The following is a 141,763-nucleotide window of genomic DNA, read 5'->3' on the forward strand; positions in this document are numbered from 1 at the left end:
ACGAGGCATGGTAAAAAATAATAACTATTTTGGCGCCCTCAATTATGTCTCTGAAAAATATTCAGATTATCAATTAACCTTTTGTCTTCATTTTTTAAATGTCAAGAAGTCTTACAAGATATATATTAAAGACAACTACTTTAAATTCTAGATTTTTTAGTTTTTTTCACATATACGTCCATACTCTAAAAAACATGCTAGTATTGTGACATCATGTTCTTTTCATTGTAGGCATTCTCTATTGTCTTTCCTCACCCCACCACAAGCAAACACATGTACATACACAATCAGTTCCCATTCCTCATCACCGCAACACAGCAATTAAATATATAGCCTTTCTATTATTATGTGTTCACATGCTTTCAGAATAATGTTGTAGTCAACTATGATCACTTTTCATTTCCTGCAAAATGTTTTGCTTTCCCTACAGTTAATGTTTGTATGGGTGTTCAGTTAATTTTCTAATCCATAATTCAATCAAACTTTCAGTTGTTTAAATTTATTAATATATTCTGTTAATTTCATCTTCCTAAGTATTTCTGTCCCACGGCCTCCGACTACTCCAACTTGGACTTATTGCATAGTTATCAGCCTAGGATCTTCCTTGGCAAACATCCTGGAGATTCCTTTCACTTCTCCCCTAGGATAGATCTCTTGTCTGGATGGAACGAACACAACCTTCAGAAACGTTTTGAGAAAGGATACGTGGGAAAGAAATTTTAGGAGAGCTTACATGTCTGAAAATGGTTTTTTTCCTCGACATGCATACTGGATATGGAATTCTAAGTTGGAAATAATTTTCCTTCAGAATTTTGAGGCCATTTCAGCATTACTTTCTGCCTTCTAGTATTGCTACAGAGGCGTGAAAAGACATTTTTAATTCTTGATCTTTTGACTGAGACTTCTCTTTTTTCTTTTTTGAAGTTTCAAGGATCTTCTCTTTGTCTTCTGTGTTCTGAAGTTTCATAATAATATGCCTGAGTGTGGGTCTTTTTTGCATCCCTGCTGGTATACATTCAGTGAGATCTTGCAATCTGAAAATTCATGAGCTTCGGTTCTGGAAAATTTTTGTAAATTATCTCGATCATGCCTTCCTAATTGTTTGTTTATATCTCTCTGCCTGGAAGTCCTGATATTCAGATGGAGTTGTCTTCTGAATTTCTCCTTCCCCTTCTTCCTCTTCTTCCTTTTCTTCCCCTTCTTCCTCTTCTTCTTTTTCCTCTCCCTCTTTCTCCTCTTCTTCATCTTCATCTTCTTCTCTCATTTTCTGCTCTTGGTCTATTTTCTCTATTTTCTGGAAGATTTCCTCAACTGAATTTTCCAACTCTTCTGTTGGGTTTTTTGTTTATGTTACCATAATTTTAATTCCAAAGAATAATTTTTTCTATCTGATATTGTTTTTCATGCAGCATCTTTTTTCTCAAATGTAATATCTTCTCTTGAATTTAAGTTTTTTTTCTCCTTGCCTATTTGCTATATCCTCAAATATTCTTATATTTATTCATCTGGGGTTTTTTTAATCTTTCTTTTACAGGATTTCTTCAACTTTCTGATACCCACTTGTTTGTTTGCCCATATTTAAGAATTGGACACTAAAAGCTGATTGAAGACTTGAGCATATGTCAACTCTGAGTTTCAGGGTGAAATGATAGGGCAGGGTCATTTGTTGAGGACTCCTGAATTGTTATCTTTAGCTTTCTTCATAGACTGGTCTGATCTCCACAGAAAGATCTCCCAGTCTCCTATCTAGAAGGTCTAGGCCTGACTGCCAGGGTCTGAGTTAACTAAAAACAGCTGAAAACTAATTGAAAACATCCTACGATATGAATCTTCCATACAATATTGCTTCAGCCAAAATAACGCGATGAGTCAATAGTGTGAGATCCATTGGGATTTACAGGTGTCGTCTTGTACCCCATCACCTACAAGCAGTTAGTTAGCGATGATCTTGGAGAACAGTTGCATGGCTACTCGGTTACATTGCCCGCTGGGGGACCATGCTGTATTGAGATGTGAACTTGGAATGTGGTCCTAAAGAATGAGGTAAATGCTCTAAACCTTTGACTAATACAGGATGTACTTTTTCCACTCCAGGAAAAAAAAGGAGTGAAAAAGAGGGTTGTGCCTCCCACACTTTAACCAAATGGCCCTTGCACAAAGTGTTTATTTCCTGTCCCCATGACTCTGGGCTCTGCGAGTTTAGTAGTTTTAATAATTAAGGTACAAGTTCATCCATCAAGGACACAAAAATTCTGTGGAGTAGACAAGTAGAAATATCTCTGAATCAGAAAATAAAGGATGACAATTTAGGTGAGAAGACAGGACTAGAGACAGCGGTTTGAGAGTGATCAGGTATCAGATGTAAAGGTGGAAGGATAGATTAAACCTCTGAAGGAGAGAGCAGACTGAGCAGCCAGCCAAACACTGTGCCCTGGGAAATCCCACAGTCAGAGGCTGGAAGGAATGAGAACAGGCTGATGCAATCACAATAAAAATCAACGAGGCATTTCTAGTTTTAAATAGTATTTGGCTAGCAGCCCCTGACTCAGCCTCTCCAACTGCTGCCTAAAACACATTAAAAGGCAAAGAAAAAATGACAAAATTCATACCAATACGGAGCATAAAGAATGACGGGCTGCTTATTGCCAGAAGGAATTATCCCAATTTACAAGGCTGATGGAGTTGGATTTAGAGAAATGATTAGCAGTCTATGCATACTCTGCTTCATGATACAGAGCAGATCCACCCCTCTGAAAGAAGGTAGGAAATCTGAGCATCCCTCCCTCACTGTTGGCTTGTGGACTCAGAATTCCACCAAACCTTCAAGCCCACAATAGCTAATTCTCAGTGCATAGCTAAAAAGGAAAATTGCAAAATTTACTGAAGGGGAGGAAATGCCGTATACACAAAAAACACAGCCAGCTGTCTGAAATCTGGGAAGCATGCTTTTTTCCCTTGGACAAAAATAAGGGAAAAAAGGGAAAAAATAAGGTTGGATAAGGCCAAATTTATCAGTATAGGTGTTCTTACCTAGTATTGGAAATTTACTGTGTTTGTTTAGTGTCTGAGTGTGACTCTAACAATTTGCTTTGTTGGTAGCTTGCCTGGCTTCAGTGGCGGCCTATAGTGAACGAAGCTGAGATGCCAAAACCATTTTGGCATACCGTAAGAACGAAAGTAAGGCTGGAGAAAATGGACGAGTTAGAGTAGATGCTCAGCCACACACTAACCATACCTCAGGGGGGCCTAGGTGACATAATACCCTTTACCAAGGCATTAATAAAGTAATAAGTAGGAAAGAATTAATCAGTCAATAAATGCTTTGGTGATAGGAGCCCCAGTATCCTTGAAAAGCCCTATGCTGGCTGTCCCCTGCAGGCAACGATGATGGTGGGAAAGGTTGCTATGAAATTGATAATCTCTGATTTCTATAGAATAATAGGATGGCAGGGGAGGGGGGCTGGAGGAGGTCAGGTGGCAGCATTTAATTATTAGAGACAAGATCAATGCAATTGCCACATTAAGCTTCAGTGAGGAGGTGTTAATCAAGTGTTTTAACACAGGAGATCTGTGGCAGTAATTAATGATTATGGGTAGTTTATGAAAACTTTGCTTTGGAAAAATTCTATGTCTTCTGAAAATGGAATTTATGCAGTCATTTAAAAGTGCATTTATCATCATTTTGCTAAAACTCGATGTATTAATTATGTGCGGTATTAGGGGTTTTAAAGAGATTTTGAATTTTGAATTTATACTTCCAAAATACTTAAAAATATTTAAAGTCGATCAGTATATATAATTATTAAGAAAAGCAGGACACAAAACAGTATGTGCAATATGATGATCCCAATCCTATTAAATACATACACATGTGTGTGTGTGTGTATGTATGTCATTTAAAAAAAAGACTTCTGGTTTCAGCCAAGATGTAGTAACAGAGACCTGATTTACACTCCAACCTCAAACTGAAAATGTAAACAAAATACATAAAACAACAGTTCTGAGACATTAACCATTAAGCAATACAGCAGTGATCCCTAAGAAAGGGGAAACAAACAAGGTGAGCCCTACGATTGCCTCAGCTTACTGTCTGGAGAGAATTTTCAGGCCTGAGCACAGGAAGAGAAAATGCATGTAGAGCCCAACGACCTCCTTGAATTGAGGAGACAGAGAAGGGAGTCCAGATAAGCCAAGGCAGCCAGGGTATGCTGGCCACAGTACAGGAGAGGAGAGAGATACACGGTAGAAAGTTCTGGAGGTCTGCAGAAGGTTCCCTTTTGAGTTTTCAGCTGATCAGAACATACTTATGAAGAAACTACTCAAGGCTAGGGAAATAACCACCCAAAAGGAGCAGAGGGTACAATCCCTAGAACTCACACAGAACTAGGAATTGTGAAAAATTATGAGGATAGATAATCGTGGAATTAGAGGTGGAGAATAGTAATTCACAGGGCATCGCCTCAGGAGTGGGGCAAAAATTAGGCCTGGATTAAGGTTACTCCGGTCTCACCTAACAAAGTTTCAAAAAAGCAAGTTTCAAAGGATCAAAATATTTTTAAGTAAATAAGTCTAGAACAAAGCTCAAGAATAATTACAGGAGTACAAAATAGCACCCAACAAGGTAAAATAACAATGTCTAGCATCTAATAAAAAATTACCAGACACAAGAAAGCAGGAAAATACAACCCACAATAAGTATGAAAAAATGAATGACTAGAAACAGATTGAGAAATGAGATAGAGGATATAATTATTAGATAAGAACATTAAAATTTCGTATGTTATACAGGATAGAGGGGAGATTGAATAATAATGAGAACATGGAAGATAGTAAAAAGACCCAGGTTGAACTCTGAGATGACTACTCTGTAGCAGAGTCTGTATTAGAATGAGACATTGAAAATCATGGGTCAAAAATCTTAAAATAGAAATAAAGAATGGAAGGACAACAGAAGAAAGGGAGGGAGGGAGAGAAGGAGGAAGGAAGGAAGGAAGGAAGGAAGAAGGAAGGAAGGAAGGAAGGAAGGAAGGAAGGAAGGATGAAGGAAGGAAAGAAGGAAGGGAAGGAAGGAAATAGAAAAGGAGGAGGAAGGAGGAGGAGGGAGGAGGGATAAGAAGGGAGGAAGGAAGGAAAGAAAAGAAAAGAAACCAGTGGATTACCTGACACGTTTAATGTCCTAAAAGGATATTTAAATTCTTCCGAAGAGTTGGGAAGAATAATTTGTCTTCCGGTGTTTTTTGAGCAAAACCAAAAACAACAAGGTGGGGGTGGGGGGTGAGGAAAGATTAGAAATCACTCTTAGCTGCATAGCAAACTAAGCAGAGGAACTAGGTAACTATTAATCAAGAAAAAATAAAAAGTAATACCAGAAAGGGAAAATAAATCTTCGTATTTAGTTCAGCTGTGAGTAATGTATATATAAAAGCCGTAAAAACAAATACTGGGTGTTCATCTAATAATATTACTAGACGGAGAGAGGGAAAATATAAGTATATATGTGCCTATGAATGGGGGTGTTCGCTTGTAGTAAATAGGTAATGTTTAAAACTGAAATATTAGGAAATAGCAGGAAAGCACGTTATTTAGAAATATGACTCTAAACACCAGAGCAGCCAGACAAAAGACTCAGAGGCAGTGACTCCTGGGGAATCACTGGTCTTGAGGGAGAGATAGGACCAGAGGTTGCATTTTTTCATTACAAGCTTTAAATATTATTTGGCTTTTTAAACCACGTACATGCATTAATGAGATTTAAATTAAAAAAAAACTGATGATCTTCCTTTTGCTAAAATAAAACAAAATATGACCAACTTCTTTCTACCAGTATAGTAAAATAAACAAAGCCTCGTTTGATCCTATCTTGTTCCAGTTCCATGATTTCTAAGGTTCTTATTCTCTGTACTCCTCTCTCATTTTATGAAATAAAGATTATTTACCACCTTCACAAAGAATAAAGAAGAACAAATGAAAAATGATGGTAATCTAGAGCAAGTCTTTTGGCTGAAAATTATTAAAACATGAAGTATGAAATGGAATTACAGAACACGGGAATTTTCTTCAAAAATTTTCTTCCTGGAGATAGATTTTTAAAATTATTATTATTATTAAACAAATACTTCCTGCAAATGCTGTCAAGTATAGCAAAAACCAGAGTGGTCCTCGAATGCATTCATTCAGCCAGTGAATTTAATGTTCAAGACAAAATCTGTCTAAGTTAAAATATAAAAAAATTAACAAAATAGTAAAAGCTAACAAGAACTGAGCAGTTGCTAAGTGACAGACATTGTGTTGAACCCTTTATTTACATTCTGTTCCTCGAATTCTCACGATGACCCTGTGAGTTAGGTTTGACTCTTTCCCCATTCTACACATGAGTAAATCTTTTAAGGGATAAGTCATTTGTTCAAGGAAGTGGTGGTGTACATTTAAACTCAGACCTGTCTTACTCAAAGCCCAAGCTCTTGTAAACTTCCGGTGTTTTTTGAGCAAAACCAGAAACAACAAGGTGGGGGTGGGGAGTGAGGAAAGATTCGAAATCACTCTGGCTGCCAAATCTCAAGGCAGGGATGTAGGAGTAGAAGAGAAAATTACTGAGGACCAGTAACTTACTGCAAAAGAATGACACCACCTTATAAAAGAATGCCATGGTAAATTGTCACATGAGCACTACTAGAATAAACCAAAGTACACGAAAATTAATTCACCAAACATTTATTGAGTGAGCTCTGAGTTGGTCACTGAGCTGGGTCCTGACAGTGCAATTTCTTTGTGTATGTGATATAATATACTTAGAAACGAAGAATTTGTTGAAGATTCACTACCAAATTGGAAGTCCTTTGCTTTCCTGAGAACATTCAATATTCATTTTCTTAGAGGAAATTACTTGTTATACATTGACATTTTCAGTAGAGGGCACTAGGAGATCAAGATAGTTTTGAACTTCAGTTTATCAAAATAGTTCACAGGAGCATCTTTCAGAACTGTGTAGTCGTGATTTCAAAAAGCATATCAAGTGTTTCAAAAATGGAATAAGCCATGAACCAAAAGAAAGAGGTTTGATATATGAATATCAGTAAGATCACTAAGGTCAATATTCTAGCTGTTTGCACAATGACAGATTTTTTGAGTGATTCTATTTATAAAATGATTTCCATTACTTATTTGCAAGTCTCTATTAGGACCACTAGGAAAGACCGGTTTAACATGGCACTTATGAAAGAGATGGCTTAGGTGGTAGAATAAAAATTGGGCCACAAGTCAAAGAGCTAGAATTTGAGAGACCCACCCCTCGCACCCCAGTTTGCCTTTTGCTAATTACGTGGCCTGGGGGAAAACATTGCATCCATAAAACAAGAACAGGATGCCATATAGAAAGAACATGCATGATACAAACAAGCAAACAAAACAAAACCAAAAAAAATCAGCTCTTGTAAATTAATACTTGGAGAACTTAAAGAAAAAAATCAATATCTGGAAGACAATGCTGTGAAAAAAGAAGTAGAGCAAATTGCAAAACAGCAGAGGTAGAAATGGGAGGAGGGAGAGGAATTAGAGGACTAATCTCAATGGACCAACACCCGAGGAACCAAAGTCTCAGAATGCAAGAACAGAGGAAACAAAACGGTAGAATTAATCAATGGAAACTGAATTGAAAGATATGAGTTTCCAGACTGAAAATGCTTACATAGCGTGCGGCACAATCGCTACAAACAGAGCCATGTGAAGGCACATCACGAACTTTCAGAAACCTGAAGACAATGAACAATTCTCTGAGCTTCTAGAAGTAAAAACAGGACATATGTGGTGGGCAGAATTCTAACTGCAGGATTTCCTTATCCCCTGTGAACTTGTGTACTATGGGTATGAAAGATTTCACCCTCATCCATACTAAAACTGCCATTTTAGTTCCAAACCTTATAAAACTTGTTTTCTCTTTAGAGGCACATATATCTTTGGGGAAAATAAACAATTAAAAAAGGAGGAGGTCGTGAAAGGGATCTCTCCAAATTAGATGTAAATGGCTTTTTGAGAGGAAAACAGCAGCGGTAAAACGAATGCTGGATTATTTCTTGCCTATTATACAGCTATGCAAAACAACGTTCTGGATCCCTCTGGGAGTCGGGAGGGAAGAAGGAGTCTGTGAGATCGTGTAAGGCGAACGGACCCTCATGGAAATCAAACTCGTGACCTTGGCACTATTTTGCCATGCTCTGCCCAACTGAGCTAATAGGCTCACACAGAAAGCTGAAACGTGAGATTTTTTTTAAAAAACTATTTCTCCAAATTTTGCTATCCCTGTTGATTATAATCTTCAAAAATAATCAAAAAATTATATTTTTTGAGAGCTTTTACACTTTTACACAGGTCCTGGTTGAAGATGGTAGATCGATCGTATGAATTTATTGCCTCTCCTGCCTAAGACTGACCTAAAATTAAGAGAATGGGAGAAGAAACAGCAGCATAAGAAATTTCAACAAGCTTTTGAAAACCTGAAATCAGATGAAGTAGTAACTGATTCCGCAGGACAGACTGAATAGCCCCAGGAAAAAATACTTTGCGAGGCCTCCAGTGAAAGGCTGGCTCCCACCTAATTGCCCTAAACTAACTAAACAGAACAAAGGGTTCCAGGGAAGACAGAGATAACATAAGAAGAAGAAAACTTTGGAAAACTTAAAACTTTCAGAGAGGTAAGAGATTATATGACTCATTCAAAACAAAGCAGAATGCCATAAAAAATAGAGGACACAAAAGATGTCTTAGAAGTTTAAAATATAGGAGTCAAATTAGTGATGTGATGAGAAGGATTGGGAGACAAAGTTGATGAACTCTTCCAGAAAGCAGAAAAAGTTAGAAAGTAAAAGAGAGAAGTTGATCCCGAAAGCCAAAATCCAAGTTGTAGAATTTCTGCCAAAGGGAAGAGTAAAGAGAGGTAAGTAAACTCTCAGAACAATGCTAGAAAATTCCCCACACCCAAATGACAGTAGTCTGTATGTTGAAAAATAATAATGTGATATAAAACACTAAAACCCCTGGAGCGATGACCGACTGAAAGAAATATTTGCACAAAGGCGTGTCAGTGTGAAATTTTAAAAAACCCTGGATAAGGAGAAGATTCTTAAAGCTTCCAGAGAGGAACAATCTCCAGATTCAAAGGAGAAAGAAAGAGAATGGCATGAAAATTCTGTTATCAGGACTGAATGCCAGAAGGTAAGGAAGCCATGGCTTTCAGAATTCTGAGGAAAAAATACTTTTCAAACCAGAAGATAGATTAAAGAAATTTTCATGTATTCAAGGACCCAGAAAACTTATTTTCTGTTCATCTTTCTCTGAATTTTACTCAGGATGTACTCCAACAAAAACTAGATGTGGATCAAGACAGAGGAAGACATGGAATCTACCAAAGTTCAATACAGCACCAAAGAAGCAAGCTGGAAGAGCCATCAACACAGACTGAAACAAGAGAGAGGCTTCCACATATGAGTCCCTAGGAAAATAAGGAAACTGATCGTTTTTCTGTTACACATCAGTATTTGGAGACCACTGGTGGATTATGAACCAATTTGAGCAGTTATAAACATCTGTTAATCCTTTAATTTTTAATTTTCGTTTTACGTAAAAGTATTCTAGAAATGCAAAAAAAAAAAGAAATATAATCATAGTACAGCTTGGAATTCTGAAGTGAACAATATTTACATAGACATAAACACAGATCAATTGAACTAAAAATTATGATATAATTACATTAGACGTGTGGAGAGTAGGTGAAGGGACTATAAAAGGCCTTAATTCACTTGATCGTAAATTCCACAGAGTCAGGGATTTGCCTGTTTTGTCTCCTCTGGCATCCCCAGAACGCAAAGCACACAGTAGGTGCTCAAACAATATCTGATTTACTATCATCTATCATACCAAGGAAGTCAACAGATAGTATCCAAAATGGTGAATCAAGCAGCAGCTCTGTAAGGATATCGTCTAGGAATATGTGGATAGATTTGAATATATACACATACAAAGAAACAGCTAAACTGACGTAAAAGAAAAAAAGTAATCGTTTCCGAGACGATCACTGGGAGTTAGTCTGAAGGCGTGCGGCCAGAAACTACTATTCGTCTTTATAACTTATTTGGTGCTCTTGGATATTTTTTAAATTATGTGTATGTAATAAATATTTTGATTACATTTTTTAACACAGACTGATAAAAGTTTAAAATAAAACGATTTTTGGTAATAAAATATTTTTCAAAGAAAGTCCTGAGCAATAAATAGAAGCTGGCCACAAAGTGATCGTGAGTTCTTTATTAAGAAACATATGCCAAACAAAATCTCACTTGCTGTTTTGGCACCTTGACAATTGTTTCGTCAGAAAAGGTAAGGATGACTGAGCCAATAAGATTCAAGTTTAAATGCACTGTCCTCAAAGGTACGAGGTGACAATGGATTTAGAGAAAGCTTTAAGGGTGATTTATCTTGCACAGTTTTTGATTTAATCTAGTATTATGATAGTGGACAAGGTTAAATTATGCCTTGCTATGCAATTATGTCTATTTAAAATTCTTATATTGCTGAGCAAATGATATATTTATTTATTTGGTCACGCTAAGAGATCTAGGGTTCTTTTAAATGGAGCAAATGCAAGGTGGATGATTAATTCTCAGCTTTGGTGCTAAAACTTTAATAATTCTCAAGGATTTCTTACCCGCCCCTCCCCCTCCCGCCCTCAAATTGGAATGTTTGCCACTTTCTTTCCTCTTCTAACATTAGTAACCTATGACTTTTGAGTTGAGCTTTACTAGGTCCTTGGACTACAGTTTGTGAAACAAAGCAGGAACTTTAGAATCAGGTAATGAATGACGCTGCAGATCCTGTTACCTGCTAACCTTATGACTGCGAGTCAATTCCTTCTCCAAGCCTGTTTCTACAGCTTGAAAATGGGGGATACTGTCACTTACTATATCATATTGCTGATGAAATTAAAGAAGAGATCAATATGCAGATTCTGTCATTTGATTTTGCGACATGTGTTTCTCTTCTCAGAGGTTTACTTTATGACATGTATATGTTCATTTATCTTATAAAGTGAATTAAAATGAATTAAAGTTTGGCTTTCAGGTTTCCATGAAGCCCTCTGATGTAGCTGTGCTGTTGCCAAACCGAGGCGCTGAGACTTCAATTCACAGTGATGACGTTTAAGAGGAGCCAAGGTGGGAACCATTAGTTAAGCGATGGGTACATAGGGTCTTCTTTATATCTTTCTGCCTTTTTTTTGTATATATTTGAAAATTGCTATACTAAAAAAGCTAAAGCAAAGGTGGGCTCCTGATAAAGGAAAAGGTGTTAAACCAGTTTCCCGAGCAAAGCATTTGTTGGTACAGATGCTCAATTGTTGAGTCCATTTTCTTGTAAATTATTTTCCACTGTAAATTCAATTCTTGTTTTTGTTTTTATTACACAGAGCAGCCTACGTGACAATAATGAAGATCTACTCTCTCCTTAGCTAAGTAGGACCTTGTCCAGCCACACACCTGAAGGAGAGACCCTCCAGGGAAATCCAGGGAGGAAATAAAGTGTCCATGAGTCAGCCTGTGGAACTTTCTCTGCACTGACACCAAATCAAAGCTTCCGCTAGCTACCAGGACTGTTTTGTTGCCTAAGCACTTGGAAGAGACAATAAGACCCAGGGTGTAGCTATTAATGGACTCCAGCACTTCCTTCTTTTCTGGCGATGTTTGTTGCAAAAGTCCAAGTGTTGCTTGTGGAAACCTAGGTAAGTCATTATTTGGATTATTATTCTCACTGAAACTCCACTGGTGTCTTTAGTTAAATAAAGCCTTTCCTGTTCTAAACTATTTGACCGGGTTGTTTATACATGAGGTTATGCCAGGCCTAGTCTTCCCCACAAAGGCTGTGTTTTGCTGGTCCTTCAGGTGATTCATCTACTATATACACATAAAAATTACAGTTCACAAGGTTGTTGTAAGAATTAATTAACGTTTGCTGTGCACTTTATGATCCTCCGATAAAAGGCACCAAGGAAATGCGATGTGTCAACATAAAATAATAACACCAGTCCACATTGTAAACAATGTTGGGATCTTTTCGAATGAAAAGTAGAGTATTAACTTCAAGTTATTTTTATTAGTGTTTGCAGAAGAATCGAAAGAGTACTTGGAGGGACATAATGCAATGCGAGATTTGCAGATGAACATGTAACTAAAAGAAGGCAGTAGACAATACTTCTATTGCAGAATAAGGAAATACAGCCTTTTGCTTTGGGATACCTAAATATCAAGAAGAAAAAAGCAAGAAACAAAGAAAGGAAAGGGGAAAAAAAAAAAGTACATGCGCAGCGGTCAGAGAAGGGAGCCTAAAAACAATGATGAAGATCCTTGATTCTTGAGATACTTTTCCCATCGAGATGAATGATTATAAAATGGACGAAAAGAGTTTATTAGAGATATTCGATCTTATCTTACTCTTCAGAGTTTTACATGTGGTTGGGGGAAGACAGTTCAAAGGAAGAGAAGAGAAAGAGGGAGGAAAAACTGGGTAAACGTAAAAATCTGTAGACACAGGAGAGCCTGAGAGTAATTTTGAGAAACCTGCGGGTTATTTTGAACCCATCCTATTTCATTCCCCTGATAGTGAAGGCAGAATACCTCCTCCCAGAGAGCAGTTCCTCCCGTCCACCGCCACCTGCCTCCCCCCGATTGGATCCCTCGGCTTCTCAGACTTGGATTTCCACAGCAGCCACCCACTGGCCATGCTAGACGTTGACATTCTCACCTTGTACACCGAACTCATCATATCTGAACTCTAATCAGTTTTAAAGCTTTCCCTGCCTGTGCCAGCTCACAGCCATCTTTCCCTTTTTCTGACCTTTTTGGTATCTGGGCACCTAGAGTATGTGCCATGAACTTTAATGTTGTTCTTAACTATACGATGAGGTCGTAACCTCCTGGAGGACAAGGACTGTTCTCTTTTTTTTATTTTTTATTTTTGACGGCTACAGCACCTGGTCTTCCTCGGTGGTCTCCCACCCAAGTACTAACCAAGCCCGACCCGGCTTAGCTTCTGAGATTAGATGAGATCCGGCGCGTTCAGGGTGGCATGGCTGTAGACAGGACTGTTTTTGATGCACATTTTTTCATGGCACAGAGTGAAGCACTTAAAAGGAACACAGTAGATGTTTGCCTGATTGGCCGATCACAACCGTGGGCTCTGCTGTCTTCCTTTGCAACCACGATGGTGGGGCCCGTGAGAAGCCCTGGTTTTGGAACCGAAGCTGAGTGAGAATTCTGCCTCTGCCACTTACATTCCACCTCTGTTGCCTGAATGTGCGTGAGATTTTTATTTTCAAACATCCAGAGAGCCACTAAGACAAACGCGAGACATGACCCTCCAGCCCCTGACCTGTGGAGGAAGACGTCACATCTGGCAACAGGAGCCATCGGCCGTGTGCTCTGGCACGGGACAGGAATGCTTCGTCAGCCACGTCCGCAGCCTAATGGAAATGTCACCCCTCAAGTTTTCGACTTCCCTTGCTACGATTCTATTCTCTTTCTGGTTTTCCAGATGCCCCGATATCAGGAAAAATGAGTCCCACAGAGAGAGGAAGAGATTCCAGACACTAGAAAGGATTAGATCACAGGACATTGTGGCTGTGTATTAGTGTCTTATGAGTTTGGTCAGTGCGAATTGCCTTCAAGACATTCCTCACCTTTAAGCAACTGAGAAAACTCAGTTTATAAAAAAACCTGAGGAACAGGTCGGTGGTGATCCTGTCAATTATTCCTCCAAAGAGGGCCTACCAGAGCAGCCAGCTCCAAAGCCATGCTCCCAACTTCGTCCCCCGGACTGCTACACACTTCTGCTTGTCAACCATCTGTCCTAATTTGGGTTACACCAGAGGAGCCTTACAGTACAGTGAATGATCAAGAAGGTAGACTTTAAAGATAGGTGGCCTCGATGTGAAGCATGATTCTGTTATTTACTAAGTTACCCTCCGGTGCCTAAGTTTCCTCATGAAATAAGATGCTAATTGCACCTTATTTCTACTTCACAAGAATGTCGTGAGACGCTACCATACATACAATGCTTCAAATAAGTCTTTGATGAATAATAATCATGCAAGTCCCAGGTAGGACTATGATCAAATTAGTTTAGCCCCAGTCTGTTGACTCATTTTGGTAAAATATGAGGAATAATTTAAAGAACTTGTTTAAAGTTTGTGAATATTTACTTCCCCATTTTCATCAGTTTCTTTTGACCACAAATGTTACCCCATAGCAATTGACAGTAATTCCTTAAAAACAAAAAGGCCCTCTGGGCTTTTTTCCTGAGGTCATTGAGGATGGGTAGAGAAAGCCGAAGCAGTAGTTTGTCAGTCTTGTAAGGAGAAACGTAGATATGGCAGTTATCCCATAAACCTGAGGGAAAAAGGTCTCCAGAGGCTTCACAGGATCTCAAGAAATGCTCCACATCTGCCTCCTTTTGAACCAGAGTTTCTGACTTAACTAAAGGTTGGTTTGACGCTTGCTCTTAGTCGTATAAGGAGACTGTCTTCAATCTTTCAGTAGGTAAAGTTATTCGTAATACAAGTAAGCTCTTAGTTAATACACAAGAATGTGCAAGATCATAGACATTCTCCTAGGAGACTGAAATACACTGTATCCAATATATCCTTTGGAACACTTTTATAGAATTCTTTAAAAATTCACCTCCAACCTTCGACAACTATTTCTGAGTCTTCAACATCTCATGAAGGTTCAAAACCAAACTGATCTTTTGGTTTGATTCCAAAATCTCTACTGAGAATAGCTGAAAATATGTTTTCTCATAGCCAAGTGTATTGGGTGGGTTTGGTGGCCCAGCTTAAGAGTCCAGATTCTAGAGCTGGCTGTCAAGATTCAACTCCCAGTTTTACCACTTTTTTGATGAGTGACCTCAGGGCAAGCAACTTGATCTTTCCCTTTCCTCCATTTCCTCATTTGTAAAAGAGAGATTATGATAACAATACCCATTTAGAAGTCTGTCGTAAGAATTAAATAAATCAGTATATTTAGAACAATGCCTGACACAGTAAGCACCCCATTAATATTGGTTGCTATTGTTATATTTGTTGTCATTTATTGAATTATCTCAAAATGAGTTTTCATACATCTTACCTAAAAGGCTAGGTGTGGTAAGCATATGATTTTTAAAAACAGTATAGCATGGGTTTATCTGCCTAGCCCTCTGCTTCTGATTCCATGTGGTCTTGGTGAAGTTTCTAAGCAAGGTCCTCATTTTCCCAACCACAAGTGTGGGCACATGCCACAGTTTGGGCCAATTCCTTCCTCTCTGGGACTTTCCTGCCCATGGTGCCGAGGATGTGGGGAGGAAGGAGGCTTCTTGCTTTTGCATTATGAACTGTAAGAATTTGCCCTGGGACTGCCGGCCACATCCTCCCTATCCTTTCTGCTGCAGAAGAGAATGATGCCATCAAAGGGAGGCAGATAGTCCCAAGAGAAGCAGAGAGAACACATCTCTCCCCGCCTAAATAATCCAACACGGTCACAGGCATCATAGCAAGAGAATTCACCCTACGCACTGTCTGGGGCTGAACCCCTCACCCATTATGTTCTCATAAATACTCTTCAGTGATCATTCATGTTAAATACACACACACATACACACACACACACACACACACACACACACACATCATTACACACCCCAAACTCCTACGTACCGATCTAATCTGAAAAAGCAAAATGATATTTATAGATTTGCTTGCAAACGTGCCTCTAAATGAAATATATTTCTGAATTAGGTCTGAGTTCTTTTGAGATCACGTGACGAGGCAAATCCAATTTACAATCTGCAAAAGCTGCTCGAGGAATCGAGAAACTCCCTTGATGACAGGATTTTTGAATCCTTCTATAATAGTATCTTTTTTCAAGGTGTTATAAAAACACAAATTCACACCTTAACCATTTCTAAGTGTTTAGTTAGTTCAGTGGTGTTCACTACATTCCCATTGTTGTGGAACAGATCCTTGGAACTTTTTCATCTGGCAAAACTGAAACTCTGCACCCATTAAACCCTCCCAAATTTCCCCGCTCCCCTGCCTGGGAATCACCATCCACTCTGTGTTTCCATGAATGTGATGACTCTAGATGCTTCATGTAAGTGGAACACACAGTATTTGTCCTTTTGTGGCTGGCTGATTTCACTTAGCATAATGTCCTCCAGGTTCATTTGTGTTGCAGTATAAGACAGGATTTCCTTCCTTTTTAAGGTTGAATAATATTCTATTGTGTGTATAGATCACCTTTTCTTGATCCAATCATCAGTAGGTGGACATTTGGGTTGCTTTCCATCTTGTCTATTGTGAACAATGCTGCAGTGAACATGGGTGTGCAAATACTTCTTCAAGATTCTGCTTTCAATTCTTTCGACTACATACCCACGAGTGGGATGGCCAGATCACAGATGTTTATAAGAAACTGACAAACCTTTTTCCAAAGCATTTCACATCCTCACTAAGAACCCATGAGAGTACTACTTGGTCCACATCCTTGCAAGCATTGTGTGTAGCTAGTCTGAAAACATCAGCTTTTAAGTTAATGTCTAATAGAAGAGGTGAACCTATCTGAAGTAGTGAGCGGAGAGATAAGAGAAAAACCAGGTGAGATTTTATAAGAAGGCAGAGGAAGAGAAGGTTTCTAGAAAGAGAGACTGACCAAGGTCTCATGTACTTTTACCCTGCCTCCAATACATTTTCCACTCTATAATCAGAGAGTAATCTTTCAACAAGCAAATTTAACTATGTCTCTCCTTAGCCTTTCTGACCTCTTTCAACAAGCAAATTTAACTATGTCTCTCTTTAGCCTTTCAGACAGATTTAGCAAATAAAAATACAAGATGCCTAGTCTACGGCCATGCCACCCTGAACATGCCGGATCTCGTCTGATCTCGGAAGCTAAGCAGGGTCGAGCCTGGTTAGTACTTGGAAGGAGACCACCTAGGAATACCAGGTGCTGTAGGCGTTAAAAAAAAATACGGGATGCCCAGTTAAACTTGAATTTTATATAAGCAACAGATCATTTTTTTCAGCGTATGTTTTACTCAATAGTTGAGACATACGTATACTCAAATATTGTCGTTTATCTGAAATATAAGTTTCATGGATAAATATATATCTGGAATATAAATTTAATTTGATATTCTATAATTTATCTGGCAAAAATCTGTCTTCAAGTAAAATTCAAAATCCCACTTTGGGTTTCATTGCCCACCTGCCTACCTCTGCAGCTTCTTTGCTTGGGTGCCTCTGAATCTCTACTTATTTCATCCAAACTGGATTTCTGTTAGTTCCTTAAAAACATCACACTTCTTCCTGTCTCTGTGTATTGGGCATGTGCTGTTCTCCCTGCCTGAAACATTTTTCTCTCTTTGCCTAGCGAATTTCTCCCCATCTTGTAGCTTTCAGCCTAAATGTCACTTTCTTGAGGAAGCCTCCTCTGTTCATCTCAGATTAGGTCAGTTCTCACTATCAAATATGCCTTGTACTTTGGCCTTCAGACATGTGGTTATTTAACTATTTATAAGTATTCTATCTTTCCTGCTAACCTGTAAGCTCTCCCAAGGAAGAGATTCTGCCTGTCTTGTTTAATACTACACCGCCACGGCATAGTGACTGGCATATAACAGGTTATCAAATATTTATTGTGATTGTTCATGAAAAGTGGATGCAAATTAATTTTGTTCTGTTTGGTTGAGAATACTTATATATCATCATTTGAGGACGTTTGAGGCTGGATTAGATATTGCAAAAACGAGGTTACAAATCACTGCAGAAAAGAACCATAAATGAACACCTCAGTGTGGTAGTTGAAATATTTTTGCAAAAAAGCTTTAAAAAGAATCCTGTTTCCATGTCATTTTAGCAAGGAGGGCTTTGATTGCCCCAAATGAAATCCTTGATTAGGAAGATTCTCATTAGCAAAAGGAATTCAAGAAAAAAGTAAAAAGCACTTTGCATTTGTAATAATTCTCAGCCAAAGAGAGATTTATCTGGAGCTTTCCCCCCTTGAGAAATCTGTGCAATATTCATTTTTAATGCAGACATTAAACGTTCTTGGCAGAACGAATAAAAAAAATTAAATCAAAAGCTTAGGAGGAGTGCTTATTATTTGAGTATAATCAGTGAACTGAGTTCACAAAAGGAAATGTAACTTAAGACACTTTCACTTCAGTGACATAGATATAGATATATTCTTAAGTTTTGAGACTCTAATGACGGGTCATAAAAATCGAGTCCCAAAGAAAGAAAAAATATAGAGTAAAGGGAAAATATATAAGAAATGAGAAAATATATTATTTCTGCACCCTAGCTAACTTAAGAAGAAAAGGAATTTTCTGGAAGAACACTGAGGGACTTGCAGTTTGGATGGTAAGGAAGGGAGTTGATGGAAGCTAAATAGCCAGAATCACAGCTAACGTCAGTCTGGAAACGGCCTGGTAAGGGTACCACTGCCACTACCAGTGGATGCCTGACATCACACCAGGGATTGCTGCCACTGTCCCATCAGACTCTGGTACCACAGATGCAAGTGGAATAAATTCTACTTACTTCTGTGTAACTCACTCCGGATTCAAAGTCTCAAGTAAGAGGATGCAGTCTACCAAGAAACTTAGATCACTTTCCCTCAGTCTAGGGTTGGTGTAGTGTTGGGGCAGGAGGCGGAAGGCACAAAGCGAGTATCTGGACTTTCTGGTCCCTGTTGTGGGAGAAGAGATCCTGCCACTCGCACAAATTCACAAACGGAAAATTCCCAAACAGTGTAAGGAGGAGAGAGTAAGATGCTGGACAGGCAAAAATTATAAATATTCATTATTATATGGCCATCTTTCAGGGATATGAGGAGATAGAAGAGAATTTTTGCCCTATCCAACAGCTACTATTGCATCATTTCTGCAATTTCAGGCAATAGGTTACTAAATTATCAATCACTTGATTTAAACATAACCATACACACAGGCACATGGACACACACACACACACACACACACACACACAAATTGATCTGCTGGCTTTTCTTCTAAGTTTGCTAGTATTCCTGTTGAGAAAGGGAAATGTTTTTCTTTGTTCCAGGTTAAATAAGAAAATGGTCACAGGTGTCATTAAACTGCAACCATAACACAGTCCAGAACCTGAGGATAAATCAGACAGTAATGTATTTTAACGAAGAAATTACAATGAGAGAAGGCAAATTCAGCCATGTGGAGAACCGGGAAGTCCGAATTAAATGACCCCTTTTAAAGGATGCTCCTTTACAGCCTCTTGCTGAAAAGGAGGAGCCAGTTGGGGGCACTGTTCTCTTTATACCGGCTCCTGAATGAGCCTTTGTGCTAATATTTTATCTTATCTGACATTTGTATATCAAGAGTATTAGGAAAATCTGCCCACCTCTGAACTCAGTTTCGCATTTAGTCTTGTAGGATCATCTGTTTATATATGGCAATTACTCATTCAGAAATGCTTATAAATATTATGTCTGTCCTGTTGTTGTTTTAGATTGCTAAATTCCTTGGAAGGCAGGAGATCCGTCTATTTAATTAATTGTGTTTAACACCAAACATTGCTCATTACTTGTAAGGCTTTTAATACTCCTGTCGAACATAATAATAAAATATTTTCCCTGGCTATAGCAAATATAATCTCTCTTCATATAAAACATGGTTGGCGAACAACAGTCTGGAGTCAAGCCCAGCTCACCATCTATTTTTGTCTGTTTTTGGCAAATAAAGTTTTATTGAAACACAGTCACGTTCATTTGTTTACTCATTGCCTGTGACTGTTTTCCTGCTACAATGGCAGAGTTGAGTAGTTGTGACAGAGACTATATGGCCCACGAAGCCTAAAATATTTATTATTTGGCCATTTACCAAAAAAAACTTGCTGACCGTTGGTCTGCCTCAGTGGTTCTTACCGCAGATGATAGGATGTGATTGCCTGTAAAATCTACAAAAAATAAAGATCCCTGGCCCCATACCAACACCCCAAATCAGAATCTCTAGCGTCAGAGCTGGAGATACATAGTTTTTAAAAGTTCACAGCAAAACTAAGAATCACCAACCTAACATAGCACACAGTACCTAGTATAATTTTAATAACTCATTCATTGAATGTCTGATAGATGTCAGACATTGTACTTGATCTACATGTATTTTTTTCATTTAATCTCTATAACAACCATCTTAGATACATTTCACAATCCTTATAGTACAGGAAATTGAAGCTTTCTAAGTTTAACTCGTAGAGACTCACACAGCTAGTAAGTGGTAGAGCTTGGGTGTGTACTGTCTTTCTTCCTGTCCAAGACTGACAACAGAGGACAAGTAAGCAGGTAGAGAAGGCATCGGATTCTTCTCCCCTGAGATTTGCTTTTCCTCAGCAGGGTATGTCCCATTGCGGATGCTACACTGGCCTGCATGAGAACAACCGGCCTGTGTATGGCTACAGAAAGTAACACAGCTGAGAAAAGCCTGGACATTTGAACATTCGAGTAAGACTTTATTCAAATACAGAGGTTAAAGGAGAAATAAACTCATGGAGCTGTGTGAAGCTGAATGTTCACATTCAATGAGGGGTCTACCACAGGGATGTCTTTCTATCTGGTTTGTGACCCGCATTTTTTTAGCATTTTTTTTTTTTTTTAATAAAGCCTACAGCACTTGGTCTTCCTAGGTGGTCTCCCATCCAAGTACTAACCAGGCCCAACCCTGCTTAGCTTCCGAGATCAGATGAGGTCGGGCATGTACAGGGTGGCATGGCCGTAGACTATGACCCGCCATTTTTAATCCCTAATCTCTAGGGAAGTCATAAGAACTCGAAAGATCCTAGGAAATAAGGTATCGAACAAAAAGGTATTTCCTCTCTATCTTGCTCAAAACACACTTTCAGATTCTGGTTTTTTTCTGAATGATTTACACATCAATGTCCAACATTTTCTTAACCAGTTACTAATGACGTGATAAACCTAATATTGCCCAAAAGAGAATGAACATACATTTGTGTGAGAGGATATCATTTGGTTACAAAACACATTTGATCACAATATATCTATAATTGCTTATTTAGACAAGATTGAGCTCTAAATGAGGTTCAAGTCATTAGCTATATAAATGTTAATCCTTTCATACTAATCTTAAATCTATTCCCGTTTGTTCTGGTATGTGTTTTCTAATATCTCCTGGTGTGACTCAGATAATTTTGGTAATCAGTTTTTTATTCTAGTATACTATTTATTGTTGCTGATTATATCCCTAAAGTATTGATATTTTTTGATACAAAGAGTAATTAGTAAAAGCTTCCGATTTAACCAGATTTAAAATTGTACCTTCACAAGGGTGCCTTTTATTCATAAGCATAAGATTCTTAAAGTAAGCATTTATTATTATTATTATGATGATGATGATGATGATGATGATGGACTGAATTGTGTCCATTCAACCTCCCTCGACCCCTCCCCCCCAAATTTGTGTTATAGTCCTAACCCCCAGTACCTCCGAATGTGACTATTTGGAGGTAGGTCCTTTAAGTAAGTAATTAAGGTAAAATGAGGTCATATGGGAAAGGCCTGACCCAACATACCTGGTGTCTTTACGAGAGGCCACAGACAGAGTAGAGACCATGTGATGAGAGGCAGAAGATGGCCTCCACAAGCCAAGGAAAGAGGCCTTGGAAGAAACCTAACTCGCCTACACCTTGATATTGGACTTCTAGTCTCCAGGAAACTGTGAGAAAATTTCTGTTGTTTAATTCATCCAGTCTGTGGTATTCATGGCAGCCCCAGCAAACTAACACAAGAATGAAAACCAACAATATCCCACTGAGTTTTGCCCAGTGAAAAGTGGAGCTCCTTCCTCTTAGGACACTGTTTGAAGTAGTGCCTAAAACAGGCCTCTTTGTGGAAAGTTGTTTGACATCTCTTTAATGAAGAGGTGCTGTTCACCATCCCCCTGGGCTAGTCTCAGGAGGTCTGTAAAGTTCAGACACGTTCAATGTTGGGCTGGAGGACTTCGTGGGAGGTAGGTCAGCTCAGAAGCAATTTCAGGTAGGACTTAGAAAGATCATTTTATTTCGCTCTTTAGAAATCAATCTATAGGGACTCAGTTGCAGAAATCCCAAAACTTACTTGGGTGACATCTGCCAAGATTACTTTGGATTGTTACCCTGAATTTGAGGCAACCCCTTAGGCCTAGTCTGCAGATGCTGACTTCGGCCTGGTTTGGAACTAGACTCTAGTGATGAAGGGTAGATCAGAGACTCTTGGTTTCCTCACATTTCCTTAGTGTAATTTCTTAGGACATCTTCCTCTATTTCTTATTTATCTTCTAGAGATTAATCTCAATGAACGCTGGTAATAGGAGTGTGGACTTGGGGAGGAAGTAGATTATAAAGAATCTATGTGTGGGGAGAGTAAGGATGGAAAGATGGAGAGGACTCAATTGGCCTCCACCCTATTTTCCCTAAAGCAGCTCAGAAAATTCAAATGACTCAGTTCCAGTACCCCCTACTTTGTGCATGTGTTTATGTCTGAGGATGTCATTCCCCCTCCCACTACCTAAACCGTTTCCACTGAAGAGTTGTCAGGTCCCAGCTGCACTTTAACCGGATTTTTCAGTTAATCCAAACTCTGTTCTCACATCTCCAATTTCCCATTCCTTATCCTTCCTCAGTCCTACCCACCCTACTTCTATACCTGTGGGTACACATCTAATATCATACATAATATTGCTGCCTGACAAAAGGTAGGTTCTGCGACATTAGAATGAAGATTCCCACTGTCTTCCTTTTAACTTACATAGAACTTTGTAGCTTCTATGCGATAATCACCAGGCTACTTTATACTCTCGGTGTTGACATGCATGTCTTATTGTATTCCTCCTACTATATTGTTAAATTTTTTAAAGGCAGGGACATATGACTCATTCATTTGAAATTTTTCCTCCCATCCCAGCCCTTACAACTCTCTAATCCTCTCTTCAATAACATGCTGTTTATTAACAAGGAGTTGGGTAGATATGTGGTCTATCCAACCTTTGTGAGTCTCTGTCTCATTTGTTGAGATAAGTAGATTGGTATCTAAGGTCCTTTCTAGCCTTAGTAAGATAAATAATGCTTTAGGTTGACAAATACACATTCTAGAGCAATTTTCAAGCATGTAGTAGCTTAAAAATCACTCAGCATAACCGAAAAAGCAGGAGTTATTCTCAAACATAAAAAAATAAATAAATAAGGAACGACATAGTACAGGCATATCAAAAAATACACTGAAAAAATTCATCTTGCACTATTCTAATTTGTGTGTGACCTAAAAAATAGGATTAATATTATTTTAGAGTTCGTGCTAAGAGCAAAATGTATTTGATGACGTGTCATCTTTATTTGATCAAGAAACTAAAGACTATAATGACATATACAGAAAATGGATTTTAGAAAAATTTCAATACTTACTATATGCCATGCTCTGTTCTAAGTCTTTTACGTGAAATGACTCATTTAATTTTCATAGAGTATCAATGGCGGACGATGAGGCAGAGTCTAAATTTCTAGGCGTTCTGTATCAGAATTAAATAATAAAATATAACATAAAAATAAATAGTTTAAATTGTGTTAAAGCCACATGATTCCTAAGAGTAAGTGACTATAAAACATTTAAGCTGTTTCATCTTCAGTAATTCATTCTTTAAGTATTACCTCAGCTCAAGGTACTTCTCAAACACTGTTTGACTGTACTAATTCAAATTTCACTGGATATAAACAAATTGTACAATTTTAAGAGTTTAGGAGTGAAAATATGTATAATTTAAATTTCAACATAGTCTTATTTAATCTCGTTTATATTAATTCTCAACACCCTGAAAAATGTTACTATTATACAACAATAACATAGCAAAAACTTTTGAACAGCAAAATTGGGGAAAAAAGCTTAATTTACTAGCTAAAATTCTTACGGAATTCAGGAATAAAATCCGGAATATCCGTTTTTTCTCACCGAATAACCATGTTATCTTTCTTCTAAGTAGACTCACTCAGTCTCAAGGGATAAACCATTCTCTGTATCTTATACCTTTAGCCTAAGTGGAGAGTTTAAAGAATATAAACACTTCTCATAGATGTTTTTATTGTTAACACTTTAGTGTTTTTCTTCAAAGCTGCTCTTCTCCTTTTCCTGCCAAATCTTTGTTTAATTATAAAATTAAAATGAATTTTGGGAAGCTCCTCCATTTTTTTACGTTTGACTGAAGTACTGATGAAATAAATTTAACTTAAAAACCATATTTTTTTAAAGGGAAACTTGAAGGGGCTTTACCAACTGAGGTACAACTATTAATAGTTTTAAGAAATTACATTATCTAGGTTGCTAGGTTGTAATGGAAGTTGGGTTGCTTGCTTTACCTAAACAAGGAAAACGGGCATGTTTGCCTAGCAACAGCCGCTAAAACCTTCTGTTGTGGAAGGTTCCCTAGGAGTGAGCAGGGAGGAGGAGGGAAAAGCAGGAACAGATTAATCTGTTTTTCTTACCAGGGGACTGAGGCCTGGCTGTCTGAAGGAGATAGCCTTTAGGTTAGCACACAGTAGCCCAGTCCCTATGTGAGAGCTAGACATTTGCTCTTTGTAGGACTGGAGTTACTAATTAGTAGGTTGAAGAGAAGATTATAGCTTTAGCCCACTTCAAAGGCAGTAATTTCCAATCGATGGAAAGACATCGCTGCGTCTTCTAAAAAGCAGCTGAAATCTGAGTAGCAGGAGAGCTTTAGAAACTACAAAGAACTCCTTCTTCCCTGCTCAGAGTTTAGGAAGGTGTGTGATATATTATTTACAAGTAATATAAAAACACTCTCTTGTCGCAGTGATTGGGTTTATCACGAAAAAGACATAAGGGTCTCTAAATATGGTACAGTACTTTCTTGGTGTTGGTGACGTATGTAGTGCAAAGGACAGGAAAGCCAAACCTCTGCTCTCTTGGCCAAGGCCTGACACAAATAAGGGGAAGATAATGGAGGGTGCTTATTTGAGGACCATCTCTCTCCTCTAGTCTAGACCACTTATTTGGAAACTAGGACCGCATGGTACAGAAAGAATTCCATTTCCCTTCTAACAAGGAAAGGTTTGGCCAAGCCGAGTTGCCTTGCAGACAGGGGGGTCTCCCCTTACCCCACGTCAAAATGGCTTCTTCTCCACGAAGGAGAAGAAACTTTCGATCACCCCGAAGTTAGGTCCGCTACGGACCGGGCCGAACCTTCTCTTGTCGTCCCCGAGAGCGTTTACTGTCCGGAGGCCTGGGGACGCGCTTCGGGGCGGCGGGCGTGCGGGCTGCGTCGCCCCGTGGGAGACCCTGGAGAGGGCTGCCCGGGGCCAAGCCGGGGTGATGGAGAACCCGGACAAACCGAGGCGAGAACTTCTGGGGCGGGTGATGGGGGGATGTGGAAAAGAAACCCGAGTGGGGGGCACGAGGGCTGAGAGGGCACGGGGGCAGGGGTCGGGGGGCAGCGCGGGACTGGGGTGCAATCGCAGGCAGAGTCCCGTCCCCTCCGCCGCGCGGCCATCCCGGGCGACCGCGCGCCAGGCTGCCCCGGCTCCCCGGGTCCCCCGCCCGGGCGCGGCGCGCGTCGCCAGCCCCCCGCGGGCGTCGGCGGCGGTGACTCAGAGCTTCGCTCGCGCGCCGCCCCGCCCCCGAGGGGCGGAGCCCGGCTCGGCCCCGCCCCCGTCTCCGGGGCGGGCCGCAGCCCGAGGAAGAGGAAGGGGACGCCGACGACGAGCGGCCGGGCGGAGCGGAGGCGGGAGCCGCGGCCGGCGGACAAGATGGCCCCTGCCGCCCGAGCAGCCCCAGCAGCGGCAGGTGGGAGGCCGCACGCGGCGCTGGCGGCGGCGGCGGCGGCCGTGGCCCGGCGGCCCGGGACCGAGGCAGAGGCGACGGCGGCGGCGGCGGCGGCGGCGGCTGCCGCGGCGGTGGCGACGGCCGCGGGGACTCGGAGCTGAGAGGAGCTGCTGCTCGGACCAGCGCGGTGAGCGGGCGGCCGGCCGCGGTCGGGAACAATAGGCGGCGGCGGGGCCGGGGCTGCGCCCGCCCGCCCTCCGCACCGCGCCCGCCGGCCCCGGCCAGGCCCGGCCGGCAGCCGAGGGATCGCCGGTGGCCTTCGGGCCTCGGGCCTCGGCCGGCCGCCCGGAGGGCCTGCCGGGGGTACGGGGGGGGCCGGGGAGCTGCAGACGCCGCCCCTGGCGGGGGGGAGGACGCGAGGCTGCGGCCGGAGGGAGGGGGCCGACGGGCCGCCCAGCGCGTCCGTGAGCCCGAGGGCCCTGGCGGCCGGGGCTGAGCCGGGGAAACGCGGTTGGACCCCCAGTCCGTGCGGGTGGGGGGAGGGCGTCTGTGAACCGGCGCCTCCGCGCCGCGGGCTGCTCCCCTCCCCCACTCCAGCCCCCGGGGCGCTCCCCTTCCCGGGCCGTGGGGGGGCGGGGGACGGTTTACGACGTCTCTCCCTGGAGATCCAGCCAGATAGTCGTCTCTCTCCCCGGTGACGATAGGCAGATCGTGTGTGCAGGTGTCTGTAAAAAAAAAAAAATGTAAGAGCAACGGCAGCTGACATACAAGGTAAAAGGTGACTAGCGATAAGGGATGGAGAGGCATGGAGGTCTAAGGGACGTTCCTCTTTAAACGTGTTTCTGGGTAGCAGGTCCCTCTAAACATCACCTCTGCCCATGTCCCAGGTGAGAGTGGAACAAGGGCGCTTTGGGAGCAGTCTCAGTATAACTCCAGACATCCCAGAATAGTCCGCAAAACTGGAAACAAAGCCACTTACTGGCAACGCGAAGACAAATTGTTAATGTTTGAATAGAACTTTTCAGATGAACCGTTTTGAATTATTAATGTGCCGCAGAAAGAAACAGCAACAGTAACTAGCACGAAATGAACCTAGTGGAGCTTCAGGAGACAGCGGTTCAGCGGCAAGCTGGGACTTGTGACCTGTCTGATGTTCTAGTTTTGTCTGTCGGTAATTTGTCCTAAAATTATTCAAAACCAGCCCTGTCCTCTGAGTTTGAAATTTGTTTATTAAAGCAGATTTTATAAGATTTCGAAACTTTATTTTAATTTTCAAAAACTAGAAACAACTGTGCTGTTTTTAAGCTTCTCAAGAGATTGCTGTTCATTATATTTGCCCTGCAGTAGTGGTGTATGAAACTTAAACAATTAACTGCTATTTCTCCTGAACTTAATTTTTCAAAGGCACCTACCACGTTTATTTGCAAATGAGGGGGAAAAATGATTCAGGGTTTTTTCTATTCCAGTTTCTACTTAGGTGTGCAGAAATTTATATTAAAGTTGTTTGCATGCATCCAAGAAGATTGCTTCCCACTATTTAACACTCAGTTGCATGGTCCATCTAGTTCGTGTTCTTAAAGGAAGAAGATTAGCCTGTGCAGAGAAGATGCCAGTTAATTTCTCATTAGATTTGCTCAGATCTGTCGTAATTCAAAGCATTTTCAGGTTACTGTATATGAAGTTTAATGAGCTGCAACTAGTCTTAGGTCTTTCACAAGCGTTGACAGTAAATACACTAGCAATTGATTAAACATGGAGGTTGAACTATCTTATTGTTTTTCAGGATTGAAATATAGTGTGGAGGAATATGAATGACTTTCACTTTATGCGTAGCATACATAGTGTGGATGTTCTGAGTTTTTAAGTGGTGGGGAAAAGTTTCACATGGCTCCTGCTAATGTGCATTTTCTGGGAATACGTTTCAGAAAAGGGCACTTTTTTCTAAGTGCTCAAATCTAATTTTTTCGGTGCTGAGTCTTGTTATATCAGTTCAGAATGCAACTAAAGTTTGTATTGCAGTGATTCTTAAATTTCTCTGTGACCCTAAACTTATTGCAACAATTGTAGTAACTTATGAGTTTGTAAATTCTATGTTGTTAGAGTACTTTGTTGTGAAAAAAATGTTTTTATGTTGTGTTAAGGATTAATCTGTCTCTTGCCTAATATTTTTCTGAAAACAAAGCTTTTTAAGTGTTAAGGTTCTGTGTTTGAAATTGTCTGTTGACCCAGCAATTTATGAGTTGAGTCTGGGTCACTATTTCTGTTTAACATTGAAAAAACTCAGAGATTTCTGTTTTTGTGTCAAAACTATTTCAAGATTTGATCCTGCAATGGTCATATCATCGTTATTGATGTTTTTTTCTGATGATTTCCGTCCAGATTTTCTTAGTGTTTAAGAATTTCCTTCTAAGTAGTTTTGGGACCATAGCTTGAGAAACAGATTTGCATTTTCTCGGTGATATTGAAAGTTAATATATATATTTGATTCATTTGTAAAGATTCAAAAGGGTTTTGTATGTAAAAAATTAGTTTTTCAAAGTATATTTGTTAAATGAGTAAAAAAAGTTCTTATTTAATCCTCCTAGTTAGGTGATATTGTTCTCATTTTAAATATGAGAATCTGAGATGAGGAGAAGCTAAGTAACTAGCGAAAGGCCACATTATTATTAGGTAAAAGAGCTTACTCAAATCTAGGTCTTGTGAAACAAATTTGATGCTTTACTGCTGCTACCATATGTTTCTGGGTGAAACTTCGAAGTATCTCCTGTATTGACAGATTCCTTGCTTTGACCATGAACCATGTCTTATGATACTAGACTCGCTTTTAGCCTTCATAATGAACCTTTCTATTATCATTGTTTGTACCCTGCAAAATATTCACTTACAAGTTTGAGGAAGTATTTATCCATGCGAATTACAAAAGAAACACTTATTTTTGCTTTTAGGAAATTGAAATGCTATGAATATAGAAACAAACAATTTATATAGGACAGATTTGTGGCGTTGCTATAATTGTTTCATGGCTTTAATTTGTTATGTAAGCAGTTACTAAGTTGTGCCTTTGAAGTACTTTATGAAAATTTAAAGATGACTGGCAACATTTCAGTGATGTTTAAAGTTGGGTCAGCTTACGTTTGAAATTCTTCATTTACATTTCTTAAAGCCACAGACCATTGAGAATTCTGCAGCATGTTTTTAAATCACCAGATCTTAGGGCTTGAATGGCGTTCGATGGGGTGTAATCAGTCTGCTCCTGCCTGTGTCTTGAGAGTGGCTGACATCCCACAAGGTGAAGAATAAACTGATAAATGATCCTTGTTTGGTGGACACCTCGGAGCAGCATGTTCCTTGGCAGGGTTCACTGACCCGGTTTAGCTTTGGCCCTGTCCATGCTCAGGAGTTCAGGTATTCTTCGGGGTCGGAGTCCAAGGGATTTAAATTCTCAGACTGGCCTGCTTCAAAACAGTCACTTCCGGCACAGACTTCTAAATCCGCCTGTTCCGGAGGGTCCTCTTCAAAATCCCTTCTGTTTAATCCTGGAGTCTGGGCTGGATTTGGACCAGCCATAGAGGTTATAGCACAAGATTAATTTTGTCAGGCATTCATACAAAGGAATTTTTCTCCAAAGTTTCTTAAGGTAGATGCTATACATTTTCAACTGTGAAGTTTACTAATCTGAAGTAATGTTGCCCTGAATCCCTCAGATAGTCAGCATCTTTATTTATATCCATATCCGTTAGACTTGTGCCTGTTTCCTTTTATATTAGATACCTCTTATCAATTCACAGTGTTTTCCTCATTGGTTCAGAAAAAAAGAATTCTAGTAAAAATTTGAGTTCACCTTCCATGCACAGTTAAGCTGACTGAAATTGCATTCTGTCGTAGAAGAATAAATCTTCTACGGTTCATTTATATTTTTCTTGAAATTATTTACAAACGTATGTCAGCAATATTCTTTTGATGTTTGTCAAGCATTTTAGCACTGATGTCATTGTTATTGAGCATATATTGTAATAATTTAACTTATAATGCATTTTAGCTCAAAATCTCCAAGACCTAAATAGCATTGGAATATAGTGGCAGTGTTTTTTGAAGAAGAGAAGAATTCTAAAGGGGTCACTTTTATCTGTATATCTTAAGATAGATATATATATAATATATTACATATATATTTTATGGTGACATTGGTGAACGAAATCCAGTAAGTTTCAGGCATACAATTTAACAGTAAGGTGCGTGCGCGCGCGCGCGCGCACACACACACACACACACACTGCATTGTGTGTTCACCGCTCGTAGTTAGACTTCTTTCTGTCACCACATATTTGACCCCTTTTACCCCACCTACCTCCCCTCACCCCCTTAACATAGATATTTTTTGAGATTTAGTTCACATAACATAAAATGAACCATTTTAAAGTAAACAGTTCAGTGGCAGTACATTCACAGTGTTTTGCAGCTACCACCTCTAATTCCGTACTATTTTTTTTTCACCCCAAAAAGAAACTATACCCATTAAGCAGTTATTCCCCATCCCTATCCCCCCGTCCCTGGCAGCCACCATTCTACTTTTTGTCTCTATGGATTTAACACTATTATTTTGAGCCAAGGTTGAGGAGGAAGAGTGCTATATATAATTGAAATTGCAGGCAAAACTTTGGGATGTGATTGTTAGGGATCAGACCACCTCACTCTTTGTGTGCTTCTCTAAGTACTTTAGGCGCGCTGCCAGGGACCATGGAGGAAGAGTTGGAAGTCACAGCAATTCGCAGTTTCAGTTTTGGTCACTGCAGAGGAGTTGTATTTAGATTCCAACTCATTTGTAGTTCCTCATTGGGTTGTGAGAATTAACTAAATTTCAGTGTTACATGCAAATGGGAGCAACTAATATTTATCTATTATCTACAGATTGTTTGCCTTTTGGTTTTTCTTAATGTAAAGAAGCAACTTGGAATATGAACAGACTTATTTGGACTTGAGGTCATATTGAGAAATGATTGTTAAATTGAAACTCTTTGATCTTATGAATCTAACTTATGACTTTTATTCAGCTAATATTTGAGAATATAGTTATAATTTGCCTGACTCTACTTTTAATCCCTTGTTGAATAAATCTTAGAAACCTTGGTCTTGGCCTCATATCTGACTTCAGCCCAAAACAAAGACACTGTTACAGAAGCAATTGTTTCGTAGCTTTTATTTATTTATTTATTTTTGATGGTTTAAGTTGGTTGATTGAGGGAGAAAAACAGTGTTGTTGTTGTTTTTTCTTTCTGGAATAATGTGTAATATAATTGGACTTCTGTAAATTTAGAGTTGCTAAGTTTGAAATTTCAGTTTGGGGCTTTAAAAATATTCTTTTATCCTTTTCTTAAATTCAAATTGGTCCTTCCCCTAACTAAATTGAAATCTTAAACTTTATGGTGAGAAATGAAATATAGATTTCATGCTAAGAGTAAAAATTTTTTAGTAGGTAATGGGAGATATAGGTGGAGAAGAATTTAAATTTTGATATTAATCTCCCCCTTTTTAGAGAATAGTTCATTTAATTCTAAGGACAACTTAAGTGATGAGAAAGAATTATATAAGAATATTTAGAACTCAATGCAGTAAAATTTCTGATTTTTTTTGATAGTATCTTTTTTCCAGGAAAATATCAACTCTTTGTAATTATCTTTCTGTTTTTATATATCCCTCATTAATTTTTGATAGTAACATTTATTGGAAAGCTAATGTACTAAACTTAATTATAAAAATAACATCTTTGCATGGCTGATGTTTAGAGATCTATGCTTGAAAATATGGTGTAGTGGAAGATTTGTGACTAAAACAGAACCGTAATATTTTTAGCTTTATTATAGAACAGTATTTCATCTCCAGGTTCCAGTATAGAGTAAGAAGTAGACAAAAAGACCTTTAATTGTCACAAAATTAATGAACTAAATCATCTGTACTAAAGGACTGGCTTAGAAGCTCTTTTACTTTATAGGTAATTCTGAGATGTTTGATTTCTCTGTTTTCTAATTCCACGGCAATTAAAGGGTGCGAATTAGATGTAAGAGTAGAGGCACTATAGGTAAGATGGACAGCAAGGAGAGATGACAAAAACAAACACATGAGCTCGGGGCCATTTAATATAGGGACAGCATCTCATTAGACTCTTGAGTGTGTCATTAATTATTTTGTGCTATATAACTTGTTCAAAAGGTTTAGAGAAGAATAAGAAAGAAAAAAATGACTCCAGAAATTAGGGGTTCTTGATGATAAATTTATTGTGAGAAAATTGTTATGTTTGTAATTTGCGGTATCATAAAAGTATATATCAGAGTATATTAGAACATAGATTTCAGAGTCAGATCTAGCTAGGTTCTCATCTTTTATCACTTAAGCTTTCTGATTCTTCATCTGCAAAAACAGAAATGGTAATGCTTTCCTTTAAAGATGGTTTTGAGATTTAAATGTGATAACATATATCTTTAGTGTAGTACCTGATATCTAGTACCCTGTTCAGTAAATGTTATTTTCCTCCCTAAATTCTGTTTATCAAAAATGGATTTAAATATTCATCTAGAATATTTTTTAAAATTCTGCTGTAAAATGTGATATTCAGGCCACATATAAACTTTGTATAGTTCAGGATTAGCTGTATGTGTACTTTGGGGTGGTGGTCAGAAATGAAATACCATTCTAATTTTGTCCCCACATCATTGTTTCATTAATATGGACCTGTGGTGTTAGAAACCAGCCACTGTCTACGTATGACTACTTAAATTTAGAATTTTTGATAGAATTTTATATTTTTAGAGTAGTTTTAGGTGTATAGAAAAATTATGCTGAAAGTACAGTTTCCATATGTACCATCCATCCCTCAGTTACCCGTGTTAACATCTTGCATTAGTGTGGTGCGTTTATTATGATTCATTAACCAGTATTGATAAATTATTACTAACTAGAGTTCATAGTTTGCATTAGGGTTCACCCTTTGCATTGTCCAGTTCTACGGGTAAGATTGTCTTCTGTCACTTAGCAATGTCCACTTAAGGTTCTTCCATGTCTTTTAGTGGCTTGATAGCACATTTCTTTTTACTGCTAAATAATGCTCAAATGTACGGATAAATTTGTTTTAATTAAAATCAAATAAAATATAAAATTTGATTTCCCACTTGCACTAGTTACATTGCGAGAGCTCAAAAGCCACATGTGGCTAGTGGCTACTATGTTGGAAAACACAGGTATGGAACATTTCTATCATTTCAGAAAGTCCTGTTGAAGAGTGCTGATATCAGATATTCTTCCAAGGTCCAGTTCTTCACTTACATTCACTGCCACAGAGAATTTTTCTGTTCACAGGGTTTCCATTTGTCCTCAAGCCTTCATTTTCAGTGCTTTGTCAATTAGTCTGCCAGCAGCCCTAAACTTTACATAATTTGAAATCCTTTACTCCTCCCAGAGACCTAGCCTTACCAAATGTTGCCTATTACAGTGTGGTTTCCTCAGTTCCCTATCAAAGCATTGTCTGTTACTGTTCTCTTCTTTGTTCCTAAATTCTTGAGTCATCTGTTTCTGTCATATTATCTAACCCTTTTGAATCTTAATCAGAAGTACACAGATCTCTCAGGGCTAGTAAATGGGAGAGTTGAGATCAGAGTCTAGATCTCCCTATTTTAGTTTTCTCTTGGGATCCCCTCTGATTGGGTTTGCTTTTACAATCACTTTTGAAGTTACAGTCACTTTTGAAGTGATTATCGGGGACTATTTGATTATATACTATGTAATTTAAAATATATTAATACAACTGTAGAGGTTATTGCTATAGATTTAATAGTGATGTATTATTCTTTTAACAATTAGAATCTTAAATGAAGAAATTTATCCTATTGATTTTTCTCTATAATTCATTTATGATGAAAACATTTTTTTCTCCATGTTTGACACATTTTAGACAACAAAAATTAATTTCCAATACTAATATGAATTGGCTGGTATGGGCAAATAGAATTTAATTGAACGATGTTATTAGTATCCAGAATTCCCTATTGGCTCTAATTAACATTTGGATTCTAACCAAACTGCATCTTGGTCTGTAAAATTCAAAATGATTACAACATGAACTTGTATTTTCCTAAACTCATCATGTTAAAGTTTCCAGAATATGAAAAATAGAGAGTCTCATGTCAGTCTCTCTTGCTTTTCGAGGTGGTCAGTACCTCTGCTTTTGCTGAAAGTAGCCATGTTTTGTACGATCTTGACTTGACCTTCTCTGTGTACTGGTTATGCTTGCTCAAAAGTCCATTTTGTGGAGACTGTCTGTAAAAAATAGTGGTCTTCCATGATTAAGTACTGTACTTAGGAAAAAAAACACCTGGATTTTAACCTTCATTTTGAAATGCTTTTCCTGTAATTACTGCTTTTAAAACCCATGTTTTATATGTCAATTTTTACATTAATTACCCCATTGATAGCAGTTTTTGAACTGTTTTGATTAAAACTGTCACTCTGCTTGAATCTAGCCTCTCTTTAAATTTATTAAAAACTTATAAAAAATAAATGTAACGCTCTCCATTTATTTAGAAAAATTGAGTTATGGGTTCTTTGGAGTGACTCATTTGAGCTGAGTCAAGTTTTTCAGAAATGTCATTTTATATATGTAGGTCTACAGTTGATGAAAACCTGCTCACCATGGGCACTAAGGCCCTTCCAATTTATTCTCTTTCTACCACTCTTAAAAAATGTTAGCTTTTTGAAGTAAAATCCTTAGAATAGAAAATGTGATATTTAAATCTCTTTAAATGCATTTAAGAGTAACTTAGACTATCACAAAGCCTAGAACAGGTAATATTTTTATGAAAACATCATTGAACATTGAATAGCACCTATTCTCCTAATTATCGGCACTGGTTACTTCACTGAACTCAGATGTTAAGATAAAAGTTTAGGCATCTTCTTAGGTGCATACTGGCAAAATGGTGAAGGCATGGGGAAAGAGGGGAGTAAAATCCTATCGACAGAACATCCATATTTGAGAGATTTCAGGTTCAGTTATTGATTTTTTTGTATCTTTTTTGTTTTTAAAGACTTGATTTTTTAGAGCAGTTTTAGGTTCACAGCAATATTGAGAAGAAGGTAACAGAATTTCCCATTTACTTCCTGCCTGTGCACATGCGTGGCTTCCCCCGCTTTCTCAGCATCTGCCACCAGATGGGTACATTTTGTTGCAGCTGATGAACTACATTGACATTAAGTCCATAGTTTGCATTGGGGTTCACTTGTGGGGTGCACATTCTGTAGGTCTAGATAAATGTGTGATGACATGCATCCATCATTATCATATCATTGCCCTAAAAATCCTCTGTGCTTTCTTTACCTATTCGTCCCTCCTCGCCCCAACTTCTAGCATCCACTGATCTTTTTATTGTCTCCATAGTTTTGCCTTTTCCAGAATGCTGCATAGTTGGAGTTGTTAAACACAAACTTTTACAGCCAAATGCTTTTCTAAAAGGAAGGGTTTATTGAGCTGTATGCTGCCCCGAAAAAGGACCAGGTCCTGGGGCGTGCAGTCTAAACCCCCAGCAGCAGGGCCGGGTGGAGAAGACAGCGTGTCTGCCATCCGAGAATGCCAAGGATTTTGAGGAAGAAGACGTAAGTTGTTTTGAAAGCGTTTGCACTGGCTGTGGCTGAAGGGGGTGGGGAGAGAGGAAACGGGGCCAGTTCGGGGATGTAGGTGCACGGTCTGTGAGGGAGCAGCTCCTGCTGTGCGGGGCTGGTGGTGGGCGACGGGCTGCAAGGTTCGTGCATAGATGCGGTGCTGCCTGGGGGTGGCTCTTCCGCCTCTAGGTAATTGTGGAAATAGCGATCTTCGGGTTATTTCCCATTTGTTTTTAGCTTTTTATGAATGAAGCCTCCATGAACATTCTTGTGTACATCTTTTGGGGGAATATATGTAATCATTTGTCTTGTATAAATACCCAGGAGTGGAATTTGGGGGTCATTTTGTTTGGCCTAAGTAGATACTGCCAGTTTATCAGATGAATGTACCAATTTTCAGTGCCATCAGCATTATATGAGAATTTTACATGCTCATATTCTCTTTAATACTTGGTTTTGTCAGTTTGCAATTTTTTTAGCTATTGTGGTAGGTTTATCTCATTGTCATGTTAATTTAAATTCCCCTCGTGACTAATAATCTGTAACTCTTCAGTAAGCATATAATATGCTTATTGGCCATTTGGATATCTTCTTTTGTGAAACGTCTGTTCAAGTCTGTTGCCCTTTTTTTATTGAGTCGTTTGTCATGGGAGAAAAACATAGCAGCTGTGAGGAGGGTGGAGGAAGGTAAGAACAAAGCTGGAGGCAGAGATCAGTTAAAAGGTGTCTTACTGTGTGATCCAGTGAGAGAGACTATATGCTCTATGAGAGCAGAGATAGAAAGGAGGCTATAAATGTAAGAAATAACAAAATGTTTTAATGGGGTAGAAGAGGATGGAATCTAGGACGATTACAAGAATACTTGGTACATGTGAGTGTAAAGTTGGATAGTGGTATCACCAAAGAAATAAGGACTTCAGAAGGAATTACTGGCTTAAAAATAGGATAAATTTAGTTACGTGAAATTGAGCGTGTTACCTAACATCGGTGCATCAGTTTCCTCAACTCTAAAATTAAGTTATAATGATACCTAATAGGGTCATCGCGAGCACTAAGTGAGATGAAGCGTGAAAACAGTTAGAATAGTGTCTGGCACATAGAATGGACTCAGAAAGCTTAAAGAGAGAAACAGAAATCCCTGTCTTTATATAGAGTTTACATGTTAGTAGCGGTGGGTGTGTATGCTGTAACAAAATAAGTAAAAACTGCATATTGGGTGGTGAAACGTATTAGGGAGAAAAAGGAATCGGGGAAGAAACGAGAAGCACAGTTTGTGTACGCACTAGTGGGATTGCGGTTGGGGGGTCATTTTAAATAAGGTGCTTAAGTAACCCATCCCTAAGGAAATTCACGCAGTAATGCCTGTAGGGAAATGGGGAGAAGGTTTGGGGTTAGGGGAAGAGTAGGACAAACTGTTCATAATTTTTTAAGAGAAGAAAGCAGGGCTTCCTATTTTCACCGAAGAATAGAATGTAATAGTAGATTTATTTATCTGTTTTATTGTGCGACCCACAGCAGTTAGACTTACCCCAACCTTTTATCCCCTCCCCACTGCAACCCACAGGACAAAACCTAAGCATGAATTTAATCCCTAAAAGATTATCATTACATATTTTAGAGGAAGTGTTTTATGTTTCATTCTGCTGTATTAGCAACAAATCAGTAGTTACTACTTTGAGAATCAGCAAAATATCTTCTAATTTACATACACCTGTTCCAAACCACATTATGTATATACATAAGACATATTGCAGCTGTAAGTGCCTGTGTTTAGGGCCCATGTAGCAATTTGTTCATTCTTTTAAACTCTTCAAAATAATATTTGCCTGAGTCTAAAGTAATTCTAAAATGGAAAATGAATTTATACTTTTTTTGTAGCATTTTTCAAATATGTGCAATTGAAAGTCACATGACTTTGTTTTCTGGAAATAGTTTGAATTCTATCAGGTATATTCCATAAATAAGCAGAAAGTAATATAAATGTTCTTAAGCCTTGGCCAGTACATTATGGAGACAATACATTTTAATAACACTAATATTATTTTATTTTATTATTAAATATGTTAGATTATATCTTTAAAATGCAAAAATTCCCTAGGTCCAAATATGTACTCAAGTTTCACCCGACTGTTGCAAAATGAGCATGTTGCGCATGCAGCTTACCTAGTCTGAATATATCTGCCTGTTTTCTCTTTGTTGCCCAGTTCTAGAATCAGTCAAAGCCCTGTGCTAGCCACCGAGTGCCACAAGGAAGTCTAAGGCACACGGTCCCTGGAAAAAAAGAAATAGAAGCAAATAAAAGGAAAAAAGTAGGGGCTATCAGTGTGACACATATGCTGCCTTGTTTTCATGAACAAGGAGGGGACTCTTTGTTCTTAAGTTTTGTTTTCGACACCTGTTTTTGTTCCTTCCAGTCCAGCCTAAGAAATCTGCAGCATTCAAAATTCAGATGTTGTCACTGTTCCAAAAGTGAGTTCATAAAGGGTCCTTCCTAACTGGTTGATATTACTGGAGTGCTTTGTAACAGTTTAAAATATAAATGTAGAAAAAAAATCTAACAAATAGAATGTTGAGCGAAAGAAGCTGACATACAAAAAGAATATGGACTGATGATTCCATTATATAGAGTTTTAAAACAGGCAGAACTGATTTATAGTATTAGAAGTTAGGATAGTAGTGACCTTTGAGGAAAATAAAGGAGCAATGGTTGGGAGGGATGGGGAGGAAGCCTCTGGGCTTCTGCTAATGTGATAATTCATGGAGCTGAACAGTCTCGAGCCTTTCTGTATACTTCAATATGTTATATATAAAATTAGCATTCATTTTTTATTTCAGTCTCCTGATTATTTTGCAGTGAAATTTTCTAATAAAATATTCCTTGTAGTTCTCTTCAAAAGAAATACAGTATTTGCGATAACCCGATTAAAAAATAAATAAACTAGTAGGCTTCAACAGTTCCAGGGTTCCTGTACTGGTCTGGCCTGTGGCCTGCCTTGGAGAACCTTCCCTATGCACTGAATGATAATTCTGCTGTTGTCGGGTATAGTATTCTATGGGTGTCTTTTAGATCCAGTTGGTTTATAGTGTTTTTCAGATGTGTGTCGGTGTTGAGCTGTGCATGCTATTCTGGGTGATAAGACCCTAGGTTTCTTCCCTGTCAGCTTTCCTTTAGCCCTGTTGACTTTCTATTGGAGAAAATGTAAATACTCCAGCTTGATAGATTTGCTAATGTGTATTGGCTGGCTTCTGTATTAAAACCATAAAGCAAATAGCAAGAGAGTAGGGTGGGGAAAACCCAAGGTGTTTCTGACTTTAAGGAATTTACAGTCTAGTTATAGCCTAGCCTTGCTCTTTTGAGGTTAACATTAACAGGGATACCAGTTAAGAAATTATCACAGTGATCCAGGTAAGAGATGTAGCCTAAATTAAGGTATTGAGAATGCATGGGAGGGTTTCAAGAAACATTTAAAAAAAATAACATGACTAGGATATGGTGATTGATTAGTTGAGGGAGTAGGGAGGATTTGAGGAAAAGGAAGTAGTCAAAGATACTTTCTCATACTCTGTCAGCAGTTGAGTCAATCATTGACATAGGGACAAAAGATATGGTAAGGTTGAGGTGCCCCGACACTAAAGGACATTGACGACCAGCAGCTATCTGGTTATATGGCCTGGGCACTCAGGAAAGAGGTCTGAACTTGCGATATAGATTTGGAAGTTGTCAGCTTCTAGTTGGTAGTTGAAAGCTGAAAAATAGATGACATCACTCAAGGAAATTGTTTAGAGAAGAGAATCAAAGATGAATTCTGAAGCTCTTGAGAGAAACACAAGGAGTGGCCTGCCAGTTAGTGTCATACTTAGTATGCCATTATAGAAGTCAAAAGGGGGCCACCTTTGTAGTTGTAGCTCGTCAACATTATTAAATGCCATATAGAAAGAAAGAAGATAAGGACTGAGATGTGACCATTGAATTTCGTCAGAAGGTCATCGATGTGCTAGGTGAGAAGCATTTCAAAATAGTGATTGGGATAAAGTGGTAGTTTAAAAACTGAAAGGCGAGGGAATAGAGAATAGAGTTTAGGAGAAGACGGAGACAGGATCGAATGACTTTCTTTTAATTTGATAAAACAGATCAGAGGTAGAAATGTGTTTACAAGGATTTAAGTGTGTGAGTGGGAAAAGAACTAGTAGAGAGGGAGGAGTTGAAGAAAGAATGTTAATGCTGCTGCTTAAAATGTCACAATTTCATTGGATTTCACAGGCGTCTATAGGGTAGTATTTAACAATCTGAAATATAAATATGAGGCACAAGTTAGCTTTTCTTTTCATCGTGAGCATTTCCCTCTACGTTCAATATATTGAGTACTTGCCAATCACATTTGTCATCGTGTCTCAAAATAACTCCAGTGGACAGGAAGAGCAAACCTTTTCTATAAAAAGGAGCTATTATTGTAGCAGGAGGTCGATTTCAAAACGTGACCTGAAAAACTATTTAAAGCCTTGTTAAAATATTTGGCCTAGTCTTCAGAATTTATTCATAAATCTTTTGTAGTGAGAGGTTATCTTTATGATTTAGAGAAGAGCCTTAATTAAGGATACATCAATTTTCACAAAGAAAACCAGTTTCAGAAATTTGCATTTAATTTGAATGCCATTAACGAGATAGCAGATCAACTAAAATGCCTACTTGTATTCCAAAATATTCTGAATTTCGTGGTATGTCCTTGATGTTTAGCCTACCGCTGTATGATGGTGACATATTTACTTACTTGACAGTGTATAGTATGTGTAGTATTCAGCAGAGTATTAATGCAAAAACTGGAAAAAAAATTTCCCCTTTGTTGTTTTGCTGTAATATGTTTTTCTGCTTACTACCTCACAGCTTCTTTAAAGATGCTGCTTTTGAGTCTGGGCTTTTCATTCTACCACCTCTTGAATAACTGCTGATGTGGTTGGTCTTCAGTGTAGCACATTTATACACAATGTATAACTTTGTTTCCTGCAATAGAAACCTGGAGCTTCAAACTATGTACACAAAGTTAGAGACTGATTCACTTCCTCCAGTACTGTTTCAGCTTCAGATAAGACAAGATCTCCATGAATGGTCTTTATCTTCCTCAGTGTTTCTTCTCCTAAATTTGGCTTTAGGTTGGAGGTAGAGATGTTTCTTTTTGTCCCTCTCCACCCTGGGAATGTAAGTAACCTAAATAAGCCTTTTGCAGCTTTCTCAGCCCTTCTTTATCAAGTCGTTTTTCAAGCTTTTCCCCTCTAAATCACAAGCCTTCCTCTTTATACTTATCTCAAGTAGTTCTCCATTTGTACTAACAGCACATGAAATTATATCTAGGATATTTCATATAATATAGGGTTACAATTCAACCCTTATATTTTGGGAAGAGATATTTTTACAGTCAAAATTGGGTCTTTCTTCACAGGGTATTATTGCTGGAAAAACCTTGAGCCTCCTCAAAAGTCTTTTTCATCTGTAAATTAATTGATACGCTGCTGAAAATTATAACACTGAGTAGTGTTATATACATCTTCTTTTCTTTTCTTTTTCTTTTTTTATTTCCAGCTTTTAGCTTTAATTTTCAAGATAGTTAAAACTTTTCTCTGATGTTGCACTGCATATTGGGTGCTATGGAAATGTTCCAGAGAAATGGCACCTTATAAGTTAAGGCCAACCATAACGAGTTAAACTCATCTGAGGGGGTGGAAGTGGATCCAAGATTGTCTTCTTACAGAAGTTAAGGTTTTGCTTGATGTAATATCTTTCCCAGAGCAACTTATACTTCAGATTCACATAAGAGCCGAGTCTTAGTCTCAGCTCAATAATTTATTAGCTTCGGGCAAGTTATTTAATGCTGCAGAAGCTCAGAAGTTGTGTATAAAATGAGCATAGTAGTGCCTCAGAGTGGCTAGCCCAGAGTAGATACTAGATGAATTTTAATTTCCATGTTTCTCCCTCTAAATCAGAGGCAGATAAAATGAACCTGTAATAGAGGAGATGGTAAAAAAAAATTAACAATTTTTTAAATGTCAGTTTCTAACATACTTAAATGAATCTTCAAAGCAGTATAATTTTTTAAGAGGGCTTATTGCTGTGTTCATAGAAGAAATGTGAATAGTGTCTTTATATTTTTAAGTTATTACATTGAAAAATTTAAAAACTGACTTTCGTAAAAAGCTTTTAATGACTTTTAACAGCTTTATTGAATATCATTTGCATACTATAAAATTCACTCATTTTAAGTGCACAATTCAGTGATTTTTAGTAAATTTACAGAACTGTGCAGCTGTCACCACAATCCAATTTTAGAACATTTCCATCACCCCTAAAAGCTCCCTCGCCTTAATGACTATTAACTTTCATTTGTAAGGTGGCATGCATTACAGGATTTAGAAGGACTGGTTTGGGAGTTAGGCCAGACTGAATTTGAAACATGGTCCTGCCACTTACTGGCCTTACGCCTCGATCACCTCTTCGTACTTTGGCATCTTTATCTTTACCGTGGAGATAATAAGCCACATCACAGCATCGCTTGAACATTTAGTTAACTAGATACTGCATGTAGAGCACCGAAAGTGCTGACATCTAGTTGGTGCTTAACGAATACCGGTTACTGGTGGTGGTTTATGTTGTGCTATAGATTTTTGGTAGACATTTAAATAAGAGAACCATCTGAAACACCTAGAATAACGCTTGACACCTGGTTTGTTTTCAGAAAACCAGGCTCCGTTATGCTTTATGGCGTCATAATTTTGTCTGTAGTCGCTCTTTGGCAGCTGCCTTAATCGCAGTTAAACCTGGAGGCTCACAGCGTGCAGTTATTTGTGCGTTTGCAGAGGCATGGATTTGAATTGAGTAGGGACAGGGCAGCTGTAAGAGTTGGAGTTTGATATCTGCAAACTAATCACTTCTCTGATGGAATGAGTCATTGGTCTTGTTTACTGTTCATTGAAATAATTTTCTTACTCTGATAAGATAAAAAAAAAAAACTCCCAGCAAAGTGAAATGATAATATTAGTGATTAATTTTACTAATAGAAAAAATATAGAGATATTTAGAAGTGATGGTTTTTAACCAGAATTTAGGAGTTGGGATAAATTAGTAAAGCATCAAATGTCTGATTCTGTACACTAGCTCCAGTCAGCGGTGTGAAAAAGGCATGTAACCAAATAATAATTTTTTGGTTTTCCATGAGCATTCTTCTTGGTATAAAAATGTTTCTATTACTGGTGAAATGGTATGGACCTTCTTCAAGCTGGTCTGATTTCTATTTATCATGTGTCTTCTGTATTGTCTGTTATTTATCTACAGCAAAATCACTCATTGTTGCCATTTGTGTGGGAGGGTAGGTAGACCTTATTTAAACTAATGGGAATGTTGACCATTGCCCTGAGCAGTGAGCTCAGAATCACTCTTTTGGATTTTTTTTTTTTTTTTTTTTTTTTTTTTAAGTAAAGAGGACATCATTCCTGCTCTGTTTCTGATTAGGAAGATTCCAGCAGAACTACTCCTAATGAGCTAGATTTGGGTTGGTCCCTAACGCATAATGATTTATTTATCTGCAGGCCTTGAGCACATGTGCTTTAATTATTAGAATTAATTAGGGTTTTTTTCCCCTTGACTAAACCTTGCTCTGAGGAAATTTAAAGAATCTGGTTGTTAGCATTTTAGTAATTTTATTTTCTCTTGACTGAAACAATGTTCTCTTGACTGAAACAATGTTTATTACATTCACCAAGCCATGTGTCCTTGTAGTTTAGGTATATTTTGTGGTTGAAGATGATATAAATACCATCTTGGAGAAGGTTTAGAAAGATGACTTTGCAGAAAGATGTTTAAAGAATGAAGAAGGGGAAATTCTTCTTAGATCTGATAACTACAATTAATGACACTTTGTCTCTAAAAAAAAAAATCTGTGCTTTATGTTCCTGTAATTCCTGAAATAGAATCATGAAAGAGTGACTTACTATTCTTAATCATCAGATTTCCCAGGCAGTCAAGCTTTTACAATACTGTTTTCCCCTTGGTCTCTCAAACCTATGGTTATGGTCAAAAGAATGCTTTTATTTTTAGAGGACTGGGTGCTGATTTTGTATGTCTCTAAGCTATTTTACTAGAAAATGTAAGAGGTTAGCAACTATGTGTCTCATTTTACTAGGTTAATAAACTGTTCTTTGAAGCAGATAAATCACAGAGAGATTTACCAGGGTTTTTAATGAATTTTGAAAAGAGGTAGTAAGTTTTGATGATTTGGCTATTTAAATGTATAAAAGAAGGTCAATTTATAAGGAAAAATGTTTCGAATACTCTTGTTCAAAGTTATCATAGAAATAGCCTAAATTGTGTTCTACATGTACTCTAATTTTTCTTGTTTTCATTCCTTCACATTTATTTGTGCTTGTGTAATTCATGATTGTATACATTTTATAAGTTGCTTAAACTGTGTAAGTGCTGTGAAGTTCTTTAGCTATCTTTCCAGACCTTCTCCTTCCCATCTATTTACATTCATTAAAATCAAGATTAATATGTAGGATTCCCCCCCTCCCCAGCACAAATGATATCATATGTATTGGTCTGCGAGTTTTGTGTTTACTTAGTGTATTTTTGATCGCTGCCATTTCTACATGCACAATGTTCATTTTAATTATTCCGTGTGTTTCCATAGTACAGGTGTACCTTCTGTTTAGCCATTCTCCAATTTTTCTCAATTACAAAGATATCTAGCCTTTCTTTTAAAAGAATCCTATTCTAAATACCTCGGTTAATTAGATTATCTTTCTGCAGTATGAATGGTCGCTGTAATCGCTATTCTCTGTTAGAATTTTTTACATGTCAAGTTTTCTTGAAGTAGACGTGATTCTGGTATAACAGCACTCGGGTTCTTCAGGGCCCAGTAGTGAAAGAGAGGAGTCCCGTCAGGTGGTCAGGTGGTTCTTCCTCTCAGGGCCTCGAAGGCGGGGATCTCAGTTGACTAGGGTTAGCGAGACGAGTATGCAGATTAGGGGATATTAGAAGCGATGAAGCGGGCCCCTCGCTGCTTCCTCCGCTGCTTCCTCCGTGCTCCCTCCGTGCTCTCACGTTACTCCTCACAGGAAGACCAGGTGCCATAACACGAGTTAAAAGCCCGTGTTGTTGGTCCTCGCTGATTCTTTGGTCTCTTCACATGCCTTTCTCTCTTGCTGTCTGCTTCGTTTTTGTTTTGGTCTCCCTAGGTGGTTTTCTCCTTGCTCCCCAGTTGTCCTACATTCTATCTAGTCTAAGACCCGTGGTCATACTCTTCCTTTACCTGGGATCTACACGCACGCATTACACGTTACTCTCCCCTTTTATTCAGCCTTCATCTTTCAAATCTCACCCTAAATATCAGTTCCTCAGAGAAGCAGCTCCCCACACAGCCCCGCCCCAGTTGGTTGGATTATCTGTCACGTGCTTTTATCTCCCCGTCCTTTATCTTCGCATCGTGTGCCACAACTTGCAGTTTCGTATTTAGTTGTGTCATTATTATTTGTACAGCTAATGAAGGCAGCCGTGTATACTCCATGCAGGCTCGGAATGACTTGCTTGTTCACTATTTTATCCCCAGTGCTGGGTACATAGGAAAGACCAATAAGACATTTTGTCGCGAGTAACTGAATATTTACTTTTTACTGGGAATGGAAAAAGTTTCTAGGAATAATTTCAAAGGAAAACTGGTTTAATGAAGAGATAGAAGAGTTGCAAATAACAGCACTTAAAATGTTTTCTTTCCAATTAATAATATATGTATTTGTGTATTGACCCGTGTGAAGAAACTGAAAAGAAAGTCATAAGTGATTTATCTGTGGAGACAGGACAGAAGGGAGGACTATAGGATGGGAGACAGGATGCGAGGAGATACTCCGCTGTAATCTTTAAAAATTTTTTTGACCCACATGAATATTACTTAAAATGTTTTTATGAGTTTGATGAGATTGTAGTGTAAACGCAGGAAATATACGTTCATATAAATCGTTTGTTTTTTCTATATTCTTATGTTTTTAACTGTTGTTTTATTTCAGTATGTCTGGGTCAGTGAGTCTTATCTTCCTTCTCTCCCCAAACAAAACCCTCTTTGAGAATCTGATAAAAGTCATGGGTCTTATTCCCAGAAGAATGAGCATGTGTATATAATTAATTTTACATATTATTCCCAAGGTTATTGGATGTCTGATCTAAACCAAATATCGCTAGCTGTTGTTTTAATGTGCAAGGACATTTTTAAAATCTTCCAGAGGATCAGTGATGGGCTCATATGCAAGGCCGGGTGGGACTGGGAGTCCGGACACTTGGTTTCTGATCCTAGCTCTGCCGTTAGGAAGCTGCACAACTTCAAGTGAAACTGTTTTACTCGTCTCTGGTCCCCTCCATGTCGTGTTGCTCTAGTGCAGGGTGCACGGGCTTCAGTGGCAAGTACTAACCTGAGGTCGTTGTGACTTGACTTTGCTGCCTAACTACCTGTGTAACTTTGATAAGTTCTCGGAATGTTATTTTATTTCTCTGTAAAAAGAAGGAAAATGATTCCAGTTTGAGGGGTTTTTAAAGATTAAATGGAAAGACGTGTTTGAAAAGGCCTTAGTCACACTTGTTACTGATAGGGACATAAAGAAATATCTTGAAAAATTAGAATTCAGTGTTCTCCAAAGTGTCTTTTACCAATAAAGTTTTAAGATTCTATTTAAAGCAACTCTTGTTAACAACAGAATAATGTGGGAAGCTTTTTATAACCGCACCGATCTTATGAAATCACACGGGAGATCAGTAAGGTGTTTTACGTCTGTAAACTGATGTTGACTGTATTTTCTGCCTGTTTTCCATATTCCACGGTGCTAGAAAGCAGTAAATCTCAAATACCTGATGCAATTTTAAGATTCATGAAAGAATAACACAGGTTAGAATTTCTTGATGTAGGGTCTTTAAATACCCTAGAGGTCTATGAATAGATTTTCACAGGTCTGTGATCTCTTTGAAGTTATGTGCAAAATTTTTAGTGTATAAAATTGCAGTGAGAAGCTCTAGCTTTCCTAGTGAACAAGACAGATTAGGGCTGTGCTCTCGAGTCCGTCTTCTAATCGGAGAACACAAACACCGAGTAAACAAAAATATAAGCATGCAGGTGAGACTCACAGAGACGATGAAAATGTTTGGTAGAAAATGCAAATATAGCGATGGACTGGAGAGGGATTTAGAGGATGTTTTAGAGTTTTAAGTGGTCAGGGAGGCCTTCTGAGGGGTTGACATTTTTAGTGGCATCTAAATGATAGAGTGGCCTCCAATTCAAAGATTAGGCAGAGAGACTAGTACTGACATTGCAAGATGGGACCAAACTTTACTTGAGTAACTGGAGGGTAGTGGGTGTTGGGGACAAGTGTTAGAAAATGACGTGGAAAGCTGAGTACAGGGCCTTGTAAACCAGAGTAGGACATCCATATTTTATTCTAAATGTGACAGGAAGCCATTTCAGGGTTTCTAGCTGGAGAATGAGAAAAGGAAGCTCAAGATAGAGACCTGACGACTCCAGAATTTAGGGGTTTAAGAAGTCAAAAGCATAGCCGTTGAGTTGGGAAAGGCAAGGCACAGTTCATCTGCGACACTTTCAAGGAGGAGGAAGCGGTCATCTGTTTCGCATCTTGTTGGGGAGACAAGTAGGATTAGAACAGCGACCTGACCATTAGATTTGGCAGCCAGTTCGCCAGAACAAATACTGAGAAGTCAGTAGCTGTTAGGGAATGCAGCTTTGTGATTTTGGTTTTTCAATGAAACTGCATATAGTTCTTCCTTTTCTATAATCTTTAATCTGTGGGTGGTTATGTGATTAAGAGTTTGGGTTTTGATCCAGAATATTTGGGTTAATATTTCAGCTCTATTTCTTTTTAACATACTTAGTCTCCCTAAACCTCCATTTTTTATATCTGTAAAATGAGATAACAGTAACCACCTACCTTTGATAGGTTTGCTCTATGTGAGGCATTTAGCAAGGATGTGGCACATAGTCGTATAAGTAGTAAAACTTGTAATGTGCAATAAAATGTTTATCTTTTGTGCTCTTTGGGGTTTGTGTAGTTTATAGTGTTTAAGGGAATAAACTGCAGTGTTTTGTTTTTACTTTATGATTAATAAATTTTAACTTTTCTACAAGGCCATAGTAGTAAAAACTCATTAACTCTACTTTGCAGGGATTAACACAAGATCGGAATCTTTGTAGGCATTAAAATGAAGCCTTGCTAATCCATAGAAGCGTTCATATGAATGAGACTTTATAGACTTAATCAGCTTAATCACATTTTCTGACTAATACCAGTTCTTGTTCTGAATTTTATGTCCCCTACACACTTAACCTTTTTTTGTTCTTTATTCTGGAATATTCTGCAACCCCATGCACAATTGTAGCATTTGACTACTATTGAGTAGAGTAACTAGATACTGTATTTCCTTTTTGAGCATTCCAGATGATAGTCTCAATGTATTAAGAAGTAATAATTTCATATAAGCATACTTGTAGCTACTCATAATCTATTAAAAGTATTTATAATTAAAACATAGAAATCAAAATTGGCAATTTCTTTTTTCTTTCTTATTATTGCAAAGGCCATTTGAACACCAAAACAGATAACTTTAGACCCTCAGTGTAAAATTAACTTGGTAACTGTCTACTGGACCATTAAATTGTTTCTCATTGTCCGTTCGTCTGGCGGCACACTTTGCAAAAACCAAACAAAGCTGAGATTATTCAGAAGGCAGATACTATGGCTATGCTGTTTCACTGTTTCCTCAGCAGTTCAAACTGAGTCTGGCATATAGCAATGCTTAGTAAATATTTGTCGAATGAATGGATAAAAGTTTTTACATTCCTAGAAACTCTCACCAGTAATGAATGGGCTTGCATTTGACTTATTTCAGTAAAACATTAGTTAAATGTAATGTTTGAAAAATAAGCTGTATAGATTACTTTTCTAGTTAAATTACAGCTTAAATAAGATTTTTTTTTCATCTTTATAAGTCTCTACTGAGCATAATCAAATCTTTAAAAACTTGTAATGCTATATTAACTTTATTGTTTTGTGCATCAATTCTCATTTTTAGAAACTACATTTACAGTGAGTGTAGCGGGTATTGTTTAAGATAAGTGCTAGAAGTTTCTGGTCTGGTTTTATACATAAAGAAAATTTCTGTTAGACACAAGTGATGAGTTTTGTGACTTGGTTTTTATCTCCCACTAAAAATAGACTGTAGACAGTGAAAATTGATTATATATGGGTTCTGGTAAACTATAATTGTTCCATCATTCTTAAATTTGAGAATTTAAAAAATTGGAAGTAAATAATTTTAACTATGTTATTCTAACAGAACACACTATAGCAACAAGTATAGACTATACCAGGGGTTTAAAAATATCTACCAGTAAATAAAACTCTTAGGCATATCTAAAACCCTTAAAAATTAACCCATAAAAAACCCATAAAAAACTCTGCCTACAGCAAATTTAACGATAAAGTGTTTTAAGGTAGTTTTTAATTTAGGCCAATTAAAAACACCCTCTAATAGAGGTGTAACATCCACAGAAGTTTCCATATCATAATTGTAGGGCTTGATAAATTTTCATAGCTGAACAGATTTATGTAACGTATACAGATGAAAAAGTAATATTATTAGTCACCCCTAAAAAGGCTAATTTTAAAATACAAAGCAATCATAGATAAATGAGAGACTTAGGTGCTGAATCTAACTTTATTACTAACTTCAGGTGTAACCTTAGGCAAGTTATTTCACTTTCTGGGGCCTACTCCCCATCTTTAAGTTGAGGGGATGCCACTAAATGTTTTATTTTGGCTCTAATTCTGTAGAAGTGGAAAAAGATGGACTGTGGCAATATAAATGTTGTATGATAGGTCAAAATGAGAATGCCAGTTGCCTTTAAAAAGGAAGACATTCTAATTTTTTTCTTTTTCTTTGTTTTCCAGGTTATATTTCACACTATGTGCTGACTGTATCTACAGAAGATATTAAAAAAAAAAAAGATAAACTTTTTTCAAAGATTTTGATTCCAGTGGAATCTTCGCTTTAGCTGTTGTGCGTGTGTGTGGGGGCGTGTGCGTGTGTGTGTGTGCTTGCGCGCGCGCGCGTGTGTGTGTGTGTGTGTGTCAGTGAACTGCAACTCCAGAAGCGATGCCTGTGCAAGCTCCGCAGTGGACGGATTTCCTCTCCTGCCCAATCTGCACTCAGACTTTCGACGAAACTATCCGGAAGCCCATCAGTTTGGGCTGTGGCCATACTGTCTGCAAGATGTGCCTGAATAAACTCCACCGCAAGGCTTGCCCATTTGACCAGACCACTATCAATACAGACATCGAGCTCCTTCCTGTGAACTCAGCATTGCTGCAGCTCGTGGGTGCTCAGGTAATTTCCACGTGTGTGCATGTGCGTTCCTCCTGAGAGAAACCTGTCGAATGAAAATTGGGTGTCGTTGCCTTCCTTGTAAATAGGTAGAATCCTGTGAGTGCCGTGCTCACCCTGTGGCCGTCAGCGTTTCTCAGTCATGGCACATGGTCAGACCTTCTCAGCCATTCAGGTCACTGAGAAACCTAAGAAGTGCCCAGGATTTCTTAATATTGAGGAAAATATTCACAAAACCGTTAACACTTTACTTAATAGGAAAGGTGAAGCTGCTTCAGACAGTTTTACTTAGCAGACACTAACCAAAATGAAAGATGAAGAAGGTGAGCCTTTGGGAACCATCGACCTAGAGTAGAAACAGATATCCCTAGGTACCGATAAAATTTAGTGTGGTAATTCTGAAAGTCATACTCTGGAAGTTTTATATCGGTTTTCTCAAATCAGAGATCAGTGGCTTCCTCTGAGCCACACAGAGGTTTCCCAGCCACAGAGGCAGGTTTTTGAAAGCCAGGTAGATATTCACTTAAATAATCCCTCACTAGCTTAATTCGCCTAGTGTGAGTCTGAAGTACCACCTGTTTACCATAAATCATTTTCTGAATAAATATACTGGAACTTGGGGTCTGGTCCCACTAATATCTGCCTATATATAAGCTGCTATAAAGAAGAGGAGGTTGCTGTTATGTATGTTGGAAATAAAGAGAGCAGTTCTAGAATAGATTATTCAGAAGGAAAATTTATCTCCATACCTGTTTTGATGATGTCACCAACAACACTACAGAATATTTGTCAAATGGGAAAGTGCTGTTGATTCTTTTTCTTTTCTTCCTGTACTTAGTATTTCATTTCATAATACTTTTTTTTGTTATTTTGAAAATTCTAGTATGATATTTTGGAGACATTTTAAAAATAGACTTACAGAGGGTAACCATTTTAGAAATACAATATTTTAATAACAACGAAGGCTTTTTAAAGTTGTCTAAGGATGAACTAATTCTTTTTCTACAAAACGAATAAGATCTTGTCCTGTCTTAACTGAAGCAACTAATGATTGTGAAATATGAGGATAGGACATTTTAACATATATAATAGCTACCATTTTAACCCTAAAGATTTCCTTTTAAAAACCATTAGAGCTAGCGAATTATTTAAAGTTGCAGGATACAGAATCAACATGCAGAAATCAGTTGCATTTCTGTACACTAACAATGAGCAATCCAGAAGGAAATTAAGGAAACAGTTCCACTTACAGTAACATCAAAAAGAATACAATACTCGGGAACAAATTTAGTGAAGGAAGTGAAAGACTTGTACACTGAAAACTAGAAAACATTGCCGAAAGAAATTTTTAAAAATAGAAATAAATGGAAAGGCATCACATGCTCATGGATAGGCAGACTTCCTATTTTTAAGATGACAGTGCTACTCAGAGCATTCTACAGATTCAGTGCAAGCTCTGTCAAAATCCCATGGTGGTTTTTTTTTTTTGGTTTTTTTTTTTAGAAATAGAATCTTTTTTTTTAGAAGTAAAAAATAGAAATAGAAAAATTTATCCTAAAATTCATATGAAATGAAAAGAGACCCCAAATACCCAAAAGAATCTTGAAAAAGATCAACAAAGTTAGAGAAATCACACTTTTTAATTTCGAAACTGCAAAGCTACAGTAATTAAGACTGTGGTACTGACGTAAGCATAGATATTTAGATCAGTGGAATAGAATAGACAGTTCAGAAATAAACCCACGTACACGGTCAGATGATTTTTGACAAGGTTGCCAAGACCACATTCAAAGGGGAAAGGACAGTTTTTCCAATAAATGGGCTGGGAAAACTCGATGCTCAAATGCAAGAGAATGAATTTGGACCCCTACCTCATACCATATGCAAAAATTAAAACGAGTCGAAGGCTAAATATGAGAGCTAAAACTACAAAACCCTGAGAATATTGGCATAGATATTTGTGACCTTGGAGTAGGCACTGTTTTTTTTAGTTGTGACACCAAAAGCACAAGAGAAAAGAAATTGAACTAAATCAAAATTGTACTTTATACTTCCACAGACATCATCAAGAGAGTGAAAGAACCCACAGAATGGGAGAAAATAATTATAACTAGAACATGGAACTCTTACAGCTTAATAATAAAAAGAACAAAATTTTAAATGGGCAAAGATCTGAACAGACACCTCACTGAAGAAGATGGCAAATGAGACAGAAAATAGATTAGTTTTGTGTGTGTGTGTGTGTGTGTGTGTGTGTGTGTATAGAAAAGGTCTTTTGTAAGAATCCAGTAAATTTAGTGGGAGTTTTGATGTTACAGGCATTAAGTGGCAGTGCATAAAATGTACTCAATAAAACATTTGTTTAGTTAACTAGCGAGCACTGAAATAGACTTTTTCTTTTGACCTCTAGGTCCCTGAGCAGCAGCCCATTACTTTGTGTAGTGGGGTTGAAGATACCAAGCATTATGAGGAGGCCAAGAAATGTGTGGAAGAGTTAGCATTGTACCTGAAACCACTTAGCAGTGCTAGAGGTAAGTCAGGTGCAGTTATCAGTGCTAACAAATGGTCACCAAAACACTTTTATTACCCTAAAAATCGTGGGCTCTATGTGAATGTTAATGAAATTTATTTATGTATTGTAAGCCAAACTCACTGGTGCTAAATAATGTCATTGCAAACCACATCGAATCAAATAGTGGATTTAGAGTTTGTGTGCCGTTAGAAACATTATTGGACTGAGTCACCGAAGGGTCAGTACACCGATGGCTTCGGAAGGGCTCTGTTACTTGGCAGCTCTGGACTGTCTTCTCTTCAGTTTTACACGGTGTGCTGTAGAGGATGTAATACAACTGAAAGCTGCCATCCTGCCTTGCCCGCACAGCTCGCTTTCCCTGGGAAAGTACGATGAGCCACTGTGAAGTAGCATGCCAGAACTGTTATGCCCTCAAAATGTGTGTCTTCAACTAATTAGTAACGTCTGGCCTTTTTCTTTATTCCATGATTAAAACAAATAATGGTATATTTAATGGCATGAGTGTTATGTTTGCATGAGATAAAGCTCTTGCATACTTTTAAAAATGCTCATTTGTGCAATTTTATCTATTGTTTAGTTTCAATATTCTAGTAGAACGCAGGACTATTCACACTCATTCAGCCCGTCAGAGGAAGCTTTCCTGGACTCTGAGTTAGCATTGTAAACCCAGAAAAAACTTTTTACTCTCTTTTAAAGGAGTGGGTCTGAACAGCACTACTCAGAGTGTTCTTAGTCGCCCGATGCAGAGGAAGCTGGTGACCCTGGTCCACTGCCAACTAGTGGAAGAAGAAGGCAGGATCCGTGCCATGCGAGCAGCTCGATCTTTAGGTGAACGAACAGTCACGGAGCTGATTCTCCAGCACCAGAATCCTCAGCAGCTCTCTTCGAATCTGTGGGCAGCGGTCAGGGCGAGGGGATGCCAGTTCCTGGGACCAGGTATGGAATTGAATTTCATATTTACTATACTAGGAATTCTAGAAGTGCGGTGTAGGAACTGTAAGTTGTGTACAAAGGTAGTTCATTCCAAATTCTGTTGTTATCAAGCAGTACCCCACTTGAGAATCATGGCTTATGTAATTCCACGTCTGGTTTTTCATAGCACTTGAAACTTTTAATTCCAAAGTTTATTCATTTTGATAGAAGTTTTTCTTAAATGTATTAGTTTTTTTAATCTGCTTTCTTAAATAAAATATACAGAATATAATACAAAATTGCCCCTAAACAGTTGAAAAGTGTAACTGTGTGAATATCTTTTATTGGATTGCCCATTAAGTGATAACCTGCAGAAATGATTGAATATTGCCCTTTTAATAAGTGGCTTTATCTTATCTCTATACATGATAAATTTTGGTTTTGACCAACTTTTTCCAGCAATGCAGGAGGAAGCGCTAAAGCTGGTTCTCCTGGCCTTGGAAGATGGTTCTGCTTTGTCAAGAAAAGTATTGGTTCTCTTCGTGGTGCAGAGGCTGGAGCCACGGTTTCCTCAGGCATCTAAAACTAGCATCGGGCACGTCGTCCAGCTCCTTTACAGGGCTTCCTGCTTCAAGGTATGGGAGGCACTGTCCTCTCCCTCAGCCTAGGGACCAAAACTTTGAGTTTAATAAAGTTGCCTGTATCTTTTCAGAAGATTCCAGCAATTTTTTTTTTCTTTTAAAGAACGTAGATGGTGTCCTATTAAAGTTAAATCTTTTTGTATTAAATTTTGTATATTAGATCCTGGATAACGTAGATCAAACCAAGGCTTATAGATTTTTGTATTTGAAGAGACTAATAAACTGTCGATTTTCCACCGAGACTATAAGCAGAATTGGTCTGAATAGAGAGTCATTGAAGCAGGAATAAGTTCTGTTGATAGAATTCCACATACACAGTATTGGAGTTTCATTTGCCATTTTGGTTTCAGGATATGTAGTAATGCTGGACGTATTCTTTTGCATCCCAGATTGATTCGACACTTCTTCAGACATTGGCGCCCATGTGTATCGTTTGTTTATTGTTTGTCCTGTTTTCCTGGCTTTTTGATGTCAGGGCTTCTTGCTTCTGACACAACACCTAATCAGTACTTCATGGACCACGGGAGCCTGTTTCTAAAATATCGTTAATTCACACAAGCTCTAAGGATCTCCATCCCTGAGGTCACTCGAACTACAAAAAAAAAGTCCCACATTACCCCTCATACCGAATTCTCTTCTCTCATTTTTTGAAAAAGATAAAATGGTTCACAGAATCAACAAGAGAGAATACAGAATTAACGTAAAGAAGATTTTTTTAAAGCTCTATTTAAATGCCAACATTAGTCTGTTTCTTTCTATAGAGTCATTGTATACTGAAAGTGGGGTGTGGATTTCAGATGTGTACCCACCCCTCTTGTTGCCTCTGGAGCTATCACAGCCTCTAGCTAACATAACTCCAGCGGATCCAGATTGTTCCTGAATAACTCACGTTCGTTAGAATGGTTGTAATAGCGCGATTGTATGGTATAATCTGGAATACACTTCAGAATGTCTGTCTGCCTCCAGTGTTACTTGTGATCCACTCATAGTGTCAGATAGACACAATATAGGAAACTTCAAACATAAAAGGATAGAAAAGGAAATTATCCTTCCCCATGAAGAGTAATAAGAGGTGCGGAACCCCCAGAATACCACTAGGCGAACCTCTCAATCCTAGTTAAAAGCATCAATAGCAGTTTTTTCAGAGATTGGAAATTTGTAAAAATCCAATGATTTTCCACTTGGGTCGTGATTATTTCCCTTTATTTCGTTGTCTACATACTTTTTTTTTTTTTAGGAGTTTGTACTACGTATCATGAAAAGATTTATCTTATTGCAGTAGGTCCACGCCTTTCACTGTGGTAGAGTTTCTCCTGAGTTATCTGCCAAGCCCCATTTCATCCTCTCACAGAACTCAAGTCAGACTGCATTTCCCTATCCTTCCTTGCAGATGTCTGTGCCCGTGAAGCTGTGTTCTCACTGTGTCCTCCTAGCATCTCTCTCATTTCCGTTTGAAGAGCTTTTCAAGCTGTGGGATAATTCTGGTCATCCTTAGTACAATACAATACAATTCCAGGACTTTATACATTGCATCTCTTGGAATCCTTGATTGTTTTTAGAGGTTCGAGAGCCAAGTCCAGGAAACCCCAGTATATCCTATAGAAAGCATTTTCTGCATTTTAATGAGATTTAAACTATATCGAGAGGAAGTTTGAATACATATACAAATGCATTTGGTCTTTTAACTTGCTTTAGAATAGTAGCAAAATAAATTTAGTTTTTGTGGCTATAGTTCTTGTTTTTGTATATATTTGGTCTTTCTGTGGGCTTAGCTAACAAAATTTAAGTTAGAGCTGTTTGTAATAAGAATGGAGTACATTTTTAAATATAGTATTTGTATGAGACAGAAATCTCGACTAAAATATTCTGTAGATTCTTCAGTGGGAGAAAAGAATAGGAATTTTCTACAGAAATTTGAGTCTTTATGGGAGTAATAGGTTAACAATGTAAAATGCATAATGCTAGCTATTTATACATATATATGCACCGTACTGTTAAGTTGTACACCTAAAACTTTAAAACTTACTGGATTTTGTTACCCAATGTCACCATAACAAAAATTAATTAAAAAACAATAATGTAAAATATATTCTAAAATATGTTAGGATCTAAGTGATCCTAGACTAGAATTAATTATTTTACTTTGGTTTGTTAAGCCTTTGGCCTAAACCCAGCCTGACTACAAATGTGAGTCATCGGGTGTGATAACAGTAGTACCTACCTCAACAAGTTTAGAAAATTAAATGAGTTAATAACGTCAGTATAATGGTTAATAAGGTAACTTACACTGAGTGGCACATACTAAGTGCTCAATAAGTGTTCATTGTTTGAATTACTAGAAAGTATTATTATCATCATGATCGTTCTAGTTCAGCATCTCAGAATTTACACTTTCTGATGGTGGCTTGACCTACAAAACTCCATGGAGAATTAAGCCAAGTACATATTAATCATCTTTAGAATCACGCCAGCATCTGAAGCTCTTTTATTACGAGTAACAGCAGCTCAGTGCCAGGCAAGCCAAAGAGTAATTAATTATCTGCAGTTACGGAGAAGAAACATACATTGTTTTTTCAGAATAATTGTATGCATATTTTCTTCTTTTCACAAATGCATATACACTCACATAAATTTAAACTGCATTATGTGTTAAGGTCTGTTCAGTCTTTGGATTTTCTTCCAGCATATATTCATTCTGTCTTTCTGTGGGTCCATCCAGAAGATTTTGTCATCATAAAGGAGGAAATGTTTTATTGGCAAAATGGCACGCTCCATTTTAATCTTGTTATTGTCACTAAATTTGTTACATTAAAAATGATCTGTTATCTCGGTGTGCTCTTATAAAGTATAAACCCATTTTGTTCCTTACCGGCCTCATCATGAGATTGTGTGTATCTTATTAGGTCACCAAACGTGATGAAGACTCTTCTTTGATGCAGCTGAAAGAAGAATTTAGAACCTACGAAGCTCTGCGGCGAGAACATGACTCCCAGATAGTGCAGATCGCTATGGAAGCAGGCTTACGCATTGCACCGGACCAGTGGTCCTCTTTGCTGTATGGAGACCAGTCTCACAAATCTCACATGCAGTCCATTATCGACAAGGTAGACCCTTCTTTGTTCCTTACTTCTTGGACTAATCTTGGAGATTCGGTAATTCATTTATTTAACAAATGTGTATTAAAGCACGTACTGTATGTCAGGCTCTTGTAAATTACATTCTCTGTAGCCGATTGTCATGTGATATAGTACACCATCACCCTGGTTTGTTAATTAAAGTTTTTTTTTAATTGAGGGATAATTGACGTTTTTGATATGAGGTTTGGTTAGTGTTCGAATGCTTTGTCCAGCACGCGCGCTCTCATTCTTTTGAGAGGCTCCCATCTCCACTTTATATCATTGTCTCTCTCCCTTCTTTTATTGTTCTCTGAGTTTTGCTCATTGTGTTCGTTAAACCCATTTGCTGAACGCCGCGTTGTCTTCCTGCAGCGCCATGTAGTGGTCCGGAAGCTGCACGCATTGGGCTTCCTATCATTCTCAGCCAGAATGATTTCACATGAGAAGTCACCAGCCATCCTAAGTTTGATCAGATTTTCAGTAAACTTATTTCTGCTGCGTCTGTTGCTTGTTATGATGAACAGGTCACTAGAGTACACGTGAATTTTGGGTCAGGCTCTATAACTTATTTTGACTCTAAGAGCTATATTTAATTCTCTTAGAACTGGAGCATGCTGTAACTGTTGTAATTCGATATGAAATAGACGAAAGTGCTATAAAAACGTCTTAAAGTGCCATGTAAATATGTTATGTTCAGTATCAGTATTTAACATTTACTGTTTTACCTTACATACTTATAAACACAGAGATGATTATACGCAGTAGAGTTTACCCTACCATTAATTGAGAGAAATAAGATCAAGATATAAAAGTTCTCTAAATATAACATTTAACACTTACTGAGAGCTCACTATGTGCCTGGTGGTTTAAAGAATTCATTTAATCTTCTCAGCAGTCCTGTATTATCCCTTTTATACAGAAACAGAAGTTAAATACATTTTCCAGTGACAGAGCTGGATTTGAACTTGGGCCTTCTGACTCTAGGATCTATGCTCTTAACCACTGAGCCTCTTCCCAGGCTATTCTGTTTCTCCCCCCTCTCTCTTTTTTTTTTTTTGGCTATTCTCAAGGATAGAATTCTTTGAATGAGTAGATGATTGATGTTAAAGGAGAATTAGGACATTTGTTTTATAACTACTTGGTGCATAATTTCCAGTGTAATGCAGCGGTCCTCAACCCTTTGGTACCAGGCACCAGTGGTCCTATGAGAATCTAATGCCTGATGATCTGAAGTGGAGCTGGGGGAGTGATGCTAGCTCTAGGGAGTAGCTGCAAATACAGGAGAAGCTTGGCTCACTTGCTCACCGCTCACCTCTTGCTGCGCAGCCAGGTTCTTAATAGGCCACGGACTGGTCTGTGGTCTGGGGGGTTGGGGATCCCTAGTATAATGTATATTATTTATTCTGTCTTAAGTCTTCCCTAGAAACCTTTAACCAAACTTTACCTGCAACTCTTAGGTCTAAAATTATGCAGCTGACTGATTATAACATGTTAAAACCTTAGTAACACTCTCTTAAAGGAATAGCTTTCTACCTCCAAAGAGAAACTCGGCTTCTTTTATAAAGAGTCGACACGGAAGATGGCCTTGCTGTCTGAACTGGACTCTGTAACTAGGTGTATATCCTGTAATAATTTTCTCATGTTCTGAGCAAGAATTTGAATTTAATATCCAGAGGCCTCCATACAACAAACTGGTAAACAACCTTTACAGTGTATGTGCCAAGTTATTATTATTTAGAGCAGGAGAACTTTCTGTGATAGTGTAAGTGTCCTGTGTATGCACTGTCTAGTATGGTGATCACTAGCCACATGTGGCTTTTAGCAACCAAAATATGACTTATGCAAATGATGAACTAAAATTTTTATTTTATGTAATTAATTTAAATTTAAATAGCCACATTCTGCTAACGACTACTGTATTGGACAGTGCAAATAGAGAATTTACTAAAAGTGTTAAGAAAAGCAATAATCCTAGTAAATTAATGGACAAAGAAAGATGAATTAACAGTTCAACAAGAGGAAATGTATCTAGTCAACTAGATAGAATTCAGTCCCAACAATAATTAAATACACAATTTAAAACAGTGACAAACCTGATGTCGCCTGTTCAATTAGTAAAAGAAACATATACTCACACATTGCTGATGGTTTGTAAAATACATTGCACATCTTTTGGGAAGCAATTAGTCAGTAAATAAAAATGCAAAATAGTCATGTCTTTTGACCAAACTTACTATTCCCAGGAATTTATTTTAAGGAAATAATCTAAACTCTCAAAACTGTTATGAGCTGAGAGGTATTAATTGCTGTATTATTTATGGAGGAGCGAATAAGGGGATGGTTAAGATCTATCTGCTCAGAACACTGTTATATGGCATTAAAATTAGAGTTATGTCCTGACAGATACTCTCTTCGACTGATAAATAATATTTAATTTCTGTAAGAAAAATGTTAGTGAAGTATTTTGAAGTCTTGATGGTAGATACATAGGTATTGTCATTATATTAGACAGTTAATTTTCTGGGTAGCAATATAAAAAATGCTTTTTTTGTACTATCGATGGTAGCCAAAACCATAAGTTTATAAATGGCTGATTATAAGTACATAAACATGCAGAGATGAAAAAATTAAATATAGGCATGTCAGCATTCTAATGATAGTTATGTTATTATCCATGTTTTTAAAAATGTATGCTTTTTTTTTTTTAATTACCTTTTATAGAGTGACCTTTTGGGAGAAAAAAATTCTCATCTATATTAATAAACTGCTAAATTTTTCCAAGCAAGAACCTTTAGTTACTTTCACATAATCAATTTTTTTTCCTATTAAAGATCATGTTTGGCCAACTTAAGAGAGTTAATGAAGAATGTGTGTCATTAAGCCTTAGGAAAATACACAGCCTGATAGCTTCTAAGAATCCAAAACCAGTATAGGATTTTTTTGGAGTTGGAATGGACTTTGGAAATTATTTAGTCCGTATAACAGATGTACTTCAGACTGAGTCTGTGGAGATTATAGGCAGCCAGTGTCATGATCTTTGGTCTGTAACAGAAGTTGAACTCAAACTCAGTTTGACTGAGTTCAAGTACATTGTTCTTACTATTGTATAGCATTATCTCTAGGCTGTATTTCCAAATTTCAGTTATTTGGAAGGACCCCAAGAGCTAAGCTGTAGGAACATGAAATGGGAAGAATACTTCCAAATTGAGAAATTGAGCGGTCTCACGGTTGAGGAGTGTGACAGCAGGGGGAAGAGTATACAACGTGGCAGGCCGTAGATGGACAGAAGTGTGTGGTTTGCTCAGATAGCGGGTGGTCCAATCTGGCCAACGCGTGGGATGCGTGGGAGGATACAATTAAATTTAATAAATTGTGAAAATGATCGAATCGTGATATTATAAATACTCTTTATTTTAAAAGGATTATCTGGCCTTTGGGAAAGTTAATATTTATTTTTTTTAAGTTGCAGACCCCAGCCTCTTTTGCACAAAGTGTTCAGGAACTAACAATTGCTCTCCAGCGGACTGGAGATCCAGCCAACTTGAACCGACTAAGACCCCATTTGGAGCTATTAGCAAACATTGACCCTAGTCCAGGTAAACCCAAGGGAGATTAATGAACTCTTCTACATGTGTGTCCTTGCCTCTCAATGGTTTTTTGAATTGTTTTTTTGTTACCTTCTTCTAGAATTTCCCAGAGTGTGGATATTCCAGATTTTTCCTACAGTATTTAAGTTTCTGGTCCCAATCTTGTCCGTCTAGATCTTTATTACTTCCACTACTATTTACTCAGTACTTTTTACTGCGCTGCTCACTTCACCAGCGGAGGAGAGAGATTCTCCCACACCCTGTATGTTTCCCTCTCACTGTGAGATCGTGCTGTATTTTACCGTTCTCGTCTCTTTTGACAAAACTCAAGTTGTCTCATTTTTTCTAAATCATACATTTAGATGCGTGCTCTCGGTCCCATTTTTTTTCTTCTCTGCGGTATCTTGTTTCATCAAGTCTCTTTCTTACTCTCAGCCCTTTTTCTCTTCCTCCTCCTTGACCTGAAAATCACCCAACCTTCATTTTCACCTCAGACTCCCGTTTAAGATCCTTTAGCTTCATCGTTGTGCCGCCCCTGTGATTATTCTGACCACTAAACTGAAACACTCTTAGCATCACTAGGAATCTCCCGGTTTCTAGTTCCGAAGGCTCCCTCTCAGTCCTTGGATTACTTGACCTGTCTTCAGCATTTGGCAGCGCCCTGGCCTGCTTCCTTGACGTGAAGCCCTTCTCATGCCTCAGTTCTGTAGTGTGCGCCGCTCGTCTGGCCCGCGAATGCTGCTGCCTGTCGTGACCCCTTCCCTCTCCTGCCCACTGAGGAGTAGGCCGGTTGTGTTCTTGGAGCTATGTTTTCTCTGCACTGTGTTGATGATGGTCATTTATTCCCAGCATCAGGTGTTATCTCTCTATATATAGACAGCAGGCTCCCAGATATCTCTAGCACTATTATGTCTTCATCCCTCCCAAGTGCTTTCTGAGGCTCACGTCACCTCACCTCCTCTGTGTTGTATCTTTGCTTGATACCCGCTTTTCCTCCTGTGTTCCCTCTCTGCGAACGATCTCGTTCTCGAGCTTTGCAAGCTGAAAATCTCAGTCCTCTGCGTGTACCTCATGCCTTGTCCTTTCACTTGCTCTCCATACCCTTGCAGACCGCACGATCCATCTGTTCTTGCACAGTGTGTCTCACTCCCATGCCTGTCATTACCACCCCAGCGAGGACCTCATTCCTTTTCCTGAGACCAGATGCCTTCCGTTTTCCTCTACTCTTAATTCTCCCAGTCCATTCTGCTGCCTGCTGCGGGGTGAGCCACGCCTCTGGCCTCCTGCTTCACTCACAGACTCACAGCGCTGCCCCAGTGCTCACGGAGTACGGCCTGGAACACGCGACTCGGACCTTCGGAGTCCAGTGTCCTGGCAGCCCGCCTTTGTAGGCTTACTGCCAGGACCGCTTCATCAGGACGGGTCGGATCTGCTCCTGGAGCCCGCGCGCGGGTCGTCGTTTTCGCTCTGGCGCTTTGATCTTTCTGAGCGATCAGAAGGGCACTTTCAGACACTCAGCACCCCGTCAGCCCAACCCGTCTGCCTGTGTCTGCGCCAGTGAGTTCCTTTCTCCCTGTGTCGCTGGGTAACTACTCGTAGCTAAGGCCACCTCCTCGCCTCGTGTGCCAGTACCGTCTCGTCGAGTACGTCCCTCCAGTAGTCGGTTTCTGACATGGTCAGTTTTCCTTCTCCCCTGGAGTGTACCTGTCAGCGTGCGAGCATGTACCATCCCTCTCGCCGGCACACACTCTGGCACCATTTGCCATCCATCTACTACTCCGTGCTGCTCTTTGTAGCACACTCTTGAGCTCACTCTGACCAGTCATTTTTCTCTGCCAGTCAGAACTACTTTGTCAAGGTGACAAGTGACTTCCTCATAGCTCATTCCAGACATCGTATTTGACCTGTTAGCAGTGTTTAACGCTGTCAGCGAATACTTTTTCATTTGGCATCCAGGCCACCCCTCTCTCTGAGTTTCCTTCTTTTTTTATTGGACCCTCCTCCTCAGCCGCCTCTGCTGATTTCTCCTCCTCTCCGTAGCTTCTAACCGTTTTTTTCCCCCATAGCCACTAACTTTGGGAGCGCTCGCAGAGTTTAAGCCTCGTATCTCTTCTCTTTTCTATTTATACCCATTTTCTAGGTAATCTCATCTAGTCTCATGGCTTCAAATATTATTTATATGACTCACGAATTTATTGTATTTCATCGGTTCTGAAGCCCACAGTTTTTTCAGATGTTAGCATTTCTGAAATTAGGATGCATTTGTACAGTCAATGACCTGTGATAATTTCATTAGCCATCTTTTTAATGTTTGAGCGGCATATAAAATAATGGTGTGCATATGTTACAATGATGGCATTTTAGAATCTCTGAAACAGTATATCCAGCCCAGACCTTGTTCCTGAATTCTTTTGTACATCTACCTGCCTGCTCAATATCCAACAGCTCTACTTGAATATCCGATAAGAACTTTAAACTTAATCTGTCTAAGAGTGAGTTCCCAGCCTCTGCTTCACCTCCCATTCCGTTAGTGACTACTCTGTCCTCCCATTTCCTCAGGCGAAACACCTTAGAGATACCATCCTCAGCCCTTCTCTCTCTTATAAGGTGCATCTGCTCCATCAGCATATTCCGTGGTCCCTGCTCTTCACATCCATCCAGGAATCCATCTACTTACCACTTTCACTGCTGCCACCCTTATCTCTTCATGGATTATAGAACAGCCCTCTATTGTCTGGTTTTAGCCTAGGAACCAGAGTGATCCTCTTACTTCTGTGCTCCAAAATTCTTCAGTGCTTTCATCACTCAGTAGAAGCCAAAATCTTTACCATGACCTACCTTACATCAAAGACATTTAGCTTCATCCCATTGCTGTTCCTGTGTTTATTCTTACGCCTGAACTAAAATTCTCTTAACACAGGAATTTCCCTCTCAGTTCTTAAGCGAGTCTTCAAGTCTCATGTGCTTTGGTCTTTACCTCCCTCCAGCTTCGTCTCGTATTCTTTCCCACCCGACTTCTTCCTCTCCAGTGTCACCTCATGGAACACGCCAGGCAAGCTTCCACATCAGTGCTTTGTACTTATTCTTCCCTCTTCTAGAATGTTCTTCTCATATATCCACAAGGCACACTCAGACTCTTCATTCAGGTCTTCGGCTTGCTGTAATCCCAAGGAGCCTCCCCAGGCCTCCCTGTCCAGAATTTTACGCTCCCCACCTTTGCTCCATTTATCCAACTCTTACTCTCGAAGTACTCTGTATCTTGTGATTGTTTTATTTATTGTGTGGCTCCTTCCCTTGAATATAACAGGTTTTTGTTTTGGTCGCTACTGCTTCCCCAGTAGCTAGAACAGTACCGGGGCATTACCTACAACGTGTTCTGAAAACACTTGTTTGTATGACTGTTCTCTTCACCTCTACATCTTCATCCATTTTTTCCTGTTAAAATTTCCTGTGTCCTTCAAAGCCAAGTTCAGATTCCATCATCTAAGTTTTTCAGAGCTTCTCCAACAGAAGTCATCTCTATATCTGTGTTCTAGAGAACGTTTCATATTAAGCCTTATGGTTAATTTTTCCTTTGTAAAATCACAGTGCTGGCACTGGGAAAAAAGAGGAGGATGTATAGCAGAGCTGATTTATATAAAAGCTCTTTTATTATACTTTTTAAACATTTTATTTAAAATACTCAATTTATACAAAATTTCAAAATAGACATTACAGATTGGTTGACTGTAGGCAGTCCGCAGTTAAGTTTCGTTTGGTTTATATACTGTTGGCCTGCACAATACTCAAATTTTTTTCGGTACCAACACTTAAAAACTGGGTATTTTACATAAAATCGCAAATTTCAGTTTTCCCTGGGAAACAGTGCCAGCCTTGCGTCTTCACCTAACAATAGTCGGCTGAAGTTGAGTAGTAGCCATAACCGTGGATATGAGACACTCCCCAGTTCATCGCAGTCCCAACACTAAGGGTCTAATGGCGGTAGCCAGCTTAATGCCTTTATGTTCCCTTCCCTGTCCCTGTAGTTATTTTAATTTGCAACCTCAACTTTAAAAGTTTATATCTATTTCTTTAAAACGATGTGTGGTTGAATAAGCTATTACCTGCAAAACTGTACGAAGCGTAACTTGACAGCTCCTTTGTTAACTTACGTTGAGCAAAACATGGAATAACATAATTTTAAAAGTTTATTTATTTGCTGTGTAGATGCTCCTCCTCCTACTTGGGAACAGCTAGAAAATGGACTGGTTGCTGTGCGTACGGTGGTCCATGGGCTGGTAGATTATATCCAGAACCACAGCAAGAAAGGAGCAGATCAACAGCAGGTAAGAAGTTTGAAATGTAGACGTGATGTTCCAGACACAAGCAAAGCCAACAAGAATACATGAGTATTTTGAGACTGTAAAAACTGTAAATTAGTTTAACCTGCTTTGCATCTGGTTTCCTGGATTAGCCTAATAATTTTATCTGACAGCATTAAAAATACAGAATTCTTGGTGGTCTGATGTTGTATGGAGTCACTTTTCACGTTGGGTGTAGTAGCACTTGATTCTGTGTGAAGGCTTATTGCATTTAGATCATTTGGTTTCTGTTACATTTCTGTTTCACAATAGGTAGGTATCACTTTTTAATGCTAATGCGACATCTTTTCAGTACTGTTTGCAAATTTGTAAATGCTTTTTCTGTAATAGTATTTTAACATTTTTCATTCATAATGTCCGTTATGCCAGTGGGCTAAATTTTTCTCAAATATTTTTAAATGGAATATATGGTGGTAAAATAGCTCATGTGGCTAGAGTTTTTAATTTTATTCTCAGTAATTTTATTTTGCTCTCGGGGTTTTTGTTAGGTTCACTAGATCTTTTATTTGTTAGTAGTAAGCTTGAGAAATTAAAACTTTGTTATTTATCTGGTTCAGGTAAATATTAACTATCCTAAGTACAATAATATCTATATTATTTTCCTTATCAGTCTAAGGATAGATTAGAGCTTTATTTTATGATTCAGAAATAAATTAAAATCTATTTTTAACTGCCTATTCCATTAGATATCATGAAGAATGTAACAAAAATAAGATTAACCTTTAAATTTGCCAGTAAGTGATAAAATACATTTCATTTAGCTTAGTATTGTGTTGGTTGTGTTTGATATCGCATTAACTCTCCAATCCATCATCCTGCCTTGTCCTCGAGTTGTAAATAACAAGTTCCATTTGTACCTTTGGGGATGTATTAAGTCTTTCATATAGCTTACTTGTCAGGAATTGGTTACAGAATATTCTTCAGTTCTAGGGCTTATTGTAGGTCTGTCATAATGTTATAAGGAAACATAATTACAAGTATAGCTATAATAAACATTGTTGAAAACAAATATTAGAAGACAGTTTAAACATTTGAAAGTCAAACTCCAGTGGTTTTTCCATTATAAAACCTGGAACGAAAACCAGAGCCATCAGATTTAATCAAGAATTTGTGTGATGGTGCATGTTTGAGAACATATCAGGAAAATCAAGCCTACATTCTTATAATTTAGTTTTGAACTCTGAGACAGAATGACCTTCCAGCATTCTTGCTGTGGGCAGTCTAGATAAGTGTGAATCAGCTTCAAGTGTTCATCTAGATTATCCAGATCCTAAAATAGCAGGGCAAAGTTTACATCTCTTTTTTTTATGCGTAACGTTTTGATTTTGGTCTTAGCCTCCACAGCACAGCAAATATAAAACATATATGTGTCGTGATATGAAGCAGAGAGGAGGATGCCCTCGCGGCGCCAGCTGTACGTTCGCACACTCACAGGAGGAACTGGAAAAGTAAGTGTAAAAAGTCATTAGATTCAGCCTTCTAATGACTTGTTGTAGAATAAGGTAGAATTATTACGTAGAATTTGCCGCCATCGAGAAAATAGAAAAAGTAGTTGCATTCTCTTTCGAAAGTAATATAGAATTTTTAAAAATATAGAATTTTTAAAAACAAGACCGAAGCAGTTTCTTCAGCTTTCATTGCATTGTGCCTAAAAATAGGCCACTGTTTATGGTTAACTAAATCTAGAAGTGAGTCATTCTCACAACCAAAAAAGTTAAAATTCTAATAACTTTCGTTAGTTTTAACTAATTGAATAATGCATTTCCAATGGAAAGTTTTGTCCTTTGCTCTTTTGAAGAAATTGTCTTATTGCCAGGTTCAATTTCACAGAATTTTTTAAATTTCAAGGAACAGATAATTCTGATGATGTTAAATTTTCCAGCACATAATAGAAAGGAATACTTACTAATTTTTTTTGTAAAGCCAGTTAATACTAAGTTTGACAAAGTCAGCACAATTAAACTATGAATTTATTTCACATATTATTTTTAAATCTCAAGTATTAAACTTAGATATCAGTAATACATTAAAATAGATACCATGACTAAGAGCAAAAGTAGCACAATATTAGTTACTATAGGTTAGAGAAGTAATACCTAGCAATCATATCCAAAGATGCCAAAAGGCATTTGAATAAAATCCAGTGTCCATGATAGATCAGAATCCCATAATAAAACAAAAATATTATAGACACTTTATCAACATGATAATTAAAAGCCAGCATGATGCTTTTAATTAGTAAAATGTTAGATTTAGTCTCATTAAAGTCAAGAGTAAGGCAAATTTTTCTGCTAGTAAGACTGTTAATTTAATTTTCTGGAAGTAGTGGTGAATATGTATAAACAAGAGAGTAAAATAGCCAAAAAATTATTACATGGAACAACTCAAGAGAAGTACTGGAAGCTAAAGAAATAAAGATTTAATAAGGTGGCAAATCAAAAAGTTAGTTTAAAAATTAAATTACTCATAGAAATTAAAAAGGGAAACATAACCAGTTAAAAAGTGAAATTAAAGATTGCTTTTGCATTAACAAAAAGATAAATACCAAATAATAAACTAATAAGAAATATTCAGGACCTATGTGAATTGAATTAGTAAATGGCCTAGGAACTGCCTAAGAGAAGAATTGAATAATGAAGAATACTGTATTGAATAAGACTGGGAATAAAGGTTTTATTGTCTCTTAAATAGTAAATTCAGTGAACTCCCAATAGAATCTTCACATGAAGATTGTTAGTTAGGACCTAACAAAATCATTCAGTTGGAAGAATATATGCAGATAGCAGGAAAATTCTGAAAAAAATCTTCAGCAGGGATTAGGCTAATAACTATTAATCCGTATTTTGAGCTAAAATGAATATAAAGACTGTAGTATTGGCATAGGAATAAATAAATCAGTGAAATGCAGTAGAAAATCTAGAAAGAGCTCCAGATACATGTAGGAACTTAGCATGTATGCTAAAGGTGGCATTTCACATTAGTAATGACAATGGTGACGAAATAACTACTTTCCGTTTGAAAAATAATTAGAGCTGGATTTTTACCTTTATACCAAAATTAATTACGAATGTATCAGAGACAAAAGAAACCATAGAGTACTTAGACACTTTTGTTGTTGTTACATAATCTTACAGTGGGAAAGCATTTTTAAAGAGTGACAACCCAGCATCCATAAAGGAGAATAAGGTTGATAAATTTGATTACATAAGAATTAAAAACTAAGATAACACCACAATTAAAAAAAAACTAAGATAACACCACAATGAAACACCACAATTAAAAAAAAAAAAGATTAGTGGGGAAATGATGTACAGAGAGCTGATATCCCTAATATATAATGAACCCTTACAAATCTAAGAACCAGGAGATGTATGGGTCATGAACATAAATGAGCAACACTAATCACTGATAAACAGGTGAAACTTTTCAACTTCACTAATTGTTAAATAATGCAGTTGAAGACAAAACTTGATATTTTTGAATTATCAGTTAACAAAGACTGATACTAGCCAGAATTTTATGAGATACTGAAAAAAAGACATTTATTATTCATTAGGAGAGAGAATAGTTTTGGAGCATTTAAACAATTTCTAATGTGCATACATGAGACTTAGCAGTTCCACTTCTCGTTGCTCACACAAGGGTACAAATACCCTTTTTTTTTCCTGTAGTTAGATTTATAATCTGCATGCCTTTTATACTACAACATCTGTTTAAATTTAGGCATTATTCTATATTGTTATCATTAACCCAATTTTGGAATAATTTCAGTTTTACGTAGGCACACATAACATCAGCATCTCTAAATCAGATCTGATACAAATTACAGTTTTTGATTATTTAAAAATTTTAATGGAATAAACAGTAATTTTTTTCCTGAGTGCACACTGGCTTTTTGTTTTATTCTTAATTTATAATATAGGCTCACTGTATTCCAAGGCATTTGAGGGAAAGCCAAAGTAAAATATTTCAGAAACTGTCTTCTAAAGATTTTTTTACCGCCTCCTTCAATAAGTTTGAGAAATAGAAATTTTAACAAAAGTAATTTATAGTTATTATTGATACAGATATTAATAAGCATGAATTGTAATGTTATGAGGAATTTTATAGTCAATGTGTCTTGCTTGAGATTTTATAGAATATATGTATATACGCCTGCACTTGCATGCACGTTCCCAAGGTGATAGCTAAAGCCAAGGTTTAAAGAGAATTTCTAGAAGGTAATGTACTTGGAATCTTTAACTTTTCTATCTGTTTCTTAAATACATTTTAGTTCTTGTTTTTGCTTTTATAATTTTGGTTTTCGATGTGTGCCTTTGCTTTTTATATAGATTTCGTAAAATGAACAAACGCCTGGTTCCCAGAAGACCCTTGAGTGCCTCTTTGGGTCAGCTTAACGAAGTAGGCCTGCCTTCTCCGTCTGTCCTCCCGGATGAAGGTGCCGTGGACCTGCCGAGCAGAAAAGCCCCCGCCCTGCCAAATGGCATTGTGTCAGCAGGGAGTACAGTAACACAGCTGATTCCGCGGGGGACAGACCCCAGCTACGATTCTAGCCTGAAACCAGGGAAGATCGATCATCTGAGCAGCAGCGCCCCCGGATCTCCTCCTGACCTGTACGTCACTGGTCCAAGCTTCTATTCTAAAGTTTCTTTTTTATAGACATAGAGGAAGGAAAGAATAATTGATGTCTTTTTAAACTTAATTTTTGGCCATTTGTTGTTTTTATTTCTATTTCTTGTGTTAGTGATTTTTAAGATAAAATTAGCATAGGTGAAATAAAATCAAAGTTTGCAAATTTTGTAGAAGAAATAACTATTGGAAGAAGTCAGTTTCCCAAATTTTGGCAATTCTTATTTATATTTAACAAGTTAAGTACATTAGAAATGTTTTGAGACCTTAAATTTGACTTGCAGAATCTTATTCCCCTAGGCTGGAGTCTGTCCCCAAGAGTATTTCCGCCTTATCTGTGACTCCACACCCCGTTCCTCCGAGGGGGCCAGCAGACCTGCCTCCTGTACCTGTCCCCAAGCGGGGCTCTCAGCTGTACCCAGCGCCGCAGGCGGACGTGTACTACCCGGACCCGCGAGGGGCGCCGCCGTTCGAACCAGCCCCTTACCAGCAGGGTAACGATCCTCCGTTTATTTCGCCGACTTTTCTCAGGAGTTCTGAGAACGATTCCAAGTGAGAGTGATCACATTCGCAGTAGTCGCCTTAATAGATATATTTTAATACTTTGGAAAAAACAAATTTTATGATCAATGAAATAGTATGAAATAAATGAGGTAGCAAAGCCATAAAATAAAATTTCCCAAACTACTAAACGCACTTAATATATTAAATATGTTCACATATTTATGGAAATAACAAGTCACCCAAGTAGACAGTGGAAGTTTGCTGACTAAGGCAGGATATATTTCCCTGACCAAAATTTTCTTCAAATGGGAAAAGAATTTAATATTACAGTAGGTATAAATTATGCACAGTCTGTTTTTCTTCCTATCAATTATCACTTAGTATTCTTCTGGGCCCTGTAAGATATATGAAAAATGCAGCGTACATACCTGTGGAGAGTTCGTAGTGTAGAGTCAGTTTTAGCAAAGACTAGAAAACCACGCGGCGGTGTGCGTCCAGGCACACCTTGGCGGTGGTGTGGGTTCGGTTCTGGCCGCCACAGTAAAGTAGGTCACACACATGTTTTTCTTCCCAGTATTTGTATAAAAATCATGTTTATACTGTTGTCTGTTGATGTGTGCAATAGCATTATGTCTAAAAAATACTGTACATACCTTAATTAAAAAGTTATTTTTAAAAAGTGCTCACTATTATCTGGGCCTGTTGGAAAAGTGGCAGCAATAGACTTGCTCAATGCAGAGTTGCCACAAACCTTCCAGTTTGTAAAAAATGCCATTACCTACGAAACACAGTAAAGCGAAGTACAATAAAACGAGGTATGCCTGTTTGTATCTGTGTGTTAAAAATAAGTGTTCATTTGTGGTTAATATTAGTGAGATAGAAACTAACTGCAAGACTCAAGGCAGGTCACTGAGAACTTAAGGAAGAATGCCTTAAATAAAGGATTCGAGAATAGAAAAAAAATTACTAGTGGATTGCAGAGATGAAAGTCTAGAGTCAGGGAGTAGTGAGGAGGCGATCGTTAATCCAGGTGTGAGTGTCGAGGTCTGGGTTAGCGTGGTGGGGGAAAAAAGGAGATTTTAGAGAACAGACCAGTTTGAAACATTAGCCAGTATGAATGACAGTACTACACGTGGAGAATGAAGGAGAGGAAGTGGCTGAGGCTTCACATATAATTCACATGAAAAAAGCAAGCACCTGATTTTTTAAACTAAAGCGTCAGCTCTTTCTGTCAGAAACAGTGTAGTGCTATTAGTTTTTAAACAGGTAGGTCAAAGATGTTCTCCGTTTTTCTTTCCCAAGGCTGTCTTTTTTTTTTTTTGGTCTTAATTTTGAATCAGAAATGCCTTCTCTGCTTTCAAAAGAATAGTTTATTGGCATGGCATTAATACATGTAAAACTATGATAAAAGTCAGTTTATGTTTTCCTTTTGACCATCTGTTGCAGAAACAAAAAACAACTGCTTTTGTCGACAGGACCTCACCTACGGTGTATCTAGGCGGGGTTCAGTGTTAAGCATCGTGAGGTTCACTGCGGGTGGTTAGGCGCCTACAGAGGCAGTGGGTGGTGCTGGAAGGGAGGCTTAAACAGGGCCCAGTAGTGAGTCCCAGAACTGGCTGCCTCAAGAACCTGTTACAGCAAAGCAGCAACAGAAATGGGAACTTGTGTCCTGACTGTGAGCTCCAGCATCACGTCCCAGCAGCCTGGGACCAGGGGAGCTGAGGCCGTGACTGTTGTTTCAGGAACTGCAGAACGGTGCGTAGCTGCCCGGCCTGCCCCCGCAGAAAGGGTTGTTGTGTGCCATGCCACCTTGTTGCCAGGTAGCTCGATTTCACGTTCAAAACTCAGGTGCGTGAGTTGTGGAACCTGAGTTTCAGGGAAATGTAGTTTTTTGCTTTCCAATGTGTGCACCAGAAAGACGGTCAAACAATTGAGAGAGCCAGTCTACTACTATAAATTATAAATAATTTTTTCATTGACGTTTAAGGATAATTTTTACATGTTATTTTTTGTAAAGCTAACCCGACTACATAAGCAGAGGGGGAAACATCTGAAGAAATGAGTGGATTGTTAATTATTTAGTGTTGAAATATTTTTAAATTATTATATAGAAAACATTATATAGAAAAATACAAAATATTATATAGAAAAATACATTGGCTCACTCTTGCTTGGGTCCTCTTGTGTCACACAGGTGTGTACTATACTCCGCCACCGCAGTGTGTGTCCCGCTTTGTCCGACCTCCACCGTCTGCTCCGGAACCGGGTCCTCCCTACTTGGATCATTACCCACCTTACCTCCAGGACCGCGTAGTCAGCTCTCAGTACGGCACACAGCCACAGCAGTACCCGCCCATGTACCCGCCGCACTATGATGGCCGGCGAGTGTACCCTGCTCCTCCGAGAGAGGAGCTTTTCCGAGAAAGTCTCATACCCATTGAGATCCCACCTGCGGCAGTACCGCCCTACGTGCCAGAATCCAGAGAAAGATACCAACAGATGGAGGGTTACTATCCAGTGGCCCCTCATCCAACTCAGATCAGACCTTCGTACATCAGAGTATGCTGGATTTTTTTCTTATTACGTAGATTTAACTTGATTGTTGCTTGCAGTGATTTTTTTTTTAATAAGAAAGCTTCCCTTTGTTCTCATCTTTTCATAATTTCAATAAGTTTGTTTTGTTTTTTTTTAATTAAACTATTAAATTTTCCCACCCCCTCTCACTAATAACCCTTCTTAGCTTCTGAATGTTAGATAGCTTTATTAACATTTTAGAACTGTTTGGAAATTACGGTCTCTGGCCAAGAAAACGAAATTTAAATTTAGCTCTTTGGGAAATCCTGAGAGTTTGGGGAGGGTTATTTGTTTTGTTTTGCTTTGTTTTATTAAGTCTCGATATTTCCAAATGTTAAGATGAGTATACACGCCACTGCTTACATGAAATATTTACTAGATACATTAATGTGTTCTGAAAGTTGTTTTCAGATTTTACTAATCTTCGCATTTTCAGGAGCCTCCTTATAGCCGGCTTCCTCCCCCTCCCCAGCCCCATCCTAGCCTGGATGAGCTGCATCGAAGACGAAAGGAGATAATGGCCCAGCTAGAGGAAAGGAAAGTGATCTCGCCGCCTCCTTTTGCGCCTTCACCAACCTTGCCTCCCACCTTCCATCAAGAGGAAGTAAGTACTTCATTGTTAGTCTCAGTTATCGATTTGTCCTATATTTTCTTCCAAAACGTTTATTATTTTATTTCCCATTTAGATCTGCAGTCCGTCTGGAATGATTTTTGTATTACAGTGTATTAGGAGTTGAGATCCATTTTCCTTCCCCCAAGGATATCTCATTGACCCAGCACCGTTTAATGAAAAGACCATCCTTTCCCTAGTACCCTGCAGTCCCCTTTCTCATGATCAGGTGACTGTATGTGTTTCTGGTCTCTCTTCTCTTTCATTGATCTATTTTTCTGTCCTTATACCAACTGCATTGTCATAGTGTAGTTTTATAAAAGTCAATATGTGGAGATGTATGTTTTTCAGTTGTACCTTTGCTCTTCTTGGCCCATGGAATTTCTAGACACATTTAGAATCAGCGTTTTGTTGTCTACCAAAATATCTGCTGCAGTTTCTATTAAGGTTACATTAAATCTCTGGATCTGTGCTGTCTGGTATAGTGACCACTAGCTACATGTGGCTGCTGAGCGCCTATAATGAGGCTAGTCCAAAATCAGGTGTGCTGTGAACATGAAATATACACTGGACCTGAAGATTTAGAACCCCCCAAAGTAAAATATTTCATTAATATGTCTGTTAATTACATATTAAAATGATATTGCTTTGGATGTATTAGGTTTAAAAATATGTCTTATTAAAATTTTACCTGTTTTTTTTTAATGTGGCTACTAGAAATTTTTAAATTACATGCGTGGTCTCATTGTGAGACAGCGTTGCTTAGATCCATCTGGAGAGAAGTGACATCTTTCCAATACTGAGTCTCCAAGAACAGGGTATACCGTCCACCGACTTGGATCTTCTTTGATTTCTCTCAGTACTGTCACATGGCACAGTTTTCAGTGTCTTGCACATCTTTCATTAAACTTATTCCTAGATAACTTATTTTTTCAAGTTGAATGCAATCCTTTTTGAAATTTTGTTTTCTTTGTTATTAATATAGATAGAATAGATTTTTGTGTTCTGAACTTTATGTTCAGCAGCCTTGCTAAATTTCTGTATTTAATTCTAGTATTTATTAGTGGATTCTTTTGGGTTTTCTGGGCACACAGTCACGTTCTCTATAAATAATGACCATATTGCTTTTTTCTTTTCAATCCTTTTATGTCTCTTTTTTTTCCTTGTGCTAGCTAGTCCTCCAGTGTAATGTCGAATCAAAGGGGCGAAGTATTCTTGACTTATTTACAGTCTTTTAGTGAATGGCTCTTTTACAACATTTACTGTAAGTTTCTTTATAGGTGATTTTTATCAAATTAATGAAATTCCCCTCTCCATTTTAGACTTTTTATAAGGAAGATATGTGAAAAATTTATTTCAATAATGAGGAAAATAGCAGGATGGTAAAGTCGATTCAGAGAATAGGAGAAACAGGCCAGTATAGTAGCTGTGAAAAGAAGAAAAAGAACACTGAAAAAAAGTTGCTAGAATAAACAGGCTAATGTACTACAGGGCAAGAAACCATAATTTGGGGGGTTACCTTCATTCTGTTTCTACAGACAGCGTTAATAGCTATGAATGAGTGTTATTTATCATCTTTTTAATGTCAATAGGATCTGTGGTGGTGTTTATTTTTTCACTTCTGATATTGGTAATAATTTTTTCAGTCTGGTTAGGGACTTATCAGTTTGTCTTTTTTGAAAAACCAGCTTTTTGTCGATCTTATTTAGGTTTGTTGATTGTACACACTGCTTTAGCTTATAGTGGGTATATGTGTGTGTGTGTTTTTTTTAAAGGTTTTCTCAGCTGTGTTGCAGTTGATATTATGTAAGGAAAATGTCTTACATCTTTTATTTGTAGAATTATGATTCTAAACAACATTGTTATCTGATAAATTATGAATAATAGGAAGTGAAAAGTGAAGTGCATCGTATCACAGGTAATAAACGGTAACCTTTCGGGTCTGCGAAAGCGATCCACTAAGTTTAAGTTCACAGCATCTAGCTTTCCTCTCTAAACACTCTGGATGAATATTCCACAGTAATGTAGGTTAACTAATAAAGTTATAACGTCTTCTATTAATGTAATTTTACTTGTGAGTATAAACATTACTTGATTTTTTTTTGAAAACTGTATATTAGAGACATCTTAGAACCTTGCTATACTGTTTTTTAAGAAATATGGAAGGCAATATGACACTGAAAAGTGAGCTAATTTTGGAATCAAACATATTTATCTTTAGGTTTAATTGTGTCACTCAGTGTATAATCTTTTGTAAGTTACTTATCCTCCCTGAGCCCTGAGGCTCAGGTTTCTCCATTTATAAATCAAGCATAATGAATCCTACTTCATAGTGATGTAGCAAAGATTAAATCAGACATAAGGCATGTACTTGTTTGTTTGTTTGTTTGTTTTTTGACTTCTAATAAAAATTATAATAATGCCTGGCTATTAAGAAACTTTATCTAGAATTATTTTAGTTACTGACATACAGACCTATATACAGTTGACCTTTGAATATCATGGGGGTTAGAGCTGCCAACCCCGACACAGTCAGAATTCCCAGTATAACTTTTGACTTCTTAAAAACTTAACTACTGTACGTTGCCCTTCCGTACCTACAAGGGTCGGTTCTAGCACCCCGTCCATCTCCAGATTTACAGATGCTCAAGTCCCTAATGTAAACGGCATACGTAGAACCATGCATGCAGTTGGCCTTCCGCATCCATGGGTTCCCATCTGTGGATCGAAAATACTGTTTCAGTCTGCATTTGATTGAATCCACAGATGTGAAACCTTGGGGGTACAGGGCCAACTGCGCATTTACTGAAAAATAGCTGCGTGAATGGACCTGCGCAGTGCAAACCCATGTTGATCATGGGTCCTCAGTGTTTAAACTGCCGTTCTGATTATCAACACCGTACGTATAGTTATATTAAATTTATACTTTATAAAGTATAACAGAAGTTTCTCCAAAATCACATGTCCCGTATCATGGCAACTTATTACATTTCCTATTTTTTCTTTTCTTTTTTTTTTCATCTGTAGTTTTTGGATGAAGACTTGAAAGTAGCTGGGAAATACAAAGGAAATGATTATAGCCAGTATTCTCCCTGGTCATGTGACACCATCGGCTCCTACATTGGAACCAAAGATGCAAAACCCAAAGATGTTGTGGCAGCAGGGAGCGCGGAAATGATGGTATGTGTAATAACCAAGCCATGAGTAATAAAAGTCAAGATAAGCCAAATGAATGATCCCCTGTACTCTGTACTATGAGATTGAGTTATATTTAAACTATGTTTTATTGTTTGTTTCAGGTATAATTCAAAATCTTGACTACTTATCTAAACAAAGAACATTTATATTTCTGTGCAGCCAGCAGTTAACCCAACAGCTGTTCAGAACCAAAATTAAATTATTTCACATAATTAATCAAGAGCTTGGATTTCTCGTCCAAGTAAATTATAACTCTTTTACAACTCTGAAGTTTAAACAACAGAGTTGAATCCAGTGAACAATAGTATTTGAGTCAGAATTGTAGCTGCTTAGCATCAAGTGAGCTCTGGTACGCTGAATGTTACACTTACGCTGTTTTGTTTTTTAAGAAAAAATAATGTAACACCAGTGTGTCTAATACCCAAGCTTAAAATATGTCACTATTTTATCTTAATTTCTTCTTAATTTTTAGAGAATTAAAACTTTACAAAGTTTTAGTTCAGTCTTCCTATATATACTTCCCTAATCTCAGTTTTTTACTTCCCTCTTTCCCTGGAGGTCGCCTTGGTCCTAAACTGACAGTTTATCACGTCGTGGATAGATTTATACTTCTCCAAGTGTTTTATTTTGCATGTTTACAGACTTTTATATATTATATACTTCAATTTGCATTTCACTCAGCATCGTTTTTGATATGTGTATAAATTTATACCGGTAGTTCAAATTCATTTTTAACTGCTTTTATCAGATATCATTGTATGATAACTGATATCATACAATAAATATATATGTTATTTTTTATTTATTTTCCTGTTGGAACTTAAGGTTCTTTTTGGACTTTTACTATTATGTACAATGCTACTATGAATATTTTTGCATATGTCTCTGTGTGCACATGCATGAAAATTATACTTCTTAAAAAGATATGCATTATTATACAATGTAAATACGAGAGTACATTACATATAGTAAGGGTAACTCTTTGTCATGAAATTATATTTGAACGTATTTGGGTACCGGGTCATGATGTAAAATAACGTTTCTTGTTGTGGGTGGGGACTGGTCAAGGTTGAAAAAGCAACATTTTGTATGACAACCAAAGGCAATTAATGATTTTAGTCTTACCAGGGAGAGCATTATACCCTTTTTTAACCTTATTACAGAGTAGAGGAAATTATGTTAGAGATCTAAGTGTGGGTGTGTTTCTCATTTTTCTTATTCCCAGAATGTGGAGAGTAAAGGAATGCGAGACCAGCGATTGGATCATCAGAGAAGAGCCACGGAAGCCAGTGACGACGACCTCATCCCGTTTGGAGATCGACCAACAGTCTCTCGGTTTGGTGCCATCTCTCGAACTTCCAAAACGATATATCAGGGTGCTGGCCCAATGCAGGCCATGGCGCCTCAGGGAGCTCCCACAAAATCTATCAACATTTCAGGTAAGAATCTGAGAGGTAAGCTCATCCGGAAGGCCCATGCGCACGACCCTTCACACACCGTCCCTCCTCCTGTCCACTCGCCGTCCGTGCTTCCTGTGCTCTTCCAAGGCAGTGATCCTCAGACTTTTCTGTGGGATTGCCCCTGTAGAAAGCTAATTGTAGCTCAGGGAATTCTAGGGGTACAAACTAAAATTAAATTCCGAATGTGAAGATTGCCTGCGTTCTTAATAGCTTCCTTGCTTTTATTAAAATAATACGTGCTTATTTTTTAAAAATTCAAAAAAAATTACCAAGACTGTTAAATTGGGGAGAAAACAAACATCATGTCCCTGTCACCGTTTTGGTAGACATCTTTCCAGATAGCCGTGTATACAGCGTGCCTGTGCCTTTCAGATACGGCTGCCTTAGAAGGATTAAATCTGTGACTGCACCATGCTAGATGCTAGAGTCACTTACTCTTTTACAGATTACAGTCCGTATGGAGCCCATGGCGGCTGGGGCGGGTCTCCGTACTCCCCTCATCAAAACCTACCTTCTCAGGGACACTTCAGTGAGAGGTACGAGCCGTTCTTTTACAAACCGTTACAATCATCTAACTTGTCTTATTTTGTTTTTCTGGTTAGTAAATTTTCCAAAAAATAAGAATTTTAATTCTCCACTTTCTTTCCCACCAAAGAGAGAGAATATCCATGTCGGAAGTGGCCAGTCATGGAAAACCCCTTCCGTCTGCCGAGAGGGAGCAGCTCCGACTAGAATTGCAGCAGCTGAACCATCAGATTAGCCAGCAGACCCAGCTACGTGGACTAGAGGTGCCAGCCTGTAGATAGTTTTTTATTCTAGTTTTTGAAGGTTCTCAAAGAGATTTAAAAGGAAGATCTTTTGAGGTATTACGAACACAAAACTTTAAGGTCTCTTTTTAAGAGTTCGTATAGGTGTCCATTCTTCAAAGAATTTAAGTACTTAAGAGTTCAGTTCTGGGACAATAGGAAACTTAGAATTTAATACCTGCAAATAGAAGACAGATTATCTAAAATCTCCCAGTGGGATCTTACAGTCCCTGGTGGCACATTTAAGTTTAAAATAATACAGTGCTTTATCAGCATCTGCTTTAGCTTAAGATTGGTTTTTAATTTCTCATATTTCTTTAATTTTAAAAAAATGTTCTCGTTTAATTTTCAGCATTTGTAAATCTTTAAAAAGTAGAAACTTAGAACTTTTGACTTTAAAAATCAGTCTCTGTATAATAATAGCACCTTCATCGGTGTAGTTCTTTCAGTTTAGAAATTAATATCACATATCCTGTTTGACCCTGACAGGTATGTTGGCAGGTGTGACTGTTCCCCTGTCTTGGTTGAAGTTTATGAGTTTCACAGAGGTTGAAACATGAACCCAGGTCTTTGTACTCCACCAAATTCACTGTTCTTTCCACCTTGCTGCCTGCCACGTAAGAGAAACAAAACGTCAGAAAACAAAGGATTTTTAGAATCCTTTAAGCGCCACTGAAGGAAGGCTAGGTTTTGTTTACCTTTACGTGGGGACATGTTCCTTGACTCTGGAATCTAGAGACATCTACTGATAACTACTTGGCTCTCTTGTGGAGAAAAAGGAAAAGATACTGTTATCCTTCTACCAGGATCTTTAATAATAAGTAAGGCATCACTTTGGAAATAAATTTCTTTCTGACTCTGTTTTGGACCTCCTTATAAGGAAGCCCAATAGTAGTTATGTTTTGGAACGCAGTCCTGCTTTTGCTCTTAGGTAGTAAGCAGCAAGGTTCAGAAGTAGGAAAACCTACATACTATTCCCATTTTGTCACCTTTTACCATTGCATTATTTACATTGGTCCAGAACTTCTTGCTGATTTCTTGTTTAAAAAAAAAAATGCTATGTTTATGTCCATTTTTTATTCATTTTTAAAGATTCAGACCTTTCACTCTGTAAAGCATTATTCCTTCTCCTGCTAATTGATGACTTTTTATCTTAGTTGAAATTTGTAGACCCATTTTCTGTCCCAAAAGAATAACAGTCGGCATCATTTGGAAGCTTGCCACATATTTGACTCACCGTGGTTAAAGTCGTTTCCATTACTGAGGCTTCACAGAAATAAATTACAAGGGAAGAATGTACATTTATAATCGACTTATCTAAGAGCAGCTTACATCTCAGATTAAGTTACCGTTCACTAAGTTTGAGTCCCCTATTTTTCAGATAGTACTCAGAGAGATCGTACCTCATAGTTGCATCATTTTTGTTACAAACACGTGAATGTTAAGCTGCTCAAGGCTGTGGTCTGGAATCAGGCCTGGTCGTCCCGTGCATGGTGTGAAATGTGTTGAGTTGTGTATGTGCTTGGCTTTGTGCACCAGGCTGTTAGTAACAGGCTGGTGTTGCAGAGGGAGGCGAACACCCTGGCAGGCCAGTCACAGCCCCCACCGCCACCTCCAAAGTGGCCCGGAATGATCTCCAGTGAGCAGCTGAGCTTGGAACTGCACCAGGTGGAAAGGGAAATCGGCAAGAGAACCCGGGAGCTGGGCATGGTGAGTGCTCCGGTGGGGAGAGGGGAGGGAGAGAGGAAAGCTGCGGAGTTCTGGAATCATCCAGGACTGCAGGGTCATCACCCCAGGGCTCTTCAGTGGGCGATTAATATTTAGATGAGTCACATGAAGATGGGCCTCCTCTCTGTTTTATTATTCCTCTCCTCATTCTCTTTTGGTTTGAGTGTGTTGTCTTAGGATTCTGCGTGATGAAAGACGTATAGGGAGAACAAAGTAGTTAACTGGAAGTTATTAAATTTCTGTGAAACATACTGATTCGGGAAGCAGAGAGGGGATGGTGTTTATGATTTTGCCAGTGCCATCCCGTTAACGGAAGATATATTACCAAATGACATTCTCGTGTTCATAGCCCTTAAGTTGTTGATGATGTTTTTTGTTATGAATGAGATGCAGCCTACACATTCCTTCCTGTGGACTTGTACCCATGGCTGTGCTTAGGGTTTGCTTCGTAGTGCACGACGTTCATTTCAGTAAACTGTGACTCTTAAGGGATTGGACCATTCTCCCAGGTTGTGTGAATCGACCTTTTTGTTGCATAGTTTTCCCATCCTTTCTAAGATAAATGAGGTAGTTTTTCTTCTTTCCATAAGTATATTATAGATGCATATTAGATTTTGGCTTGCCTTTTTCCTAAGTCGGCATTTCTGTGAGATTTTTCCCATGTTAACTTGTGGCATTCCCTCCCCCGTCCCCTTTTATTGTCCAGCTTGGGTAGTGAGCAAGTGGGTGGTTCTCTTGACGTGTTTTGGTGTATGTCTGTCTTCTAGTCAGCCTGTTTTCTTTGGTCATTTTACAAAAGTAAATGATTTCTGGATCATCAGTTTGTGTTATCTATGTTTGGTCTCTCTTCCATTAGCACCATTAAATAGAAGATAATTACATTTATTTTCTTCTCTTTCAAAGGAGAACCAGTGTTCTGTGGACATAAAAAGCAAATTGAATACAAGTAAGCAAGCAGAAAATGGACAGCCGGAACCACAAAATAAGGTTCCAGCTGAGGACCTTACATTGACATTCAGGTAACGAAAGGGACATTGTTATAGTCTTCTATTACCCAGTCATGACAGAAATGCCCTTAGAAATATGATTTGATGTTTTAAATATGATTATTCTATATATGTTAAGAAAAGAATACTTTTACATAAATTCAAGAATTATACTTATTTTAGAATAGATTCAAGATTGAATTATCTGTTAATACCTAACAGGAATTTTCTGGTTCCGTTTCCTTTTCCTCCGTGTTTTTTAATTTCTCGAAAGCCAGTGTTAACACTTTGTTGAACACCTTTCCGATATTTCTAAGCTGTGTGGCATTTAGCCTCCATCCTCCATCCCCCATCCGCCTGGGTTTGAATTTGGTCTGTGCCATTGTCTGATATTCTTCTGCAGGTGTGGAGGGTACATGTCAGTTACCAGGAACAATATTGCAGTTCATTCTTCGTTTGCATGTCTTTAATTATTTCCTCACTGTATTTTGAGACTTTCGATACACAGTCCTGAGTTCCCCTCCTGGTGATGTAGCACACAATTTCTAATGCTCTGTTGCTTTCAGACTTAGGTTGGGCTCTTAAAATCCATGCCTTATCTTGGCATGGATTTTATCAAAAAATATATACTAGTAAACCTGATGAAGCAGAGATCGGCAGCACTTTTTCGTAAAGACATTGTAAATATTTAATACTATTCTACTAAGTAATCATTTTTATCTCTCTCCTTTTAAAAAAATGCCAACTTTTTTTTTTTTTTAGTGTTAACAGTGATGTGCCGAATGGATCGGCCTTGACACAAGAGAATGTCAGCCTCCTGTCAGCCAAGACTGGCTCTCTGAGCCTGTCCGAGGACCCCGAGGGGGGCGGAGACAACAGCGACTCCCAGAGGTCGGGAGTGGCACCCGGTTCTGCTCCCTGAACTACGAGGAGTCCCACGTTTATCTTCTGCTCCTAACCCGCCGATGGGGCATGGGGCGGAAGGACGATGACTTCACACTTTTGCTCTGAGTGGTCAGAGGAGTCCCGGCAGAGCGCCAGAGGCAATGTGCACAAACACCGCTACTGAGACAGACCCTGCACATAGTTCACACTGATGCATTTTTTAATTTAAAAAAAGAAAAAGAAAAAGAAAATTAGCAGTATCTGCAAGCAATTCAGATTAAATTTGTTTTTGTTCTGTGAATGAACTTTATTTTAATAACTTTGGACGCCTTGGATCCAGGGCTTTAAAAAAAAGAAGATATTATATATACACTCTGTTCGATTAATTGTATGATCTTAATGAGTAGGTTTTTCTTGTATTTTGGTATTATTACATACCCAGTGTATAATCCCTGACCCACAATCCTTTCCACTTCTCACAACCCTATAAATTAAAGCAGACAAAAAGCACCGGCCTTTCTGACAGTTCTGGGGTGCTTGACAGGCAAAGAGACAGTAACAGACCAGTTATTAGAAAATGTGCAGCGAACCAACTCTTCTGAGAACTGGTATGTGGAAGTCATGATTTCCTTTTCCTTTCCGGGTCGCTGTCTTCCCGTGTAGCTGTGCTTTTCCTATGGCATTACAACTTTCAGGAAGATCTCGTTTCTTGTTTTCGCTTTTAACCTTTCAGAGAGATAGTTACCAGTTAGTTTTTGAAGTCTTCAATTCCATATTATGGGTTCTTTTCATTCTCTAATGTAATCAGAAAACCAAGTCTCTGTCTTGGCTTGTCTGGTCGGATTTAAATGGAGGCTAAGTTTTAAATGAACTGGAACTGAGCGCTGAAGTCACATGGCGCAGGCCCTGTGTCGAGCTGCTGGTTGGAAATTTCCAAATTGAGCTTCCGTTGAAATTACAGAGTGTTGAAAAATCAGGACAATCGACCATGCTTTACAACTGCAACATTTGATTTGAACTTAAAATGAACAGAGAGCCACATTAATTCAGCGGATGCTTTGGTTTTACTCCCAAAACCCAAAAATGTAAAATAAAATCCCTATACACTGGCACCTCTGGCTTTCAAAGAGATTTGCCTGGATCTTAAAGGTAGTTTACGAATTGCTCAGTGGTTGCCATTCGGAATCCCAGCACAGCAGGTCATAGGTACCTAGAAGTTTATTTTAGACTTGGCTCTACCTTACTGAAAAAATTCTTCGTGAAAGTTGGAAAGAATAAGGAAGAATCTTTATTATTTAGTTCTGCTGCACATATTCTGATGGCACGTGTCTATACTGAACTAAGAACCCTATAAAACACGGGATCATTTGATACAGTCACCCTCCCCATCCCTCTGTTCGCCTGATTTTTAAAAATTTTTCCTTTCTGGATTATACTACTAAAACAGAAAGCACTGGTTATGTAATAAGTTACTGCATTGCTTTGGTTGGGTAAAAGCAAGAGTTTGTATTTTTCTTGTTTCTTATTTTCTTAACCCTTAACTCCTGCTGAGGTCATAACCTCAGTCTAAGCTCTGCGTCTTCATACTATTGACTGAAACAAATTGTGGGGGGTGGGGGTACACAGTCCTGCCGTTGCCTACCAGTAGGAGAGCCCAAACAGAACACTCTTTTGAGTAGCGATTATTTAATTTGCCCAGTCAAGGCACCGTGTTTATATACTATTTCACATTGAATTTGATTATGCCCTACAGACCTGGCTGGTCAAGGATTTGATATACACATATTGGCTTGGGATTCGAGCTTTCTTTTTTATTTAAATAAAAATTTATATATATATTATATATATACAGATATACATAGCTATATCTGCATATATATTGGGTATGTTTTAAGGGTTTTTTTCGCACGAGCGCAGCTGTCGCAGTCCGACTAGTTGGGAGGTGGGAGCATTGAATGAGGACGAGGCGTCTTTTTCAGTTGACTCCATGTTTTCCTTTTTTGTTAATGTATTTGCTCTTTTGCTTTGTTTTGATTTGCTTAATACCCTCTTACAGTTACTCTTTAAACGCTTATTGTTTTTTGGGAGAAGGAGAGAAACCGTATGTCTGACAGGGTCCCAAGGTTTTTCATTTCTCTGTGTAACCATAAAAGGCAACATTTGTGGCCTCCAGCCTGTCGGAGGCAGATTCAAGCAGATTCAAGCAGATCTCACTTCTCCTTTGGACACGTTAAATAAGTCCTGAATTTCAGAAGCAGTTGGTTCAGTTGGGAACTCGAAATCATTCTGCTATTGAAAAGGAACTTACAGGTATTGATTTTGTTAAAGTTCAGAATAAAAGTAAAATTCCATTTTGGGTATCTCTTGAAACCCGTAATAACTCGACTTCTGTTATTCTTGTTCTTGTTTCCTTCAGATACATTCATTCTTGCTTTCACCATTTTGATTTTGTAAACTAGGCAAGAACAGGAATTAATTTATACAGTATTCCTATTCCAAATAAAATCATAAAAGTCACTGTTTTGAATTGATTTTAAATAGTCCTTTTCACTTTATCAGGTGTTCTCATTTGGGGCGTGGGGGTGCGGATCTCTGGCATCGTAGCCTTAATTCTAGCTGTATCTCTTTATAAGGCCCCACACTCTGAAAGAACTCTGGTTGGGTAGAAAGGCAGGGGACAACGGGTAACTGTCCCGTTGTGCCCGTGACTTACCTACTTTACGTTGGTTGTTCTGCCTAACCTCGTAGATATCCTTACAGCTTTCCTAGTGCTCACAGCACTTTCAGGATTTCAGTAAAACCTCCAAAGTTTGGGGTTCTTTTTCCCTTTTCCTTTTCTCTGTGATATACTTTGTGATGTGCTGAGCCTGTAAGGGTAAGTGACCCATTTTGGCAAAACTGCTCGACTCTTTAACTGTTTTCTGTCAAAATCTTTTAAAGGCATTGAGTTTTCTGGCTTTTAAAATATATGCCTTTACAGACAGTTAAGAGATGAAACCAACCAGGTAGGAAATACAATTTTTATGCTTTCTACTTATTAAAATGCCAGTTTCTTCTGAAGATGACTGTATTTGACAATTCTGAGTGTTAAGGTAGGAGAAATAAGTACTGTTTAATCATTTAGGATTTTATTATAGCTGGGAATATAAAAGTACTCTGACTTTCTCTTTCAAGCGGTCTCTGGAAAAATGTAGAAGAACTGAGAATAAGATATCCAGATTCAATTTGTTGACTTATATGTAGTTCTTTTGTCTTACTTCTAGGTACCGTCACAAGATAAGTTCAGGAGCTGCCTGCCCTGTCCTGGGTAATTTACAAAGGCTGAAGTGACCAAAGATCCATTCCTTGTTACTTTTTTAATCAAAAGAGAAGTTAGTTATAGCATAGATTTCTAGTAATGTTTAAATGGTAAGACACTTTCTAAAGCCAGCTACAAATACTCAGCTACTCAGAATGTATAAAAATTTATTTGCCACGCCATTAATGTGGCCGATCCCCTTCTCCTCCCACCTGTTTCCCTTCCCTTGTCCTCGTCTTCCCTATGTATTTTTTATCTTGCCTAAAAAACATAAAATTGGTATAATTCTCATTTGCCTTCTTGAATATATAACTTCATCAGATTTTCCGTAGGTCTTCTGGGTTGGAGCTCCAAGTTGTTTTTTTTTTTTCCTGGCCCTTTTCTGTCTTGCAAATTCCCCTTGATTCACCCACTGCCCTCCCCAATCTGCAACAGTGACAGTTTGCTGCCTCAAAACAGAGCATTCAAATGAATTCGCTTAGCCAATAACTTCTGTGAAGTTGCCTTTTCTAATGGTGTTATTACTCAGTGATGCACAAATGTGGTATTTGCCCTACTGGTAGGCAAACAAAGGTCTGGTTTAGGATGGTAACCTGCTGGGGTTTTTTTTGTTTGTTTGTTTTTATCTTTTAAAGGAGAGCCAAAGACTTGTGCTTTACTCTGTTTTGGTTTGGGGGAAGTCACAGCCATTTTGATTGTGAAACCTTAAAGTATTTGTGAGTTGCTCGTACTGTGTGAGTAGGTTTATGTAAACTGTTAGTTTAGCTGGCCTTATAAGATGTAAAAGCAATGAAAAGTAACCCGTTTCTCTTTCGCCAGGGCATATCTTTTACACTATCGTATGTAAGCAGGCCGTCCTCCCTTTTTTTGAGACTGTCTTGTCGTGATACAGCATCTCGTGTATTTTTGTTTTTTAACTTGTGCCTAAAGAACAATATCACTATTGGTCAAGTCGTGGGACTGAGTAAGAGGACGCGTGAGCAGCTGACTGATGAGAAATAGGGAACTGTAGTCAGTACGTGTCCGATTATGTTCAGATTTGGAGAAAAATAGGTTCCTTTTACTAAACAGTCTTTGGTTGATATTACTTACATACCAGTGGTGATGGATGGAGATCTATACTTCTTGCTCATTTTGAGGAATTGAGTAAAGGCTTTATATATAAAATCTGTCTGCACAAAGCAGCGATAATGATCTATATGTCATTAAAAGGAAAGGCCAAGTTACTTTTTAGGAGAAATTGATAACCTACCTGGAACTTAACTGCAGTGTTTCCTAAAATTTTTACCCTGAAAGAGAACAATTTTCTTTCTTTTTTTAGTTGATGTTACATTGTTATAGTGTTCTCTTCCCTGAAATATCTGCCTGTCCTTTAGATAAAAATTAGAGCTCTCAAGTAAAACGGTCATTGTCAACATCAAGGGTGGAACAGCAAGCGGCTGCCGTCACCATTCTGCCCTAGTATCTGCATTGCCATCCACACCAAAACCTTTCTGCCTTGGACAGCTATGGTGTTTATATTTGTTGCTTCAGCTCAGCTTTATGAAATCCTCTTACTGAAACAACTTATTGGGAGTTGTAGGTGGATCGCAGTTAATTTCTTTTTAATTCTTAATTCAACTTTTCTGAGCCATTTGAAAAAGAGAGCTTTTCATCAAAAGGTACTACTGTTGTAAATGCCAGCTTAAGATTCGGTTTTTAAGGTTTTATTTCTTTGATTGCTAAAGGTATTTCACACGTAATAGGTTCTAACCAACAAGTAATATTAGCTCTAAGGTTAAAGAATTAGGAAGCTGCCACCAGCAGGAAGAAGTAACACCTTTTAATAATGTGTCCCCACCAGGCACTGCACCAAGTGGGTAAAGAGCCTTTTGAAATCCTTTTGTGATAAAGGACTTCCCTATCCCTAATATCCTTGTTTTCAGAGCTGAATTTTCAGCCAAACTCTCAATTCCCCCTAAACTTTATTCCTGAACAAAACATCCCTAGAGAAATAACCTTTATTTTCACAAGAAAATAAGGCACAAGAACCCAAGAGAAAGAACTTAAGACAATATTGTGTCCAAAAATGTGTATTTAGAAAAACCAAATCGTGTGGAGTTAGTATATACTAGGTAAGGTGAGTCATTTTCTTGTTTGGGGGTCTCACTGTGTCTGGTTGGTTGAGTTCGTTTCGTTTGAAGTAGACAGAGCTCACAAGTCTTTGGCATCCATTCCAGCTTGTCCACTCAGAGTCATCTTATAACTGGAAACTGTCAGGTAGCCCCCACCCCCACGTCAGCTGATGTATGAAAGGGTCGAGGAAAGGATGGAAACTTTTGGGTGGATCATTGGTTGTCTAGTTTTTTTGTTTTGTTTTGGGTTGTTTTTTTTTTTGGCCGATTTTAAAACATCATTTATTAGTGTAATCTCTCTCCACTGATTGGCTGCCATTCTCACAATAATAATTGAACCACCTTGTAAAATATTCCTCTGATTGGAAGGCATTTTAAGCTTTTGTTGATTATTTTTACATACTCTGTTCAACTAATACACTGTCCTGAGAGCTACTTCTAACAGGTATATTGCTGCCTAAATTTCCATTATCCCTTTTCATCCTTTCTCTTCTTTTCACCTTCTGGGAATGAAAGGAACTTGAGGGGGGAAAATTTTTTTTTTTTTCCCCCATTTTATTCATTGATCCATGGGCCACATTATCCTACTTTATCCTGAATCTATGACTCTTTGGAACCAGAAGAATGGAAAAAGCGAATAAAGATGAACAAAACCTTTCGCCCGCTTAGCGTTTTCCGGTTGTGAGATTCCTCTTCCTGTGCGGGGTCTCCTCGTCGCTCCTGCTGCCCTTTCTCTTGGACTACGGTCACTTTGGTCTTTAGGCTCATACCCGTCTCCCCGAGACATTCTGCAGTCATTATCACCTTTTTGGGTGGATTTTATTTTGTTTTGTTTTTTAAAATAACTTTTTGACATTGACGCATATTTGCTTGGGATAGAGCTTGTGTAATTTACCAATCTTATTGATTGTATGTGATTGTGCCCTGCAGAGGTATATTTAACAAGACAAAAACAATCTAGGTTCATAAAGGAGCCCTTGAGATTTGAGTCAGATTATAAATGATTTCATGAAATCACCTATAGTTTTAGATAGTGAGAATTTATGTCTCTTCCTGTTATAAATCAGTGCTAGACAAAATAACCATTTTTAAAGTGTTCTTGCATTCCTGTTTTTTCCCTTGCCTCAGCTCCCTGTTCTTTGTCGCCTGCCTCCACCACCTGTTCAGAAATAAAAATATTGAGCCTGAAGTGACAGCTGATTTGTAAATTGCTGAAGTTTGTGAGATTTTACTTTTTCCAAGTGTTTCCAACTTAAAAAAAAAAATCGAAGACAGATAGATAATGGGTTGGAATTTCACAAGCTGTGACTAATTCCTTAGCATCTGGCAAACTGTGAAATCTTGTTTGAAGACTTTATTTCCTGAAAGTTCTTTTGGAATAGGGAAAAGGACCCTGTTTGAAGTGAACCATTTTCCTCTCTTTTTAAATGTTTGTAGTTCCAGTTTTTAAACAGCCTTCAAATCAAGCGAGGTGGGAAAAATAGAATAGGAAGATGTTCAGGGAAGCAGAACTCTGGGTCTGAATAAGTACATATTCTGCTCGTTGCAGGTTTCGGGCGGGCCATCTTTTTCAATTTTGTATTATTTGTGTGCATGTTTATATCAAAGATGCCATGTTTTGTTAAAATGCTACTTTTATTAGTTTGGAAACTGACTCGGCCTCATGTTGCTCCTAAATAGTGTTTAAGGCTCCCATGAGTTGCAGATAAAAGGATTATTTTAACAAGTAGAAGGAGGTGATTCACCTTTTGGTCTGTATATATATATATGAAAGTGTCTACAAGGTCTTTATCTGCTTTCTGTCAGCATTTATATTAAATGATAAATTAATGAGAAACGTGTAGTCTTTTTTGTAAATGAGTCTGTGCCATCTTATTCTAACCGTGAGATTAATTTCTTACACTTTTTTTTTTCTTTTTAGGTGAAAAATAGAGAAGTAGGTAATATGCACAACCAGAACTTGCTTGTAGTAGCCAATTTTGCAGAGGTCCCAGGAATTATTCCAGCCTTAAATACTCCACAGTCCGAATCCCTTCGTGCTTATACAGTGATTGCACATTAGGACTAAAGGTGACGACGGCTCTGAGATCCTGGATCAGTGAGGCTCCGTGGCCAACATCCCAAGTCGTGGTTTTGATGGCTTCTCCTAAAATCAGGAGCCTCTCTGTGCTTAAGCGATCTGGGTATCTCCGCGATGCACAGTGTCTATCTTTCCATCCTTCCTGACTTCTCCTAGTTGTCCTGAAATCCCCACGCATTAGTCATTCCTTGCACTTAGAGGATAAATTTAGGTTTATTGTCTCTTAGAAATAAACTGCAAATATACCTCAGTTGACGATTCAATGGCATGAAGAAAAAAGGAGGGGAGAGGAGGGGACTACTCTAGATTAAAAGATGCAAAAATCAAATGCAACGTGGACTTTGGATTCTGATTCCAATGAGCCAAATATACGAAGACTTTTTGGTATAATTAGGAAGTTTGATTAAGTATTGGATAATATCAGGAAATGACATTTTTGTTCAGTGTGTGATTTATAGCAACAGGGTTATATAAGAAAACGTCCACATTTTTTAAGGATGCATAGTTGACAATGGCTGGGATTTCCTTTAAAATTACTAAATATTTTTTAAAAGAAAACATACATTACCAGTGAAGGTCATTTACTCCTATCAACAGTAAGCAGGTCGGTGCCCATTGGTGCCGTATCTGACCTCAAGGGAAGGGGCCGGACTTAAAGTTTAGAAGGTATGAGGGGTGGCGGCTACTGCAGCCATCTGGGGTGTGATAAAACCTGGGGGGAATTACGCCACCAGACCTGTGTCTTCACACTCACTCAGGCCTGCCCTGCTCATGAGCGCCAGGGCGCTTTCTGACCATTCAGAGGCTCGCGTAGATTGTGTGTGTGTGTGTGTGTGCGTGCACACGTACATTGTACATTAGCACTTAAGTCCCCGTTATCAGCCAGTCTGCAACGGCCAGCCAGCAGGTCCCTTGGCGTGCCAACATGGTGGCTCAGTGGCCGCCAGCCGGACTCGGAACACAGAAATACCTGTAACTGCTCACGGGACACCCACTATGGAGTCACTGAAGTGGTGTCCTGAGTGCTCCCTGTGGGCGCAATACCGCAGAGGACAGAGGGGCTGCCTCTCCCCTCGGGTGTAGACTCCAGTCACCTAATGTGACATGCACACAGTTGAGCGGTAGGTAACAATCATCTGCCACACGCTAGACGAACTCCCGAGGAATCCCTCAACCACAGCTGTCCCCAAGAGGAGAGCAAGGAGCTGGGAGAGGACACAGAAGACCCAGGCCCTGCCTGGAGGCCACCACGGGCTTCCTGAGGAGGTGGCCCTGAAGGTAAGACTAGGTGAGCAGCAGAGGTGGGACGTTGGGGACAGGCTCACGGCCAGAGGAAACGGCGTGTGAACTCTGTGAATGAAGAGAGAACCCGTGTTGGGGGACCTGGAAGGTCACAGGTTGGCGTGGACGGAGGGGGACAGTGTCCTATGATGAAGCAGAGCCAGGTCACAGAGGCCTGGGCCATGCTGCAGTGCTGGATTTTACTCTGAAAGTAAATAGACTCCTAGGAAGGGCTGTAAGCAGGGAGACGAAGCATCAGATGTGTGCCTCTTTAGTCACCCTATTGGCTCACTTTTCTGTCCTCAAGCTTAATGTGCGTGCAGTTCACCAGGGCTCTGGTGCAGGTGAGGTTACTGTCCCAGGGGCCCGGAGGGGGCCAGAGGCCATCTAACAGGCTCCCAGCTTTCGCCAGTACCGTCTGTCTGAAGACCACACTTTTGAGAAGAGTGCGTGATAGGCCATTTTAACAGAAAGCTCCAGCCAATCAGACTTAAACTTTTATTTAAGATGAAATGTATGACGTCGGCACTACCTGGGGACTGCCGGAAGGAGGTGAGGGGATTCGGGAAAGCTGCCATACCCAGAGAGTGGCTCCTGAAGGGACAAAGGGTTCGTATGGCGAATGAGGCGGGGAGCGGAGGCCTCGGCCTGGGTGCAGGGACACCGTCATGAAAGGTGGCCTCGTAATGGGACGTCACGGGATTCGAGATAGCTGGGAAACTTCGTTTGAGGCCTGGTCTTGAAAAACTTTGTGTGCCATTAGGTCATCAAGATTTTATCCTTCAGCAATTTAGCAAAGATCTTAGGCCAGAGAGTGGTGTGATCGTTGAGATTTGAGTGGAATAGGGCCTGAAGTACCGACTGAGGAGAAATAATGAGGCCCGCACCAGGCCACGGGCGCGGGGGGTCTGAGACCGCGGTTAGTTGAGGCATAACTTGAGAACAGGTGCCCCAAGCGTGGCTGCTATTACCACACAGCCAAACGGGGGCCACCAAAGTCAGCTGCTGCCCGTGGTTCCCCTGACCAAGCAGCACGGCTGCTCCTATGTCATCAGGTTAAAGGGGGAAATTGCCTTCGCAGTAGCAAAGTCTTGAAAGTAGTCAGTGTCGAGGAAAACCTACAGTCATCTCAGTTCGTCATGGCCGCCTTATCCTCCCAACACCCAAAACGGGCAGGTCACCGTGATCGAAAAGGCGCCCTCTGGTTTCCCCCGTCTACGCTTGTCCTCATCATCATCTGACTGGGCCCTTTGTTATCCCGACAACGAGCTAGGGGACCCGGTGAACTCCTGGACCGAGGCCCCGACTCAGGCTGCCACTGCGGAGCAGGCGGGCCCATTTCTCTAACCGAACCGCTCCAGGGCTTCGTCTCTGCGAGCGCTGCTCCCTGGTCAACTGGATCTCCCCGGCCACGTCAGAGCTGATGCCCAACGCCCGTTTCTGTTTCAAGTTAGAACGACCTGTGCCCAGGCGGCACCTGCTGGTCTCCAGTGCTGGCCGTTTGGGAAGGGCCCGAAGCCAGCTCTGTGTCCTGACTGAGTGAAAGCTGTCGGTCCCCATTGCCTCACCCCTCAAACGGGCTTGGCCGGGTTTGCTAGAGTAGAGCGGCCCTTGGCAGGCGGGGAGACAGGCGGGGAGACAGGCAGCCGCCACGGAGCTGACCCGTCAGCCTCGGCCTTGCCACGCGGTTCTCCCCGTGCTTCTGGGCCTGTCCAGCCCGTCTGCCCTGTGCCCGGGGAGCTCGTCCCCCAGCACCTCTGCCTCCGCACCCTGTCCTCTCCCCTCTCCCTTTCTCCTTCACCACCTGCCACTTCCTGAACTAATGTCCAAGCGACGAGCTTTGCCTCCGTGCAGCTCTCTCTTGCTCAGCCTCTCGAGCAGACCCCTGCCCAGCATTTCTGTCTGGACAAGGCGTCGATGCCTCTGAATAAGTAAGCGTTTTTACTTCACTTGATAACTTTCCACTGGGGAGGAATTCGAAGTATTTTCTTGTTAATAAGTCAGCAAAACTTCTCCGAAGCTGGGTTTCTTCAAACACAAATATTTATTGAGGACCTGGTACATCCGAGACCCAGTCGCATGAGCCCTGCGCGTGTTCAGTAAATATTTGTCTCGCTTTGGTTGCCCTGAATCCAGAATCGAACTTTCTAACGGTTGTGAGAACTTGGCCACGTTCCAGCGAGATGCTTCGAGAGTCTCCCCTGAAAGCTGCCAAACGATAACGCAGGATTTATTTTGATAAACTGTATTTCCCCTGAATTTAAATGCCATCCCACCTTAGTAAACCGGAAACCTGGGAGAGGCGGGGACAACTCTGGTTTTGCGCGAGATGCTTTGCCAAGTTTCCGCGGAAGAGTTAGGCTTCGGGTTACTCAGTAACGCTCTGCTGTTTGCCCCCCGCCAAGGTCTCACTCCTGGATCCAGAGAAGAGAATAGAACAGGGACCAGCTGACCCACCTGCTCAGAAGAGTTACTGCTGAGACTGGAGTCAGCCTGGGAAGGGAGGGAGTTTTTTTTTGTTCCTTACCTTGAAGTATTGAAACAGAAGGGTGATCGGAGGCTCCTCGCACCCACCCGACCACGGTGGAGCAGGGAGGCCCCGGGGGGAGTAGAATCATGGCACACGGAAGGGAGACATCCTTTTCACAAACTGATATTTACCAGCTCGAAGTTCTTAAGTCTGTCTCCAGTTCCAGAAATGGTTAGACGTTTCCATGAAGAATTCGATTTAAATACGCTTTTAGATATTTAAGTAGACATGATTATTAAAACACTTTACAGGATTGGGGGCCGGGGAGACCGACGGGCAGGCACATGCACCCAGGTTAGTTTGCCCTGCTTACAAGCTCTTGTTTCTTTTCCTCATCAAACCAGTCTAAGATGGGTCGAGAGGAAGGGGATTTGCGGCATCAGAATCTAGACAGCGAAAGGCAAGGGGAGTTGTGAGCAGCGAGAACCAGAGGCTGGGCCGGTGGCAAGGACGTCGGCAGAGCAAGCGAGACCCCGGTGTGGAGTGTGTGTCAGAGACCAGTGTTTTCCAGTAAGACGCAGGCGACCAGAGGCAAAGATGCCAGTCCCAGGGGACCTTCAGGGCCCCTTCAGGGCCCTGGCTTAAGGGGATCACGGACAAACTTGACAGAGACTATCCAGAGAAGAAGACCAGGCGATGTCGTGTCATACCCTGCCCCAGGAAAAGCAACCAGGCAGTGTGTTCCTGCCTGGGAAGACATGGAAAGGTTTACTCATGGCTGTCGTGTAGGTGAGCGCGTAGGTGAGCCAGGCAGACGAGGGTTCGCATCTCGCCTCTGTAAGTCAGGGCAAGTTCCTAACCCTCGTGAGCAGCGTTTTTCTCATCTGTAAACTGAGCTGGTAAAGCTGACAAGAGAATTATGTAAGCTAATGCCTGCAAAGCACTTAGCGTGGATCGTGATAATATAGTGAGTTTTTTTAAAAAGCATACATATGCATATCTGTGTGTGGGCACGTGTACGTAAATGAGCTCGTTTATTTCACTCACTAGAATATTTGCTACAGCAAGGCAGGGACCACGTTGACTTTACTATTCTATTCCCAGTGTCTAAAACAGTCCTGGGGGCCGTAAATGCTGAATAAATAAATGGATTAAATCGGATCGAGCAGCAGCTGGGTTATCAGACTTCGCATGCTCCTCAGAAGCTGCCAGACAGTGATGGGAAAGGAACTGCAGCGGCATCGCTGGACCGTTTCGTGGGCTCGGCCAGCGTCTGCGCGCCCATCGCCACGGTCCGGTTCACGTTCCCTCCAGAGCCAGCGAGGGTCTCTGGGCACAGCAGTCCAGCGGCCAGGTTGGCTGGTTGGTGAATACTCTGTGTTCTTCAGCCTGAGCATGAGAGACAGAGCTTGGGGACAGTGGAGGACGTTTTGGGACAATCTCCCGGAAAATGGCATACATCATTTCCACAGCATCCCACTGCCCAGCATTTAATCATATGTCCCTACCTCGACTGTAAAATAGAATTTAGCCATGTCCCCGGGAGGAAATGTAACTGTATTGACTATGTCACAACAGACCTATCGATGATCTCTAATCCTTAAAAATCCCAAGAAATCAGTATTCTATCCCCATTTAGAGAATTAAAATATCTGCCCCTGAGAAAGGCTGATCAGCACAACCAACACTACACAGCTGATGATGATGTGGCAAAGTGTGGGCTTCACTCCAGGCGTCCTGTGATCTTCCCTGTCATTTGGGGTATTAGAAATTCCAGACAGAGCACTAGCCATTCTGACGAGGCTTTCTCATGATTTTATCCACGCTTACATATCATTTAAGAGTACGTATATGGATGGACCTAGAGATTATTATGCTGAGTGAAATAAGTCAGAGAAAGATAAATATCATATGATTTCACTTATATGCAGTATCTAAGGAACAAAAAGAACAAACTAATCAAAAACAGACTCACAAATATAGTAGACAATTTGGTGACGGACAGAGGGGAAGGGGGTTGGGGGCCGGGAGAATGGGGTGAAGGGTTAAAGAAGTACACATTAGTAGTTGACATTTGGTCACGGGGATGGGGAGCACAGCAGAGGGAATGCAGTCAGCATTAATATGATGGCTAGGTGGAGGGCCAGGGGAGGGAGGGAGCAATTGGGGGGATCGTTTTATGAACGATATAGATGTCTAACCAATGTACTGTATACTTGAAACTAATTTAAGTAAATAAATCAGTATTTCAAAGTACAACAAAAATGTCATATTATCTTTATTAATAAATTCTTTACATATTATAGCATTCTATAACTGGTTTTTTCTATATAAACATATATATGTATAGTAAGTATTTAAAATGGCACCTGTTACTATTATCTTACTCAAAGATTTAAAGAATTTGATCTAAGTGAACGTAAAGTAACAGTTGAATTATAGACAGTGGAATGTTATGCAGTCGTTTGAATTTGCCAGGCAGGTCCACCAAAACACCTGTTCCACCCGCAGACTCTGAACTGGGCTTTTCTCACCCTCCTTTTCTCCTTCCTCACCAACCAGGGGCTCGGCTGCTTCCAGTTCCTCTCTGGTGCTGCCACCACCTCCATCGTGCCCTGGATGCCCCTGTCCCCAAGCTGCTGCGGACTACAACACCGATATGCTTCTTGCTCACGAGGCCGAGTCCGTCTCAAATGGGCGGTGCACTGACGAATTCCCGACTAGAGAACTAAGTGAGAAGGTTCCTATCGCCACGGCTCCCCCCAGCCCGTGTGTCCATCTGTCACCCCACATCCCCGCTTCGTGACACAAAAGGTGACGTGCTGGAAACACTGCTCAGCCGCCTGCCTCTTCCCACTTGATTGTCCTGGAGGTCCTCCCTGTCAGCACAGAGAGGGGCCTTGTCCTTCTCGGCATGGCTTTGCGGTGTGCCGTGCACCTTGGTGGACTGAACCAGTCTCCTAGGGATGGGAGTTGTTCCTAATCTTTTGCTGTTGCAAGTCTGGTTCCAGTGGGCGATCTCGTTCACACCCGTGCAGGCTCCCCTGACTTGGTTTGTTTGCTTTTGAAGAAGTAGTTCGGCAGTTGTATGTTCTTACCTGCCCCACACTGTCTCCTGGTCCCCAGTAGAACTGTGTCGAGTCCCTGCCAGCCAGCTCGTCCACCTGAGAGACGTCCTTGGCCCTGCTCTCGTGCCCCCTCCCCTCACTGCAGGGCTGAGTGGGGAAGGGGTCCGTCTGTGGACCACTGAGGTAACCGCTGTGCGTCCTGGTCTGAATCACAGATGTGTTGGCTCTTAGAGGCCTGAGGGTAGTACTTCATTCCAGAAAATTCCTCTTCTCCCCACTCTGACTAGATACTATGGACTCTTTTTCCCTAAAGAAACCTGTACCCTGAGCACGTACAGGGCTAGAAGTTTGCGGACATTGAACAAGGCTAGTTATACTCACCTCTTTTCTACCTCCTGGCTTGGTTAACCAGGTTAAAAACAAAAACAAAAAAAACCAAAAAAAACCCCCTACAGACAGACTTGTCAGTCAGGCATTTTCTGACCAGGTTTGAATTTGTTCTCTTTTTTCCTTCCCAGAAAGATGAAGAAGAGTGAGGGGCTCTGGGTCGTAAAGGTGGGTGGGCCTTGCCGCCCCTGGGCTTGACTGAACTTTAAAACTTCTCCACTAATTAAACAACACTGGGCTCCACGCTTTGCTTAACCCTGGGAGCTGGTCGTCAGCCTTTGACCTCAGTCCTCCTCTCCCCACGGCCCCCCCACAGCCTCCGGAGCCGCAGGCAGAGGAGAGGGCCAGTTCTGAGGGATCGCCTGGGGCCTCACTATCTCCGCCCGCCCGCCCGCCTGCCAGCCCGTGGGACATCAGCGACCATGGTTCCCAGTGGGAGAGGGACTGCAGCTGCTGGAAAGAGGTGAGAGGGGCGAGCTCACCCTGCACAAGCCCTCCTGGGTTTTCTGGCTCGTGAGGATGAGCTCGGCAGCTCCCAGCCCAGGCCCTCTCCCTGGGGCTCACGGCAAAGGGAGCTTGTCTGGAGGACATCACTGCCAGTGCCCCCCGCTCCTGCCTCGTCCGGGGTGAGGCCTTTCCCTAGGCCGCACCTTGGGTCTTTACCCCAAGAAACCAAGGGGACGTCTTCCTTCCCTTGTGTGAAGATGCCGTGCCGGCGCCAGCCCTCACTGGCCCAGGAGACCCTGAGGGGACTTCCAGGCCTGGCCCACATCTGGAACGAGGGCGGGTTTAATCTGTGACGGCCCCTCACGGCCTTTTCACTGTTCCTCTGCTCGGTTGCCCCTCTGCCCCCCTAAGATCTCGGCGACCTTTGACAAAAGGACTGTGGCCCTCCCTCCATCGACACCGACACCGCATACACTCGCTCCTCGGTCTGGGGTGCTGCGGGAAGCTAGGAGCGAGGCCGGGGCGCCCTGCCTTGGCTTTTCTTTGTGCTTGACAGAGCTCCGGGCCCCGTCGGCCTCCACTCGTATTTTCAGAGGCAGCTGGGGACAAAATGCGAAACAGAAGGCAGCAAGAGGAGAGATGAATGGCAAGATCCTCGGTCTCTGCTTCCTCAGCCTGCCTCCTCCTCTCCCGGTTCGGGGCCTCTGTTCCCAACAGGGCTGCAGAGCCGGCCTCAGGTCACGCGAGAAGCCAAGTGCCCCCCAGCTGCCCCTGATGCCAACCGGCCCCACCTTGCCCGGGCGGCATCCTCGGCAAATCCTGTCTGCACTGCGAGCCTGTCTTTTCCTGCCAGGAGGAGACCCGGTACCCACATACAGACCCAGAGACCTAAGTCAGCCAAGGAAGCCCCTGGCCCCCCGTCTTATCCACAAAATAGTACAGACAGTTTTATCCCTTGGTTTGCTTACTTGGGCGTCTCAATTCTCCTCATTTGCCAATCTCACGATCTCATTTTTTTTTTTAAGTAAAATTTGTTTCATTTACCCTTTGCGTACCCATGTTGGAAGCTATTAAAATTCCCAGACAACGGAAAATGAACTAAGGCAGTGAGAGAGGAAGGAAACGGATCGATCGAACCTAGGGAGGAATCGGGGTGGCCCCCGCTCTCCGGGGGCATGAGGGTCCCATCCGCTGAGGCGGAGGACCTGGCAGAAGCAGCAGGTGTGGGGAGGGAGAGTTACGAGTTCGGCTTGGTCGTCATCTCATAACGGAATCTGCGGGACATCCGGGTGGGACTGTCCAACAAACAACGGGTCTGGACCTCGGTGGACGGGCTGGGGCTGGGGCCAGAGACGTGGTCTTCAGCACACAGACAGCGCCTTCGCCCGCTCACCCCGCACCCTCCTGCGTTGCTGAAACCTCTCTGCCGATCAGCTGAAATCCTTCCAACCCTTTCACATCCGGGTTCAAGTCCACCCATTTCTGAGGCTTTCCCTTAACAGCTCTATCAGTGGCTCCTCCTCTGTCCTCGCTCTTCACGGGGACCGAGGTGCCCGCCTATTTTCCACGGGCGCGGGTCCCACCTCACCAACGAGGAGTCTGCATTCTTTATTTCTCTCAGCACGGGCCTCGGACACACAATACTTCTACTAACCAACAGTTGCTTCAGTAGCTGATTCTAATTTCAACGATCCTTGTGCAAAGAGTCCAGGACCGGACTTGTCCTGGGCCCTCGTGCTTCACAGAGAGCAAGGCCACACCGGGTGGGCAGGTGCCCTGTGCTTTACTGGGGCAAGTCTGGGATGGGCGGTGGGAACAGGGTCCTCCCAGCCTAGCTTAACTCGGCTTTCTGTCCCCTCGCAGGAGGGCACACCTTCTCTCCTTGCTGCTCTTTGGCCTCTGGGGCTGTGTGACCTGTCACTGGCACCCTGTGGAGGACATCTGCACAGCCAAGCCGCGGGACATCCCTGTGAATCCCATGTGCATTTACCGTTCCCCGGAGAAGAAGGCGACTGAGGATGAGGGCTCAGACCAGAAGGTCCCCGAGGCCACCAACCGGCGGGTCTGGGAATTGTCTAAGGCCAATTCCCACTTTGCCACCACCTTCTACCAGCACCTTGCAGACTCTAAGAACGACAATGACAACATTTTCCTGTCGCCCCTGAGTATCTCCACAGCTTTCGCTATGACCAAGCTGGGCGCCTGCAACAACACCCTCAAGCAGCTGATGGAGGTATGACCACAGCCCTCTGCCCAGCCTCCCGGCCGTGTCTCGGTCTAGAGCCTTTTAGAGACGTTCCATAGCTCCCCAATCTCTTTGCGTTTCTCTTTCTCCTCCTCCTCCTTCTTTTCTGCATTCATTTCCGTAGAGACCTCGAGCTGAGCATCCGCGCTCTGCCGGGTCACAAGTGAAGAGGCTGCCGGTCAGGGGCTGAGGGCCCTGTGCCGGCCGCTCCCGGCAGCCGAGGAGCTGCATAGACCCACCACCGCTTTCTTCTGGCTTCTACAGGTCTTTAAGTTTGATACCATCTCCGAGAAGACGTCTGATCAGATCCACTTTTTCTTTGCCAAACTGAACTGCCGACTCTATCGAAAAGCCAACAAGTCCTCCGAGCTGGTCTCAGCCAACCGCCTGTTTGGGGACAAATCCCTTACTTTCAACGAGACCTATCAGGACATCAGCGAGTTGGTCTATGGAGCCAAGCTCCAGCCCCTGGACTTTAAGGTGAGTTGCAGACATCGTCCTTGACCTCGGAGTTCTTCCTGTCCAGGGGCTGGAAACCTGGACTCTGAGTTCGTGGCACTCCCGAGGTGTGTGAGCTTCCCTGTCTGGGTTACAGTGGTGGCGTCACCAAATGGCAGGCAAAGGCAGAGCAGAGGGAGGGCGGATGACAAGCTGTGCCGCGTGCGGAAGCGGAGAAGCCGGCTGAGCAGCACAGTGGGCGGGTTCGTTCCCTGTTCTCCCCAGGAAAACGCGGAGTCGTCCAGAGTGACCATCAACCAGTGGATATCCAACAAGACCGAAGGGCGTATCACCGATGTCATTCCCCGGGATGCCATCAACGAGCTCACTGTTCTGGTGCTGGTCAACACCATTTACTTCAAGGTACTCACTCCTCGGCCCTCGCGAAGCCCCAGACTTCTCGCCCAGCTCACCCTCTTTCACACCGTTGGGCGTGTGTATGTTGATCCCTTTTGAGAGATGGTACATGCGTGGTCGGGGCAGAAATTCAAATTCGCTGAGGGTCTAGAACTAGGTCCAGGGCTATGGCTGCTGGGCTGAGGTCCAGGGGCGCTGGCAGTCCTCTGGGCCCAAGGCAGCATGTATACTTCACAAAGCCAGCGTGCCTGGCAACAAGGTGTGAGTGGTGATAAATTCTCACGTATGTGTGATAAGTTCTGCCGTCCAGTTACCTCCATTTTGAAATCTGGAACAGAATGACAGAGTCTATCGACAATCCTCAGTGATGGGATTTTCTCCATCATCTGGAGCAGCTTCTACAGTGACTAAAGTTCCCCTCGCCTGAGGCTTCTGACCCTCCAGGTGCCACATGGACCTCGATCTTGCAGGGGCCCTGTGGTTTGACCACACAGATGGCCATGTCGTTCTGAGTCGAGTTCTAAAGACTTCCAATTTGATTCCATTTAGGAAGGAGTATGAGGTAGAGGACACTGAGAATAAACAGCTGACTGAGTCAGGTGGGCCGCCACTTTAAGGCGGGTGGATTTGTGGCACAATCGCCCATCCTGGGTCGTGCCCCATACACATCCCCCGCCTTACACAGGGCCCAGGATTTAGCCGGTCACTGCTGTGGCCCACCGCTCTGTCCCCTGGGGCTTTTCTGTCCCCGAGAGCGGTGGGGGCTGCGTTTCCACAGCACGCATCACGCTTTATGGTCACTTATCAGCCCTCCTGACCCAACTACTGTCGCAAATGAGACCTTGGGCCCTCAGACAGGTTACTTAGCTCAAATCCAGACTCTTCCTTTCCTGACTGTGTGGACTTGGGTTAATTACCTGAGACCTTTCTATGCCCTAATTTCTGCAGCTATAAAATGGCAGTAATGACACCTGCCTCACGGAGTTATGGAAGGGGCTGATGCACTAAATGCATGTGAAATGCTTAGAGTGTGCCTGGCACGCAGTGAGCAGCCTACTGACATAGTAATCACCAGCTCCTCAGTGTACGGACGAAGAGTTAAATGTCTTGTCCCCAAATCAAAGAGCCAGAAGGTAACTAGGAATGGTAATTACAACTCAAATTTCAAAGGCGTGTCTTGTGGCCCCCCCATCTGGTAGGGCTGCCAGATGCGCCCCCCCCGGGGGGCTGTTACCTATGTGTGGCCCTCATTCATCAGGGGCAGAGACCCATACCTTGGAGGATGGCCTTGGAGGAAGAGGCCAATGGGAGGCAGGAAGCAAAAGGCAATTAAATTTAAACTCAAGAAGAGAGTCGTGAGGAGGCTAGTACGTTGTTCTTGGTTTCAGTTTTTAAGTTTATTATGAAAGCAGGCAGACAGTCAGTGCTGAAAACCTGGAAAGGTCACAGAACAGAAGCGCTCACGGCTCCATCGCTGACAGCCGTCGTTACCTTTCCGTGCGTACCCCGCTAGTCTCGTCCCCCCCCAGTTATGCTCACATATTAATGTAACAACGTGCATATGCCGGGTCAGTCCTCTCCCAGAGATGTTTCTGGTCTCCTCGCTTTGCGATCCTCCCACCTGTCTTCTTCCAGGGCCTGTGGAAGTCCAAGTTCAGCCCTGAGAACACGAGGTTGGAATCCTTCAACAGAGCTGACAAGGAGGACTGCCAAGCGCCCATGATGTACCAGGAAGGCAAGTTCCGCTATCGGCGTGTGGCGGAAGGCACCCAGGTGCTCGAATTGCCCTTCAAGGGCGACGACATCGCCATGACGCTCATCCTGCCGAAGCCTGAGAAGAGCCTGGCCAAGGTGGAGCGGGAACTGACCCCGGAGGTGCTGCAGGAGTGGCTGGACCAGCTGGCAGAGACGCTGCTGGTGGCCCACGTGCCCCGCTTCCGCATCGAGGACAGCTTCAGCGTGAAGGAGCAGCTGCAAGACATGGGCCTCGTGGACCTGTTCAGCCCGGAGAAGGCCAAGCTCCCGGGTGCGTGGACGGAGCCCTCCTCCCCTCTGCCCCCAAGGCGGTCTGTCCGAAGGCGCAGGAGTCAGAGAGAGAGGGGGAAGGGCCGCGAGTCAGGACACCCGACGCGACCCCCAGTTTACCGCTAACTCAGGGAACTCCCTGTCCCTCCCAGGGTCTCCGTTCTCTGGAAAAGGGGATTTTTCCAGAATCTCCATGGGCTCAGTGGGCTCGGGACCCCTTTGAGTCTGTCACTGACAGAGGACAGGGGACTAGGTAAAGAAGAATCTGAAAAAGCGTCGGGATTCGGAGCAGATGTGATTAAGAGCTGGGGACACCTGGGGTCTCACATAGGCGTAGCCGACATTTAATAGCCCCTGTGGACATTCCCAAGGGCTCGCGTGTTTCCCCGTGGTCACCTGGACGGGGACGGCCAAACTTTTCCTAGTTGTGACACTTCAGTAACGGTATTCAGTCGGTTTGCTTCCTCCAGCCCACTATCCTTTAAAAATATATATCAAAATACCTTTCTCGAAAAGAAGTTTCCAGTGTTAGGCAATGGGATTTACCTCGAGGGGCTGTCTTTAAGCCAAGTCTAAAAAACAATCCCTCTCTTAAAAATGTTGCCAAACACTTATCGAATGGAATTTTTCTGTAAGAACGGAGTCCCCTGTCCCCTAGCCGAAGCACGAGATTCAATCCACAGGAGCCAGACCGAATAAGCCCAAAGGACTTTATTCATTTGCACATGATTTTATTGGGGGGGTATCGTGAGGTGAGGGTCCAGGATTTCTTCCTAGTTTTCAAACTCGACCCGGCTCCCCGTCTCACGGACCTTCTCCGGGCTCCCTCACAGGTATTGTCGCCGAAGGCCGAAATGACCTCTTCGTCTCCGACGCGTTCCACAAGGCGTTTCTTGAGGTGAGTAACCGCCTGTTGCTTTCTTCGGCTGCTGCCTTCATTTCCCGTGCCGCGTCATTATTCATACCCCGTCATCTCGTGGGACTTGGACCTCTGGAGTTCTTGCTCTGCTACTTCTCGTGGTGTAGACAGCAGACGTGTGACTAGCGGGAGACGAACGTGGAAAAGCCCTGCTTCCAGGGACCCTCAAACCTCAAAGCTGGCACCCCGTCCTCTGTGAGGCCTGCCACAGTACAGCCCTACCCCGAGCCCTCGGGGTCGGACTGTCCCTCCCTCCCGCCCGCCACCTCTCCTGAGCAGGTCAAGCGGGGACACACACACGAGGGGGAAGGTGGCACAGGAAGCGGAGCCAGCAAAGGCCCCCCGAGAAGGAACTCGGAGGAGGGGAGTGGAGCTCATGGAAACCCAGGGAGAAATTTTAAGAAAATGGAAAGGATCTCTTCAGGCTGCAATGTGACCATGGGTTCCGTCTCCCTGAGGAATTTGGGCAGGCGAGGTAGCGGGGGCACACGCCCGCCTCCGTGGCTGGGGAACAAACAGAAGGCGAGGAGGGGACTTGGTGAGTGCGGGCTGTGGCCTAAAGTGTGTCGCAGAGAACTGAAGCTCTGGACTGCACTGCACGTAACCAAAAGCGAGGTGGTTACGTAAACGACGCCCGCTTCTCGGGGACTTGAGCACGAATGCACGCTGGCACGCGGAAGTCTCGAGAAGGTCCGCACTGAGGAAAGCGGTTCCATGACTTCTTGCTTCGCCGTGTCGCTCCAGCTGAGGTGCTGGGGAACCCCTTTACTAGCGTGACAGCCACGGGAAGCCTGCGGAACCTCCGGTTCTCCAACGGGTCCTGAACTGTGGACCGAGCGCATCGGTTATTTGTGGGCTCGACTCCTGGCGAGTCCAGGATGGGGCCTGAGAATCCATATAATTTCCAAGCTCCTCAAGGGATTTTCGATGCACAGCCGGGTCTGGAAACCACTTGTGGAGACCACTCTTCGGGGAACCAGGCGGTGAGGGGGATAAGCCGGGCCAGAGAGGTCGCGGGATTGAGGAGATGGCGAAGGTCGTGGTGGGAGAGGTTTCGGGGCTAACGAACGTGGCCGCAGAGTCACGGTGGGAAGCGTGTCGTTAGGGGGAGCGTGGAGGTGTCAGAGGACAAGAGGGTGTCAGATTAATTGTAATGGGAGTGAGCACCTGCCATCGCTTGAAAAACCAGAAGGTGATAGTCTGAGTGATGGCGAGATCGTAACTGCAGAGGCAGAGCAGTCACGGGGCGTGTGTGGGGCGTGGCCATGGACCATTTTGCTGAAGGAGAGTTGAAGGTAATGCTCCTGGGGTCTGATGAGATCAGTGAAATGGGAGCTTAGGGTGTTGACTGGTCCACTGAGGTATTTTAATCGCCGAGGTCAAATAACAGCAGGCGTTAGAGGGGACAGCGAGGCTACGGGCCAGGTGCCGAAGTCCTCGATGTGGACATGTAACCCACAGGACAACAGCAGAAGGAGAGGGATGGAACTTAGATACTGCGATCGGAACAAGGCATCTCACACGAGTACTGGTTTAATGGTTTTGGAAATAAAAATAACATGACCGTCATGGATGATGGAGGAAAGAACACTTAGACTAAGAGAAGATGAGTCCTTGGGATACTAACTATGACGGAAAATCCTCTCCCAAGGACCCCGGACAGACATGGTCAACTCCCAGCCCCTCGAGGGCTTTGAGTTACCATGAGGGAGAAGCCAAGGTCTGGATTCTCTTTAGCCATTGGAGCAGTGATGCCAGCCTCCTCCATGGCTCAGGAAACAAAGTTATTTTCCTTGAAAACCTTGGGAGCCCGATACATAGGACCCCGACTGAATGGAGGTCTCCTGGGAAGCCATTGAAGACTAGAATCTGATTTGAATAAAAGAATCCTGGTCTTATACAAGCTCCAGACTGCTCATAAATTTCATCCTAGAATGATCAGGAAATAGGTAGTTTGGGGAGCTGGGGGAGGGGTAAAAGAGGAGGGAGTGAGAGCTGGGGGGAGGGAGAGAACACTCTCAACCCACGAAGCTCAGGGATCTGCGGTGCTTTCATTGAGAGGCTGGGACAGTTTCAGTGATAGTCTGAGTCCCCAAGTACAGTTTTCTGACGGTGTCCGCCTCCAGCCCCACGGTGGTTCTGCTTCTCGGCAGATACCATTGTTTCAGTCTGTTACTCCCAGAAATCCTCATCCATCCAGAGTACCCTCCCCTTTTCACAGGCCCTGGGTGGGCCCTGAGTGGCTGCTTGGGGTGGTCGTGTGTGGGATCTTGACGCTCTGAGAGTGGAACTATCCCAACGACAGGGCTCTGATCTTGAGTCGCAATCTCTTTTGGCATCAAGTACAAAACAATCCTCTTGTGATACCACGTACGATGGTGCCAGCCAGAAACGTGACCACCCGGTAAACATCCAGATTTCTGGTTCGGCGCTTATCTGAATACGTGTGCTTACGTCAATACTCACTGGATGGATGAACGAGTAACAGCAGGGCTCCAGAGAGACCTGACCCAAGTGTACTTTCTACTGGATAACAAACAGCATTCAGCATTTGAGGAATCGCTGTCTGTGGAGGGTTCACCTGCACATAATGACCGCACAGTAGCTGATGCGGCTGTCTGCTTCCCATCTCGCCCACAGGTAAACGAGGAAGGCAGCGAAGCAGCAGCCAGCACTGCCATCGCCATCGCCGGCCGCTCGCTGAACCACAACAGGGTGACCTTCAAGGCCAACAGGCCCTTCCTGGTTCTTATAAGGGAAGTCGCTCTGAACACGATTATCTTCATGGGCAGAGTCGCCAACCCTTGTGTTAAGTAACGCGTTCTTATTCTTCGCGCCTCTTCCTATGTTGGTTTGTGAATAGAGGTGAAAATAAACACAATTCCTCCCATCTCACAATTATGAATGGACAGTACCACCTGAGACGAAGACGAGGGAGAAACGGATAGACGTGCTACTGGGCTTTGGTAAAGGATGCTTTCCATTGCTCTCTCCCAGTGAACGCATCCTGGGAGGGAGATGTGTCACTGCATCGTCTTGAAAGATGGCAGGCATCTGGAAAGGGCAGGGGGAGTGAGAGCTCCATCATACTAAAACAATCCAAAAATCTAAAATAAATTAATCTCTATGTACAGAAAAGACAGAGATTCAAATTTGAGTATTAAACCATTTAATTCTCAAACCACACACATGCATAATGTTCTTTTACACAGTGTTAAAATAAAGAGGAAAATGTATTTTTATACAAACAGAATTTCAAGTATACATTAATAGACTTTTCAGATTACTAACCGAGTTGCTAAGATTTCATTCACATTGTTCTTAAAGCTGTTCAATGAGAAAGCTTTTGCTAAGCTGCTTTAAATATGTTTATATAAACCCTTATCATCACTCTTTCTCCGAATCTCCCTCCCCCAGCCCCCATCTCCGCCCACCCTCCTGCCCTCCCCCCTCCCCCGACACAACAGGGCTGGGGCTCTAGGAGACATGCAACCCCAAGAACTATTGGCTTGTCATCAGGGGAAGGGCAGAATCTACAGGAGGAGAGACTGAGAACACCTGTCAACTTAGGGTGAGAACAAATCTGATGCTTAGAGATGACACAAACTAGGCTCATATCAGATAGCCTTTGTGTTTTCCCTTAAAAAAAAAAAAAAACAAAACTCAGCCTACCACAAAATCCTGAAGTTTCTGACCATTTAGTAGCCGAGAAAATAATATTGGGTATTTTCCCTAGTGAAACTTCTAAAATCAGAGTAGGCATTCTGAACTTTTTCATTTTGGTTGTTTCCCCCACCCCCCGAACACCCTTTTGGAAGGGGCTGGGGGCAGCTTAAAATGGATGCTATTATTTGTATGTTTAAGGAATTTGGTTAATTTCACAGGTCTGGCAAGAGCTCTCCCTCCTCAGCTCTCCTCCTGAAGTCGCCTGGCTCCCCGGCCAGGAACAGCCACTCTCCTTAGGAATTAAAGTGCATTTTTTCAGTAAAAGAGGGTGGGGGGAGGTGTGGTTTACACTTAAGTGATAATGATTAAAGGAGAGTGGGGTGAGAGAAAGTCCTATTCCTATATATAGGTATTTATAATTAAGGTTATAATAAAAACAGATATTCTCTAAGGATATAAGGTGTACAAACCCAGCCCAGCATCCCCAGAGGTGCACGGGCGCCAGCCTGGCTCACTGACTTTTCTGAGGCATCTCAAAGCGATCGGAGTAATCGCTGCAGATGAAAGACACAAACCTCTAACGTTAGTTTTTTCAAAGGGAAAAAACAGACTGGTAGGTTCTTGTAGTTAAAAACGATCTCAACCCCTTTGAGGGAGAACATTTCAGAGACTGATTGTCTGTTTTAATATGAATCCTTGATTAGCAAGTTATGAAAAAATGTTAGACAAGTTTGTTGCTTATAAATATTATGGCAGCCTTTAAAAACTCAGGCAGAGGGGGCACCGTCAATGTTTGCGGTCATCAATTTCAGCTGAGGGGAAGTGACATTTCCCGATAAGCTCTTTATTTGATGGCTACCACTGACTATTTTCCTTTAAATGCTTTACTGTTTCTTGGGGGACAAACCCAAGAGCTATCCAGAGAGAAGCTGATGCTACATTATTAGCTGTATGAAGAAGTGATGGGCTCGGGATGAGGAGGGGAATAGTGTCCTGGGTTCTGGCCTCTGAGTCCAGTGTGATCTGCTTTTCACAGTGACCAGTGGGAAGGCACAGCGCCAGGGACAGGTAGATGGGGGACGGTCGTCACCCGCCCTGTAAGCACCAAAGAGAACAGCTGACAGATTTCTTTCCGACCACGTCCACCGAGGCTACGTGGCTCTCTGTCTTAGAAGCCTCGGCCTCCTCTTCCCAGAGGCAGAGTGAGTGGGTCCCACCCTGAAGTCGGGAGCCGGGAATGCTGAGTGCACCTCCCAGCATGTGTCCTTTTACTTACTTATGCTGACGTGCCAGAAACAGAGGGTTCCGACTTTGGAGGGTTCCTATTTAAGTTCTGCCATTAGATCACAAAATAATGCAACAGGCTAGAACTGAACACAGACCAGAGCAGATGAGATGGTGCTGGACCGGGACAGGACACACTGCTTTGCCTAGTTTGGGAATGTTTCTGTTGTTGAGAGGAGGGGGATGGGGCAGGTGGTGAAACTGTGGTCACACTAGGGATCTGTTTAGCTGTTTCAGAGGGTTTCTTAGAGGGTTCACAGGAATCAGCCAGCCAGCCCAGTAGGGCAGAACTTGACCCAAGTTCACAGTGCTGATAGGGAATCTGTTTCATTCCTTGCTTAAAATATAGTATAAGTTTATATATTTACTTTTTTCCCATCACTTCCCCATCCTCCTCCTCTACTCTCCCCCCTAAATCTTAAAATCCAGTGCGGTACGATCTACATCAAGTTCAACAATGTTTCACAGTACTCCACAGTGTCCCTCAGTATGAAAACCCTGACGGGCGACCCTCCGGATGCACCCAGCTCCCAAAGGCTACCGCTTTTCAATTCCACCCGACATCAGGAAGGCTTCGCAAGTTTTCCAAGGTGTAGGAAACGTTTTCTCTAAGTGACACTGCAGCATTTGCACGCTAAGCAGACAGCCAGGCCTTAATGTCACTGCAGTGAAATTTCACAGCCTGATGCCAGTTCAGTCTCCTGCACTAACCAGTCTTTCCCGCGACCCACTTTTTCGTCTCAAACACGCCACCTATTTGAAATGTAAATGATCAATTATTTGTAGGCATATGTGAAAGAAAATTTCTATGGTGCCCAGAATTCTCTCAGAAGGGCAACTGCTGTATCTGAACTTGCTCTGAAATATAAATTTCTTTCACGATTAGAAATCACTGGTAGCTAGGTAGTCTGAATAGTGGTTCTCACTCTTGAAGTGAATCAGACAGTTCTTCCCACGACCACGTCTGCCATGGCAGGTGGCTTTACCAACCGCGGTGGGAAGAAAGAATGAAGTATATGGAACCTCGTTTGGCAAATACTGGGTTAGGTCTCTGACATCCTGGGACACAGGTGCTAAAATGACTCACTTCACATCTCATATAAAATTCAGAAATATCAGCTAGTGCATTTCATTCACGAAGAAATAAGAAAAAGAGAAAGTCGCTTTACATTGAAATCCCACTTAGAAGACAGGCTAAGAGACAAATCATCAAATATATTATCATTGCCCCAGGAAGAAGCCTTTTTTTCCTCTATTAACTTTAACAATGGTTCTTGTTTATTTTACAAATAGAAGTCATTGTAGGTGGCTTGGGCTTGGCTCTTTTAATAAGTTCAAGGGCTCTATTTTAGCTAGCAGAGTTGAGAAATCTCCACGCAAATCACATATGCAAAGGAAAGAGGATTCTAGAGAGCAGACTATGAAAATCTGTTTTGCTTACTTACGCATACTTTGTCTTTTTTTTTTCAAACCTACAGCACCTGGTCTTCCTAGGTGGTCTCCCATCCAATTACTAACCATGCCCGACCCTGCTTAGCTTCCGAGATCAGACACGATCGGGCACATTCAGGGTGCCATGGCCGTGGACTGTGTATTTGGTATAGAGAGGAAACTGGATGGATGGCAGCATCTCTCTCTAGAATTACCCTGAGGACGAATGGGTGATCATTTTACCACCTGAGCCCTGGCCTACTGTAAGCTTTAAACTCTGAGCCGTGCCTGGGATATCAATAAAGGCACCTTATGAGAAGAACAACCAGACTGAGGTGATCCTGCCAAAGACCAACCACTCAGGATTAGCTAGACAGTGATTCTCAGCCTTGGCCGTCCATTAGAATTATCTGCAGAGCTTTTTACGTCCAGGTTGCAAAGAGGACCAATTAAAACGTGAACATCAGTAGCTGTTCAAATGCCCCAGATGACCATAATGTGCAGCCAATACGGAGGCCTTCTGGCCCAGGGCGGCTGGCTGTGTAATGGCGAGCACCCGGGCCAGAGGGAAGGAGGGTAGGACTCCATGCTTCTTCTCAGATCCACAGATATGACATACCTCAAAGAAATCACTTAGGCATTTCTCACTTTTTTGTTTCGTTTTATATGAATCACTTTAGCTGCACCAGACCGTACCGCCAACTGTCGATTACTGATTTAGGTCAGACTGTGCCTTCAGCACGTGGTATAGTGACGCAGCTGCGGACAGGCTGAGGACGAGACTCTGGGCACAAACAAAAGATAAGCTGGAGGGAAGAATTTTCTTCTAAGCAGGAGTTAATTCCTGAGTCTAGGATATTAGCATGGCTTATAGGCGGACACTCATTCTACTGTTAGAAACAAAACAGCTGTGGTGAACAGAGTCACACTGATTTTAGTGTCCATCCCCCTAAAGGACTCACACTGTATTCAGGCAGAGATCACTAATGAGTGAGTCATGCTTGTCTCATTATTTGGAAATTTCACACAGTTGGTATCATTACTTGCCCGACCCAATCTCTGGGTAAGTAAACACATATCAGCTAGTACCTACAACGGAGATGCCAACCTCTAAAAGTCTGCAAAACGGATCACTCTCTCATTTCCACTCCTCACCAGTGAATCCCTGTTTAGACCTTGCAACATGCCAGTGCGTTAGAATGAAAAGGCAGAAGGCTTTCCAGGGTATCCACTGAAGGGACAGACGTCCTTCCCCAGCTGTAACAAAGGTTCAAAGGCAGGCAACCTGACCTGGCTCAGGGTACTCGTTCCCCAAACAGCTAGCCAGTCAAGAGAGTGCTACACCTGGATTGAAGGATTAGGAGGCCTGCCTGGTGACATTTTCTACTGAAACGACATTTCTTGACACTGACACCATTCAAGGGAGGCATTAAAAACAGGAACGTCTCTCTTTGGAGTGACAAAAAGCAAAACAGGTCATCCAAAAATCCGTGTCACGCACACCTCCACGTCAAGATATTGGTAGAAGGCTCATTATCAGGAAAATATGGTTAATATTCCAGTCTCCCAAAAAAGGATTGCGAATGGCAATTGAAAACAAAACAAAACAACAACTCAGGATTCAAATAAATTTTCACATCACTAAAAGGAGTTGGGGGCATCTTTGAAAACAACAGGAAGACTCTACTCCCACCAGCTCCTCTTGCCAAACACAAACCAGTGGATAAAAGCACTAAACTCAGGCATTCTGACTCTGATGTGGGCAACGAAACCCAACGAACATCTTCACTGGACACGGAGAACTAGACACTGCAGACTGTATTTTGGGTCTGACTTTCCTTTGCTTGCTACAGAAAGCTACGCTCTTTCTTCAGCCGAGTGCTCGGAGGTAGAGTTGCTGAAGTGAGTCAGAAGAGGACGGGGTGGACAGTGGCTGAGGGGTCCAGCCTCCTGCCCAAGGCGCTACGGGCCACCTTGGAATATGCTCAGTCTTTAATGGGAGGTAGAATATTCTACATCATCAGACACCTTTTTCTCACATATATACATAAAATCACATACACATAGCTGGCAGCTCACGACAGTATTGCAACTTGCAGCAACGACATGCCCATGTCCTGAAGCTGCTTTCAACCTAAGTTTTATGCTGTACCCCAGCTCTTCTCAGGCAGATGCAAGCCAAGGTGGTTATTCTGAGGTCCCTCCTTTCGTCAGGCTTTTAAACATACATTTCACTTTAACACCTACATCTTCTTTTCTGTCTCTGAAGAACAGCTTCACTAAGCGGGTGTGATGTGTGATAACATCTTTATAAATAGAAAGTGCAAGAAATAATTTTCTTAGCCAAAATACAAACAAAGCAATAAAAAGCTCTCATAGCCTACTAGGCCAAGGATTAGATTTTTTAGAATCCATGATACAACTAACAAAATGCTTCTAAGCTAATAGTCATAGCGGATGAGTAAATACACTTATAAACATACATTTATGAAAAAGGTATTAAGAAAATAGCCAAACATCTCACAAAGGTTATTTGCATGAACTATCTTTAGTATACCACTCTGCGTTCAATGCACATGCATATACAATTGAATTATATTAGTATTATTTTTATTGGGCCAGTTTTCCAAAAAGAAAACAGGCTCATTTTTTAAAACTTCAAATCACATGATTTAAAATCATTTTTGTAAAAATATTAGAACTATCATATAAATTCTAAATATCTCTGCTATCTGGCTGATGGCCATTCCAGAGGCGGGTCTCAGTCACACTCTTAAGTGACCCTCGTTTCAGTGTCTCGGCTTTCAGAGGAGACACATTTCAGGCTTGGTTCCCTGTGTTATAATTGTTTTTGCAACGGTTCTTAAAGAACCACTGTAGTTAGGATTCTATTACCTTATAGGAAACTCGGCAGATCATCTTCAAGTATGACATAAATATCTGCTTTAAGATGTAGCTACAGGCAGCAAGCTACACCTTAAGAAATTTCTACTCACTCAGGTTGTTGTGATTGGCTTGAAATGCTTTAGACTTGTGATGCTGAAAAGAAAGAACAAATATTTTGTCAATCTACAAGTTCCCTTTCTTCTGACTTTGCTCTCTTTTGCAATTCAAGACCACAGTACTGAATTTTCATGCAACCAACAGATGATTCCGAACTGAAGAGTCACAGAGAATTTAGAGGAGGGGCCCAAGGACCTATAAAATCCAGAACGAGACATCCCCATAGGTGGAAATGTGGATCAAAAGGAATATAGTAAGGCTCCTTTATGTCGCTTCATTTAAATTTGTCCCCATTTTTACAGGATAAAATCTAATCTTGATGCCTAAAAGCCTCAAACACTCCATCCCTGATTGTCCAGCTGCAGATGCCAAAGTCTTGGCTTTCTCTTCCCAGCACTTTGCAGAGTCCCAAGTACCACTTTGATTCCTACATTTGCAATTCCTGAGGCCTGACCTAAGGACAGAGATCTCTTTATTATATGATAATTGGGGGTGAGCAGCAAGAAGCCCTCACAGCTAACGCTCCGGGAATCCACTGCCCGTGGACTGGATGGATGATCCCAAACCTTTCTCCTCTTAGAAAGTGTACTGGTTTGGAGATGATCATTTCTAGTGCAGACTTTATTCTCCTCCCCTAGTTCTTGTGACAGCAGTAATAGTCTATTATAAGCCAGCGGGAGTATAAGAAAGTACCTAAATCAGACAAGTCTAACGAAATATCATAAAACTTCAATGATCTGTTATTTTAGGTAAGACAGGCTGGCAGCAACTGCTAATTTTGAAGGATTCACAACATATAAAATGGAGCAATGGCTTTTCTCATGTGAAAAGTAATAAAAGTGGGACGAACCTATTCATTTTCTAGCACAAAACTGTGCCAGAGGCGGTGCAGAAGACGGGGCTAGGATACGCAGGCGAAACTTTCAATTATCTTAAGAATACGATCCATCTGGCTGCTCAATACGAACCTCTGTTGAAAGAGATTTACTAGCCATATAAAATGTCCATACCATAGGAGTTTCCACCTATTTGTAAACTTAGTTGATACAGCTGACATCTCTAATAACTCAAGTTCTATAACGGTAAGTTCTTCACTCCCTCTGGAGTATTTCCGGCTCAGCATGTACAGTTACTGTGGCTTTTCAGAAAAAACAAAAACCAAAAAACAACTCCCCCTGCTAAAACAACAACAACAACAAAAAAAAAACAGGCAAGTGCTCACAACTGGGAACGAAAAAAATAATGTAAATTTTGCTATAAGATAAATGAAACGGGGGCAGGTAGCTAATGAAAGCTGATGCAGGTATCTGTCTCGTTCTCCTCCTAGCTCCTCTATAGCAGATCTAAGAAATGGTTTCTATGGCACAAACCACAGACCTCAATGAATGAACAGAGAAGAGTCAAGACACATCAAAGCATCTAATGCTCCTACAACAGATTACAGATGGGCCCCAAATCCTGATACACCTTCTGGGCTGACCAGTGACTTCTGCGACCAGAAGTGTATGGCGGGGACCCTATGACACCTGTAGGTCTGGCCTTTAAGGGGACTGGTGCCTTCTACCCAGCCTCTTGCAGGCCTGGGCTGCCATTTTTAATAAGTCTGACTACCCTGATGGAGAGACGCCATACAGAGTCCCCGAGACGCCAGAGAGGAAGAGGAGGCTGCTGAGCCTAGCCGGTCTTCCAGCCCTCCCCGCCAAGGTGGCAGCATGTGACTGAGTTCGTCCCGGACACTCCAGACCAGTCTAGCCATCTGCTGAATACTGCCAGGTGACCCGAGTCATCACCATGGGGAGCAAAGGAACTGCCTAGACGAGCCTCTCCTGGATTTCTAATCCACAGCATCCTGACACATAAAACAGCATAAAGTCGCTAAGGTTTGGGGTAGTCTGTTACACAGCAATCAATCACTGGGATGCTAGCTTTCAATTTTTGCCTTGGGAGTGACTCGTTCACTCATTCACCACTAGACTGAGCAAACGGGTGACTCCTCTGAATCGGGGGGCAATATCTGCCGAAAATATTCACCATTTGACGTCTGCTCAGAGATCAACTGCAGTATCTTTTGAAGAAATCTTCCAATCCCTTATTCTTGAATTAACGGTTCACTATAAGCCGTACTGTTACTGGCCATTGTGTATTGCAGTGCACCCCAACTCTTCTCAGTAAACAGAGTCGATATGATGTTGTGGGGGATAGTCTGGGCTTCAGAGTCAGATTAGTGAATCTTGGCTGTGCGATTCATCCACTGTGTAGCCTCGAGCTCATCAGTTTCCTCATCTAGACAGTGTGGTACAATTATTCCTCTGAAAGGCAATGCAGTCCATTAAGAGTGTCAACTCTAGTGTGAAAATGCCAGGGTCAACCTCTCTGCGTCTCAGTGTTTTCCTCTCTAAAGTGAGGATAGTAACAGTATCTACCCTAATGGGGCTGTCATAGGGCGAGATGAGTTAATCAACGCGAAGCACATAGAACTGTGCCTGGCACATAGAAAGCATTCAAAAAAAGTCAGCTATTTTTAGTTCTATTGTTATTCTCTCTACTGTGATTATGTCACTAAAGCACTTAGCGCAGTTAATTCTGTCCCCTTCTTTTTGATCCTCTATCCCTGTAGTGAAAAGTGCAGGCTTGTCAAAAGCATACATCCAGACTCCAAGTGGGTTTAGGACTCAAGGACAGGAAGCCACATCCAAACTATGTCTAAAATCAATTCTGTTATACAAATTCCAAGTATATTGTCTGGTACCAAAAAGTACTGTTTACTTAATGGAACAGATTCTCCTGTATGCTATCTATCACTTAAGGTAAGTGTTTTCACAGAAACATTTTCCTATGAGATACTCTGACTATTGGCATTATGGATTAATTCAGAGTCTAAGATTCACAGTATATTAAATTGTGCTGTTGGCCATATGAGATACTGTACATGTCTCTCTCTTAACTGGATGGTGAATTCTAGCCTCTTCAACCAGACTTACTGAGTAGACACGAAAGAAACAAGCATTAGAAAAGTTTTTTTTTTTTCCATAACTGCTCTGGCCTTTATAACTTAGCTTTGTTGTTCAAAGCTTCCACTATTTGAGCTAGCGGGAGTTTCTTAACTGTGTTAAGATGGGAGGTATTTGTTATATAGATCATGGGAAAGAAGTACGATAAGAAATTTATTTATGTATGTACCCTCTGGGAAGATAATGTGTAGGAATATTTGCCTTCTAGGTCATTGCTGTTCATCACAGTTAAGGGAAAAGATATTCGGCCTGCACAGCAAACCTGGAGAGTCTGTACAGATTCCCCCCAACTATCCCCCAGGTTTCGATATCACTGTTCCTATCGATTACATCCTTTGGAATGTAACTAAGCCAGGTGTTTCAAAGTACTCAGAACATCCAACTTTGGCTTGTCCTGAGCAAGAGAATCTACTTACTGCAGAGTAAAAGGACTGGCCCTGGGGAAGAACCAGTTAAGAAGACTGAAAACAGAGAAAGACTAGAAAGCAAAACATACGAAACTAAGACTGCTAATTAATAGGCATCATATGCTTGATGAATTCCACGGTTTTCAACAGATTCAGATTTAAATGACATCTACTGCCAAGACTTCAAATAAAGTTGGATCCAGATGATTCACCGAGCTCTCTCAATCCATTTCTTTCAGAAGTCCTATATTCAGTAATAATCAGAAAAGCAGCACTCCAAAATCTCAAGAACGCACTATTAGTCCGAGTATAAGCAGAGCTAATCTGGGCAAATATTCAAGAACCTTTAGGATGAAGATTATTTACTACCAAGAGGTACAGCATATAAAACTAATATCCAATTTAGAAAAAGGCAACTTTAAGAATAAAATGCCTAGTGAGGAGGTGTCCTATAGGAGACTAGGTCACTCATCTAAGCTTTGAAGGTGCTGTACAGCCACCACAAAGGAAGACTCAAACTCACCGGGTTGTATCGGCACGGCCTAGATATACTTCGTTCGGATAAGTAAATTTTTCAGAAGACCATGCATTGTTTCCAAATGGGGACCACATATATTCTCCTGTTGCAAAGAATTTTGTTTATTATCCTACCACTTTCCATTTTGCCACATCTAGCATGAATAAGCTATCTGAACAGTAAGAATGAACATTCACAAAGTAGAAAGATAATGGCCCAACATCTATTTAGAAGAATTACACACAGTAACAAAAACTGGAAGATAGGTCTACGAAGAATTTGAAATCCTTAGATGTTTCATTGTGTTTTAAAACATTCATCAGAAAAAAAAGGAAGATGTGGCTTCTTACTACTCCACACAGGACAAAGTTAGTTCACTTGAGGTTAAAATGAAGATTTATAGTACAAGGAAAGGTAAGAGGTTTCTGATCTAGAAAAACAGTACTCTGGATAAGAATCAAACCACTTATTCATAACAGAAATAAATTTTTAACATTAGTGGGAATAAATTCATTCTTGCCATCATTATGCAAACCAGTTCAAGTTAACTCAGAGGAATGGCAAAACTTACTTACAAAAACATTTTTTACAGTATTTTATGTAAACATGGTACTCATTTAACCTTCTATTATACATGGGAATTGCTTTTTTAAAATAACTTTGTTGTATCTGTAACTACCGTTCTAAAGTTGATCTACCTGCACCTTTGTGGCGAGGTCAACTCACAAGGCCTGTTCTACACGCTCTTCCAGCCATGGGAGCCATTCAGGAGGACAAAGACGACTGTGAGAAAAGGAGCTAGGAAAAGACGGCAAATTCTCTCAAGAAACTGATGGCCACATGGCCACGTGAGCTGAATAAAGGCGAAACGGCAGGATTGACACATCTGGGAGTAATTCCTTCAGATCTAATGCTGGCGGTGGCAAACTCTCGGTCCAAGCACCAGACAGTAAATACTGTATTTTCAGGCTTTGCAGGCCCCGAGGTCTCTGTCACAGGTACTCAGCTCTGCATTACAGGAGGAAGAAGCCATAAATCATACCTGAATGAATAGGTGCAGCCTCTATTCCACTGACACTTTCTTCACACTAACAGGTGGCTGCAGGATTTGGCCCGGGGGCTGGAGTTCCCTGATCCACTTCCTAAAACCCAGGGATAGACTGGGCTAAGGGACATCCTCAAGGTTAGGGGTTTACCTGACTTAATTGCTTGTTGTCCCTTTTCTAAATCTCGGCAACTAAAATACTTCAACGTTTTGCACTCTTTCCCATGTGGCGTAAGAGCTCCATTTTCAAGGACTAAATTCAAAGACTCCTCTGTTATTCCTTGAACAAATAAGTACACAGATAAGAAGGACATTTAAGGAAGAAAAAAAAAAAACCACATCTGTCACTTCTGAAAAAATAACTTCCAAGATGCCCACTCCTTCCCGATTAAACGGCTTTCTACTACGCTTAAGAAGACTTTCGTCTTTGTTCAATTTCCTTTCCTTCCCATTACCCGCTGCCTTAATTTCTTCAGATTTTCTAGTCAAATAAAATGGAGTTTTCACCAGTTGAACACAATTTGTGTCAAGTAACAGCTAAAACTTTTAAAAAGTTATTTCTTGACCAAAGGCTGTTCAGCTGTTAGGGATGAAGTGCACTACTTCGCTCTCCCAACCAAGGCCAAATTTTGACTATGGAGTTTGGAGGAAAATCATTTCTTTCTATTGTCATACCATCTTTGGAAAACCCTGTTTCACTGACAGGGTAGAGAGAACTGGAAACATTAAAAAATACCGGAAAACAAAATAACAAGAAAACTTTCTTTAACTAACTCCCTTCTTTTCCAACCTTTATCCTTTAATAACTAATTTAGTTTTACACATTCAGATTAGCTTTAACTCTCTGGTACAATGAAACAGCCTGGGGATAGTTTGCATCTTACATAAAACAAAATTCAACTCAGTTCAGAGGTAAGTATGGTTCTGAGGAGAGAGAGAACAGGTCATAAGAAAGAGCCTTCCTGCCCAAGTACAGTGACTGCTCACGCCAACGCGGCCTTTCACGCTGGTGTCAGAGTCCAGAGAGTAAAAGGTTCCTCTCCGAGTGACAGCAGACTGATGTACTGCCATCTCTCTCCTTTTGCTGAGAATATTGGGTAGCTCCTTTGCTGTGAAGTGTCATGCAAGGAATGAAAACAGTCCCAGTGTGTGCCATTTCACGGCATTAAAGTACTTACTGATGAGTTAGCTCTCACCGCTAACACCGTTCCCTTCACAAGGTGACACGTGCAAGTCAGCATTTGGTAATGAGTTTTCAGCATTAGCTAAAGTCCATTTAGTTCGCTCTTACGAGAGGTATCCGCTGTGCGCACAATACAGCTAGTCATTAATGCAATAGAACGCTACTAACTCCTATGACCTTACGGAGACGGTAGCTAAGAACTAGGACAATGTCACAGTGAACCTGGATGGGAATCTTGGATAGTTATTTAGAAGAATAATATCCCTTCTAACTAAAATGGGAAAATTGCTTTCGGAAACTTGAATTTGCTTAAAAGCTGGCCCCGCCTGAATCTCCAAGAATCTCGTGGCTCTGGGCCAGACTAATGAAGAGGAGAGAACCAGGGAAGGTGACTTTGCTGACCTGGCCCTGGACGACCCGGAAGCACTCTATTCACAGTATCGATGCAGCAGAAGCTATCAGAAGTGAATGAAAAGGGACGGGACCCACCAGACCGTCGTGGCATTTCTCCCGTAGACAGTCTCTACTTCATTCACGTGTTGCTAACCCCGGATAAAGTATGACGAGCGCTGCCACGTTTCTCTTCAGAGAAATACTGCACTTCACCTTTACAATTTGGTAATAGTTGAAAAGCTCTATTTTCTCACATAAAATCTAAGAAACTAACAAAAGCAATAAAGAACTTTCCAGGATACTACTTCACAAAAGTAGGATGGACTTCATCATTTTTTGGTAGGCTTAAAAGCTCCATCTGAAGCAGCGTATTTTGTACTTCTCACCTATTTAATAATGGCAAAGTCTGTCCACTGAAAACCTTGATCACTGGTTGAAATGTCTACCTAAAGATTTTAGTTTAATCTCAACTCCACCTTTTCTGGGCCACAGAGCAGAGCCGATCCCTCGAATGGCCGTAGGAGAGTTTTCACCCCATCGAGCTGCTGCCCAACTGAAGAGAACGCCCCGGTCTGGGTCTTCCAAAGACAAAATGCAGCTTCGACAGTGTTTAAAGGGGAGGCATCGTTACATTCCTATTAAAAGACGCGTTTCTATGTCTTTCCAGAAAATAACCGTTCTCTAGTGATACGGTACAGCTGTAAGTATATGTACAATTCTCAGATTGCTTAGGAGTTACCCTTCGCTTTCTAACTTCCTATCATCGAAGAAATGCCATCTTTTCTACCCCCTTTGGACATTATCACAAAGCATTCTCAGGAAGGGAGAAACCAGCGTTCTCCCGAATGGCTCACCAGTGCAGGCATAACCAGCCCCTCTCCCAAATCTTTTACAGTTACTGTGCCTCTGCACCAAACAAGTTTTTAAACCACTATGCAGTTAAGTGCTCTTTAGAAATTAATGATTAAGAGAAGCTAGAGATTTTTGTTTTCTATTTGCACTGTAACGTGTAAGCATCTACTTGTCTGCACCCATTAATAATCCTTCATTCTCTGCATGCAAGACAGGGCATCCAAAACTCTGGTAAGTTCTTTCCGACTCTCAGTGCTGGATTAAGAATCTCTGAAATACCCAGAATTACCAAAAAAGTCCCTTGAAGTTTTAAAAATCTTAGGAATGATTAAGTAACCCAAACTGATCAAAACTGATGCCTTGATCAATTTATTGCAACATGATTGTGCATGATGTCTTCTGGTAAATGCCCTGTACTGGATTATTATAAAGCAAAGCTCTTGGAGTCACCAGCAATTTGCCGATGGTTGGTTTATGATTTACTAGGTTTGCAGACACGAGACACGGGTTAAGTGAGGTTCTTCTAATGGACTGAAAATATAAACTCTCACACATGTAGAAGGAAATGGAATTGTGGTTGCAATAAGAATCAGAGCGTTGAATTTCTTCAACCACAATACTGCAGAAAAAAATGCGTTTAAAACTTCATATAAAAGTTATCAAATATGGAGACCTGTGGATTTAAAAATACAATCCAGGCTCACTTCACTGGAAAGTGACATTTCTGATGTACAATATTGCTGTTACGTGAAACAAGGAGCCGAAGAGATCGGATGAAACTTTGGTAGTCAGCCTAACACGCTAAGTCATCTGCACTAGAGCCACCTCCACCTGCGAGCGCTATGGTTTACAAACAGCGATCAGTAACCTGCAGCAGGCTCTGTGCTGGTCCACATTTGCAAACCAAAGACTTCCTTCCCTGCTCCCCTCACCTCGACCAGCGCGCAAACCCCCAAGTGTAGCAGTACCTATTGCAACACTGCTGCTCGCTTCCCGTTCCGTCCAGCTGCCTAAAGTGCTTCGGGGGCCGCTGCGCACTAGAACACTGCTCCAAGATGGCTGCTTACACGAGACAATCCCGCAGAGCATCAGATGCCGAGTCAGGGCAAAGGTAAGGTCTAACCTTTCAAGACAATGAGGAGCACCAGGATTTTTTTTTTTCCCCCTTGAAATGTGAAACTGCATGTTCCGGCAGGGAAGGAAGTGAAGGCATCGCTCCTCGCCACCGCGGTCGCTTCCTTCTCTCTTGTGGTCGGCTGGTTCGGATGATCGAGGCTCCTGCTGCATTTTTTTAGATCTGGGCGATTATAGCCACTAGGATGATATGGAGCAAAGTACAGTGTTCAAACGTGACTGGTAGGTAAATGACCGTTTGTCATTGTTTTGTTAAAAAATTTTCTTATAAAGTTAACAAACCAAGGCTGTTGATCCCTGAATTAGAAAGTTGATTTGCTTGATTATTTTCCAAAGTGTGAGGCGGGAAGGAGGAGGGGAAAAGCCTCTAGTGCTTGTGTATGTTGCTGATCCTCGAGTTTGGCAACATCTTGGGAACATCTTCCGATCTGGTGACGTGGCATTTTGTGAGTCGAAGTACCAGCCCACGGCCCTGATGCTGGCTGCTTACGGCCCAAAGGGGAAGAGGGTCTGCCCTCTCCCCCTCGATGTTTCAGTCTGGCCCAGTGGTGGACACAGAGCCCTGGGCGGTTTCCCCAGGAGCAACTGTCTCTTCTTGTGAAGGTGACTCTTCCTCGACTTGTCCTCGAGATGTGACAGTTGTTTCAGGGGAGATGCTGTGTGGCCCCTCCAGGGGTATACAGCCAGGGTGGTTTTTGCGAAAGTGCTGGTTCAGGATGGCCTGGAAGGGAAAACTTTTGCCGCAAACGTGACAGTGAAAGGGCTTGTTGCCCGTATGCTTGCGGATGTGGTACTCCAGCTGATCTTTCCGCGTGTACTTCTTGCCACACATGCGGCACACGAACGGCGTGATGCCCATGTGCAGGCGCATGTGCCGGTCCAGGCTCCCCTTCTGGTTGAAGGATTTGGCACAGTAGATGCAGGTGAGACGGGGGTTGTACCGGAACCACCGCTCAGACACCTCCTGCTCCCGGAGATACTCCACATAGCCACTTACTCCCATCATCGCTGACTCTTCTACCTGTGCCAGGTGAGGAAAACAAGCACAAAAGAATACATACTACTAAGTATATATAGCAAAGGAAATCAAATCTATTTTACCTCTGTTATTAAGCTATATGACTATTTTTAGTAGAGATCCAAATAAGAAATTACTATCAAAAAGTAAAGACGTTAATATTTTAAAAAAATCCGAGGATGCTATATTCCATCACCATAACAGAACGAGACAGTCAGGTTACTTTACGGCTGACAAGCTGCATGCTTCTCACCCCCACCCCCAATCAATCAATGTTCTATTTCACAGAGACAGGAGAATCTAAGCCCACCCGTACCATCCTCTTGGACTCTAATTTGCAATTACATCTAGACAATTAGGTAGGTATTTAGTGCTGGTCCAAGAGAACTTTCTGCGATGATGGAAATGTTCATTTCGTGGCACCATCTAATACAGCAGCTACTAGTCACATGTGTAATATGGCTAGTATGACTAAGAAACTGAATATTCCTTTAAACTGTAAAAAGAAGCAAGGATGAAAATGGCTGCCTCCTGGTTCTGTCACTGAGAAGCGGATCATTTAGTCCTTTCCCCCATTCCCCGGCAACTGCCTACTAGATTGTACACTCTGTAACCACAAGGGCATTCTGCATCGCAGAATATCCCAGAAATTCATCAGTGCCTGGTATGTAGTAGGTGTTCCCTATTTTTTAAGTGAATCACTCCAAATAATAAGTTCCACATAAATGATTTCCGTATTTTCCAAAACAAATACCAGTCTAGATTTTTGGCATGGCTTTGCAGCCATTCACCATCCTATTTTTTTTTTTTTTTTTTTCCTTCCACAGCACCTGGTCTTCCTAGGTGGTCTCCCATCAGAAACTACTAACTTTGACCCTGCTTAGCTTCCGAGATCAGATGGGATCGGGCTTGTTCAAGGTGGCATGGCCATAGACTCCTAATTTTCAATCACTAATCAGAGACTCAAAGAATTGAAGGGACTTCAAAAATCATCTGATTTCGTTCATTAATTAAAAAATCTGCAAAACTAGGAATTTTAGAGGCAATTAAGTAATCCCTTATCTAGTAGTTACCTCTTTATTGGGCAGCTAAGAAACCTTAGGTACTCAGAATTACTTAGTGGTAAAACAACTCCTATTTCTGGGGCACTGGATAAGACAATGTCAGATACCAGGATTGAAAATGTGTACTTTGCTCTCAAAGAGATTTCAACCTAGAAGGAGACACAGAATGAATGCAAATGAAAAAGGCATAATTTATATGAGTCAGTAGAGAATTAGGAAAAATTTACCACCTGTAAATGCTACAGTAGTTCAAGGAGAGAACAAAGAGGACCGGGCTAGTTCGGGCATATGGGACCAGGAGTTGGACCTCAGGTAGACCTAGACACCTGGGAAGAACTGGGCATCCTATACTCAAGGTGCAGAGATGCGAATAAATTTGACGTGGTTCCGACACACAGAGAAAGTCTGCCTGTTTGGGACAGATAGTGAATGCTGGTAAGTGGTGAGAAAAGCTGGGTTAGGAAGATTATCAATCACTGGGAACATTTGACCTTCGCATGGTAGAAAGAGAAAAAAGCCACAGACTGTTTTTGAGTGGAGAAGTGCCCTGAGTGGTCTGTTCCAGTTTAATTGCCCTTGAAATGAGGAAGCATTTCGGGTCTATCAAAATTTGTTCTGTAATTTAAGTCCATGTCCTGTTTTGGTTCTTTGTAGCGGGGAAAAAAATAACTGGTCAGTACACTCACCATAATAAACTTTCAAATAAGTTAAAGCACATATTAACTCATCTCTTAATGTCACCAGGAAATATTACTTATCTTCTAGTTCTTTATAGCCTGTACCTTCTGTTTCAGTCAGGTAAACACCCTTGTAGAATTCGTTTTTATCCCTATTCCGTCTATATGTGGTATAAGTTCTCTAACTATTTCATTAAACACTGCATTTAATACCTAAGGGGACACTGAGTCCCTAACGGCCTGGTAAGCACCCCTCTTGCCACAAGACTGTCATTGAAGTCTGGAGTCTTATCTGCTTGATTTTGTGTATTTTGTTAGTCCATCTTATGCCCCCATTAAGCTGTGAGGTCTGTCTCATTGCTGTATTTATTTGCATAACTGTCACCTGCCCTGAGGTCATCACACCCTATTTGCGAAATGAGGAGAAAAAGAGCCCTAATTATATGAGTAAACTTACTTTTCCTCCAAGCTCCCAACATTTTCTCCAACATCTATTAAAACTAAAAAGTTCTCTTGTAATAGTTACGATTCCAATTCTGGTAGGGAAAAATTGGTACGATAATGTGTAAGTAAATACAGTTTGTAAATATAGTCTATCTTGCTGATGTTACTATATTATACATACAATAAACATCCAATGTTCAAATATCCAACAAACTAAACAAGACAGCAGAAGTTAAAAAAAAATGAGCTATGTCATCTTAATCCACCAGTGTTTCCTTTTAAAGGGCAAAGGTGTTTACGATGTTTTATGTTCTATTTGGTGAGTTCACCATCTTTTAAAAAATTAGTCTTCAATGATAGAGACCTGTGAGGAAAAACAAACAAAAATATCAACCAACTACTTACTGTATTTGTTAAGGAGAGTTGCAAAGAAAACAGAAGACGTCATTCCTACCCTTTCTAGAACATTTTAGTTTACCAAAAGATTCAAGAAAAAAATACATGTAAAAATACAAGCATATAAAAACGGAAAAATATACAAAAATGCATAAGCAATTTGTTTACAAATACGTAATATTACATAAATTAGTAAATACATAGAGTTATACCCAACGTGTACAGAATTAGACTCGCTCCATCCTAGGCCCTAAATGACCTGCATGTAGTTTTGGGGGTCGTTTTCTATCACTACTCTCAGAGCTATAGTTTGGGTGTATAATCAGACAAGGACTCCACAATCTCATCTTTTTCTACTTCTCAAATTCTGTTGACACTGAACATATATTTCCTGCATGCTCACAAGCAAACCAAAAAAAAGTAATCAGATACTGTGCTTATTTAACAGGGCCACTGCTCCCTCTCCTGCATCGTTCCTTTCTGGTTCATTATATTCCATTCACACACACTGGCCATTTCTTCAGCCACCGCAGCGATCCTACGTCCACAACTACATACCTGGGAGCTGGGCTGCTTAGGCTCGTCCATTCTCCCAGGAGACTCACTTCGGGCTCTGTGTCTCTCCGTCAAGGGGACAACACTGCCGGAGGGGCTAAATCTGTCGGAAGAGGAGCAGAGAGGGGACTAATAGAAAAGTAGTGTCAAGGAACTTAAAAAATGGTGACGTCTGCCCTCTCTATCCCGTGGCCTGATGAAGGGGGAACACACTGAACGACAGATTACTAAGAAATACTTTCAGGGAGTAACTATATAGGATCTGTTTTCAAATAAGACAAAAAAGGTTTGGGCTAGTGAATTTAAGAAATACAAAATGACACAGCAGGTAGATCACATGACCCAGTGAAGCCTCAGGCTAAATATAAGCTTCTACTCTTATGTAAATACTGGGAGACAACAAAAAGATAAATTAAAACTGGGTCTATAATTCTCTTTCTTCTACGTAACTATCAGGTTTTTGGTTGTTCTTTCCCCCAGGCTCCATGACAACTGGTAATATATTTCAGACTGTAAACATAATTATGCAGATTAAAAGTCTTTGCATTTTAGCTATTCTGATACAGTGCTAACACAGAGGAACAATAAGTATTGCACTCAAGAATGTTTTAACTCTTAAGGACACAAGAAGGAAAATGCCCAAATGCAGGCCATCTGACGTGGAAAGAGCACGTACTCTTAATTTCTGTGACACACATGTCTCTTAAGACCAGATGTGAACCAAAGCAGTAGTTTTTTCAGTTTTCATTGTTTATGTAATTTTAATTCATTTTTAAGGAAGGAAAAGAATATTATCAATCTAAGTTGGTAATATTTCTTTCTTTCACCGAGACTTTCTTTCGATTTACTTAGATTAAAATTGTTGTTATTTCCACTGAAAAGAAATGTTCTAACAACTGCAATGTACTGAGAAAGAGAAACGGGAGGCATGGGGCGGAGTAGCCCTGGTTAAAAAAATACTCTCAGGCTTGTGGTAGCAGCGGTCACCAGTGAAACAACAGGGAGGAAGACATCGTCGAGTGACAAGTGACAAAAGGAATAAAAAAGACCCAAAAAGCTTTTCTTTGGCATTACTGTACTGTGACTACACTAATTTAAAAAGAACAATCACTGTTGGTACCATACTTCCTCTAATCTCATAGGTGGGGGCAAAGAAAAGTAAACCCTGTTCCAAGGGCAGGTAAAATGCCTCGAGGCCACCGACCTGTGCGATAACACACTGAAGAAGGGCAAAGCTGCCATGTTCCCAGCTGATGATCAGTCCCCTGCCTGGAGTTCCGAGGAAGCCCTGGCAATTACTGATCCTACTGTGGCTGCAGATGCTATTCTGATTCATGGACGTGTCTAACTTTTACCATAGTTCTCACAGCACTGAATACTGTAGGACTAAGAGCTTCTGCTTTAAAAAAATAAGAATGCAAGTCTTTTGGCACACCTCCAGTTTCCCCAACATCAACTTATTTTGGCCAAGAACATCAAGTAAGGAAGATGCCCATCACACAGGGGGCTCGCTTCAGCGCCGTCTGCACAACAGCCACGACGCGGGCAACCGAGACTAAACTTACCTGTCAATTTCACTGCTCGTCGGCCGAGCCACCTTGGCCCCGGAAGATCCTAAACTGTAATTTTCCTGTGCTACAGAACCATGGCCCGTGGTGTCAATCACCATGGCTGTGACTTCCTCTGCACTGCTCCCATCTTCTCCAGAAGGCTGATGCTCAGGCCCCAGCCACTCCTCCAGATTTTCAGTTTTGATGTGCACTGCTCCAAGAACCCTCACTTCATCATCACTCCGCGCCCCTCGGTCTGCTGCTCCCGTCTCCACGTACCACTGCCCGGCTCGGTTGATCCGAAGAATGGGCTCCCGGCTCTCCACGTCGGAACTCTGTTCAATTATCTGCGGGCTGGTGGACTCCTCGGGAGGACTCAGCTCCCTGATATCCAGCACAGCACTGACCTGACCTCGCCGGCTTCCCTTTGGGGCGTTATGTCGTGGGCTGAGGGAGCGGTTTAGAGTTGGTGTGACCCTGTGAGACTCTGGAGGTCTCTCGGGATGCTTTGTCCTTGTCTGACTTAATTCTGCTTCAACCTCGGCCACGTTAATTTTGAAATGAATGCCCTCCAGGATCTGTGTACATTTGTCTATGATATGCTGCATCTGCAGAAAACTGGCAGCTGTCAGGTAGCTGATGATATCTGCCAGCTGCAAGCATATCCGCCCCGTGTAACAGAAAGACAGGAGCTGTTCAAAAACAGTAGGGTTCTTGATGACTGAGATGGAGACAGCACTCATCTCATTCAAGGACATGTGATCCCGGAAATAGGGGGAGCTGGCGGCCAGCACGACCTTGTGAGCCCGAAAAGCTTGTCCTTGCACGTTGACCACAATATCACAGAGCCGGCCCTGCATGCGCAGCTGGTTTAGGTGGCTCAGGACAGAGTTGCTGAAGTCGGGGATCTCCAGTTGTATGTTACCACCTTTCTCCATGGTCGGGCCTGAGGGTGCAGGCAGGCATTCAACCCTGCTGAAAGACGAAACCGCGTTCTTGTTAATCATTATAATTTCCCTCCCCTCATGCTTTCCAGTTCAGACCTATTCAAAAAACATTATTTGGTAAAATTTCAAAATCTCCCAGTAAAGAGAGAGACCTGCCTTATGTTCAGATCTGGAAAAGTACCAACAGGGTTTTCAGTTTAGGTTTCACAGGAAGATACCGTGAAATCCAAAAAGTGATTGTGACTCCTAAAAATTCAAGCTATGCTCATACTTTGCTAATAAGCTACGCAACATCAAAACAAAGTTCAACAGAATAGAGAGGGAAAAAGCAGTTGTGACAGTTTTTAAGTGTTAATCATAAATTATTTACACACGAAATATAAAATCCTGTGACAACTTTTTTTGGAGGAAATGAAATTTTTAAAATAAATGTAATTATACAGATGGGTTGATTATCCCTGTTAATATTTTACATGTTGTGTGTTATGTTTATTATTGTATCAAGCCACTAATATCCCACAAGAATGCAAGCCATTATTTCTAACCTTAAGAGTCACAGCCCTCACAAAAAGGATTTGAGTTTAGGACTGAGACAAACTCTTGGTTAGGAAAGGTGCCACAGGACTCAATCAAGATGCAGAGGACTTGAAGTTCACTCTCAGAATTAGAAAGGGTAGGTATATCTGCCTCTACTTCAATTCAAAGTTGGGAATTTCAGGGTGGGGGTGATACTTTGATTCTGAAAATTAGTTCCTTAAAGTTGGTTTTTTAAAAAAACCAAAGCATTTACCAAGTATGGCCAATCCTTTTACATTAAAAAAAGTTTTCATAGCTGAAACACTGAACCTATAATTGCATCTATCAATCTTCAGCGGCTGAGAGCAGTCTGTATAAATCCCAGTAGGAAGACACTGCCTTGAGCCCAATGTGCTTCTATTTATGTTAAATTTATAAGGCATTACATTACACAGTTAGAATCTAGGACCTGAAACTTCTGGAACTTATCTTGACAAGCTCACGGTCTTGCCCCACAATTACAACACGCTTATCAGTAAATAGGGAAGTGTATACACTGCTTTCAAGAACCAACTTTAGCCAATCTGACCTTTTTCCAAAGCGTTTTTGTTTGTTTGAAAACTTTTAATCCAATAAGAGCCTCTGTCGATGCCATCATGAATTCAGATGTGTTTATTTTGGAGCCCACACCAGCGCCTTTTCTGTTTGCTCTTGCCGGCAATCCCCCCGGGAGGAGGAAGCCCCTGGAGCAAGGTCTTTCTCTACCGTCGGCACTGGAGGGGTGAGAGCCGCAGGAGGGAGAATCGGGAACGGCACGGGGTTGGCCACTCCGGTACTTGAGTGGCTTTCGTCTGCGTTAGAGAACGTGGGGAGCCGGAACTGGCTGAGCGGCGAAATGTCACCAAGGAGCCGGGGAAGACAGGGGAGCAGGGCGTGCGGCCAGGCAGCGAGCAATCAGGTGAGGGCGAAGGACCGGGAAGGGGGCGGCGCCCCGGGACCCGGGCCAGGCGGGCGGGGCGCTGCCCGGAGGTGGGTGTGTGCGTCTGGGTGTGGCCGCGCTGCCGTGGGGGAGGGGGCCGCCCATCCCGGGGTCCTGAGGGAGGGGCCCGGCGAGGGGGCGGGTCCGGCGGCTCAGCCCGGCCCGGGGCCAAGCGGGTGGAAGGTCTCCGGGTGCCTTGAGTGGGGGGTGAAGGGAGGTGGCTGAGCACCCCAGGGGCAGGCTGCGGCGGAGAGCGGGCAGGGCGGCCCCGGGGCAGGGCGGCGGGGCCGGTGTGTGGGGCCGGAGCCCAGTCGAGGAGCAGCACCTACCTCCGGGGGTGGAAATGGGCCGGAATGGGCCGCAACACCGTCCCGGAAGTGAAACCCCCCGCCCCCTCCCCCGGAGCGGGCGACGTGCCGGAAGGAAATCACTCCGCCTCACACCGCCCCCCTTCCCCCCTCCCCAAGCGCTTTCCGTCCCTCGCGCCCCCTCCCCTCTCTCCTCTTCCTACTCGGTCGGTGGGAGGGTGAGAGCCCTGCGTCACGCGGGCGATCGTGTCCCCGCCCACGACGCCGAGGGGGCGGGGCAAGGGGCGGGCTCAGAGGGCGGGGAGGAGGAGACTGAGGGAAGAGGGGGGAGGAGCCGAAGCCGACGCTGGCGCGGAGAGTGCGTCATGACGTCACGGGACGCAGTCTTTATATACGGGCGCCTGGACGCCATCTCGGTCTTTCGAGGCTGAAAGTCGCCGCTGGTAGGTACGGATCTCTCTGTTTTGCGGTTGCTAAATCGGTTCTCGGCTCGAGGCTTCCAGGTCTTGGCAATTAAAGTGGCCTTAACTGCCTGGCGTTTGTAGGCCAGTCTCAAGCCTTTGCGTGGCGCACAAGTTGAGGATGGTAGAGGATTGCGTGTCGGGTGCGGGCTTGGCCTTAACTCAGCTGCTCGGGTTGTTGGGCCGAAATGCGGGAAAAACCTCGGCTGTCGTGCTCTGCCTGTGATGAAGCCTGTGTTGGTAGGGACATCTGAGACTGTTGATGAATGCCAACAGCTCTGATGGCGGCGCATACCGAGTCACCCGAGGAGGCCTTTGCCAATGACTTGGGCTGGAGCCGCTTCCTCCAGGAATGCCGGTAATTGGGGTGGTCCACGTGGTTCTCTAAATCAAGGAATTGTGTAGTGCAGCATTATTTTTTCAGTAGTTGTTAGCCTTTGTTCAATTCTTTATATCTTAAGTGACTGTCGCCATGAAATGGATGGCGTAAGCAGCTTGCATAGGTGATACTGAAATGACAATCCTAATTTGGAGGAAAATGGACTAAACCCTAATCTTTTCCCTAGGAATGATGCTAGGCACGAATGCAGTGTGGCTTTTGATGGCTTCTGATGGACAGGTAAACATACAGTGGGGAAAATGAAATCTGCTTCGAGGTGGTCTTTTTGTTAGTTAAGCCTGTGATGGTTTAAGAGTAGTGGACAGAAGGGATTTCTGAAAAATACTATTCTGAGGCTTAAGTTGTTAGGATGTTACTGTTTAACTTGGCTTCACAGTATGTTTTATTCGACGTTGTGTGTGTCTTTTCTAGCTGTACCAAAGGAATGAGAACAGCTGCCAGGGTAAGTTCACTGAAATTTCCTCTGAGGCGGGTGGTGAAGGTCCACTGAATGTGCCACAATGATGACATTTTATTTGCTACTCTTGACTGTGAGAATGACGAGAATTGTTACCACCATTATCTTAACTGAGGCACACAAAAAGGTGACTGAGAGAACATAGAGACTGCACCTAAGTTTACATGAAGCTGTTTCTTCTCAGGGCCTGAAGCTCAAGCATCACTCTTGATCGTTGGCAGACAGGTGAGAAACTTTGATAGTTTATTTTTATTCAGTACTTTTCAATTATTTTTTAAGGAATTAATAGATTGCCGTGTCGGCGCTGATGTTTAGGGTTTTCTCCACCTTTTCAAATTCTTCGTATTTATGCGAGACACCCAAAGAAACAGATACTATGATGGTTGCATAGTTCAGCAGATTGACTTGTGACGAGATGTACCATTTGTCTGATGTGTCTGTTATTAAACTGGTTTGCTGGTAATGGCATAAGCAAGGTACCACTATTAAATCTAGCTTTTTTGTTCGTAGGCATTAAAAAGAATTAACTGGAAGTTGAAGTGGTAAGTAAAATTATAATTGAAAATCAGTAACTGGGTAATCATGACAAAAGAATGCCACCAGTGGCTTTTTAGGGTTGCCTTCTAATGCATAGGAAGCACTCCTGGTGCCGTGCTTGAATGGTGTGCTGAGAGCATTAAATGCCAGACAGCCTTGTCCTGTTGTCTTTGGTTAGACGCCATTTTTAAAATAAAGCCTGTATGATGATAAGCAAATACTGACTGAAAGTGAAGGTCTTATTAGCTCTACCTGATTTCAGGCATTTTTGGGATTTGTGAAAAGGAAATTCGTCTTTGGCTATTGTAAAACCACTTTTATTTCCTAGGTGTACTTGAGTCTGATGTGTCTGGATTGGCTTACTCTTTTTGGTAAGTACCACCGTTTAAGAGCACGCTAGTAGGCTCAAAACTTACTGAGGATGCTGATAAAGTACAGTGCTTAACTACCAAGCTACTACTAATGCCATGTTTGGTTAGTGAATGCATGTTAACGCATGCTCAGAACGGGGTTTTTGTAATGATGTTGATCAAATGTCTGACCTGAAATAAGCATGTAGACGAATTTAACACTGAAGAACCCTGTGACAAATAACTCAAGAGAAGAATTTAATGTTACGTTAATGTTAACGAAAGATACCTTGCTTCTCTTTTAGCTAATGGATACGCATTTTTATCTGGATGACGTTTCTTGGGTAAGACATGGAGAAAACATTTGGCTTCTGGTACTGGTATTATCGAAATGTGCTGCCATTAGTATATGTTGACTGGAGTGATTCTGGTGTTGGAAGGCCACTGTAATGTTGAGAAGTAGTCTAAAGAAATACTTGGTTTTTCAGGTGCAGATTGTGGCGACCATTTACGTAAAGGTATGTGTTCTCTTAATCCTACTTAGTTGCTAAGCAAGATGCTGTTCGTGATGATCTTTGAAATTTAAAACAGATGGGAATCTCTCTGAAAAAGAATGAAGATTTTTAAAAACTGAAACAGTACCTGGAAAATTTTAGAAATTTACCTATTACTACCTGTTATAAATTTGAATACTTTTTTCTCAGGTGTGAGGAGTTGTCAAGAGCCGGGCTGGTTACAAGACCTGGAGAAGAGTTTAAGGAAAGGTGTAGTAATTTCAAGTTTGTTTCTCTGTTAACTGGTTTAAAGCCGATACAATGATGATAACATAGTTCAGCAGACAAACAGTGATGAGCAGTATTGTCTTTCGCTCCTATCTGATGTATCTGGCTGCAACAATTTCTATTTCTAACTTCAAAAAGAGAAGTTGGGCATTGACATACAACATTTAGGTTTGGATAACTGATGTCTCATATACAAGTGTAATTTAACTATTAAGTCACATTTGGAGAAGTGCAGGTTAATACATTTTGTGAGAAAATTTTTATGGCATATAAATCTAGATAATACTAGATGGAATTATTTCGCTTTTTATTTTTTAATTTTAGTTTGTACTTGGATTCACAGCATAATTAAACAGAAAATAAAGTTCCCATATAACCTGTGTTTACATACTTCACTGTCAATATTTAGCCACCAGAGCGGGTCTTTTGTTAAAATTGTGAACCCATATTGACACATTGTTGCCACCCGAAATCATAGTTACATTAGGATCCATTCATGGTGGTGTAGTGAGTTTGGACAAATGTATTATGAGACATCCACTGTTGTACTGTACAGAATAGGTTTACTACCCTAAATGTTTTTTCTAAAGTTAATGGGTTATAAAAATGGAGAAAATTAGGGCAAATCTCCAACCAATGTCTTTTGTTTTTTTTCCCATCAGATAGGCAGGCCTGTGACTGAAGATTTCAAGGTAAGTCAGTCTTTCGTATATATGATAAGTTAGAATGTAACCAGTGATGTAACGATTCTGCCAAATGAAATAGAATGATATCACTCCTAAAACCGTTCCATTTTGATTCTGAGGTTACTTTACTAATGAGCATCACACCAGCTCTTTTTTCCATGATTAATGTGTAATCTCTGCTTTATAGGGCACTTGTGACAGTGGTCAATACAGCTGGCCTGTTGAAAGGTAAGCCGTGAAAATATTGGTATTGTTGTCTTTCTCCAGAATAAATGATGATCTCACCCCAACTTGAACTCTCTCACTGATTATATTGATGATAATTAAAGATCTGATATTCTGTGTACTTTAAATACTATTAGAATTGAGATATGGAAATGTGACTAAAAATAGCTTTGTCCTTGCAGGCGGCTGGATGAATGGATGCTCGTGAAATAGATTATCAAACAATTAATGAATTTTAATAAACTTTTATAAGTCATCTGATCAAGTTTGCTTATTTCAACTCAGTGGCATGAGAGAAGGAATGTGGGACATCTTTGTTAAGTAAGACACCATGGCACTAGGGTCCCTAAGGATACAGCCAGTTGGCATTTTCCTGTGTGTTACAGCATGTTCCAGGCTGGAATGAAAGTGCAGTTGATTATGCCGAGGCGAAAACTACAGCCCTTCCTCTGGTTTGGTTCCCTTATGGGCAGCTGAACCGTCAACATGAGCTTACGTAGATAAAATTGCAAAGAACAGTAGATGGCTCTTGATGTCAGCAGTGGTATGGAAAGTGCTGAAACTGAGAAATCTCCCTTGGTGATAAGTGCTGTGCCAATGGGTCTCTTCTGGCAAGTGTTGATAGAGCCAAAATTTGATGTGTAGGGGGAGTAACTGCTTGTTTTAGATCTCCCCTGAAAGACGCATATTGAAAGCCCCAGAAAACTGGGACGGACTTAACATTTTTGAGGTTATTAGGACTATGATTTCAATGACCTTGTCTTTAGAATATTAATATTTATAAGTAATGATTTTGCAAAAAGAATTGAGGTATGATGCACTTACTTCAAGTTAATAACTAAATTACCAAATAAATCGTTTTCTCTTAAAAGCACTGAAAAGTCCCTGTCAGTCAAATTTCAGCTCACTTCCTAGCTTAGCACTTGGAACATCGAGTTGTGATTTCCTAGGACTTAACCTATTTGTTAGCTTAAAAATCTTGAACGTTGTAAATCTGGAAAAGGTGGCCACTCCCATTTCTCTCAACGGTAGGCACTGCGAGGGTGAGTTCTGACACTCAGGTTGAGGAAGTTGTTTCAAGCTCTATTAGCTCTAGCAGCATTTCTGTTTTGAAGTATCTAGGCTTTTTATGCTTCACGTTCTGAGGAAAGGTCAGGTACCCACCTTGGGGTTCCTCCCTCCGGCTCTGAGGCCCTGTGAAATGGCACCATCACCTGCACCAGCTATGTTTTTGTACCACAGTTTTTCCTATGAGCATATAAAGTCTGTGAAAGGGATTTAGATACTCCAATCTGTCATTCATTAGGTGGTCAATATTTATCGAAAGAGTTAGGTGTGATCAGATGAGTCTTTGGGAAGTTTTGATGACTCCCAAAAGGCCGAAGATAAAATTTTGAAACGGGGAAGTTATACAAAAGCAACGTGCAGCACGGACCTTGCATGAGGGTCTGGCCTGGATGACTAGGTGAACTCAGGGCTGGCAGGAAGCTAGCCGCAAAATGATGACAAGCTATAAATCAAGGGACATTTCTAGTATACTTAAGCATTAGTCCTGTTTTCAATACATGGGTGATGAAAGATTTTGTGGATAAATAGGCAGATGATTAAATTGCCAGAGACCACACACAGGTGACAGTGAACAGCATGTCACATGCACTGGGTGAAGGTGTGGGAGGGTGAGGTGTGCAGGGTTCTTTTTAGTGCTGGAACTGAATTACTGATTGCCAGATGATAGACTCGAATCCCATTTACTGAGATCCCATGCAAATTTTCATTTTCCTTGATGAAAATGATCCTAGTTCATCACAGAGCCAACAAAGTAGCGGTTCTAGTTTAGTAAATGGTTTCACTGCACGGTACTGCCAAGAACACAAAGGATCCATGTAATTATGCTCTCAAGCTGGAAAGCTGGGTTCTGTAGTTTAAAACTGGGGCTTATCCTTTTAAAAATGTCAGCTCTTAAACTGATTCTCATGATTAGTAAAACTATGTTTACAGATTTTAAAGGGATCCTCAAGCTCTAACATCCCTGAGCTTGAAAATGTTTTATGCTTGTTCCAGAAGCAAAGCTAGGGAAAATGTAGGTATACTGCTGTATGGATGAGCTGAGACTGGACTCTTAGGTGACCTACCTATTCGCCCAGAGCATTGAAAGCTCAATGCCAGGAATTAAGCTAGCGAAGCAACAGCTCCCAGCATTTGAGGGCTCTCTGCTTCCGTGTTGGTGGTTTGGTCTCTGCCTCTGCATGGCTTCATTCAGCATGATTGCTTCATCTGTCCTAACAAGCTAAAAACCTCCAGAATGGGGATCACAGTTTGTTCATCTACATGCCACCGCCACCCTGAGCTCCTAGCCCAGAGCTCGGCATGTTTTAGTCAATCATTTGGTGATTCATCCAACAGATGTTTATTGAATACCTGTTATATGCCAAGTAGTGTTAAAGGTGCTGGGAATAGATAACCACAGAAAACGATACAAAAATAAACCTGCCCTCATGGAGCTTACATTCTAGTGGGGCAAACGAAGTAAAATGTAGTGTATCAGATGAGGGAAGAATAAAGCGAAGGGGACGGAGGGTGCTGGGGCATGGCAGGGGTGCATTCTTTTGCATATGATTGTCGGAAATCACTGAAAAGGAAGCAGAGCAAAGCCGATACTAGGGAGTGAACAGCACAGTTACTTGGAGGAAAGGCGCCGGGGCAGCTAGGGCAAAGTCCCGGACATGGGCTCCTGCCTGGTGAACAGGAAGACCCAGGACGCTGGGGAGTGGAGCAGGGGAGAGTGAGGAGGACAAGGCCAGGTAGCAAGTGGCAGGGTAGAGGTTTGATGACAGTGTAAATAAAGACTGGCTTTTCTCAGGAAAATGCTGGAACGTTTTGAGCAGAGGATCTTCCCTGAGAGCGGAGGGTAGGGAGTTCTGTATGTTCTTATATATAAAGGTTATATGTCCTTATTACCTCTTTAGTATCTCGGTGCCATTTTCCGATTCAGAAAACTGGAGAGCCTTATTTCAATTTCACAAAGTTTAGTAACTTTTATGCAGCATTATCATTCTGGAATTTGTTATTAAACCTCGATTTTGAGTACATGCCATTTTAATGTTTTCTATGACTGAGAAATACACATGAAGCACTTATGCTACATAGCACATATACTTTTTTTCCTAGAAAAACGATGTTCAGTGTTTGAATTATAGGCTGGCCCGCAAGACTAGCCATGCTTCTTCCAGAAGTATCCCTAAACCCCCAGATCCTTGGTATTGGGCGGGCAGTTGGACAGGCATGTGGCAGGGGCTGGCGATAGGAGAGAATGGATTTGCATTTCATCAGTTTCCATCTTGGCTTTATTCAGTTTTCTACATGGGAATGTTTAACCGAATCCGTGTAACCTGCAAGCAATGTCCAGCTGCCCAGCAGCTCCTAAGAGGTCATCTTGCTCCAGGCAGGACAGGCCTCAGAGTGATCATACAGCCCATGCAATGCAAAGCCAGAGCTGAGAATGCCTAGCATCATGTGATCTCAGTTGTGACGCTGGCCCGAGCACTGCCACAGGAGACCGTGGGGGACATGCTTTTAGGTGGCATCGGAAGCCGTTCAGAGGAGGAAGGTGGGTGTCTGATTGTCTGATCCATTCCCCCCTCACCACATCCATGGGAAAAGTCAGAACATGGCAGCCCCAGTTTAAAAAGGTTAGTGTTGGGGTTATCTAACTGCCTCAGCCTTCTCTCTACCAGGTACCTCCTCTGCCACTTCCAAGTGAGGGGACTCACAATCTTAAAACTATTTGATAAAAGCATTTTCCTACATTACATTAAAATATAGCACCCTGCAGTGTCTGTACACCATGCTAAGACCAGGAGCTTCTGTGTGGGGGTTCTCGGGGAACTCGAATAAGAATAGCAGAGACCAGCTGGGGACAGCTTGCATTGGCCATTCTGCATGTCTCATTTCAGGGGACTTAAGCAAGGTCAAAAGATTTTGTCAAATCCAGCGTGACACTAACATCCCCGGTCCCGACCCACTTCCCCATCCTAGCGTGGTCCAGTAACTAACTGTCCATGGCTCTGAGTGGGGGTCCTGGCGGACGGGTGTGGGGAGATTGATCAGGGCTGCTCCCAGAGTGGGACCGCGGACGAGGACACGGTGCTGCAGTGGGGATCTGACCACCTCGGACGGGTCAGAAACAAGCCTCTTTGTTCTGGAACCAAGGCTTTCGTGAATGCCCTGAACATGGCATTGACTTTTGGTGGTCTCACTGCACACTGCTCACATACTGGGTTGATGTCAACCATAGTCCCCAAATAGCTTTTGCTTAGTGTTTTTATTTATATTATATATTAGCGGGTGCTAAAAAACGAAGAAGGGTTGCGTGTGGCTATGGTGCCTCACCTTTGTTCCTTTACAAAGCCTCTACTGTGCTGCTGGCGTCCGGACACTCGTCACTGAATGCCTGTGTAGTGGATGATTGTGACGATATCCCTAACTCCAAATGCCACTTACAATTCATGCTCTCATGACATTTTGTATATCTACTGTAGCACTTAGATTGTTAAAGTTGTAAACAACAAATGCATCAATTACAAAGGATGCGTTTCATTTTTAACCATGATAACCAAGTAGTGATTTAACAAAAGAAAAATCTGCAGCAAATACTAAGCTTTTGCATTTATTAGCCAAACATGGAACGAATGTGCGTTTACCACATATGCTTAACTCAGAGACTTCCTATGATGTTCACCCTCGCTCTCTACAAGTTTTGCATTTTGTGTTTTTTCAAAGCCGTCTTTTATGGCATCTTTTGTGCTCTCTGGTTGAGATTTCCACGCAAGGCAATTCGCAGTGCCACCACCAGGTGGCAGCATCCCCCCAGTCGGTGAGTTTCCAGGCGGGGACACCACCGGTGGCACTGTAACCTCAGCAGCCTTGAACAAATGGGGCTGAGCCAGGGTGAAGTGCACATAATCCCCGGGAACTGACGGGAAAAACACCCACAACAGACAGAAGCTAAGCGAATGCCTCTGAGTGTAGTTTCTGCTCAGGTCAGCATGATGGCTCAAGAGATCTACCCCAGGGAAGGCTGAAAGGTTCTCTGGGGCAGTGAGGAGGTAGGGGGTGACCTATGGGGACGGTCCTCACTTCCTCCAGGGGAAGCTCTGCACCAGATTCCACACTGTGACTAACTTTTAACGAACTTAAGTTTAGGTGTAGTATCAAGGAAGAATATCCATGATGATCAGAGAAGACTATTAAAATACTCTTCCCCTTTCTAGCTCCCTGTTTAAAGCCAGATTTTCTTCATATATTTCAACCAAAACAATGTATCACAACAGATGGAATGCAGAAGCAGATCTGAGAATCTAGGCACATCATAAAGATTTGCAGAATGTAAAACAATGACTCTTCTAATGTTTTAGAAAATAATTATTTTTTTAAGTAAAATATGCTGTTTGTGTTACTGAAACGGTTTATTTTCAATTGAATTCAAATGTTTATCAGAAATCATAGTTCCTACTGCAATCGTAATAGATCTCTATAGAGCTCTTAGGGGTTTGCAGTAATTTTTAAAGAATATGAGGGGTCCATCATCTTAAATACAGATGTTCATCGTGTACCTGGTTCTCACATTGCGAGTAACTCACTCTTGAAATGAGCAAAAAGCATCCTTGCGGCAGGATCCTTAAGATGTTCGCTTAACAGAAAATCCGCAAGGAATGAGATGTCAGAGTTCTGGTTCTTCAGGAAGGGAATTCTGGGAACAGGCAGAGCAGCTGCAAAGATGCAGTTTTATTCAACCAAAACCCAAGAGCACAAAGCAATCCTGCAGACTCATCATCTGTATATTTCTCAACAAGGAGAAATTGTTCACAAAACTCTCTTGAAGCTAATAACTATCAGTGGTGTAGCTGGCAATTGCTTACCTTGCTTTTGAAACTCTCAACATAGGATAAATCTAAATTCCCTAGGAGGTTGGAGATTGGATCTGGAATAATCTTAGCTTCCAGTTTACAATTACTTTGTGCATTTCAGGATCCTGGTTGTGTTGTTTTCGACTTTATTAAGTAGTTCCTTAATTTTTGAGGAAATATTTAAAATTTCATTCCACCTCAGTGATGATTTAAAATAGTGACATTTCCCTGGATTTCAGAATAAGCATTTTTTTTTTTTTCTGACAGACGGTACTGAAGTTGAGTGATGCCCCAAGTGACTAGGTCTCTGAGATGCCAACACAGGATTGTGTGACTTTTGGGGACCTGGGGCTTTGGGTATTTATAGGCTACAAAAGATCCTCTAGGTTTTGGGTGTTTTTCTGTAACTCTCATTTCATGGTGGAAAAATTATACATTATATCAAAAGGATATCAAGGCAAAAGTGAAGATAACATAGAACAATTTCATTAATCAAGGCCTTGTTCCCATTTTATAGTTATTAATCATAAGCTTTTATCTGTCAGAATGTGTAAGAAAATCACAATGGACTTGAGTGTTCACTTTTTTGCACATTTGAGGTTGGTCTAAGGTCAATATATTCAATTACTTATGGTTGAAGGAAACTTATTCAGGGCTTAATGATTTTTTAAAAGAAATATAGACTATTGATTAATAAATTTATTGTTTTTCTTTTAGTACAGATACGTTTTGTTTAATCTTACACTATAAAATACAGAGATATACTTGTGTCTGTTTATAGATGGATGATAATCTTCCATTTGTGTCGTGCCTGACAGTTTTTCAAAGTGGTTTTATTACATTATCTCGCACATACGTTATTTTCTCTGATTCTGGCAAGAAGGGCCGGGTGGGGCTGCCAGGGCCGGTACGGTTCGCGTTTCACGGGAGGGAGGCTGAGAGGCTTATGTAACTCACTTGAGGTGAAGTGCTGAGATTCTGTGTCTCTCATTTCAGTGATTTTTTGATTATATTGTGCTTCACGATGTTATGTTAATAGTGAAATGTCACTGTCCAGCTTCATTTATAGGATTCTCTTGACAAGGCCGAACTGACTCCTCCCCAGCTGGCCAGTCCGTGGGGCAAGCATTTCTCACCTTTCACACATGATTTGATTACTTCTGCCCTAAGTGAACAACCTACTATCCAGGTTTGAAAAACATGATTAGAAAACACTTAGCCATTGTATTACCCCAACAAAGAGCCATCTTCCACATTTCTCCAGGTAAAAAGAAGCTTCAAGAGTCCCAAACAAAAAAATCCTAATAATGCATGTCATCAAGTCAAAACTGGATACCTTCCATCTGTTTCTTCACCGTGGAGAATGCTGCCTGGAGACCTTCTACCCAAAGACTTCTCAGCTCTGTGGCAGGACTCCCGGTCTCATTTCGGCCTCGAGGAAGCAAAGGTGACAAGACCCAAAAGCTCAACTTTCTGGATGGCGAGGATCATTCATCGAGCTCTTTTCTGCTTCTGAGTCTGTTGGCCAGGCGACCTGGATATGATAGGGCTTCAGTTCCTCAGGAGGGATGAAATCTGGGGCATTGCTCATGAGGTCGTGCCCCCGGAAGGACTTGGGGAAGGCTATGACGTCTCTGATGCTTGGTGCTCCGGTGACAAGGCACATCAGTCTGTCTAATCCTGTGAGTAAAATACAGTATTAACAGATGAGCATGTAATCTAACATTAGGATGGACTTCATTTTTCTATAAAGGTTGTAAAGAACTCTTAAACAAAAATCTTTACCAAGTTGCAGCCAAGCACAGTTCACGGCCTTTTTAGGGAACTTTCATTTGTTTGCATTTCAGAAAAATACTCAGGACCAATATTCACATGCTACTGGGATCAACGGTGGCAGTAGTTTAAAGAGCCCTTAGCAAGGG

General features: G+C 41.2%; 4 protein-coding genes, 1 long non-coding RNA gene, 11 other non-coding genes and 3 pseudogenes across 27 annotated transcripts in view; 14 read left to right on the forward strand and 5 right to left on the reverse strand.

Moving 5' to 3' along the window:
- Positions 1–13,000: 13,000 nt before the first annotated feature.
- LOC120617861 (uncharacterized) lies at positions 13,001–13,119 on the reverse strand (annotated as a pseudogene).
- Positions 13,120–16,912: 3,793 nt separating this feature from the next.
- On the forward strand, positions 16,913–17,030 carry LOC120617762 (uncharacterized; annotated as a pseudogene).
- Positions 17,031–20,709: 3,679 nt separating this feature from the next.
- Positions 20,710–20,828, reverse strand: LOC120617788 (5S ribosomal RNA). Its single transcript, XR_005657044.1, has one exon. It is a non-coding gene; the product is annotated as a 5S ribosomal RNA (ribosomal RNA).
- Positions 20,829–25,932: 5,104 nt separating this feature from the next.
- On the forward strand, positions 25,933–89,717 carry RC3H1 (ring finger and CCCH-type domains 1). Of its 4 annotated transcripts, none has more exons than XM_039881442.1 (20): positions 25,933–26,061; positions 49,506–49,941; positions 52,349–52,469; positions 53,168–53,407; positions 53,843–54,018; positions 56,928–57,128; positions 60,604–60,736; positions 64,934–65,052; positions 66,424–66,536; positions 69,420–69,701; positions 70,018–70,211; positions 72,416–72,780; positions 73,232–73,399; positions 76,433–76,585; positions 77,829–78,042; positions 78,509–78,599; positions 78,719–78,851; positions 80,409–80,579; positions 81,501–81,616; positions 82,346–89,717. In XM_039881442.1, the coding sequence occupies exons 2-20, from the start codon at positions 49,711–49,713 to the stop codon at positions 82,503–82,505; spliced, it is 3,381 nt and encodes a 1,126-aa protein (XP_039737376.1). In that variant the 5' UTR covers positions 25,933–26,061; positions 49,506–49,710; the 3' UTR covers positions 82,506–89,717. The 4 variants fall into 4 exon arrangements, with proteins under 4 accessions (XP_039737376.1, XP_039737378.1, XP_039737379.1 ...); XM_039881444.1 differs by having other exon boundaries at positions 80,436–80,579; XM_039881445.1 differs by having other exon boundaries at positions 73,268–73,399.
- Positions 89,718–96,662: 6,945 nt separating this feature from the next.
- On the forward strand, positions 96,663–106,796 carry SERPINC1 (serpin family C member 1). Its single transcript, XM_039881446.1, has 8 exons — positions 96,663–96,763; positions 97,483–97,629; positions 99,477–99,846; positions 100,123–100,338; positions 100,582–100,719; positions 102,349–102,739; positions 103,572–103,636; positions 106,298–106,796. The coding sequence occupies exons 1-8, from the start codon at positions 96,678–96,680 to the stop codon at positions 106,472–106,474; spliced, it is 1,590 nt and encodes a 529-aa protein (XP_039737380.1). The 5' UTR covers positions 96,663–96,677; the 3' UTR covers positions 106,475–106,796.
- A 3,280-nt stretch (positions 106,797–110,076) lies between these two features.
- On the reverse strand, positions 110,077–110,195 carry LOC120617785 (uncharacterized; annotated as a pseudogene).
- Positions 110,196–120,802: 10,607 nt separating this feature from the next.
- ZBTB37 (zinc finger and BTB domain containing 37) lies at positions 120,803–130,101 on the reverse strand. Of its 5 annotated transcripts, XM_039881451.1 has the most exons (5): positions 129,340–129,730; positions 127,303–128,262; positions 125,741–125,840; positions 124,800–124,878; positions 122,466–122,604 (listed from the first exon to the last, which is right to left on the reverse strand). In XM_039881451.1, exons 2-4 carry the CDS (start codon positions 128,223–128,225, stop codon positions 124,843–124,845), a joined length of 1,059 nt encoding a protein of 352 aa, XP_039737385.1. In that variant the 5' UTR covers positions 128,226–128,262; positions 129,340–129,730; the 3' UTR covers positions 122,466–122,604; positions 124,800–124,842. The 5 variants fall into 5 exon arrangements, with proteins under 5 accessions (XP_039737383.1, XP_039737384.1, XP_039737382.1 ...); XM_039881449.1 differs by lacking the exons at positions 124,800–124,878; positions 129,340–129,730 and adding an exon at positions 130,059–130,101 and having other exon boundaries at positions 120,803–122,604; XM_039881450.1 differs by lacking the exons at positions 124,800–124,878; positions 129,340–129,730 and adding an exon at positions 130,059–130,071 and having other exon boundaries at positions 120,803–122,604; positions 127,303–128,259.
- A 279-nt stretch (positions 130,102–130,380) lies between these two features.
- Positions 130,381–141,763, forward strand: part of LOC120617656 (uncharacterized) — a 21,386-nt gene continuing 10,003 nt past the window's right edge. The window contains exons 1-10 of one of the 2 annotated variants that reach the window (XR_005656987.1): positions 130,413–130,480; positions 131,065–131,117; positions 131,310–131,340; positions 131,540–131,580; positions 131,866–131,897; positions 132,221–132,263; positions 132,548–132,586; positions 132,731–132,760; positions 132,947–137,542; positions 138,715–138,729. This is a non-coding gene — a long non-coding RNA (uncharacterized LOC120617656). Of the gene's footprint in view, positions 130,481–131,064; positions 131,118–131,309; positions 131,341–131,539; positions 131,581–131,865; positions 131,898–132,220; positions 132,264–132,547; positions 132,587–132,730; positions 132,761–132,946; positions 137,543–138,714; positions 138,730–141,763 lie in introns of those variants that run through there. The other variant, XR_005656986.1, reaches the window with a different exon arrangement.
- On the forward strand, positions 130,710–130,789 carry LOC120617827 (small nucleolar RNA SNORD74). Its single transcript, XR_005657063.1, has one exon. It is a non-coding gene; the product is annotated as a small nucleolar RNA SNORD74 (small nucleolar RNA).
- LOC120617835 (small nucleolar RNA SNORD75) lies at positions 131,174–131,235 on the forward strand. Its single transcript, XR_005657070.1, has one exon. It is a non-coding gene; the product is annotated as a small nucleolar RNA SNORD75 (small nucleolar RNA).
- On the forward strand, positions 131,392–131,473 carry LOC120617823 (small nucleolar RNA SNORD24). Its single transcript, XR_005657059.1, has one exon. It is a non-coding gene; the product is annotated as a small nucleolar RNA SNORD24 (small nucleolar RNA).
- Positions 131,727–131,794, forward strand: LOC120617833 (small nucleolar RNA SNORD77). The gene has a single exon (XR_005657067.1). It is a non-coding gene; the product is annotated as a small nucleolar RNA SNORD77 (small nucleolar RNA).
- LOC120617829 (small nucleolar RNA SNORD44) lies at positions 132,091–132,150 on the forward strand. The gene has a single exon (XR_005657064.1). It is a non-coding gene; the product is annotated as a small nucleolar RNA SNORD44 (small nucleolar RNA).
- On the forward strand, positions 132,407–132,471 carry LOC120617834 (small nucleolar RNA SNORD78). The gene has a single exon (XR_005657069.1). It is a non-coding gene; the product is annotated as a small nucleolar RNA SNORD78 (small nucleolar RNA).
- On the forward strand, positions 132,800–132,883 carry LOC120617825 (small nucleolar RNA SNORD79). The gene has a single exon (XR_005657061.1). It is a non-coding gene; the product is annotated as a small nucleolar RNA SNORD79 (small nucleolar RNA).
- LOC120617830 (small nucleolar RNA snR60/Z15/Z230/Z193/J17) lies at positions 133,050–133,129 on the forward strand. The gene has a single exon (XR_005657065.1). It is a non-coding gene; the product is annotated as a small nucleolar RNA snR60/Z15/Z230/Z193/J17 (small nucleolar RNA).
- Positions 133,755–133,832, forward strand: LOC120617826 (small nucleolar RNA SNORD47). The gene has a single exon (XR_005657062.1). It is a non-coding gene; the product is annotated as a small nucleolar RNA SNORD47 (small nucleolar RNA).
- LOC120617824 (small nucleolar RNA SNORD81) lies at positions 133,975–134,052 on the forward strand. The gene has a single exon (XR_005657060.1). It is a non-coding gene; the product is annotated as a small nucleolar RNA SNORD81 (small nucleolar RNA).
- DARS2 (aspartyl-tRNA synthetase 2, mitochondrial) overlaps positions 140,528–141,763 on the reverse strand; it is an 18,561-nt gene continuing 17,325 nt past the window's right edge. For all 4 annotated transcript variants that reach the window (XM_039881452.1, XM_039881455.1, XM_039881454.1 and 1 more), the window contains one exon: positions 140,528–141,521. In XM_039881452.1, the coding sequence (XP_039737386.1) occupies positions 141,307–141,521 (215 nt within the window). In that variant the 3' untranslated portion in view covers positions 140,528–141,306. The remainder of the gene's footprint in view (positions 141,522–141,763) is intronic.

Source organism: Pteropus medius, unplaced genomic scaffold (assembly GCF_902729225.1).
Source record: "Pteropus medius unplaced genomic scaffold, Ma_sr-lr_union100, whole genome shotgun sequence".
Taxonomy (NCBI): Eukaryota; Metazoa; Chordata; class Mammalia; order Chiroptera; family Pteropodidae; genus Pteropus; species Pteropus medius.

What these genes read in the sequence shown, in the direction of transcription:
- ZBTB37 (XM_039881449.1), bottom strand. Translation starts at nt 128,225, where the DNA reads ATGGAGAAAGGTGGTAACATACAACTGGAGATCCCCGACTTCAGCAAC. An exon ending in ACGAGCAGTGAAATTGACAG is followed by an intron (nt 125,841 to 127,302) that starts GTAAGTTTAGTC and finishes CTCTTCCGACAG; the next exon opens with ATTTAGCCCCTCCGGCAGTG. An exon ending in CTAAGCAGCCCAGCTCCCAG is followed by an intron (nt 122,605 to 125,740) that starts GTATGTAGTTGT and finishes CACCTGGCACAG; the next exon opens with GTAGAAGAGTCAGCGATGAT.
- SERPINC1 (XM_039881446.1), top strand. Translation starts at nt 96,678, where the DNA reads ATGGGAGTTGTTCCTAATCTTTTGCTGTTGCAAGTCTGGTTCCAGTGG. An exon ending in ACTGCAGCTGCTGGAAAGAG is followed by an intron (nt 97,630 to 99,476) that starts GTGAGAGGGGCG and finishes GTCCCCTCGCAG; the next exon opens with GAGGGCACACCTTCTCTCCT. An exon ending in CCCTCAAGCAGCTGATGGAG is followed by an intron (nt 99,847 to 100,122) that starts GTATGACCACAG and finishes TGGCTTCTACAG; the next exon opens with GTCTTTAAGTTTGATACCAT.
- RC3H1 (XM_039881442.1), top strand. Translation starts at nt 49,711, where the DNA reads ATGCCTGTGCAAGCTCCGCAGTGGACGGATTTCCTCTCCTGCCCAATC. An exon ending in ATGCCAGTTCCTGGGACCAG is followed by an intron (nt 53,408 to 53,842) that starts GTATGGAATTGA and finishes AACTTTTTCCAG; the next exon opens with CAATGCAGGAGGAAGCGCTA. An exon ending in TGCAGTCCATTATCGACAAG is followed by an intron (nt 57,129 to 60,603) that starts GTAGACCCTTCT and finishes ATTTTTTTTAAG; the next exon opens with TTGCAGACCCCAGCCTCTTT.